Raw genomic sequence first — 132801 nt, 5'->3', positions numbered from 1 at the left:
TTAGAAATTTGCTGCAACCCAAAGCCTGCTAGAGCACAGCATCCTGGCTCCAGTTTTTGTTCCTTCTTACAGCTTGCCCTTTGCACAAAGGAATTCTTATTCAAAGGGAAAGCTATTTACTCGTTCACCTCATGCACAGAGTACTGGCTCAGCCCCGTGTAGGCAGGCTCGTTGAGCAAGGCAGCTTGATTGGATTTCTTTTTGATTTTCAGTTTTTAAAAAGACTTGGAGTTTTTGGCTTATTAGTTAAGCACCTTTGGTACAGGCTTTGTTTCCAGCTGTTAATCCTGGTAGCAGAAGTGTTAGAAAGCTTTTTTGTTGTTGTTGTTGTTTGTATATCAGTGTCTGTGACAAATTACGAGCCGACCAACTGTGATGGACAGTGTGGGCTTGCTGCCCTAGAATCCTGTTGCAAATGATTTTGGAGTTAATTGAATGATGCCATTGAGACGGTACCAGCAGCCCTTCTTACTCTTGCTCTAGCTCAGTAGATAGTACTGAAGCCATTTTTCAATACAGATTTATTTTCTTTTTAAATAAAGTCTTGAAATGGCAGCTCAAGCTTTGCGATGTGACCAGGATGTGTATTTTCAAGGCTTAAAAAAAAATAATCCTCTCCTTCTTCACTGTGTTCTCTAGATAAGATAGGCTGCACTGGGCAGACAGGAAGGAAAGTCTAAGACAGCCACCTAGCCATGCAATTTATGGACTTAGTTATTCTGGGATTCTGTATGTATTGATAAGTTCACTTGTAATATTTTGTTCAAACTCTTTATAATGCAACTTGCTCGAGTTGTTAACCTTCTCAATTAAAATAAATTGTTGGTACACCTTTAAAGTGGTGTCCTGTGGAACAGAACCATCGCTGGACTGCTGTTAAAGCGAGCATGTAAGGTAGGGGAAGGCTGTTTTAAGGACATGTTCTGAGCACTACTCCTATGGAATATACACTAAAATTCTACACACTAAAAATCTTTAATAGATTATGTAAAAAGAAACACATGGAGGAAAAAAAAACAAACCTTTATTAACTTCTTTGTATAAAGAGTAACAAAGTGCTTACAGATTTAAGTCGGGCTCATACGTGACATACAGAAAAAACAGGTAATACTGTAAAAATAAATCTGACCTGGTTGCCGCTCATAATTACAATTTTATATATATATATATAGATAGATACTTAAAGACATCTTTCTCTGTTATTGCCAGAACTATTTCCTCAAAGCACTTTCAAAATCCAGGTTTGGTGGAAAAACAGTATTGCCCAAGTTCTAGGACGCGGGTCAGCAATAGGTTTCCAGTTAAACTACTGCTCATCAAAGACTGACAGATGTACGAAACGAGACTACACTCCTTCACTTGACTCAATTACAGTTTAAATGCTGGATCTGGTCCTGACAATAAAACTTCCCTGGTCCCAGTCTGCCCCAGCTGGGCTCTGGCACTCCTGGTCAACCAAATACTTCACAAGCATATGGCTGGAGACTAAGTCAAATTAAACAAAGGCCAGTGCTATTATTTAAAGCATAATCACCTTACATCAAGGGAGCAGCTTTATTGAAAAACTGCTAAAATGAATTAACGTGCTGGCCAAAACTGACAAAAAAAAAAAAAAAAAAAAAAAAAAAAAAAGAGTACAGTGTGCACTCCTGTGATGGCACTACTGATAGCAAGACACCTATTTTTTGTGCCTGAGGTGTTCTTTCCCTCTCCTAGGGACAGTTCCCTCTTGTTCAATCCTCTCCTTTACAAAATTATTCTTTGCTGGGGGAACATCTCCCCCCCATCTGTACATGGCTTAATTTTCTTTTCTATCCCCAAAGTAGTTAGAGGTTTTCCTGCATACATTTCCCCACACCGTGCACTGTGGCTCACTTGCAACACAAGCTGAAGATCAACATGTTGGCATGGTTAACAGCTACATAACTGGTGGAAGCTTCAGGGGGTAGAAATGGGTAATGGGGGGCAGATGGGTTAGGAAAAGCAAATGCATTTATCCAGAGATGGGGGGGTTCTCAATGAAACACATAACTATACCTGCTGATTCATGCTTTTTTTTTTTCCCCTTTTTGAAACATGATGGTGAAGCTTTTTTAAAAAATGTGATTGAGAGCGCAGAACTGCAAATGGCTTAAGAAGAGTTATGATACTGCTTTCTCTGAATTTTTGCGCCCAAGTTGTTTTTTTACTGAAATGTAAGTGCACCTCAGCCAAAATTTCCTAAAAGCTTCCTCAAAAACGCCATTAAAATTTTAAGTTCTATTATGGCCACTAGGTTCACAGAATAAATGTGAACCACAGACTTGTTTTAAATGCTACATGTTGCACTGAGAACTGTAGCATTTTTTGACACTGCTCTTTCAGCTCACGTTTATCTGGACAGTTCAAATTGCAGTGAGACCAAAATTAAATAGAGGTGAAACTGTGTTGCAGTAACCGGCGTAAAAGGAGTTGAAGCTATTGTTTCTGCCATACCTTTTAAATCAATTTGATCCAACTGTTGACTAAATAAAAAAGGAAACCTGTTGGAAAAATAATCCTTTGAACACATTAGCACAGTCAGAATACAAATTACAGTAGTTAAAAAATGAAAGGTCTGGGCATTTATATTTTGACACACATTTAAAGCACTGACATTATAAAAAAAAATAATTATATTTTGCTCATAATTGTTTCAAATCCTTGAATCAGGTTGTGAAAGGTTGTCCGTTTATCATGCTTGAATATCCAGCATTTCCTCATCAGCTGGTCAACCTAGCAGAAAAAAAGAGAAGTTTTTAAAGGATGAGCGAAACAATTTGTATCTCCAATGAACATCATAGACCTGATTCCCACTGCTGTGAAGTCAACAACGCAGAATAGAAACATGCCAAGGATTCTGCTCAGAATTGGCAAGTTTTTGAGCGCAGGGCTCTTTTGTGTTTTTTTTTCTACATAAAGGTGTATGTGTGAAGATGCCACAGTAACATAAACAGTTGAAAACAATTTAGCAGCTTCATTACAGTTTCAGGAGTGTTTGTTTAGTCAAAATAGCTACTAATTGCCTATCAGGGGCTAGGGCACTGCTTAACCAACAGCACCTGGAGCTAGAGGATGGTGATTTACAGTCTGATGTAGCACTGGTCTGGGCACCAGGAGCCTGCTGGTGATCAGGGCCTGCTGGTGCTGAGCCCTTCCAGCCCAGGGCCCAGGCGCAGTTCACCTTCCCCTCCTCCCAAGTCACTGCAGCAGCTGCCTGCCCTGCCCTGCCCTGCCCTGAGCCACGCTGAGCAGCAGCAGCATCCTGCCTCCTGCCTCTAACAGCCCACAGCCCAGCCCCAACGCAGTGCAGCCAGTCCCTGGCTCCTCCGTGGGCAGGAGGCTGCAGATTGCAGGCCAGGGGCAGCAGTCTGGGCTGCCACACACCCAGGAACCAGATCTATAGTGCAAAACTCAAGGATGACAAATGAATTTTATACGGAACCACGTCCTTTAGCCAAGTTTTTAACCCCCTTTGCAGGGATTTTGCAACACGGTAAAATCAGTGCTGAAAAACATTTAAAGATAGCGCTTAAAAAAATTGTAAATGCCTTTCTAATAGAGCTGAAGCACTGAGACTGTATCCAAACCAAATGTGTGGTGCTTTTGCTGCTATTTCACTGTAAAAGGAAGAAGATTATAGACGTGCAAAATTGTTCACGAGTGTTAGTTTATAAAATTATAAAAGCGTAGCTGTGTTACCTCTTCTGGGCAGTTGGGAGGACGTGGCAAGCGCTTTTCTTCTTGTAAAACACGCACAAGCCGTGCTACTGTCATCTGACCCTGCGTGGGGCCGATCATTTTCAAGAATTCCTGTGGAAAGAGCAAGAGTCAGCTGTGCATCCTCCTACCCAGCACAAATCCATACTGCTGCAATTTGACAGCAAGATGGCATTTCAAACTCAAAATGAAAAGAAACTGTAGATGACTACCATGCAGGTCATGTGCACCATACACACACATTAGAAATCAGCGAGTGACATCTGTAAATTGAGTTTCCTCGCCAGGACATGCAGTCTGTCACCCCGACTTAACTCTGTCTTAGTGAAAGACAACCTCAAGGGTTGTTTTCATGAGATAAATTCTTTATATTTCTTGTTTCAAAACAACAAAGAACACAACTGATGTAAGCAGCCTTAACAGCAGTTTCTTTCACAACCACTTACTGCCATGGGGCTGGACTCCGAGTCACAGTAGGTTAGCAGCTCATACAGTGTCACCCCAAACGACCAGACGTCTGAAGCAGTGTAAAATTTACTCTGAAGCAAGCATTCTGGAGCATACCTGTGGACACAACGTGACAGTGTTAAATTTTATTCACAGCTGCACAGATTTACTCACAAGTGCACACATCTAAAGTAAGCAAATGGAAGAGGCGCACTCTGCATTTGTAGAGTCCTTATACATGACAGTGCCCATAGGGCTTGGAACACCACAGAAGTAGTAAACATGGTGTAAACATTACACAGCAAATCCCTGTGAGACTAAAGAGACCAAAAACAAATAGAAAATAAAGCAAAAATACATCATTCAATGCAGGAAGAAATTAATAACACAAGATATCTATAATTAAATAGATTACATATCTCAGGTATATTCTACCACGTGCCTCTTCCTTGTTCTGATACTATCTCTTTATTGAGGCCTCTTACCAAAATAGGAAGAATTATCTGGACATCTAAAAGCCTAAGTCTCTGGGAGCAGACAGGTTGTTCTGCTGCACAGTCTGATTAATGAAAATTAGTTCTAATTTATTACCAAAAAACAGGGCTGTCGAGGTCGTCTTTGACAGTGTAGTACTCCTTATCAGTCTCAATTGCTTTGGTGAGACCAAAATCACCAATCTTCACTCTGTTCTCACTTTCAACAAGGACATTTCTTGCTGCTAGGTCACGATGTACATAGTGACAGGAGCCCAAATAGTGCATTCCCTACAAGAGAAGGAAGACGTTTACACGAGTTTCTCCAACGCTTATGTCACTGTTTTTCTTCCAGTTTCCCCCTCAAATGCTCCCTTGTTCATCTGGTAATGCTCCAGGCAGGTATTCAAATGGCAGGTTCTCCTGTTGGCACGTCCCAGGGTCCTTTTCTGATCCACATCTTCCCTCTAAACTCTGCCTTTGGTTTCCCCCTGTTGAGGCAGTTTGTTTTGCTTCTGCTTTTACTCTGTTTAACTTTCAGCCAAGCAACCACCATGTCCACAACCACCTCTCCATGACACATTTCTTTGTGCGCTGCTAGATCTGATGTCTGTGTTTATGCTTCTTCTAATTGCGTCATCCACCCTAATTACAAAGCCACAGCCTCTTAAAGCGCGTTGCTTCACGCAGTCTCACTGTACTGTGCACTTGCATCCCTTCCTCACTTACAAGACGTGCAGATTGCTCCTTCCCTCTTACCTGCACACCATTTCTAAACGCTGTTCTCCCTCCTCTCTATTACTTCCAATTCTGTAGTAGGAACAACTTCTTCTCATTGTAATCTTTTATGCAAGCGAACCAAATAATTAATGCCTTGCTGATCTTTGTGCCAATAGCATCTGCAACACTGGAGAGACTGCTTTAGGATTCAGGTTCTTGGGGACAAAGCAATGAGAATGGTTTTGTTTATAAAGCAAGCCTCCCTTTCCCTTCTCCCTTACTCTACTACACGAAATAAACTAGTGAAACTAATAATTAACATAATCAAACAGAGGAGTTGCAGGAAGTCTCTGGTGCCATGCTCACCTTGCAGATCTGAACTGCGTATTTGAGAAGTTGTTTGAGATTGATTTTGTTCTTGTTCCGTGGGAGATACTCCTTTAAACTCCCAGAAGGAAGAAATTCCATGATGAGTTTAATCCCATTTCCTCCTAAAAACAGAGCATATGTTTAATTTGCGAGCATGCATCCCTTTATCTCATTAACACCTTCTGTACGAGGCTCACAGCACTGATAATATTTGTTCTGGAATAATACTGACGACCATGACCAGACTATGGGCTATTTCCCACATCAGTCATTGTACCAATACAGAGGAGAATCTATTCCAGGCAGCACAATTACTGAATATAAAGTTCTTAAAGCTTTTAAATATTAACTTAAAATAATCACTTTTGCAAATGCAAAGTATAAGGCAACGGCGCTCTCTTTGATGATACCGCAGTTTATGGGGTTATGACCTGGCTGATTCTGTCAGCTCACTCCTGGAACACAGAAACCACCATCCTGCCCAGGTGGCTCATTCCTTTTAATGGATTTGGTGAGATCATCCACCTCTTCGGTCACATCAAAGTTAGATAAGCACAAAAAAGGACACAGAAGGACAACTTCTGCCTCTCGGAGAAATTGCTGCTTCTTCCATGAAGAAAGAGACCTGAACCCATAAGATAGAACTAAGACTGTTCTACTTTTTGAAATGCTTAACTTTTAAAGGAAAACTTTTATACTTTAGTGTATAGTTTTAGCATTCTTTATGAAGATTTACCGTCTTCTGTGCAAATTCCCTTATATTTGACAATGTTCTCGTGATAAAGATTCCTCAAGATTTCTATTTCCTTCTTGAGGTCAGCGATGTGATTCCCTCCACTCTCTGGCTTTAGAGATTTAACTGCCACTTGTTCTCCTGTATTGTCGCCTTCTGGATCGTATCTGCACAGTTCAACCTTGCCAAAGTGGCCCTAATTGTCAAAGAGAAGACAGCATTCGTTAACACGATGCTCACTAACCATGGTGTCACTGATGCACTACGATTCACATCTTCCTGCTGTGACACAGAAAGCAGGCAGAGCTATGTCCACACACACACTCTAATTTCTATAAAAACACAGAGACCAAGAAACCAGAAATTCCCCCTAGTAACAAACATGCAAACAGGAACACTGGTAACTGGATATCCCCAGAAGATTGCCTGAATTTCCACACAGAGCACACCTACTTTCTTGAAGCTGGATTCACCAATTCCCTGCCACCTTTGCCCCTGAGCAGGCCTAGTGCATACAAAAAGCCTCCTCACGTTGCCTCCACCACCCCCGTACTTTGTGCAAAAATGTTTGCAGCTGCCCTTCATGCTCAGCCCTAACGGACTTAAGGGCAACCTGGTCCAGAAAAAGTTGTGTTTCTGGTTTCCAACATAGGGATCTCAACCTGACATTCCTCTTACCTCTCCCAAATCACGGATTCTCTTCAAGAATCGTTTTTCAAAGAGCGTGGGGTCGACCTCTGTAACGGGCTTCTTCTCTGAGACAATATCAGGATCTGGGAGTGGAAAAAAATGTTCTAAGTTAGGTAGACTCTTCTGCAGGGACTTCTTGGTCTTGACACTTCAAGGTATCCTTGGGCACTTCCAATCTGCTGCTCTAAGTGCCTCTCTCCCTGCTGTCCCAACCTATTTTAACCTTTGCCTCTTTGTTGACAGGGAATCCCTCCCATTTGCATGTGCCAGTCCATCGTCTGCTTGCTGGGCCTTTCTGCAGACTCTGACTCAGTTTTCTCTCACAGTACTTCCCGCAGTACTTGCCGCCCTGCAGGAGTTATTCCCCTTCTATGGCTCTGTACTGCTAGATATAACCACCAGCATAACTTAAGCCACATATTCAGTACCAATTAAATGCTTGCATCCTATTTGCACTTATCTATAGCAAGGGGCACTTCCACTGTCATACAGACACAACACGCTCCTGTCAATACAACCATACGCAGCGTTGTTACTGAGATTCCTCATTCCTCAGATGCTGCTGTTTAACTACTTATAATGCCCACTAAGCTCTAAAACACTTTGTTTCTTAGAAGAGAGTCAGCACATGTTCCTTCTAGTTTCTTCGTTTACAAACTATGAGGGCAGGGATTTTATTCCACAGAGGAGCAGCAAGTGACAAAGTATCCACCTGCAAGATCACTGTGGAAAGGAGCCTGTTTTGTACACGTGCTATGCATTACAATAAACAGTTTCTAAAGCTCAAAGATTTTAAAAAAAAAAAAAAAAAAAAAAACACCTTGCATGTTAACAGACTTATTAAAAATAAATCTGTTTTTACATAGACAAATATGGAACATGTAACAAAATCATGTCAACTGATTTTATAGCTGCTGCTGTAAAGATAAGAAAGAATTTATGATCTGTGGTATATAGAGAAACAGGATTCAGAGTAACAGGATCTCTTCTCTCTGGTGAGAGGACCTGGCAATAGGACCTGAGGGAATGGCATGAAGCTGCCTCATTGAGTTGGACTTGATGATCCTTGTGGGTCCCTTCCAACTCAGGATATTCTACAATACTGTCACTATGCAACAGTGCTGCTGTAAGGTGTCCAATTTAGCCCAAAAAACTGTCCTTCTTTATCCAACCCTTCAGCCAATAAGCAAATCCAAGCCTTACTTTGCTCCTCCAGCTTGTTGATGTCTCTCATGATTGCTCTGAAGAAGGGTCTCTGATGGGGATCGTAGTTCATGCACTGTTTCATCAGGTCAGCCAGCTCCTTGCATGACGGTGTTGCCAACACGAAATGCCCCTCGTAGAACCTCTCCTTCTGTAAGGTGCAAGTCACAGAGTCACAGAATCATTAAATTTGGACAAGGCCTCTGAGATGGGACAGATGGGATGAGGGTGGCCTTGTGCAAAAACTAAAAGCAAAAGTAAGACTGCTTACCCAGCAGCCTACCACATGCAGGAGGTAACCTGCAGCCAGGGCAGCAAGTGCCTTTCAGTTACCTCCTGTTAAAACAGCTCGGGCAGTGACACCAGTACTTGTCATTTCCTTCAGACAAGCAGCAGCTGCCTTGCTCCATCACCTTCCCACCACAGAGAGAAAAGACCGATACGGAACAATGCTGGGGGCCTCTGGCAGTGAGGAACAGAAGCTGCCAGCAGTAAAGCAGAACGATTTTTTTTTAAAAGCTTTCAGAGCAAGCAATAAGGAGTCCCAAGGAGACTAGTTATGAACCAATGGCCAAAAGGAACAAACAAGAACAGAAAACTAGGTCCTTTTAAGCAGCACCTGAGTAAGTTTTTAAGTGGACATATTGATTAGAAAAGGACAGGTGTGACAGCATCAGAAGCTCTGTTCAGTTGTTACCATGCTGCATTTTGAGAACCACCAACAAGGTCAGATTGAAGCAATAATCAGCATCTTTGTAGTAAGGACAGCAATTTCTGCTGTGATCTGTGGCAATTTAAACAGAATTTGCCCCTGGTCAAGTACAGCTGAGCTGGTTTTGGAACAAGTTGAAAGCAACTTAAATTATGTGTCGAAACTGAAGTGCCGAAGAGGATGCACGTCCAGGTAAAGTTAATACGACGCAGTTTTACCTCTGCTAACGTCTTGTCTTTCAGTGGTATTTCTCCATTATAGCAGATTTCCCACAGCGTTGTACCAAAGCTCCACTTATCTGCTGCAATGCTTAAATTTTTGGAGTCTTCAACACACTCAGGTGCAATCCAGGGGATTCGCTCGACACATTCTTAGATAAAAAACAGAACCAAAGCATTTTGGAATTAATACTGAAGGGCTTAAGACTTCCAGCTTACTTATTCTTGCCTAACAGCTGCTTAACTAAAATAAACTAAAGCTGCAGTATTTGTCCGGTTTCAGGGAAATCTTGATTCTCAAATCCCTGTTCTCATACAGACATTTCTGTGGCTTTTATAAGCTCTAGCTCTGAGCCATCCAGAAACTGTGACTCCTTCTGTATTATCTCACTGGACTTTCACATGACTTTAGGAGAAATGAATACAAGTACTGACCATCAGCAAACACTCCTTTAGTTCAGTGTAGTTTTCAGCTTCACAAAAGCTGATTACTGTTATTTGAGAACCAATTCTAGCTGGTATAAAACTGCATTATTTCCCTTCCCCACCACACCGAAGAGACAAATCCGATTCCTGTACCGTACCTTGTCTGGACAGCACGGTTATTGGTATTCCTGGGTCGCTCAGCTTTATGAAAGGACCATATTCAGTATCAATTCCCTCTCTTGCCAGTAGGATGTTTTTAGTACACACATTTCCATGTACCAAATCCTTATCCTCCTACAGTGAGGTAGGAAAAGAAAACGGTGAGTGCAATGAGCTAGCAATGCTCAGCAAGTGCTCTAACACACCCATAGCATGGGGGGAATCACTGTAGAATACTCCAAGCTGAAATCCAAAAATACAGCTTGGAAGAAATCATCCTAGAGAAAAACAGGGAAAAGAGAAGTAGGAACATGCTGTTCACACTTTAGCATTTGTATTTGTTGATGTAATACATTTTGGAAAAAAGACCAACATTATATTCCTGTTACATGACAAGCAAAACTGCAGAAATGGAACACTGGCTTCCAAGCACAAACAAAGAACTGGTGGCAAACACATGCACAAAGTTTTTTGGCTTACTTAAAGCAATATAATGATTTTTTTTTTTTTTTAAATCCCATACATTGCACAGTCCCACTGCCTGTGAGAGGAAATTCATTAGTTACTAACACACACGAAATCTACGTAGCCCTAGACTGCAGCAAGCTATAGACAATGCTCGTCTCAAGGTGCCTTCTTACCAGGTAGCTTAGTGCACTTGCAAGCTGCTTGGCTACTTTGAATTTCCAAGGAGTTGTCAGGAGTTCACTTTTCCGATGCATAAACAAGTCCAGAGGCCCAAACTCAACAAACTCTTCAACCATGACATCTACAAAGTCGGGTACATAAAGTCAGTATTGCAATGACCAGTGTCTGGAGAAATCTAACAGGCCTGTTCCCAACTTCTCTTTCCACCCCCAACTTCGATGCAAACTGGTTGTGAGATGTCATTATTCTACCTCCTCAAAGTTTATTTCAGTGCTCAAAGAGTCCAAACTAAAAGGCTGCCAAGAGAGGCTCTGCACAGTAAAAGAACAGTAAACTTTGAACAAAGCATTTCCAAGGCCACGGGGCAGAGCCTTGCCAGGGAAATGACTGCTGCGAGACGGCTGGTTTGTATTGACACCCCTGTCAGCACTCGGCTTTCTGACCTCAAGGAATCACCCTGTAACACATTTATTCAGAGACAGCACTGGAAGGGAAAACTTGTTAGTGAAAAGGACTTGGCAGCTGCTTGGCTGTTCCCATTCCACTTCTGTCTGCCCTGAAAAATCGACCACATCTCCCTCAAGGCTGGCTCTGAACGGAATGGCTGCCCTGTCCTTACCAAAACCCGCTGCTTCAAAATCTGTCCGAAGAGATGTTAACTGAACTCACCTTCTACATCCCGGACACAGACTCCGTGGAGGAGGACGATGTGCTTGTGGGAAACCTGCCTCATCATGCTCGCTGTTTCAAAGAATGCCTGTTAGAAAGTGAAGCAGATTCAACATTAAACTGCTGATCATTGGGGCAGTCGTTAACAAACTAGAGCAGCAATAACAAACATTTACAAAAGAAAACTGTGTTTTCCAGTAGCATAAAGGATAGACAACAGTAGGGAAATGCTGTCCTGCTGCAGCAATGGGGCAGGGGAGAGCTGTTTTGGATGTTTGTTGTTCACTGGGTCATGTAAGCAACCAGTGCTCTCCCCAGCACTCTCACAGACACACAGATCCCAGGTCTGATCTGTGATGCATTAGCTTCTCTGAGTAGATGACTAAGCAAAATGCAAATCAAACAACTTGCCTGTGGCCTTGTTGATGACAGAGCTGGCGACAGATTGCCAAGCCCACTGCACAGTGCAGAGGTAGTTTCTGGAAGGTAGTGGTGCCCTCACTGAACTCCCTTGCTCTCAGACGACACCGTTCAGACCGTGGCTATGGGTATGCCTGCGTGTTCCACACCACTGCAAGGTGTGGGTCCACGTGCAGGCTACAAGTGAATAGTGGATTACTCCTGCCAGAACCCAGTGCTGCTTCCTGTCTAAGGAAATCAACTTTTTTAGCTTCTCAAAGGACTGATCAGTGATGGATTTGACTGCCTGGAATGGTGAGAGCTATCTTCAGCATTCTTCCATTCCCCTACCACGCACACAAACCCTAAGTGTCTCAGGCACTGCATCGTTACAGTGTGGTGAGGCCCAGTATTGCAGGACAATAGAAAAAGAGAAAAAACTTACCAAAGAAATGTCTCTGTGGCTGGGGTCCAAGACTTTGAGGAGGACTTTAATCTCTTTCTCATTTTGATATCCTTCATTCTCATCATCTTTGTAGTTGAGAATCCCTGAGTAAATCTGTGTTCTTGTCCCTCTTCCAAGATGTTCACCCTAAGACACAACACACCATATACTTTCAAACCAGGAGACGAAGCAAACAAATATACATTTACACAAATAGTCGAATCTGCACTCAGTTCTGCCTCTCAGAATTAGCCCTCCACTTGATCTAGCTACACGTACTTAAAATTATTACAGAGTGGAAAAAACAATGACAGCATGTTATTCTTCATTTCAGTAGTCTCTCTGAGAACACTTACCCCGTAAACTCATTGGATATTAAAGGGCTATTACATCTCCACTAACATCAAACAGGCTCAGTGAGATTTAATGCGATTAGACTAAACATCAAATGAATAAATAGTAGCTCTTATTTACAATAAGCTGCTGCTGAGGCGATCTTTCATGTGTTTCCAGAAGTTAAGGAAGTAATATTTCAATGGAACACTTTGTTTGGGAATGTAATTTCCTCCTAAATAACAGAGGATTCCGTCTTGGGATATTTTTGCAGGAAGTCTGCATACTGACTGCAAATTACCAATCAAAAAACAATTAATACAAACTCTATCTGCCTTCCCCAGTCAGTAATGTGTTTTTTTTGCTTTGTTTCTGTTTTTAAAAAAGACAAAAAAAAATACATCTTTATTTAACTGAAGAAACTAACTGCATGATTTAAGAGACAAAGTCTTTTAGAGATGGTCAGTGTCATCTGTGCATTCAAACAAATGTTTTTTAAAGTTCATTCAGGTCACCTGCACCACTAACTGCAAGTGACTGTCACAAGATTTAGGAACATACATGCTAGATCAGTTTGGAAAACAAGATTCTGAATGCCAAGACTCTGCAGACCTTTTGAATATTTTACCTTTTTTTTTTCTGTAGGATATTGTCTGAAACCTCAAGTTGCCCATTTCCCTAACATGCCAGGCTTTAAAAGATACAAGTACATTTAGTAACAAACCAGGTAGCAAGAGCAGGTCCTAAGACTTTCATGATTTTAATAATGACCTTAGAAGCATCTTTTTTCACATGCATTTCTAGTGAAAGGCATTACTCCCAAGCTTTGCTTCTTTTTCCATGCAAGGCCACATAAACATCTGGATTCTGCAAATTAAATTTGTTAATACAAATAAAGATTCAGAAAGTTTTATTGAGGAGAAATGGGAACGGAAGAACAGTCCAACCAGCCATAATGCAGTGATCCTCTGTTACCTGACTGGGTATGGAGGGCTGCCCTACTTGTTGGGATTTTAAGAGACCAACAGTGTTCAGCAGCTACCCACCTGCGTAATTTCTTCTTTGAGGATTCGATGGAAACTCAGCTGGCCCAGATGATAAACAGGCTGCCATTCCTGAGCCTTCTTGGTTGCAACTAGCAAGTTGGAGATCTCTGGAAGGCAGGGAGAGAAAATATTCGTTAAGACTTCTCAAAAATAACTGCACACATTCACCTTTCTCAAACAATAACATTTTTGTAAGCTCACTGCAAAGTAAATTTCCAAATGAATGAGAAGGGAGAAAAGAAGAAACTTTAACCACATTCCTGGCCAAGCAACTTCTGCTCATCACTCATGAGAGAATTCACCAAAACAAAGCTATATTTTTTATTTTATGTACAAGATCTAACATCAGCTGTATCACAGCTGATAAGAAACCATTGGTACTTATTGCACAGAGAAGTATCCAGGGCCCAAAAAGACACTGCTTCTGATGCAGATTAAATGAAATAACACACATTCCCTCCTGCCTACAGGTATGGCCGTTTTCCACTGTCCAGATGGGTATGAGACAGCTGGAGTCTCATTTCCTCTCTGTACCTCCTTGAAAGCTTCTTGTGCTCTGGGAAACACTAACAGGCTGTTTTCAAAGCATAAAACTTAAAGTAGGGAATGGGAAATAAGCAGAAGGAAAAGTCTGCTGCTGCTTTCCCCTGTTTCTGGTCAGGGAGAGGCATCGTTAGAGCCAAAAGCCTTACACGTTAATGTTGTCTTCCTGCATCTGACAGCTGGTGTTATTTATTACGATACAATGGTTTTAGATGTCTGTGTGCACCTGGCCCTCCCAGTACTGGCAGCATAACATGTACGTGCATCAGGATTAAACCACAGTCTAGCACCTGAAAACAATCTGTTAACAGACCCTGCGCTGGAAATACTCTCCTCTTTCTTCAGGCCCTAAGCATCTTTGTGAATAACCAATTAAACAGACAGATTCAAAAGAAAATGAAAAAAAAAAAAAAAAAAACAGGGAAGAAACAGAATAGGGAACAGCAAAGACAACGCACTGGGTCCAACTGAAGTTCAGAGATGCGCTGTCATGCCAAAAGCTGAGGAGGGCAGAAAACTCCTTGATCCGCTTTACTTATTTTATTCTAAATACAGCTGCCAAAATTTAATTGAAATGTCAAAATGTTTAACCTCTCCATGCTCCAGACAATTAACTACATTCTTGAGAAGTGCTGAAAAACTCAAACGAGCTACAAAATGCTCTACGACCTTCTAAACAAGCAGGTAGTGAATGCAGCTCAGTTATTCCCCTTATTCTAACAGGAAACCATTATCTGATCAACACAACCACGCCACTGTGTGTTTCCTTTCATAAAAAATTCAGCTGCAAGACACTTACAGCTTACAGCTGTTTTAATAAGTGTTGGCATTAACAGTTTAACAAATGTACAGTTGTCCCAGTCATCTAAAATCTGATCTCACAGACAAATCTACTGATTTCAAGGGTGCTCGGCTTGAGAACAGCTCCAGACAAAGCTTTCCCCACTGCTCTGTGAAGATTAATAAAATAAACAACACATCATAATGACAGCAAATAAGCTTGAAACCAAAGGTTGCCACGCAACAAGCTGCAGGTTGCAAACCTCCTCTGCTGGAACAACATAACGTGATGCACGGCGGCACTGCCTGGCGTACGTGACTCAGTGGAGAAAAGGAAGAACCTTATATGGTCCCTGCTCTGACACAACATCGCAGCCCATGACTCCGAGTCAGCTGTGACATTTTCTTTTTAAACAAATCTAGCGCTCTGCCTCTGCCATCGATACTGCAGAGGCCAGTTGTTTAGGTGCAAAAAGGCAAACCACTGTCATTAGAAAAGTTCATCCAAACAAGGCTCTTGAGAAGCACCAGCCTGTGAGAATCCTCTACTGAGCATGTAACACTAAAAGGAAACCCCTAAATTCTTTTTTTCACAGCATTTGCTTTTGCTTTTTGACAAGATCCCCAAACACAGAGAAGCAAGAAACTTTTTAAGTAAAAGAAGAGCTTGATGCACAAATAAAGAACAAACAGAGGACACTAAAAATGCCTCCAGTACGGAAGCTTGTTTTCTTTCAACAACAAAGTTTGTAGTTTCTCTTAAGGGACAGAGACTACCTCTCGGTTTTGGTTGGCAGCACCTCTTCAGTGTAAAGCTTATGTTGTCTGTCCGAAGTATTTGTCCTTTAAGGTGATCCATCAGCTCTTTTAGGGATGCGAAAGATTTGTTTGAACCATGTAGGAAGTACCCGCCTTTTTTCACCTCAATCTGGAAGTTCTTGTACTGGATTGAACTGTTTATCATCTGGAGAGAGTGGGGAAAAAAAAAAAAAAAAAAAGGAAAATACTGATCACTAAAGTGAAAGAACATTTGTAGGAGTTTATAAAGCCATAAAGCCTTTGAAATTACTTCTCAGAAGAATTAAACACTTGCTCCTATGCTAGCTAGGTTCCTCTAATCAAACTTCAACAAAGCAGGAGAAGGCCCTGGAATTCCCATAACCTTCAGCCCCAAGAAGGCTCATAAAAACAGAGTGCTACATAAAGGTGCAAACTTTTAACAGGTCCAAATTACAGCTTCTGTGTTCTGCATAGCCTGAGGGCACTCAGAAGTCCTGACTCTTCAGAAGAAATTTTCTTCCATGCTCAAGAAGCGTTCAGTAAGTTGCAGTGAAAAATTCTGTATGTCACTCTCCCAGAGTACGAGTTAAACAAGCTTAATTTGAACCATGTTCATGCACAGTCCTATTGCTATCAACAGAAGTGTTCTGGATGTAACAAAACATATTTGTCAGAGACAGCACAAGAGTCTGGGGAAAATAAAGCTATGAATACTAGTGTCCATCCCCTGCTGCATCAGCTGTCAAAGAAAACTAAGATGAACCGCCCTAAAGAAGATAAATATAACATCGTGGATTACAGGGAGCCACTGGTCTTTAGCTCATTACCAGATTACTGCTGGGAATGCCACACCTGACGTACCTCTGAGCCTTCGAAACAAGTCACTGTCATGAGGATGTGGTTAAAGTTCGTGCAGCTCCATCTCAACACGTACATTCCTGCTTCATTTCCTTCCTGTCGCAGTTTGTTGATGGCATATTCGGTGCTGAAAGAGTCAACGTGCAAATGAATAAAACCATCAAATGAGCAGTTGCATCCAAAAGCTATTATTAGTAAATACACGGGAAAGTAATCCTAAATTTGGAACAAAAACATATCGTAACTTACAAATATTTATACTATTATTAAAACATAATTTGTCTGCATTGCACATGCTCACATTTTTCTGTATAACAGCAAGGGAGGATTTATTATGTTCTTGCATGCTGAGTGGGGAAACTGCTTCCAACACAGTGCACATGTAAGTTCTCTTAAACACAGAAGGAAAAGCCAGAAACATGGACAGATAGGAAAATAATTCATTCAGCAAATTAAAAATAAAAAGCAAAGCTTTGTACATCCATCCAGGGACTCCCAGGGTCAGCACAGATAAGAGTAGAGTTTACCTTTGTGTACCTAAAATATTCCCATCTGCTCAACTGATGATTACCTTTATAGTTATTAGTGAAATAAGTCTCAAAACACTCCTACAATGATGAGGAGAGAAATTATGATATAATTTTTTCTTCTGATTACATAAAAAAAAGTTATCCTACAACCTCCTGGTAACTAATTCTGGCCATTACAGAAACCGTTCCAGAAAGCCAGATTTCCTCAATGGATTTAATATGCAGCAGAATTAGTGGACTAATTCAAGTGGGTCAATTAAAATCGAACCATTTTACTAACCAAATGGGTCCGTGGCATCCATTTTTTATGTTGTGCTCGATCAGTGGGGGAGCCACATCTGTGCAGAGATAATGGTGGGCATCTGCTGTAAGTCTGAAGTATCCATCTATCAGCGATGCAAATGACAAGGCCTCATCATGTGAGGACAGTTTTATTTCCTAAAACAAACAGATATTTTAGTCAAGAATTCTTACAGTTTTGTTCAAGTATTTCAGAAATATCTAGCAATTCATTCACAGTGAGTAAAAAATTGTGCAGAAACACATGATAGAAAACCATACACATTTAGGAGGCCAACAGTGACCACTCTGCACCCTCCCTACTTATTACTTGCTTGAAACTCATTCCCTGGCATGACTAGTTCTGCTGTAATCCTGGGTGAGATCTGTAACGCAAGCTCTTGCAGTAGTCATTGTGAAACCTCTCAAGTTCAGTACTAGGGCAGGCATGGTGGATTTGAAGCCAAGAGCACTTCAGTAGCTCCTTTCTAAATTCTAACAGCTGACAGCCCACAGAAAGAAAAAACAGGACACTGAAATTAGTGACTCTCCTCCTGACTCTCCTCTCTCCCAGTGTCCCTCTGCCCTCCCTCTCTGAGCTCCTCTTTCTTGACGCTGCTTTTGGCTGTCCCAGGCTGTACACAGGAAGGCCACGGGCTGAGAAGCACAGCCAGGAGATCAAGAAGAGCTTGGGGAGCTGATAACTCTTACTGGTATGTAGTAGCAAGTGTAGAGAAGTAACTGTCTTCTTCAACTTGCTGCTCTTCTAATTAGCACTTTTGCATTTAAAGGCTGTTGAAGACAGCATATTTAACTACTATTTAAAAGTCCCCTTAGGAAATGTTCCCCAAGCAGGTTGTCACCTGTTGCCCAACAATACTGTGCCACTACAACAACCCACAGGAGGGAAAACTATCCAGGTTTGGTTCTTACCATCCTTTTGTTATCCTGCTTGTTAATGCTCACAGTAGACTCCTTGATGACAATGTGGGTGATTTCAGGGAAATAGGAAAAATTGTTCCATAAATCTCGGATTTTGTGTTTTTCTTCTTCCTTTTTGGTTTTGCCATCAGACTTTTTCTTCTTCTCTTTCTCCGTCTGTACAGACTGCAAATATATTTGGGATAAAAACATTTTTTTAGCACAGTGTTTTCATCATGAAACAAAAATTCACAACAAACTGATCTTCTACACCTAGTTAATTCTTAAATGCCTTTGCACTGAATTATCAATTCTGTGATCACTGCCTGTATTGCCAGGGCTTACTTCTATCAAGAGCTGTCCATAAGAAAACTTTCACGAGGATGAAAGAAACCAGTTGTTAGCCAGGCAAATTACCTCTCTCACTATGCTAGCAATAATAATAGTAGTAGTACAGGGCTGAAACAGTGCTACTGAAATTTCTGAAGTATGCACATGAAGTACTTTCTGAGCTCAGCCCAAAGCCAGAGCAACATTCTTCTCACAGCTCCTGCCTGAACTTCTGCCGACAGCAGCTGGAAATCTGCATGCAGACCACAATGACACTGGTCACCTCACAGATCAAAGATTACTGAAAACTAGTACTAACTCCATACTTAAAAAATATAAACGCTCAGACTAAGCAAAGCTTCCTGCCAGTCACTGAATGCTTTTCACTGAGATGAAGTGTTTGGTTCAGCCATTTAAATAAAAATAATCTGCAAATCAGTAGAATCAGGAGCCTTACAAGAAACAGGCTGTACTTCTTGCAAGCTTTTCTTCTCAATATCCGTTCTTCTTTCCCTCCCCCTCATTAATATTATCATTTCAAACAGAAATTCTCCACCAGAGATAATTAGCTTACATCTAAATGTAGTGAAGCACATTTTCTGTGCTACAAAAGATAGCTATCAGTAGGTTTCTCATCACAGTAGGGAACTGAGGCAAGCAAAAAGAGGTCTATTTGTTCATGTATTGTATGTGGAGAAAAACTATAGAATATGCCATAAACCCTTCAAGCACAAAGTACATTTAATATTCATATACACAAAGTACAAAAGAGGTTAAACAAAGTGAGCTCAGCAGCACTGAAACAAAGGACATCATATAAAATAACACTTGCATGAGAAAGCTGAGCTTTAATGTCACTGTATTCTAACTTACTCATGAAAAGTCTATCAGTATGAGTAATTCTGGCATCTGGGGTTGCCAAACATACAGAAAAAAGCGTAAGCAGACCTTGGTATCAAGACAGAGCACCAAACCATAAGGGCCTCCACATACATTAACCTTTTGTGACTTGAATCTGGTCTGGCAGATACAGTGAAGTCTTCAGTTTTTCTGGTGAAACTTCCAGGTGAAGAGGCTGCCCAGAGAGTATGCGGAGTCTGCATCCTTGGAATTTTCCCAGACTGAAATAGCTAAAGCCCTGAACAATCTGGTCTCGCCTCAGAGCTAACCCTGAGCAGGGGGTTGGACATGACAACTTCTGAGGTCTCTCCCAACTTGAATTATCCTACGATCTATGAAAAGAGCCCTTTTAAAAACGAAAAAGCTGATCTGCAGTGTCTGAGGATCATGTACATTTTTTAGCAGTTGTTATGCCCCCAAAAGTAATCTCAAATTCACATTTATCAAGGGATACTTACATTTGGCTTGAGCCTCCACTGAATTCCATTGTTTCCTGTCACGATGACTTCATATAGTGGAAGGATTTCGTTGTCACCACAATTAAATCTATTTATTTCATTCTCAGATGAAATCAGCAGAGATGAAGTCTCAAAAATTTCTGCTCCATAATATTTAGTCAAAGTCTCCATTGTTGATAAGTATTTAACTTTCAGATCGCGTGGAGACACACTACTGTCACAAATGGTTTTGTTGTTAAACTCTTTAAGGAAATGCTTGAAAACATTATTTATCCGAATCCTGGTTAAGAAATTCCTTTGTCTGATTGTCTTGTTCAAAGTTTCGGGAATATAATGCTTGTAACTAGGAAGAAAAACAACAGTGTGAGTTAAGACAGTTGAGTCCTAAGTTTTTAACTCTAAAATGTGGTGCTGCCTTACACTTTGAAAGCAAATTATAGAGAACAAGACGCAGTAAACCACTGTGCAGTTGGTACTGCAGAAGCAGTTTATGGAATTAGTAGCCAACAAGAATTCAAATAATAACCTTACCTGTAAGGTTTAGAAGCAAATGGATACAGCCCACCCAAATCAGTAACATTAAGTTGCCACTTAACAACAGTACAATTTCTGAATTTATTAACCTGGAATCCTGAATTTCCAGCAAGTATTCAACACATCAGTATGCTGGCTGCACTAGCTGCATCAATTTCATATCATCTTCAGGTAAGAAGTAACTCAAATTTTCTATTACATATCCCAATTGACCAGATTAGGAAGACACAGAGCAGTATTAGCGTTGGAGCTTGTAACTCCCATGTACTCAGACCGTGCAAAATAAAATGCTTAAGATCCCTTTTGGAAGAGAAGTGAAGCATATCCAGCAGCAAGGAAGAATTTATCCCAACTTACCTGATGTCTTTGGGAAGCTCTGGAAGTTTCAACTTTTTGTTGATGGCATAGTGAGAGATTGCAAGGACAGCCATTCCCAGGCATTCATTTTCAATTTCATGAACTTCTTGATCATTTTTAGGGTCACGGATTGGTGCTAGGCCTTTCACCAAGTCATATTGACCCTTAACAAGGAGAGAAGAAAAAAAAAAAAAGATATCAGGTCTGTCATTTGTCACGCTAGCAACCGAAGTCACAAGATCAGAGGCTCTCCTTGAGCAAGAAAAGAGTCACCCAAAACTGAAAGCCATGACAAGAAGGGGTAGAGGAAGAAGATAAGAGCTATGCAGTAAGATGCCATCTTCTCTTAGACCAATGAAACAGGAATGTAGGCAAGCACTAGTTATCCCACAAAGCCTGCCTACTCGAGAAGAAACATCAACGCTTGTGCCTGAGAAAAAGTTTCTTAAAATGATGATTTGTGGAACAGGTGGAATCATTGCAAACATCATCACAGCACATCCATCCCATACACAGTCTCTATCGTCTGGCAATATTCACTAAGGTCCCTACTCATTGTTTTTACCTTTTTTGCTGGCAATCAGAAAAAAAAAAAGACAAAAAACACTTTGCAGCATGTTATATGCTGATATAAAACAAGGCACAAATTAGGCAGATTTCACAAAAGAAACCCTTTGCTTCTTACTACTTTAGAATGCAAGTGGTACCATGAAGATGTATTTCTAGCTGTAGCTACCTGGGCATTTTCTCACAGTGTGGTTTCACAGTAGAACAATTTTCGATTAGGAACACAAGCTTGCTGAAATAGAAACTGCACCTACTTGGCACGACCAGCACGCAGCATGCCACCAGCAACTGGGAGGCACAACGGAAGGAAAGAAAAACTGCATGCAAGCAGGCTGTGTGACAATGAGGGTGGTGAGGCACTGGAACAGGTTGCTCAGAGAAGCTGTGGATGCCCCATCCCTGGAGGTGTTCGAGGCCAGCTTAGATGAGGTCCTGAGCAACCCGATCTAGTGGGTGGCGTCCCTGCCTATGGCAGCGGGGTTGGAGCTAGCTGATCCTTGAGGTCCCTTCAAACCCAAGCCATTCTATGACTCTATGGATGGCATCATGTGCACAATTTTCACAAAAGAAAAGGTATAGCATTTATATAAAAAACAGTCAATAAAAAAGCAATTGTGTTGTAAAAACATAGCCTGTGGCTACGTTTTTGGACTGTGAGACAGTTTTCGTTACATGTTCTGCACATGGCCTGGTTGTTCTCCATGAGCAAATTCTCTTTTCTCCATGTAGTATAAAGTATGACCAATGCCAACAGGTAAGGTCAAACACACATTAAAGCTTGAAAATAGTTCTTTAAAGCAGACAATTTCTACTGGATCAAATAATTGTTGTGTTAGTGGAATGGCACAGACACTTGCATGCAACCTCTTACCTGTGCAAAGATGTATTCTAATGAGTTTGCATCAAGGATCGGGGTTCCTTCTGGAACATGCTTCTTCTCATAGGAGTTTTTTGACTTCTTTGGTGAATGCCTCCACACGGAGGGTTCATTTTCACTAGTCCCATGCCAGTTTGTAAAGTAGTATCTTGCAAGAAAAAGAGAAATAAACTTTAAAAATCCGGGAGAAAATCCTCAATTTATATTAGATACATATTCTAAACTTGCAAAACAAAATGAGGTACATGCCAAAAACCTTCAGTCTTCTGCCTCAGTGTAAGAGACTATGCCTCTGCTGTGCATTAACCAATAGTTGATATTTGCATTCCAAATTAAAATGACTCATCTGAAGGGTTAACACGGCTTCAGACCTCCTCCTCTGCAACCGCTGAGTGCCTCCCTCCAGGCCACAGCTGGAAGCACTGGAAGCTATGCACTGGAATTTCTGCTTCCCTTTGGTTTTGGATGGAGATGGTGAAAACGACACTAATTCAAATCATCCAGCTTTAAAGGGACACAGTCAATCTTCTGTGTGTTCAACAAATAAGCTTTTTACTCTATCTGCACACAAGGCTTTTTAAAAACCTGCTAAAAGAGTTGGCATCTGCTGCAAACGAATGAAATTGTTGAGACCAAGAGTCTGTCAGAAGCTTTTGAAAAATCTTTGTCTGAATTGCTGCAGAGATTTCTTTCTGAGTTCTATTAAGATTGTAAATCACATAAAGCTTAGTTAAATCTGGTTTGAATCAATGTGCCTTTTGCAAGAGTTCACGCCTTGCACGTGATCATGACGTACTTACAATTAAAAGGTTACAGGAGAGCAGATTTACCCAGCCGCTATGTAGGAGGGATTTCTGTTCGAATACACCACTAACTCCAGAGAAGCATTCGGCACTACCCAGAGCAAACAATGCAGAAGTACTTACTAATACAAAGGGAGGTGCAAAAGGAGGCTTTCCTGACGGACAGTGACCACAGTGAGCTCCACAGAATTCTTGACATTTGTTACCACAAATTCTTGACAGCTAAGGTTTTAACGTCTGCCTAAATGTGCCATCAAAGTCATAAGGAGCTTGTGTGACCAAAATAACACTAAATTGAGATCAGCTTACAAAGGAAAAAGACAAATGAATGTGAAAGGTAATAAGCACTGCACACAAAAGGAGAAGTAAAGAAAACTGAGTGGAAAAAAACTAAGTTATATCCAACTCCTGACCTGGAAATACACGTTTTTTGTATTGAAAGAAAAACCTGAATAGATGAAGTACCTTATAAACTACAGGCACATTTGAAAATCAGAAATAACAAATCTGTTTAAGTAACAAATCATAATGTTGCCCAGTTTCAATTCGAACGTAACGCAATAAAAATTGCAAGAGGCGTATCCTGGAAGACAGGAAGAGAGCAAGCAGACAGCAAATCAGTCAGCAAATGCTTACGAACGCTACAGGACAGGACAACCCTCATGCAAGTGTGCACGTTCTGAAATACATGACTAGAATTTCATGATTTGTCTCTGACCAGAATGGGAGCTCATGGATTGAGTCCCAGTTCTGCAGTGGTCAAGGTTGGTGTGCAGATTCAGGATCTTAAAGAGCAAAAGAAAATCTGTGTTCTTAGTTTGGGACCACGTGTTTTCATCACGTATCTGCACAGTAAGTTGACTACCCATATGAAAAATTATCAATTAGTCTTAAAGATACTCTCTGTATCATGTTTCTGTCCTCTCTTTCTTTTTAGTAAGTCCTTTTAAGACCCAAAAAGCTTACATACATAGCATGGGTAGGAACACCAACACACAACTACGGTAAAAACTCCCAACACATCCTGTAAGATACTGTAAGATACCAAATCCTTTGATTTAAGCACAAAAAGCAAAAGGAAAGCAAATCCTTCTGCCTCCAGGAAATTACTTTTTTTCCACATGCTACTTTATAAAATGACTGATAATTAATAACACCAATTGTTTTGTTATTTCCTGAAAACAATTATGGGCAAGGTATCGTGTATTGTTTGTAACTGAGTGAAGAATTTGTTCCTTTACCTATTAGACTGCCATGATTAAAACAAGACTTATAAATTACAATAAAAATTAAAGCCCCATTGTTTGTGGAGCCATATAAACAAAGCAGGAGAGCCTCTGCCTTGAAGGGACTGATTGATTTGTGGCAAGGAGAGAAAGATGATTATTATTCCACTTTCAAAGGCAGAAATGGGAGCACAAGCTTTTGGATTCAGAAGTCCTGCAGAAGACCTGGAAAGGAAATCCATTCAGTCTGGCCAAGGAGTGGTGAAATGCTGGAGGGGCACCTGCTCTTTCTTCTCTTTCACCTGTGGGTGACTCTGACAACCCTTCTTTCCCAGATTTCCAAAACCCATGCCTTGGGTCCCTTTGCCATGCCAGCAAACACTGCCAGCTCTGGCTTAAACACCATCCAGCTATGAAATAGTTAAGCTTGTGAGCTAATTCGTCAGGATATTACAAAATACTGTGGTTTCTTATGCTGTAGGCTCCTTTTTCACTTGATGCAAATATGGGTCCTGTTACAAAGTTTCTAGTAAAAAGCAAGTCCTTTCAAAATAGCACCAAGAGTATATTAAGCAGCATGGATTTTCCAGGGAGAAGAGGAAGATGGGAAGTCCATGCTATCAGAAATGCAACACAAAGCTTTCAGCAGTGGAAGAAAAATCTAACATCTAAAAGCATCTCAAACTACTAAGTCACATACCTTCCTTTTCTATAAATATAATTTCAATAGGAGAAATCAAACCTATCAATTCACTGAAATTTCAGAAGTAACGTCAACATACAACTGATTTAGTCTCGGAATGATTATGTACAATCTAATACAGTGCACTGTTGAAAAAGCCCAGCCCACTTTCCTTTTTCAAAGGGAATTATGCCTCTTGCAGAGCTCTGAATAAACATTTATTTAGAGAAGAGTTTCACAATCCTGTGCTGTTCATAATTCCTCAGTGCTCAGCCCTCTCTCAGTTCAGGTTTCCAAGCCAAGACACCAAACAGACAGTAAATGAAAGAAAGGAAAACCCCACTTCACCAAGGCACTGCAGTATTGCTGGGGAGACACAAATCTCTAGATTTTAGCACCTAAATTTATGGAAGTTCCTGGAGTGAGTCCTCATCACCCATCCAAAGCGGAAACATACAAACTCCAAACACAGTGGAAAATATTTTTTAAGAACTAAATTAAAATTAAATTAACAACAAAGCATCAAACTTCTAATCAAATGATTAAATTCCCACAATTGTATGTTTAAAATACCCTCTTTTTTTCTGCAGAGAAGAGCAGACCTCATCAAAGAATTCCAGTATCAGGGGAAAATGTCCCAGATTCAGATTATACGAATAATTTATTATTTTTTATTATCAGTATACTGTTAATCTGACTCATCTCTTAAAGCAAGAAAAGGCACTTAATGCCCTGTAACAAGCTTTTAGAGTCCTCAAAGCTTTCTTTAAAGAGTCACTCAATTCCACTCTTGTAGGGTGTTTATCTGCCAAACTTAATCACAGCTGCTTAAATCCAAGATTAGCTGAGGTTAAGTCATTAATGGTGCTAATAACAGCATTTATGCAGTGTTGCAGAAAAAAGAAAATACTATAGTACCCTCTTCCTCTTTTAAATACAGGTATCAGTACCATGATTCTTTGAAAAGCAAAGATCTTTTTGTAAACTGGCAGTACTTTTTTTCTCATAACAATTCATCCAATAATAGTAACAATTCCAGTATAGCACAAGTTGTAACCAGAATTGGAATATTTTACCGTTCAAAGATCCCATTTACAAAGTTTTCTTTTCATATCTGCATAAGCAAAGTGGCTGCTCTTCTCCAACAAGCTTAGAAAACAGTTGGGATGCACAGCCTGAGGCTTACATGTGCCAGTTCCCTCATGTGCAAGTGATAGTGATTATCAGGAAAAAAAGATATCACAACGCATACAGCTATATGAGCACCCAATTTTAGAAATGTTTTTCTCTGTAGCCTGAACTGACCATATATGTGAGTATTACATTTTATGCCAAGGAGGGGTGTTACACAGAAGCTTATTTTCTTATAGTTGTTCCGTGAAGAATCAACAAAAACGTGATGATTAGTGCGCTTGCTTCAGGAAGATGGGCAAAGTTTCAGAAAGTTCAGAAACTTCAGAAAGTTTCTAGACTAATTATTCCTAAAAGCAAAGCTTTTTCTATAGATTTCTTTCCTACACTGCAAACTTAAAGCTCATACTGATGCAACAAGAATAGTCAAAATAAAAAAAAGGGAGAAAAAGCAGCATAATGTGCAGAACTGGATTTCTATCAAAATAGAATAACAAAAAATATATCAAAAAGGAGGGACATCTTTCCTTTAGCTAGTGAATGTGGCAGTGCTCAAGAGCTGTCAATTCTGCTGCTTTCACTTCAGAGTGGATGAGAGCCAGTACACCCATTCTGCCCCATGTATCTCAACAGGGAACGTGCTCTATTCTTACATCACCCCCTGAAGTTCAGCCCCTTGGTATGCGTGGAGGATAAAGATCCTGCCAACACCGGCTTTGATTTTCTGATGCTTTCTCCCATCTAGTAACTGCCACCCGCAGTCAGGCCACATGGATTCCCCTGCAGTCCTAGAGGAGAATTTCAAAAGCAACAGCGTGTGGCTTTCTCCTTTCAAGCTAAAAGCAAAATTCCCATTGACTTCAGCAGGAGTACAGTTCACTGCGAACACTTCAAATGGAAATTGAAACATGCAAACTACTGATATGATAAAACATTTCTGAGCCATTTTTTTCAATTTAGCTGTTATACAGTTCAGTCACCTACTGTTTCGTGGATATGGGTTCTTGTGGTTTTCAGCTTCTGGGGTGTTTTTCAGGGTTATATAGCAAAGATGAAAAAAAATCTGGAGACGTTTAAAGCTTTTCCTGTTAATCTCTTATCTATGGTGTGAAGAGCAAGCTGCTGCTTTTGGTTTTACTTTTTAGTTTCTTTAGTGAGTTCAGTAGTATGAATTAGAGGGTCTATCTATTGTTAAGACAAATGCTCCAGTCCCCAAATAATCATTTTTCAGATGTTTTACACTTACCTCATCCGATAATGCAGCCGGTGAGAAGTTTTTTCATCTATCTTAAAGACCTGGTTTGGTGCATACCAGAGCTTTTTGTTCTCATCAAACAGTGCAAAGAGATTATGGCACAGAGGAGATATAGCTGTCAGAGGAAAGAAAGCAAGCACGTGAATTCACAAGGCCACAAGACATATGCACAACTTAAAATATAAATACATCAATTAATTATCTGATCTTGCAAAATATACCATTAAAAAAAACAAAAAACTGACACAAGGATTAGTTTAAAGCAATTATTAGAAAGATAAGACCAAAGGGGAACTGCAAACTGTGTACTGGTTGACTCCACTTACTGCATTATGTATTAAACAGCCTGACATTTCTATTAGCTATTTCTACCATGGAATTTATTTTGGACGTTTATTTTGCCAAAGGTCTGAACGTAAGAGGAAAAGCCTTTAAAAAATTCACCTTTTCCAAATCAGAGAAATGGGTGTTTTAACAGAACCAATAGCAATACCACAACTTTGTTCTCAGTTTTACTTGATTAATAAATTTTGCTCCCATAGCTGAAGGAGAAGGTTTTAGGAAAATGATCAAAATCCCCTTCTCGTTAGCAGACAGGCAGAAAGCATAACGTATCATTTTTCCATTCTTTGCTAATTCAACAGAGGGTTTTCCAACAACGAACAGACTTTAACTTGTAGGTCTAGGCTGACCTGCTTTAACCTTTGCCTTTACACCATCCCAGAGAAAAACAAGTGGTATGTTTACAGGACTGCCTTTGTTTGAATTCCTTGCTTCAGCTTCCTGTTCAATAGGAGGCAGTGCCTTTTTGCAAAAGCCCCGTCCAGGCAAGCAGCTCTGTCCCAGAGAGCACTAAAACACGTGCTTAAGTGCTGTTCTGAATCAGGGTCAACTGCCGAGCACATCGTTCAGGTCCTACAGAACTCAGTGAAACCAATTCTGCTTCGAATTTGCGTGAGAGTGCGAAAAAAGAAGAGAAACCAAGGAAATAAAACCTGAACAACCTAATTGCAAAGTTCACAGAAGATGGGGCTGGACACCCACTACTTCCAGACGGCCAACCAGCAGCACGTAGCTGCCGTCGGTGGTTTAACTACTACGCAAGCAGTGATTTACAGCAGAGATCAGCATCACAGGCTTGCTGAAATGGGTAAGGCTTTTGTCCTTCACACGCACTTGTTGTAGACTTAGCAAAGACCAAGAGAAGGCAGAAAGAAGTTCCCTTAAGGAAAACTTCACCTAAAGTCATTTCTTTAAAAGTTTTTAACTTTCTAACAGAAATCACTGGCTGCAGTTGCACAGTATACAGGCTTGCACCTCTACAAAGAGCAGCAGCTCACAGCTTACATGCTGACACAAACAGGTTTTAAGTACTCCTAATTCTCATTAAAAGTACTCAAAAACAATATGAGTACTTATTTGATGAGATCTGTCCTTCAGATTCTTATCATTCCTGTCTGTAGAATGAAAGAGACGTAAGTAGGTAAATGAACTGGAGGGTGCTCAATCTCACAAGAACCAAGATGGCGTGGGAAAAGAAAATACTGCAAAACTACAGAAAGCTTGTGCCCAAACAGGCAGTTAGATGTTTATACAGCTGGATTTACTACTCCCGTATCAGCTGAGCAGTGTTTAGTATTCCAGGAACCTTGAGACACAAAATTCAGGGGGATAAAAGAACCTCAGAAGTTCAGAAGTGTAAATGCAGAAGTACACTACACCTAGGATTCATGAGGCTTAAACATGGATTAAATAGACTGATCCCAGTAGAATTATACAGATATTCAACTATTTTGCTGAGTCAAGGAACACAACGGCAAAGCAAGAAGTTTTCATTATACATTTCTGTATTACCAGGATTGTGCACAGTTATGGTAATCTTAACTAGACACACACTAATCTTAACTGGTGAATTATTAATACTACAGACGTTGTAATTCTGCAAAGAAGTGTCAGGCAACAAAAGAGAAAATTAAAACTGGGAAAGCAGCAAATGGATAAATTTTCTCCAATTAGCCCTCTCCAAAATAACATGGAACAGATCTTGACGGGCTTACCATCTAGTATAAGGTAAAAACAGCTTTGTGTAACCTATTTGCACACTGTGTCTCCTCTTCTCCTGTAAGAAGCCTAATCAATCCCACTAAAAGAAATCAGTACTTGTATCTGCCAGAAACCAGGGTGAGAGATCACCATTTTACATGAATCTCAAGAAAGTCCCTTCCATTTCTTTTACTCTAAACAGTTTGAGAACTGCCCGAGCAGACCCTTGGAAAAGGTTTCCACCCTAGACTTTGTATCATGCTTACTTTTTCTACACTTACTGACTGATGTGCAAAGAAGGAATTACCACTTTTAATGCTGTCACGCCTTGTCACTGAAAACTCCTACAAAATCCATATACTCACAACACTTCCGGGCAGCTTCAATGCACAACTCTTCCGAGGTAAACTCGCCACTGGTATACCGAATGGGATCTTCATCTTGCAGGTAGAAGAGTATTTCTAAACCCTGATGCTGAGCTTCCAGGTTTACTTCGCTCTTCTTTGTGCTCCTCATTTTTGCACAGAAAGCCATGGCTTTGCAATCTTCTTTTACATTTAGATACTGAAAGTGGAGGAAACATTTAAAGAAAACATGATGAAGGAGAGTTTGATTGATTTAGTTCCATATTTTTAATTGCCAGTTCAGTAGCAAACATTCCAAAACACAAATTTCCATATTAAAAAAAAAAAGACAAAAATAAAAATTTGACTGGAAGTAGACTATTTAGGTCATAGAATAAATAAAATGCAATTCATAGATAAAATTAGAGATTGCTTGAAGGTACAAAATTGAAGGCTCAGTTTGGCTCATCCTTATTTCTTGTGAAAATATTTGTCAGTACACAAATGTGTTGCTTAGGAAGGTTACTGAATACTGTGATGAGCTAGGCACAGCATTTCTCAATCTTTTCATATTGGTAACCTGATTATTCAAAGCCAACTTTTTTCATAAATGAGGGGAAAAGTGAAAAAATAAATGTCAATGGTTATTCTGTTTCTGGTAACTGCTTCAAATAATTCCCCTCAGCTGAAGTTCTGGTCGTTCCACAACTATTCTGAAAGGTTTCTCTTACTGTAAAGCAGGAATAACTTTCACATCCTTAAGTATCTAACTGATTGAAAAACAATACTTGAGGCTGGCTAACATAAACAGTACAATTTACGTTTCCTTAAAAAAAAAAGTCATCTTCTATTTTTACAATCTATCTTAACAGCTAAATACTTCAGATAACTTTCTCCCATCCTATCCTTTGTTTTTTTGAACTCCTTATACTTTGTGTGTCAGGGTGAAAATGTGGCTTAATGAAAGATCTTTCAGACTGCCAAGAAGGCATACAAGGGAGCTCTGACTCAAAAGGAAAGGCGCACAGCATTTTATACTTGATACTTAAACAGAAAGGGCAGAAAGGAGTTAAGTGACCACAGACTTCATTTACTCTGGGGTCTGTGTTCCACATTTTACTAAACTTCAGTTCAGTTAATAACAAAAGCCCAAACCACCAATTCTGTAGTTTACAAACATAATCCTCCCACCGAAAAACAAACAAAACCAAACCTCAGAACCCAACACACCTGCATTTATGTGACTGTCTGATCCTCTACGCGACTGAAACAGATTATCTTCACGCTCTCCAAGAGCAACTTGTACCTGGCTGGAAAAGAAGAAGAAGTCAGGAATTCCTTTGTACAGTATCAGAGGCACCAAATACATGGTCAGGCTGATAAAAAGCCACATGTGATCAGACAGAATCTTTCCAGTAATGTATCACAGATCCAGATCTAGTCAACCAAATACAGTCAGAGCAAGCGCCCAGGAGTGCAGTCCACACACTCTTCATAAATCTACTAATTCTTTTTGCCTCTTTGGGTGCACTGGTTGAGAGGCAAATAAAAAGCGGGTGGAAAGCCGTGATTGTTTTATCATTTTTTCATATTTTCAGAGCATCACCAATCTGTCTAGTCATGCCCAAAGCAACCCTCAGCTGCAACACCAAAGGAGTATTTTTCCCTTTGCTTCACCTCCGTCATAGCTTTTGAAGTCACTTCATTTTTTGTAACTTTTAAATGAATGTTAGCAATCGTAATTATTCGCTAGACCCCCCTTCCAGATTATCAGGTTCTGTTCTTTGCCCTTTTACTCTTCTTTGCTCTGCTGGAGATGCAGAGCCTTGGCTGGGTGGCAGAGGATACGGGGACTGCCCACAGGAGTGAGCATCACTGCCAGGCTCCCATTTCTCTTGGAGGAGCCTTGTTCACAAGGAACATAGCAGTAACTTCCATGCCTTCAGGCAGCAGGGACACCTTCCAAGAGCCTATGTTTTTTTAAGCTTTTCCCATGACCACAAATAACCTCAGTATTCTGGGGCTGCTTTGCAAAACTACCCCCACCCAAAGGTACAGCTTATCTGTATCACCTGAAGCAAACTCGGGAAAACATCAATACTTTTTTTTTTTTTTTAATGGTAGGTGTGACACTGCCTCTATTTAATGTAGTGTCTGATGCTGGGGCTGTAAAACTAAAGAGGTGCTAGAGGGATGCTTAAGAAGCACGGGGAAAAGAGTGGGCATCAGTAAGGAGTCTCCCTAGTCCCAGTCCTAATGACAGAGCGTGGGGCATCGGCAAAGGAGCTGGCACACACGGATGTTCCTCTTCAACGTGCTGGTGTGGTAAATGTTGCCCATCACCCATCCAAGGCTGAAGGACTCCTCCATCTGTACCCTCCATCCCTCCTTTATCTCTTCTCCCCTCTCTCTGCCAACACGTACTTGAACTAAACGCATATTGGTTTTGCTGCAACAGCATCGGGCCTTAATCCCACATAGCAGACTTTAAAGATATCACTTGATAAGCCTTAGGCTTAGTTTGGGGAAAGCCTGGCACGGAACCACACGCCTCCCTTGTGCTTGGGAAGTGCCCAGCAAGCATCACACCATCACAACAAAAATAATATTTAACAGCACAGCACATGTTTACAATTAAATCGCATGTTCCTTTCATCTGTGTCACATTAATGTTAAATTTGAGTTTCTAGACACATTCCCTCAGCAATAATATGGGGAAGAAGTAATTGAGAGCGCAATTACTGGAACAGGCAGACAAGCCAGTAATTATGTCTGCAGAGCACCAGAAAATGTAAATGCAAAAGGTTAGGGACGGAGCTGTAATCTAACTGAAAACACTCCCTTTTCAACGACGTATCTTGCAACTGAAACTCAATATATTTTAATGTCTGCGTGGGCACAACATTAAAAAGATTGTCTAGAGGTTTTAAAATGTGAAGGGAAATGTAAAACCATTGCCCTTGCAGATTCATAAATCAAAACTGGTTTTTCTCAACGTAGCGTTCCTTGGTTTTGCTTAATGGCTGCTGCTTGTTGCTAATCGGGGCAGCAATTCCCAGAACAGAGACGAACCACACCGCTGCTTCTTCTGCAGCACGTTTCTGGGGACGAGAGGAGAGCCCAGCATCCAGCTCCCACCTTGCTGCTCATTACTGAGCCTTCATGAGGAAAGCACCCTGTCAGAAGGGCATGGTGATGGCCTGAGAGCCCCACTGAGGCCGGTTCCTTCCCTGCCCCACCTCTCCCTCACAAAATGGCCGGGCTCCTGGCCCCGGCCTGCCTGAGGCCACCACATTCACCTCAGCGCCTCCAGCCCAAAGCCTGCCTCACGCAGCCCTGTCACAGCTTCATGGCAGAAGGACCCTGAGGGGAATTTTAATCCCCTGTCACTTGACAGTTTCAGAGCCTCGGTGGAGCACTGATTTTGGTTTATCTTCTGCGGATTATCTCCCTCCCTCCTGAGCGTTTCGCTGACGAGCCCGTGGGCACCCCTGCAGCCCTCCCTCCTCGAGTTCATTCGGCTTGGCTCGCGCCGCGCTCGGCAGGCCTCATCCTGCCTGGCGCCCACACCATCCTCCACAGGCATCACCCGGGGTGGCGGGGACACGATGACAGATGTGCCTGACTCTGCTGGAAGCTGTGTGACTGCACAGCCTTCGCTCTTCCCAGAGCACGTTTCTCTTCGCCGCTCTCTGCTCCTAACGTGACAACGGTCTTCTGCGACGCACATTGAGAAGATCCTTAGGGCAAGATAGGAAGGCTCATCCCATGCACCCTCTGCTAACACCACACCTTGAAAGCTGATGTGTTAGAGTCTTCTGAGCTCTCCCCTGAGCAAAAGGTTTCTTTGATCACTTCAATCCTGCCCTACCTACACACAGATACTTGCCACCTCCTTGGAAGGCCGTATTGGAGCCGCCGAGTAGCTCAGCTGGCTGGCTGGGAGAGCCAATTCCCAGCCCGGGGCACCCACCAGCAGAGGGGGACAATGACTCATCCTTCTCACAAAGGGTTTCAACCACAAAATTCGTGATTTTTGGTGCACGAGCACGTAAACAATACCACGGCGTCACAAGTGCCAAAAGTGACATCTAATTTCTTTGGACAAGGTCAACCAACAGACCCAAGACCTGCAAAAAGCCTTCTGTCCTCATACACAGATGAAGACCCCATAAAATTTGGTAGAGGGAATTCTAGAAGGCAGGTTGCTCAAAATCAGTTTGCTTCTGGTCTGCCTACTGAACTATTAAGCCTTAATGAAAATTTGGAAGAAAAGTATCTGGTGAAAACTCCAATTCCTGCCTAAGATGCCGCAGCCAAGATCTTATCAGTAAAAGCAGAACGGTTCAAGCCCAATGTTCCCAGCATTTCTCAGGAAAAAAAGACAAATATACAACATAGTTGAATAACCACTCCCAAACCCTGTATGCCTCAAAAGTCAAAGAAAGAGAAGGAAGGGGAATAAACGAAATACTTCAAATCTATTTGCCGATCTGTCCCTGATCAGAAGGCAGCTGTCAACACGCCGACGGGGATGGAGGAACAGGAAAAGCCGACGGGGCTGCGACACCTCCTGCCAAGCTGGCACATTCTGCTGAGAGCCCACGCTCTACAAAAAGAAACAGAAACGCAAGAAGCGTTTCCCTAGAATAAGGAAACAGGATTAAATCGTCAGCTGGGGGATATTTCAAGGTATCAGACACCACAGAAACTGGCTCCGAGCTCCACCAGGCATTTGTAAATATCTCACGTGAGCTCACACGAGGCTCTGGGTGTCCCCTAGCTCTGGTTTCCTACCTGAGCGACGGAGTTGGACACATAAAACATTTTCCCAGACAAAGGCAACACATGAATCCTCCACAGGCTCTGAGAAGAAACCCACACAGCTCATGTCCACGCTCAAGCGGAGGCAAACCTGTGCGCTGAGACTTGCTTGGACCTGAAAATTAAGTGTTGCTTCCTGCACGTTTTGGGGAGTTGACACGAAAGTGAGACGTGGACGGACGGATGGACGGTGCTGCCGCCCAGATGCAAGGAGGCGCCGGCCCCGCCGCACCTCCCCAGCCATCGCTGCCAGGCACTGGAACCACCACAGCCAAAGAACTGGAAGCAAAACGCAATGCTGGAAGGCCTGCTTCGGGGACAAAAGTCCCTAAAACACAAGGAGAGGAAAATCCCGGATAGTATCTGTCCAAACCAGAACTTGGTTTTATGCACTATTTTCAAGCTCTTCCTCTTTTTCTTCTCTCGCAGCCCGCTTTGTTTCTTGTTTCACGAAAAGGACGCAGCCAGGGGATGTTTACGATTGCTTACGCTCACAAAGTAATATGTAGGCTTCCCTAAGATGTTCTTTTTGAAAATCCAAACCCCATTTATTACTATGAGGTTGCCTTCTGCACTGTATCTGCGTCCTTTCGGTGTATACGCACTATTAATTCACCCTCGCGATGGATGCGCTCGCCGCCTCCTTTTTTCCCACGGGACCCTTTTGCTGAACGCACCGTTCGGGGTTGGCTTTGTTCTCAAAGGGTTGGTTTTGTCCCCCACGAGCGATGCCGCCCCACACTGTTTACCTCTGCCCTACAAGCAGCGTTATTAATTCCCCTTGGGTTTTTCGATAGTATTCATTCCGCGATGTGACTGATCTGTGTTGTAAAACTTTGATTTAAACATCGGGCTGAGAACGCGGGACGGAAATTTTCAGCAAAAATTAGTTAACGTTGAAGATTAGTGAAGTTCTTAAGAAGCGAAAAACGGAGTGCACATGATGGGTAGGTCACCAGCCTTCACTGCACGCACGCTTACACTAACAGATGTGATAGATTTCCATTTTTAGCAATCTAACTCTGAAAAGCAGAGGATGCAGGCTCCTATAGCGTTCACGTACTGACTACTTCAGACCAGACCGAGTGCTTTATGAACCCACTCAGTTGGCTGTCGCACTATGAGAACTCAGCGCGCTCATTTCCTGTGCTTTTCCAACTCGATTTCAAAAACTTCTGCGAATTTCATGACATGTCACCTATGTGGGAAGAACATTTTCAGCTCGCTTGAGAAGCTGCGTGTTAGTTTACCACGCTTCTTGTCTGGTCTGTCACTGCAGCTGCAGACGTGTGAGCAGGCACACAGTCCCGTTTTCCTCTCTTTCCAGCCCAATGCTCCTCTGGACACTAACTGGGCTTCCCCTAGCTGGGCTGGTGTGGAAGGAACAGCAATTCTTAGAGCTTGCTTCTAGACTACAAACTTGTACCGAATCCTTTCTCATCCACAGTTTCTGGTATAATAACACCTTCAAATGATACAGCCTGTTGTTATATCCCTTAGCAGTCAGTATTAGGCAGCTTTCAGCTAAAGCAGTACCTCGGAGGTAAATACATCTACGTATCAAGCTTCAACCCACTTTGGAAACCTACTGCACACCTACCACACAACGACACGATTTCTGCGTTATCACCATGTAGCCAATGCTCCCGAACTCAGATCACGCACAACCCAGATAAAAGTTCTTTTGTTGTTTTTGTTTTGTTTTGTTTTGTTTTCCCATAAACCGACCAGCTAAAAAAAGCTTGATTACCAAACCGATGCTAACGGGATTGCAGGGGGATTCCAGGCCTGAAGAGGATGGACAATCAGAGGTTTTTATTCCTGCCTGGGACATGACACTAATGACCCCTTTCCTTCCTCCGAGTCCCCCCAAGACCGCTCACCTATGCCCCCTGTGCTGTGCCAGCACGCGGCGGCTCGCCCCTGGCCAGGAGCCACCTCATTTTCCCAGCAGGGAAGCAGGTCTTCAGGAAACTCGGCCTCTTCCTGGTGGCACGGCGCTGATTTCAGGGCTTTCCTCAAGGTCTCTTCAGACGCAGGCAAAAGCTTGCGGGACAATCAGCCAGCGTGGCGAAGAGCTGCACAAATCCACGGTTCCTTGGAAGAGGCAGCGGTACGGGCACACGAAGCTCGTTGCTTCAGGGCTCAGCTGGCAAGTGATGCTCAGCAGGTCACCCAAACGGGCACGGCAACACCACGCACGTGTTTTCAGTGCTTGTCAACAGCTAAAACTCCGTGCAAGACACTGCCACGCAGAAGGAGTGGAAGAAAAAACATATGTTGGTGATACGTGCAGCGAAGAGCCCTGATGCCTCGGGACTTGCTGTACATCTGCACACTCTCTGCAGGAGCTCCACGTGCCACCATCCATCCAGATCCGCCCCGCTCAGCAATCCCAGCTGCTCGGCAGGGTGCAGCTGCAGGGGATTTGAGCCCCAGCTCCGTGACAGCTGCCCCGTTTCTCCTGGGTATCTATTTAGGCTTAGTACCTACCCAGGGGTATCTCTGCAGCCCGCTTTCACAAAACCACATCACCTTTAGCATAAAAAACACCACCACCTTTAGCATAACACAGCAACAAAATGTCCCTTCAGATGTAACAGCCACCTCCATGATCTGCTGGTGCTCCCCATCGGGGGAATCCTACGCTGTATTTATTTCTAAAGAACAGGAGAGCTCAGATTTACCACGATGGCACTCGGACTTCCAAGCCTGCCTCCGATCTTTCGTAAGAAACCAACCCAAACAAGCCAACAGCTGACGCCCAGCAGAGGCAAGACTGCTTAACCAGCACAAGAACACTTCCAGCACGCCTCTTCTGCAGGAGAACAGAGGAGGAGGAGTTCGGCGACGTGCCCACTTACCAGGAAATCAGCGCCGGCGCTGCTAACCAGCCCGGCTCTCCCCCATCCCACTCGGCGGCCTCGAGCACCGGGGGCAGAACGAGCAGCAGTGGTTCCCCCAAATACCAACGGGACGAGTAGGCAGACTTCACACGCTCTACAGCTTTCTAGTTGGGAGCGTATGCAAAACACACCAAGGGGCCGGGACTTCTCGGTGACCACAGAGCTCCTGCAGAGCTACCCCTCGCCGGCTGCTCGCAGACCACTCTCGCGAAGCTCCCGGCGCGGTAACCGCACACGGTCACTTCTCTCGTGCTCAGCCCCGTAGCCACTTCCTTGAGAGCAACTACAGATGTTCTTAACCTTTCTCGTTTTCAAATCACAAAATGGAGACTTTTGTCCCAGTTCTCCCCACCCCCTGCTTCCTGCTCCCCGGCTGCACGTGGTGGCAACCGGGGGGCACCACCAAGCCCCGTCCCCGTACCTCACACCCCGTGCCGGGGGCACCAGGCCTCAGAGAAGGACTGGGTGAAGGAGGAGGTGTCCCCAAAGCCCAAGTTCCTCAGCCCGGAGGAGGAACTCACCCAGCGTCATCCAGAAACACTTCTGGCCCCTGGCACCTCCTGAGCAGCAGGAACCCCCCAAGGCGACCAGCAACCTCGGGCTGATGGCAGCAGCCCTGCGAGGGGGAGCCGAAATGCTAGCACCTCTTTGCACTTTCACCACCTCACAAATAAGTGTCACTAGCTCGTGCTTAAACCTCTTGTAAAGGCTCGAACAGTTTCAGCTATTTGGTCAACATCTACCGTGCAGATGGCAAGACGCTCGAACCCCCCCCCGGCTGCTTTATTCACGAAGATTTCTGGTAGTCACAGGCTTCCTGTGGTGGCTTTGCACTTTGGTAAGTGTTTTTTGATGGTTTGCTTTTTTTGCTTTTTTTTAATGTGGTGAGAAGATAATTTTAAAGCTCACTCTTCAGGGCTCACCATTTAAAACAAGTCATAAACAAAAGCAAACAAAACTTCGCCAGTTATCTCTGCCTCCTTGCGCAGAGCAAAACCACCAACAAAGACGGCTACTAACCAGTAAACACGCTTTCTATAATAAACCTACAAAACCATACCATTTCAGAGCCCACTTTGGATTTGCTAGCAAGAGTAAGAGCATTTTGGTCTCAGAAGTCTCTTACCCCTCTCTGTTTTCTCTTCTCCTCTGTTTTTACTTTAACACCAGCAGCCCCACCGCTACGGCTCTGCGTGCAGTTCTGGCTGGCCCACGTAGCCCCACGGTACCAGAACAATTTCGGGGTTAAAGACGGTCTCTCAAGCAAAGCCCTTCCCGTCAGGTGCCATATAAAGAGCTCCAACACGACGCAGAAAGGAGCTGGGAGCTGAAGCCCAGACATCTCCGTGAAGAGGCAAGTGCTCTGGTAGCGGGGTGCCAAGCGCAGCTGCACGTGGCGGTGCGAAGACATCTGTGCGATTCTCCACGCGCAGTCAAGCAGAACAGGGATGGAAGAATGAGAAAAAAATCAGTAGGATTCAAGATCTGAGCACGGACTGCCTCTGGTCTTACCAACAGGGCTGCAAATTAAGACAAACTGGCAAAAAAAAAATTGAGGCACGTTCCCTGCCTGCAGCCACCAAACGCTCCTCCAGCGGGCGCACCCCCTCCTGTCCATTACCTCTGACGCACGGCTGCACTGCCATCAAGGGAACCAAGGCAACCAAGAAGGAGAAATACACCTTAGCAGCAACAAAGGATGCTCAGGTGCTGCCCCCCTGCCCTTCAGGCAGAAGCTGTGTCCTGGCAAAGCTCCACCCAGCTCAGCAAAACCCAGACACGCGAAGGAACAGAGCGTCTTTTTGCAAGAAGAGCATCACTCTTCTTGTCCCCCTCCTTTCCCCCAGCACGTGTGTGAGGTAGGAACATGGCAGTACTACCTGCTGGCACTAACGTCACATCCCTTCACCAGGAAGGACCAGCCAGTCTTTCTCCAACGCACAAAGTCCTACATCCGTCAGGAAAAAAGCTGCTTCTGCATCTCAAAAGCTGGAGGCACCGGTCCAGAAGTGGCACCACCTCTCCCCCTGCCCAATATAAACTGCTTTTTAATTTCTCCTACGCCATGCAAAGCACCACCTGTGTTCGAAAACGGATTTGCCCCATGCGTGGCTCTCTCCGTGACCGTGAGCAGAGCCCCCCCTGCCCACCCCACACACCGCACAGATCCCCTGGCACCCTTTGGAAGTAAAATGCAGATTACCACTCTCACCAGTACTAAAGCACTCAAAAAATAGAGGGTAAATGTTTTCATGGTAGTAGACGTTGCAAAGGGGAACCGTTATTTAAAAGCCAAAAGCATTCAGGTTAATTAACACTGCAATACACAGTAAGGGAAAAAAACTTATTTATTCATGTACGCACACGAGAGGCGTGTTGAAAAGCACGCAAACAGCAAGGAGCTTCCAACCCCAAACGTTCCCATGGAAAGCCACTGGACGACGCTGATTCAAACTATTTTAATGATCAAAACTATTTGGACTGCGTATAGAAAATTTGTTCCAAGTTCAGAGAAGCCGGAGACGGATTAGCTCAGCACTTCACATGAAAACACAGCCGGCCCGTGGACGAGGCCTCCGGCATCCGAGGACAGGGAGCTGCAGGGTGGCAGAGGATCTGCTCAACCCACAGGAGCACAGCGGGGCTCAAATGCTGGGCCTGCTGAAAGGGGAAGGCTGGACGTAGAGCTGGGTGGGCAGGCGAGAGAGGCTTCAGAAAAGGAGCAGCTAACACGGCCTCGCGTCATTTTCCTGAATTTTGTGATTGGTGCATGCTGAAACGAAGTAACCGGATGGATTTGGCTCATTTCGGGTGGTTTTCTGTATGAAGTTGCCCACGCATATTTCTCCAAAGACACATATGGCCGAGGAGGAGAAGCACTGACTGCTGCTGGGACATTAATGAGTGGGAAATGCAGGCCTTTATGGCCCAGCTGTTGCGATAGCCACGCAGAGCAATTACTTTTTATGACTGACTGCTCACCAGAGCACACCTGCAGAACAGCCAGCTGTAAACATGTTTGTTCCCATTAGTCAGAAGGAACCCCAAGCAGTTAATTGGCTTGTCAGACACCAAGTATGAGACGACAAGACTGGAGTTCCTCTTCAAGTCCATTCACGGCTTGTTTCCTGCTCTCCTCACCACTTCACCAAGGCTGGAGCTGCTGGGGGAGGACAGGGGAGCGGCTCATCCCCGCCAGGACTGCTGCATCCTTCCCACCAAGGGCCTCTCCTCCTGCGGTTCAGGCATCCCAAAGGCCAGCCAGGGTGGCTGCAAGCGTGTGAGAAAACAGAAAAGGCCAGAAAACGGTGCATAAACTGACTTTTAGAAAAAAACAAAAAAGAATAACAGTGACAGATCTTGAAACTGGTTTATTTTCAGACTGCCCGGGACAGGAACTCCTCTTTTCTCTTTAAAGAGCCGAGCACTGCTCTAGCTCTTCTCCCACCAATGAGCAGCACACGCAATAGCTGAAAAATGAGTCTGCACTGACCTTTGCTGGCTTCGGTCTCAGGTAAATGGTTTGGTAAGAAAAAAGTGCTGTGTTCAACACACGTTCCCCAGCTAGAGCTGAGAGGGTGCCTGGCAAGACTTGCACACTGTCCTTTTCCCAAGCACGCAGCTCAATGCAGGTGTCTGCCTTCAAGCTGGGTGCCATGTGCCCCTCGTGCCAGTCTGGGAGATTGAGCCCAAGATGCTTCTTACCTAATCTCACCCTAAGTCATTTTTCTCTGATCCAAGCCATGACAAAGAGCTGAACGTGGAAAAAAAATCCCTTTTCACAGCTGCAGGCTTGTTTCCTCCTCAAAGTCAAATACAAGTAAATCAGCAGAAGCCAATTAAAATAAAGGAAACCAAGCAGTGAAGCTATTTAGAAACGAGGTTTGCATAGACAAACCGAGCTCTGCCAAGCAGCAAGATTACCAAAAAGCAGAGCCTAAACCACTGTGGCTCTCCAGTAATAGGATTTGATGCTCCTTCTCAGCTCTTTTAGCCTTCTGTGCCCAACCCTGCAACCAACACTTGCTGCTTTATGCACACACAACTGTTCACCTGGAGAGGCATCACCTGCTCCTTCCAGGGTGCAAACGGTGTCAGCCACATCCCAAGTGCCCTCTGGACACTAGGAGAGCCCAGGCCCTGTCTTATTTTTGTAGTGATTCCCCTACAGGACTTGAGAAATTGAAATAGCAGCAGATGCCGGCTGCCAACTGCTGCAATGAGTCTTATCTGAGAGTTGTTTTTTTCTGCCTGAAGCGGAGCCATGGGCTGCTGCTCATCTTGGATTGTTTTGATCTCCTGAGACAACAAAGGTAACCGACAATTCAGCCTTTGAGCGCCGCAGACTTAGCCACAAGCATCTTGTTCAGCAGGAACAGGGGCTGACAAGGAGCCTGTAAATCGGGTCCGCCCTAGAGTGGCACAGACACCAGCATCCAGCCGCCTGCACGCACCTGGATCAGCTGAGTAAAGCAGGACAGGGTCTCAAAAACCCCGTGCCCACTTGTGGTGGATTTTTGCAACCAAAATTTTATCTCATTTCATCGAGTTCTCTGCTTTCTACTGAACAGCCACTGCCCAGGTTGACTGTGAATGCTACGGCCTGGCGTGGTGTGCTTGTCCCAAGCAAGAGAACTGCTGCTGCAAGTGTTCTGTCAGCGCTGACTTATATCCCAGCATCGCCCTATCAAACAATCCAAATATTTGCATTCAATTCATTCAATCTCTTGGACAAATCCCCGGGCTATTTTTAACTAACCAGATAAACGGAGTAAGTTTTACGTATTGACCTCAGAGTTGTGTCAACAGCGGTTCAAAGGTGGTAAGGCAGCAGTGGCTCCCGCGTACATCGCTGAGCAGCAGAACTTTGTTTTTCTTCCCTCCACGAGCCCTGTTTGCGTTACAGGTCGTGGAGCTTACGCTGCAGCTTTCAGAAGCGTCCTCTCGCTGATGGGTTGGTCACAGAATGACTGAAGCTTGCCTTTATGTTCATCTGTACCCTGGCAGCCTCTAGCCCTTGACACGGAGCTGGGGCGATGGATGGGACCTCACCACACACAACAATTTCAGTCTGACAGTCTGAACACTTTTCTGCCTAGAAAGCCCTGTACCTCTTCCGGCTCAGCCGTCCGACTGAACTTTTCTCCAAAATTCTGCTGGGGCTGAATCATCTCGCGTTTGTTTACAGCTCGTTGATTTCTCTTTTTAGAAAGCATTTCCTTGCCCCGTTCACACAGCTACAGCACGGTAACTTGGTGGTCTTCCCTTTAACAAGGAAATCATCCTCCTCTGCGCGTCGCACGATGTATGGAAATGGTGGGAAAAGTCCCAGCCGTACATACTCTGTATTTCAGAACCTCGAGGAAAACTCTTTGAAGCCTATTATAAAGAAGTCTGTCCAAAGTAAAAATAAATAAAAAAAAGTTACACGGCGGTTAATATAACTGTTACATCTTCAGGAGTCTGCTGGCCCTCCCAGGAGTGCCGTGATGTTATCCAGGTTTACAGGAGCTCGCTGTTTCTCCATTCCCAGTTTTGGCTAAGAGCAATTTAATAAAAGTTTATGGCCAATCCTCACCGTGCACTTCCCATTCTGGGTACAGTTTTATGGCAGCTCTTCAGCAGCACACTGGAGCAGACGTTGCTTGGCTGCAGCCCTCCTGCCCTCATTTCCAAGGCCTCTCTCCCAACAGCTCCAGGCTCAGGATCATTTCCCTGCTGCCATGACTCTGCACCGACAAACCATCGGCTCTTGCTTTGCCTCCTGCTGCTGGTGAGTCCCACGACAGGAGCTGCACACCCAACAGGTCGGCCTTTCCTTCCAAGGGGCTGATGAGCACGGGTTATCTCACCTGTAACAGCCGAAGCACTCCCAGTTTATCCCAGCTCAACCACAGAGCCTCTGGTCTGCAGAATCGTGACCCCGAGCAGCTTCAGCACCAACACGGAGCTCGAGGAACCCGGCTGCGCACCGGAGGCTCGTTTGCACGGCACGAGAAGTGAGTGCCAGGCCCTGCGTGCGCCCCACGGCTGCGGTCCCTCCTGCAGCACCTTGCCAGGAGGTGGGGATGGCCGGGGAGAGGCGGCTGCGGGCCGGCGTAACAGCGAATCCACAAAGCCACACTCTTGCACCTTCTTTGGCCCGAGCCCAAATCCTCGCTCAGCAGCAGTAAACAGGAAGCCACCGCTGAACTCCACGACACACGCACGCAACCCCGAGCGAGCTCCTCTACTTCTTCCTCCTGCAAACAGAGCTGTCAACACCTGTAGAGAGAATACCTGTGTCTGCCAAGGAGCGGGCACCTTACTGCTCACCTTACTGGTCACCAGAACTGCAGAGCCGAGCACGCTGCTGTCCCGAGAAAGGCAGCACTGAGCATTATGGAAATTGCAAGCAGGGTTGTACAACAGAAAAAAAAACATGAATTGAATATTCATTGTGGATAAAACACCAAAATACTTCTTAAATATATTAGATCACATCCCTTATGAAACAGAGAGGCAACACTGAAGACATCGCTCCAAATCAATGAAATAAAGTCCCCACCATAAAAAGCAGCGTGAAGACCTAGCAGCTTCTACCTACCTTTCCTGTAAAGAGCTCCGTACAGTAAATGTGAGTAAGCAAATATTAAAAATAGCCAGGCAGGGACTGTCTCGTTCAATCACTTGTAGCACTGACTCAGCCGGGGCTGACTCACCCCCAGCAGCTCCTGCCGTCCCTCCTTTCCCAGGGCTGCCTGAAACTTCTCTTATTTTATCCCCCGGCCAGGGTCACCGCCGACCTCGGGACCTCTGATATGGCCGGGCCACGCGTGGCCCCGCGAGCAACCCCGGTCGTTAGCGTTTCATCAGAATTTTGTAAATATTCCTCCAGCCTTCAATGATCGCTTCTGAGTAAATGACTCACGGGATTACGCTACAATAGACCAAAAGCCAAGGTGAAGAAGGACCCGAAGTTGTGAAGTTTGCGTGATTAGATCACTCCTGAAAAATTCTGCTCCGATTACCTCGCTTTACAAAGCCTCTTTTAGCCCCTTCCCTTCAGAAGGGGCAGACCCTGGGGCTAGGAGTCGGCAGGTCGTGAGCGCAGCCTGCCAGCCTTTGTTCAAACCACACCAAAAAAAAAAAAAAAAAAAAAAAAAACAGAAAAAAAAACCCTCCTAAAGCAAGCCTTAGTCTTATTTACTGTAGTTTACAGGAACCAGCAGTCACATACAGGGAATTTCCATATTGCTAAGTTCGTAACTTCGATGCTTCAGCTGCACATTTACGATCAAAACAGCAGCAGAGAACGGGGCAGCCATCCCAGAGCCTTCATAGCAGCTGTGTGATTTAATCAAGGTTAATCAAGCTATTCGCACTAATTACAATCTGCTTAATACTACACAGACACTACAGGTGGCAACGTGTGATCTGGACACCTTATACACATAGGTACTCCTCCAGAGTGGTTTACGTGGTGTGTATGATTTTTAATCAAAGCCTTTGCCAGCCTTGCTGTCACATCTGCTGATGCAAAGAACTCAATTTTTATATTCATGCCTTAAAAGAGATCATAAAGCAAATGAGCAAGGGAAGGAGCGTGAGAGGTCGCTGGCAGCAGAGCAAGACACGGTTGGCTGATGAGAACACAGCCTCCCAAGGTATGGCAGGCTTTTATTCCACCTTCACTGACAAAGCTGTGAGTTTCTGCTGAGGTTGAGCAATTTGGGGGGCAACATCATCAAGGGAAAAGAAAATGCACTTGGAAAACCACTACCTGGAGCAAATATTTGTTGTTTCCTTGCAGTTCCAGGCTGCGGGATGCTGGATTTGCACGGCTGCGTTGGCTGCCATCGGCGTGAATCATCTGTAGTAACTTTTCTACTACGTTATATTGCGTCAATCTTAAAAAGTTATCACTTTCTGTTCTTCCCTGCCAGGACAAGCCTAACGTGACCTAACACCCCCCTCAAATTTAGGGGTGCCTCAGCATCACTGGGAAGAAAGTGAAGGTGGATAAAGGTTAGGCCCAGACTGACCCAGTTGTTCACCACCAGACAGTGTTTGTTTGCTTCCAAACCTACCAAAAAACGAGCAGCGATAAAGTCTGAGCTCAAACAGTCAAGTCAGAAAAACAGGAACTGTGCTCTAGGACTGGGGTTTCGTGTTTCCCCTTTTCGACTTGATAACAGAACTGACAACACGCTTTGCATGGAGACCATGAGACGCGACGGCTTCTGAATTTAGGGTGGAGGGAGCGAGCCTGAAATCAATTTTCTGCTGTAAAGACACGGGAATAATTCTAAAAATAGAGAGAGCACAGCTCCATGCTATGTTTACTGCTTTTTGTAGTTGTTTGAATGACAAAACAAGGGTGAAGGCAGCTCAGGGGGACGGGGAACCAGAGAGGTCTCCCCGTGACCACCCCCAGCAGTAAGTTAGGAAAGGCAGGGTGGGGGAAAGAGGAGCAGAGAAAGTTTGAGGAAATTGAAAACGCCGCTCCCCTGGTTTGATACGCCGTGGTACAGCCGTACGTCTTACAATTACAGAGCCTGAATTTCAAAACTGAGGGCCAGTAAGAAAAGGAACTGCTAAAAACCAGCCGGGCATTCCCTGCTCCGCTCCGGCTCCGCCGGCGGACAGCTTGCAACCACCACGGTGCCGCCGAGTGGGGGAAAGCATTTACCCATAGCGAGAGGAACCTCCTGCACAATAACACCTAGAGAAAAGCTGCGGGGAGCAAATCTGCCCATTAAAGTGCGTGCACTCGTGTGGAGGCTAACGAGGAAAGGAGCCGGGAGGCGCACGGGGCGCGTGTGCCCCCCCCAGCACAGCCTGAGCACGCTAAGATGGCTCCCCGAGCCTCGGCTCCGAGCTTCTCACCATAAAAGTACTTCCTTCTTCTGTCCTTAGAAGTAACTCACAACCTCAATCCTAAGTGAGCACGCAGGAATTTTACCAGCAAAGCTCCTGCCGCGTTTTGTTCTCCTGTCGTACGCCTATCCCCATATTTACCTGCCTGCCATATATACGGGATACGGACTCAAACTGTCCAGACCCTACAAAGACCTGCCACGCCATGTAAGTGAGGAATTCTTCATCATTTACAGAAGTCCTGGGGAATTTTAGGCAGATGGGAAGCTTCACGCCAAACCCCTGCCCTAAATCACTGCCGGAGGGCTGCTGGCCCCTGCAAACCAACCCACAGACACGCAGAGAAGCACCACGCGCGGCTAATTGTAGGATTTTCTTAGGATGCAGCCAAGCAGGGCAGGGCGCCTATTGATTTGTAACCTCATCAACTGTTTTAAACCCTGGCAGGTTTGCTTTGGAAGGGCACAAATATTTCATTAAGCAAATATTAGCCGCGTTAAGCAGCCGTCTGCACCGAGGAGACTTCAGACAGAGCAAACTCAGAGCAGGCAAAGCTCATCTCACGTTTTTTCTTTGTTAGAGGAAAGCCAAACCTGGCTGCAGTTCCTGCAGTAACTTGGATGTGTCGCTCCTCCAGCCCTGCAGACCCGACCTCTTCTTGGGAATAGAAAATTTTATTTCCGTCATTTCTAAGGACAATTAATCACGACTGTCACAGCACCACGTAAGAGCCACCGCAGCCAATGTCACCTCCTGCTGAATGATGTCCTGGAGGCTCCTGGCACCAGGTGGAGTGTGCTGGGCACCCCAGAAATCACGTCCAAACCCAGCCCACGCAGTATCTGCATCCTTGCAGGACCCCGAAGCAGCGAGTGCTGGGGAAAAGGGGATTTCAGCGCCTCCCGCAATTTCTCCTTTCCTCTCCAAAATGCATCTTATGACAACACGTTGGAGGGAGTTCTGGGAGACTGTTTTTAGAGATGTACCTGCCAGTTTCTGCTCTGGCAGAATCATCAACCACGTGGAAGGAGGATGCTCACGCAGAGCCCGTTCCACCCCTGGTGCTGCTCCGCTCCTTTCCAACCAAAGGCTTGAGCAGAAAAGGGTTCTCAACAATGCCATCAGAAGAGAGCACAGACCTGATTTTAGGTTTTTAAATGCATGATACCCACTTATGAGATCCTCACACTGATTTTTTTTTTCCCATTTTGCAACCAAACCACCGGAGAGCTGTCAGCATCCATTAGTTTCCAACCAGCCTTTTTGTCTTTCCCCAAGTGCTCAGCGTACAGTTGATCTCTCAGCATTAATCTCTCCTAAAAACCTGAAAGCCGAGCAAAAAAAAGACAGGCAGAAAATATTCCCACGAACAACTTCACCTGAATGTCAGGAAAAGCCCCAAAGCCCTTTCCAGACAATCACCGTGAGCAGATGCAGCCCCTAACACCCGCGAGGAGCCAGAAACCTGCCTGCTCCTGCTTTGGTGCCAGCCACAGCAAGGCAGGCCAAAGTACGCTCAGACTCAAGGAGTCAGGAAAAGTGCTCCAGACTTTATTTCTCTGATGATAACAGAAGACCTGATCTAAGTGTTAAACCCATCATAAATACCAGACCGCTTTTTTTTTTCTATTTTCCCCTGCAAGAAGCTTTGACAGCTGTGGATTGTGACCAGCAGGTGCTGGAATCAGGGCAAAGGACTGTGTTTAGGCTGCTCCAAACCTCTTTTTCTGCTGGCTGGTAGCACACCCTTACCCTGCTCTCCAGAGCAGCAAGGCCTCCTCTTTTAGCTAAGAGTGATGGAAGCCTAAATGACAGTCCCAGAAGCCAAAAAATTGACCCTGTTATTAGCACAATCTATATGGGATGTTCCTGGAGCGGAGCTCTTGGTGCTTTACACAAGAATACCGAGTTACCTAGCTGCCCTTAACCAGGGTTTGACCCTGAAGTCCTGCAAAGTGATCTCTACTGACATTAGCTGCTTCTTCAGCCTCGGGTTGGCGCTCAGCAAATCCCATTTGTGGGCTCTCCACTAACGAAAAAGGATTTTAGTTGAGCGTAAAGCAGTTATTGAGGCAGAAAAAAAGAAAAACACCAAACTTTTATTAAAATCTTTGTCTTAAATAGAAGAAATCCCTTCTACCTCTAGCTGTGCCCTGGCCCTCTGAGCTCTGTTTTCCTACCTTTGACCATCGTGGGAGCCTCAGCTGCTGCGGCAGCGTAAAGAACTGGGCTGAGCTCCATGCACAGACACCACAGGGGCTGCTCGGGCAAGCAGAAAGGGAGCACCAGGGGATGGTAACGTCCAAAGCCACTGCGAGCACACGTGCAAGCTGCCCTGGCTCTGAATGAGGAACTAGCACCAGTTAAGCTGCTTTAAAAATGGGAGCTGAAATACTCAGCGCAACTTACTTCTAGACGGAGCCGTGCAGGAAAGGCGTCGCAGTCTAAAAGCCTTTGCCAGCTTCAGCAAAATTATCAGGAAGAGACAGTGGTTTGCAGCTCCGCTGTATTTTGAAGGCTGAACTCGCCACAAAGTTTGGTACAAGTGAAGGTTTTGAAGCCTGTAATTACTCAGCCGTACCGACACGCACTGATTTGTCTGCACCGCATTCAGCTCCCAACGCAAGCGGGACTCGGCAGCGTACACGTATGAAGGAATAGCAATTTATATTAATTGGTAATTAAACTTTATCAAGGAGTTAAGTATCGGAGACGTAATGGGTTGAAGAAGTTCTAAGGGACTTGCTCCTCAGAGAAAGCACGAAGATCTCAAGGCCCAGGGTGCCAGCACTGCAGGGATGGAGCTAACGCGTGACCCCGATCTCTCTCCCTTTCGAAGCAGAGCCCTGTCACAGATTTATGGGTTGGCAGGTCCTGCCCTTGTCACATCTCATTAATTCTCTGAGTGTAGAGAGCAAGAGGGTGGCTCATCTTGCCTCATTTTTCTCATAATTCAATGGCAAACCTGGAAGAATACGGCGCAATAAAATCTGGAGGCACCTTCTTCCCTGCAAGGCAAACTTTCGGTCAGTACCAACAAACAGCGAAGCAAACACGACTGGCATCTGGGTTTTCAGGCTGTGCTCGCATGCACCAAACATCCCGGATATGAAAGTTGCCTTTTTTTAAAGCAAAGCGAGCCCTCTGTTTGCCAACCTGCCTTCTTCTGCAGATGTCACTTGCCTGTGTTGCAGTCACATGTGCAGGAAGTTGAAAGAACTGTACCAACAGCAGGATTTTTTCTTTTAACTCGCCAGAAGAAAGCTGTTTGTATTTTGAAAAAATGAAGCTTTTTTTTTTTTTTTTTTTCTTTTAAGTCAGCATTCCTTAAACATCCTTTCACTTACTAAGTCTATCTTCAACAGGGAATTTAAAGCTCTTATTGCAAACACTCGTAATGCACGGTCGTGAACCGCTTCCAAAGCCGGTGCTGGCACAGAACACCACAAGCTGATTTTTTCCAGATAACGCCAGTGGAGAGACAAAGGCTGCCAGGCAGGAATGCTGGTGGGCAGTGCTCACACCAGCGACGTGCATCTATGTACAACATGCTCATCGAGCTGTGGGAGCTCGTTCTGCATCACCAAAAGGCACGGCCTCTGCCTCTCCTTGGAGCACAGGATGCCACGAACCCCAAGGAAAAAAATTATATATAAATTATATATATTAATATATCACCAATGTATTATTAATGGGGGAACAACTATTTGAAGTTTCCACTAGGAAACTGCAAAGGGGAGAGGTGCTGAGGGGTGCTCTCAGCCAGCTGGATGCACTGAAGTGCTGGCTGGGGACACCTGGGGACCACACAGCCACTGCAGAGCTCTGAATCTTGGAAAAAAAAGAAAACCACAGGAGGATTAAAGCTGAAAATCAACAGTTTGAGTTCACAGTGAGATGGGAGAGAAGGCATCCCTGTCTGCATGCTGGTGGGGAGCGACAGGTTATGTTCTGCTGGTGTAGATTGTTTAAAAGGCATCCAAAAACTGGAGAGGTCGCAGAAACGAGCAGAAAACAAGATTTCTGCAGTAAGACTCGGTCATCAGAAAATCTGCGAGGTAACTTACTGCTGGAAGCACTGCTGCAGGGGAGAAAGCTGGGGATATTAATTGGCTTGTTAGCGGAAAACTGAGAATCAAAGTAAGGGCAGAAGATGCAAATAAGGGGAAAAAAATAGTTCAATACAAATGCAACAAATCGGTAAGAGCAGAAAGCAAAAGAGGAAAGCAGAAAATGTGCCTTTTTATTTCCAGAGGAGCAGGGAACTCCTGCAGAGCAGCGTGCTCCAGCTCAGGGCTGCAAGGGGGGACAAGGGAAGCTGGCACACACAGGTCAGGCTGGGTGGTTTGCCTGGCTGGTTCCTTCTGAACTCTTAAACTCTCTAAACACACGGGCTCAGACAATTTCAAAACTCTTGGTATGTTTTGCCATGCTTTGAGGAAAAGCGAAATGCAGAAGCATTCGGAAAGTGAAAGGTTATTTCTTGTGCATCCTCAGTAAATACGAAAGAGCCTACGGGAGAACGGTGTAACGCCAACTGCAAACACCAGCCCGTAGCTGTTCTTGATCAAAAACCTCAGACGTGAGGGTGGGCACCCCTCCTCTGCACGCAGGAGACCACCAGGATACGGTGTGAGAGAGCCTTGGGTCAAAAACTGAAAGAAAAACAAAAAAAAAAAAGAAGAAAAGGAAACCATCATGCAGAGCAGCAGGGTTAAATAGCAAAGCATGAGCAGAATGCCCAGAGCAAGGTTTGAGCTAGATGGTACCTCCTGTACCTTTTTCTCAAACAACTAATGCCCTGCAGCATAATAGAGCTTTAAAAAAAAACACACACAAAAACCTGCTTTGGATGTATTGTACCCCAGCGAAACCCCGAGCAGTGCAGAGACAGGTATTTATGGATGGCAACCAACAGGAAGTTATTTAGACCGCTCAAGTGCCAAGGCTTTTAGGGCTTGTTTTGTTAAATGTACTGCTTTGTGCTGCTGGCATCACGAAACGGGTGTACGAGTTCGGTGTGCCAAGCTCATTTCCTGACGAACCGAGTCGCCACACGCACAAACCTCACCGAGAGATCCTTCACTGCCCTGCCCAGGTCAGGATCTGGTACCTTGGTCTGCTTCTTCTCCTTACCTACAGACACAAAGGCTTACCTGGGGGATTTGGGGAATATTTTGTGTATTTTAAAGCTGTTTGTGGACACGCAACGTCCTGTTACGTGCCTTAAAGCAAGCTGCTACCCAGCAGTGTTGTGTAGTCCAGACTGGAGGGCCGAGCAGCTGGCCCCGCTGATTTTCCCCAGCACTTCTGCCTCTCCAAAACCAAACCACGAAGCTGGAGTGATGGTGAACTCTTACAAACCTGAAGCAAACACCGCACCAACAGCCGTTCGCTTTGCTTTACAAGTTGTCTCCAATCTCAGCACAAACTGCAGAATTGGACCCGCAGCCTCTGGCCTAAAGGCTTATAAGAAACCAGCAGGGCGTTTCGCAGGAGGAAATGACAAATGTCTCTGCCCCTCATTTTTTATTTACAACCAAAAAACATTCAATACTTTGATCTGCAAGGAGCTGCGCTTGCCGCACCACTGGGAATTAATTCAAAGAAGGCAATTACTGGTCGACAGGAATTTTCTCTTGTTTAAAATAGAGAGAGTCAATATTACCTCAACACATGCAGAGGGAATTCAGCTTGGGGAGGAGAGTCTGGGGCAGAAAGGCACTGCAGGAATAAACAGGCTGCTTGGCCAAGGTCAGGCACAGGCCAGCGACAGCTGAGATTAAAATAAAGGGCTTCAAACCCAACCCAAGGCTTCAAAACCCATCCAACGACGCGTTACATGCTTATCCACCCTGCTCCTATCTTTGTGAGCCTTCCTGTCCCCTCCTCCAGCACACAAACAACCCAAGCCTTGACTCACGCTAAATCTCACCTGCAGAACTCGGAGGAGTTAGCGCTAACCACCAAATTCCTCCAATTTGACAGCAAACTCTCCTTTACGGAGCTGGCAGCAGCGACCTGTGCTTCTGGAAGGTGGCTGCGCTGCCATCAGAGCTGATTGAGCAGAAGCAAGAGCAGCACTCACCCACTTCCACTAACACGAGCGATTTGCCTTTTCTTTGTCAGCTCAGCTGCATTTGGTCAGGTCTGAAGCCTCCTGGGCAGTTCTGCATCAAGCACCAGCTCCACTTTGACTGTTCAGGCCTTCAGCACTGCCTCTCCTCTCTCCTCAGTTCAGGATGATGCACGCACCCTGAGCTTTTCCATTAACTTCCAATTCTCGCTTCTTTTCCTTTATTTCCTATTTTTACCTTTCACTTCCTGGAGGGGAAAAAAAAAAATCTACCAATTTTGTGTGACAGGTATGTCAAAACATTGAACAGTAACAATAATAACCATGTAAACAACAAAATTGTGTCACTATTGGTACCAAAAGGATGGTAAAGGGCTGATGCATGCAGTGAGACATACAGATAACGCTTTTCCTTGTACAAAGCTGCTCTTCCAGTTTCACCTAGCTCAAGTTTTCTATCATTTATGCAGGTATTTATATCATCAGCCCAGGAACAACAGAAAAAAATATTCTAGCCAGAAAAACTGTTTGAAGCTTTAAGCCCTTCAGCCACCCTCATGATGAAGAAGAAAATTCTCAGGACCTATTCCTTAAAAATCCACCCAGGCAGGATATTAGAGCCACTAAATCACGCTTCTTCACTTCCCTCTCCACTTTGAATCAAGAGAAATTGCAGCTGGTTTGCCCAAGGGAGCCAACGTTACCCCACCACCACCCCCAAGCAGCCCAGCAGCTTTTAAAACCTTTTTGGTCCCTCCAAAGGACTGGATGAAGGGGAAAAACAGAATACTGGATGGGGAACCCAACGCGCTGCCAAAGCCAGCGAATAAAGGAGCAGATTAATCTTCCCCTGACCTGTCACTTCACACGTTGAATCGACGCTATAGAAACCGATGGAATTAACAATTTAGCCACCAGACACCCCAAAATCCTGCTAAGACTCCACTCTTCACATTTCATCCAAGCAGCAAAAGGGAGCAGTCGGTCCTTGGCAGTTTCCCCTGCGAGCAGCAGGCCATCAGGACTCACTGAAACACGCACTGAACACTAAAAGCCATTTTCTGTCAATTTGGCAAGTGCCTGCCATTATCAATACCTGAGATCTAATTGCACCTTAAGTGCTTCAGAGACCCAGAGCAATCTGAGTGTGTTTACAGGAATAATGCCTGATCAGTCAGAAATGACAAACTGCTGTTCCTTTGTCACTTGTCCAACTTGAGTATCGACAGTTTATGACAAAATGTTTTATTCTGAATGATTTTTAGCTACTGATGGACATGAGGTAAGTCAGGAACCAAGACCAAACTCTGTTGTCTCTCTGTATCTCATTTTCTGATCACACCTTCTGCTTTATGGCTTCTGTTAATGACCCTTTTCAGATGCAAACACAAGCCAGGCTGAAGGGTTTGTTTTCATATCTAGACAGCTTAAGTCCTCAAAACAATTCAAACACCTTCCTCTTTATGTAAACACACAGGGCAGCTCTTTCCCGTGCAATTCATGCCCAACGCAGCATGCAGAGTCAAGGCTCCTCCATTCGGGTTTGTGCTGCGTTTTGAACTTCTTCCTCGTACCAAAGCAGCAGCAGCCAGGTGCCAGGAAACCCGAGGCCACCTCTGCAGGGGAAAAAACGCCCTCAACCTCCACGTCGAGGGAGGGACGTGGTAGGAAAGAGGTGAAACCTTCCTGTCCGCAACAGCACGCCTGACAGCCAGGACGCTGCCTGAGAAAACTCAAAAGACTTTTCCCCTCTGCACAAAAAAGGGAAGCTGCTCTCTGTCAATGTAGGCTTTTATCTGCAAGACCAAACTACCACAGAAAAGTTAGCCCAAATTTTACCAAATTACTCTTCTAACCAAGAACCCTAGATGCCTCCAGTCCCTCTAGACATGAGGTAGAGGAATTAAAGTAACTTTAAACCGTGGGCTCTGGCTACAAAAGATGAGTTTAAAAGGTTTGTTGACTTTACCCACTGAGTCTCCCCCGAGACTGCTCACGGATACTTCACTTTCTGCTCTGCAGCTGCTGCAGGTCTGCTTTCCAAAGCTTTTCTACCAGATATTCTCTCCAGGTTTTGCTTCTCATTTGTTTCCTAAATTCATTTAGCAGACAAGTCCATTTGGATATGCAGAAACAGCACACTCCCTATCAGTTCTGGATTTCCAGCCTCCACTTTCTTATTTTTAAAGAAGTTTGAAATTAATTCTGAAAGATTTTTGCAGCGCAGAGACTTCCAGGAGTTGACAAGCTTCGATTCATTACAGTTCCACGTTTATATTCTTGAGCAAATTGAAACCCACTCACTTTGGCTTTTTACACTTCTTTTTTTTTTTAACCTAACCTTTCCTAAAGGTCAAAAGCTCGCAGTTTTGCTCTGTGTGAGCACAGAGCATTCTCTGTTCCACGGGGCTTGGGGGCAAGCGGCACGCAGCCGCTCGGACAAGAATGATATTCAAGGAAAACCGAATCACTGTGAATATATTTACATTAAGATAAATAAATAAATAATGAAAAAACAGAAATCTGCCTGCGATTGCTCGCTTGGGACACCGTGGGTGACAGCCAGGGCCCAACGTGAGCTGCCGGGGCTCCGGCAGCGTGTCCCCAACCTGCTCCTGATTCCCAAGCACCTGTCCCACGGCCGTCCCCCAGCACAAGCCCTGAGCAAGGTGCAATTTCCTGCGTGTTTTTACAAACAAGTGCCAGGAGGAAATGCCTACGGCTCCCCTTATAAGGGCAAAACAGAACTCGCAGCTTTCTCCCGCGCCGGCGAACAGAAAACCACCTCGGAGCATCTCTTCCCAGTGGGAGCCAAACTGGGACGACTGGAGTTAAATTTCAGCGCTGGTGTGACTCGAAGTGACTGCATCCTCCCTCCCCCCAAATTTTGGAGCACCCCACGGGGCTGTTCTGCAGTCCCAACACCCCCACACAGCCCTGAGGTGCTCCCCTGCCTCCACACCAGCTCCTGTCGAGGCCGAGCCGTGCCCCCAGCCAGAGGGCTCCGCAGCAGGGCCGGCGTTCAGCCCGATTTCCTGGTTCTCCCCTATAAGCTTTCAGACACCTTTTTTCAACCCTAACCCAACGGGAGGACCTCAAAAAACAGCACATTGGGGTTTTTTTTTCCCCGCTGGGCCCGCATCCACCCGCCCAGGCCCTCGATCCGCCCCGAGGAGCGAGGCAGCGCTGCCGGCGAGCCGCACCGAGGGCCCACGGGGGATCCGCGATCGGCCGGGAACACCCCCGCGATCTCTTATTTTTCGATTTTTTTTTTGTTTAATTTTTTAGATTTTTGGATTTTTTTTTTTTTTTAAAAACTTCGACCCGCGCCCAGCACCACGCGGCCCCAGCCCGGCGCTGCTCCACCACCCGGCTCCCACCACCCCCATTTCCACCGCGGGGACGAAACCCTCCGAGCCCTGCGGGTCCTACCGGGGGCTCCTTCCCCCGGTTCCCCTCCCGGTTCCCCCCCCGGTTCCCCCTCCGGTTCCCTCCCGGCTCCCCGAGCTCCTTCCCCCGCGGGGGGGGGGTTGGGGAAACCACCGGGCCCCGAGCCCCCTCCGGCTCCACTCACCGCCTCCTCCAGCGCCTCAGGCGGCCGCTCCCCTCTCCCGCTGCCCCCGCGGGGCTGGGGGCGGCCGGGGCTGTTTCAGAGCCGAGCTGGGGGCAGCCACAACCGGGCAGGGGCAGGAGCAGGGCGGCGGTCCCGGCACGGCAGCGGGCCCGGGCCGCGGAGCATGCGCTGGGCCCGGCCCGCCCCGGGGTGGTGCCCGGCCGCGGCCGCCTCCTGCTCCTGTGTGGGGGGGGAACCGGGGGCAGCCGCCATTTGGGGTGCGGTGAGGAGCCCTGTGAGGGGCCCCCGGGGGTATAACGGGGTCTGGTGCCCGGGGAAGGTAGCCCAGTGCCCGGTTTTGTGTCCTAAAGGGCAGAAGTCGGTGCCTAAAGAAGCCCGCTGGGTGGTCTGCTCACTGCTGTCACTGCTGTCCCTCAGCCTTTGAGCAGTCGTTCAAAGCCGTGTTGTAAAATGTGGTTAGAAACGGGGTGGAAGGGATCCCGTGCCCAAAAATCACTCCTAAAGTCTCCCACAGCACCTAGGTGCAGGCAGGTGCTGCTGCCTGGCAGGCCGACGTTAAGGCTTTTAACCAGGACTTGCCTGTTTCTTCCGTAATCCTGACCAAAAAAATCCAAAGCAGAGCTTGCTTGAACGTCTTTTGCTTTTCTCTGAGCTCTACATCTTCTAGTGAAAACAATACTGGTGTGTTTTGATCCGCTTAAAAAAAAAAAAAAAAAAAAGGCCTATCTGTCGCACAACGCGGCGGTGTGAGTACCTTGGTGTTTACACCGAAATGATGAGATAAACAATTCTCCCCTCTGCACAGAAAAGAAATCGGTTTCTTCATTGTGGTTTCAAACTCTGAAACTCACAGGAAGCAGCCTGAGTGGAAGTAATATCAGTAAGAAAACAATTCACTTCAATAAAATGATTGCCCCCTTCCTGCGCATGCACACGCACTTGGCATTTTCTTCAGAGAGAAGCACCGCTCTCCAGCTGCATTGCACAGGAACTGTCCTAATAGCCAAATCGAGCATTAAAAACACACAAACCAACAAACAAACAGAAAGCGGGAAAGGTGATTGCTTTCAACACAATGCTAGTTTCATGTCATTTGCTTCGGTTTAATCAGAGCAGGCTGACAGCATTGTTTTGTCGAGGCCTTCTCATGCACCGGTGGTACATGGGTGTGCAGGTGCCTTTGCTGTTACGAAATGTTTACACGCTGGCATCTGCCTCATGCTTTGGCTATCCCGATTTTCAAAGCTTTTCTCCTTGGAAATCACCCCAAACCTTTCCATCTCCCACACCAGAGCCGTGCGGCAGGGGCTGATTGCACAACTGCACATCTAGGCATGTCCATGTGTTTGTAGTTTACAAACTAAAGATAGACGGACATTGATTTTTTTTTTCCCCTCTCCCAAGAGGAAACAAGCCAGCACTTCCCCTCCCCTCTTTTGACGGCTGTCAGGGAAGCAGCAAAGTGTAATTTGGATGCTATTTCATGGTGTTCACCTTTTTTCCCTGCCACGTGGCGTTGTTGTCTCTGGATTACCAGTGCTCTGGGTACATGGGTATGGCCCCGAGCAGAGAGCACCGGAGTCTCACCCCATTTCCACCGTGCTGGTGATCTTTGCTGATGTTGGAAGGAGAGAGATCAAACCCGGGGCTGCAGCTGGTGGCACACACAGCCTGCCATGGCTCTGGGGCCTGGCCTTTTCTTGCTTTCTTATTCTGCATTCCCCCTTGATTTGCCCGACAATGCTGCACTTCCACTGATTTCCTTTAACTCTTGCTAGCCCTTTCTGTGGCTCTGCCTGCATGGTGATAAAATCAGTTTTCCTAGATGAGTTTTCATGCTTCATAACATACCAGATCGCTATTACCTATGCATTACAGTCAGCGTTCCTTTCCCGGCACAGCTATTGATGCTGCAAATGTCCTTAAATCCAGATCAGAGCTGCAAATCAAACCAAAGCCAAGAAGGAGGCTGTGACGGAAGGATTGCATAAGGGGCTTAGCCCGGGGCTGCTCACAGAGGCCTCGGCTCAGAAGAGAGCACCTTTACCTCTGCCCCCATCTAAACCAGGACTCAGAGCCCGAAACCATGCCCAAGGATGACCCAGGCTCCCAAGGGCCATATCCTTCATAGAAAGCTTTTTGCTTTTTTTTCTTAATTTCGGGACTGTGGTGTCTTCTGATTTCTGCTGGTTGTTCTGTGATGTGTAGTTTCAGTGAAATCGATGTGCTTCTAGAAATTAATCTAAAAACTCTATTAATAACAGGATTTCCTGCCCATCCCCAAACATAGTGATGGATCTGTCTACTTTCCTCGTTGGAGCAGCACCGACGTACATCTCTGTGCTCTTTCCAGCTCTCAGTTTCACAAAAATCTGTAGGAATTTAGTATTTTTAACACCTCTGTCTCCCTGCTAAATTGACTGGGAGCAACCAATAAGCTCAAAAGCTGTCAGCGGGGACGTGAGGCTGTCAGACACACGGATGGACGGACAAACAGACTGCAGTTTCAGAAAACCTACTCCTTGGGAAAGCAGGCAGAGTGGTCAGACCCTCCAGCCTGCTTTCCCCACAACACACCATCCTATGGCAAGGATGTAATTTTATATTAAAACACTAAAAGCAGTTTTTTCTGTGGGATTAATTGCAGGTACTTGTAGCTGAATGTGTTCCCGTGCTCACAAGGAGAGTGGGCCTGCAAAGAGCTGCAGAAAAGGTCTTTGAAGCAAAACATTTTTTCCTACCCCTGTAAGTACCGTACTGGGGTGGAGCGACGAGTCGGGCGAATTGCTCTGTATCTCACTTATTTCTTTATTTTGCAGCTTCCAGGAAACACTGATGTCCTCCAAGAAAAGAAAAAATCAAAATATATCTAGACTTGACTTTCTTGGTATTTGTGAATTAAAACTCAAATGAAATTCAAACGATTTCTCTCCTACAGCCTTCTTTAAAGAAGAGGGTGGGCAGTTATGTACAAATTTTCCCCTACTTCAGTTTTCAAGTTTCCAGAAGCCAAACTTAACCTCTGCCTCGGTTATCTTTGAGAAGATGAGGTTTTCACACTATTTAAAGGAGTATAAATGTTAAGACAACTTTTTTTCCATAGCCTTTCAAACCACAGCAAGTGGCTCTGCGTACGGTAAAGTGCTATAAATCGCTGATGCCATCAGCTTGGAATTGACTGCAGCCTTACATAAATGTGATTTAACACCATCTGAGCGATTTCACTTGTCTTTGGTTTGTTCCTGGCAGTGTATCTGGAGTCTGGTTCTTCTCAAACATGCTAGAGAAGATCAGGAGGAGGCAGGGAAGTCAGAGGAGCTATGTAAGGTGTAAAACTGGCCTCTGCCTTTCAATGTCAGCAATTCCTTACGCTGTAATGGCATTAGAAAGTATGCTGGCAATAATTTTCTGTGCTCTTGTACGCTTCTGCAGAGCATCAGGCTATGCTCACTGCTGTTCAAATGAAAGTTTATTTTTTAAATGTTTTTAATTTTTTTTTTTCCTAAAGAAAAACATCCTTCCAGTTTTCCCTCCAGGGATGGGAGTTACAAAGTAGAGCGTGTCGGGGATTTTTTCCTTAAGATCATCGAAACTGATCTTCTCACTCAGAGCCATTTTTCCTGAGGCAGATGGCAGGAGCTGTTCCCAGCCAGACCCACGCCAGGCTGGGCTCACCCCACGGCTGTAGCGCGAGGAGCAGCTGGGACATGGGGCCAGAGGAGCCGGACCAGCACCGTGGGGCAGCGCAGAGCTAGGCCAGGCAAAAGGAGTGCCCTAAACCTAAATTTGGGTGCCTGTTAGTGGTGCAGCAGGGGAAATTCGGGCAAGACATCCTCCCTGCAAGCCCATCGGCGAAGGGGGTAGCACCATCCTCCATCACCACGCAATATCTTAGGGAGCACGAGGCCCCCGGATACTGCAGTGATGGGGTGGGACTTGCCCCGGGGGCTGTATAAATAGATATGCAAGTGCACAAGGCCTTTCATCTGATCTGTTGCTGAATTTATCTTAAACTTCCTGTGCTCGCATAACATGCGTGAAAACGTGTTTGTGACACTGCTGTCAGAGAGCTCGTCTCTGCTTGGAAAAGCAAGTGAGAGAATTTATGTTGTGACAGCTGGAATGTGTGAATTATTTCTTCTTAATAAACTGCTTCGAAATATTGTCCTCAACCACCACCAACAACACTTTTTTTTTTTTAAAAAAAAAGCCAACTGGGGTTTTAATAATCTCCATTTGGGAAGGCGAAGTACCCCTTGTCGATGATCTAAATATACTTTGAAAAAAAAAAGCTCAAATCGTGCCTGCCCAAAGCAGTCCCTGTTCCCAGGGTGCTGTGGCAGCCGCTGCTGAAAGCCAGGCTGCGGGGGGATTTCCTGCTCGGGGCCAGCGAGCTGGCAGAGCCGCGTGGGAAGCCGAGCACACAGCCGAGTCCGCTTCCCGACTTCCCTGCCTGGGGACTGGAGCTCGCACGCTCGGCTCCGAGCTCGGGAGCACGGGGCTGGGATGCTTATGCCATGCCTTGGTCCTGCGGTGGGAGCGTTCGTGTTGCCACCTGCATTTTTCAGCTGTTTTTTCCCTGTTGCCAGCTTTCTGGTTCTTCCCCGTCACCGAAGCAGAAGTATTATCTGAATGAGCTTTCTCTGATGAAAATAGACCAGTGCAGCCCAAAGCTGCTTGTCCCAGACAAACCGGAGCAGAGTGGTGGTGGCCGGCTCCAAACCCCACTCCTGATCTCCTTGGTCTCTGCTGGAGTGCGGCAGTTTTATGTGGAGTTTGCCGTATTCCCCCTTCCTTCTGTCATCTGGAGAATTCCCGTCATGTTTCCAGGAAGGGTGGTGTTCACGGTCAGAGCACCACACGATCAGGGAATCGAAGAATCATAAAACAGTGGCACGGAGGGCTCAGAAATAAGAGCTGGATGGCAAACTCCAGATCTGGAGATCCGTGGACTTTCCAAGCCCGTTAAGACGAGCAATGCCAGCGCCAGGAGGTCACCACCCTTGTCTTTGCCTTCACCCTGCTGCTCTGCTTCGCCACGGACACAGCACATGCAGCAGGGCTGCGTGTCCGTCTGTGGGGTGTTAGGGGGGAAATGAACAGTGCCAGCAATCGTGGAGGTGGGAATGGTGAGGTTCAGGCCCCTTCGAAGGCTGGGCTGCAGTAAGAGCACGTTGCTGTAGTGCTCCTTATTTTACTTAATAGCTTTAAAAGGCTGTGGCTTGTTGCCTTGCATTTATCTGAGTTAAAAGGGCAAAAAGTGAAAAATCCTTTAGACTAAGAAGGAACTAAATAGATACTGGGCTCCTCTAATCACTGCCAGATAAAGCACCCACTGTGGGGTTTGATTAAAATGACTTTCCCTTTAATGGGGATTCAAACGCAGCTGCAGCAGCACGGCCAATTTACATCCAAAATTAATTAGGCTTCATTAGCAACAGGCTTCTGGAAGCTTTAATTTCCAGAGTCCCCTGGAGCACTGTGTTTCACCCCAGCACGCAGGAAGGCTTCGGGTGCTGGAGGGGCGGCGTCATGAGCTGTCCTGAGAAGCTGTTGTTCTGCACAGGATGGAAGTTTCTCTCAAAAACAACACATGGCATTTTTTTTTTTTTTTATCATTCTGGGAACATGAAGCCGATACGTTTAAGGAAATCGCTTGTAACTGCTTGCACCAGATCAGCAGGCCAGCACGGGCAGTGGTCAGGAACATCGGCATGGAGCCTCGCTGCCTCCTCCTCGCCGCTTCTGCTCGGCTGCTCCAAAATGCTGACACAAAGGGCACCAGCACTGGCACGTTTCTGTTTGTGTGCTTCTTTAAAGTCCTGCTCTATTCCATACCCCCAGGACGTGAGACTCCCAGCTAGAGAAAGCAGAGAAACCCCTGGAACTTCAGACCTACGACTAAAACCTCCAGCCTCACCTCCTCTGCTGGCCCGTTCCCCAGGGCTCTTTGCCGTGAGCTCTTTGCTAGCACCAGAACGAAACCTCCTGTGCTGGTGCTGCCCTAGTGCCTGGACTCTTTCCCTTGAACTTTCCACCCCTATCACCCCCGCGTTGGTCCCAGCAGCAGGGATGAGACCCACGGCTGGGCTCTGCTCGAGCGGAGCAACGCGACGGTGCCAGGATGGGGTCCGTGGCTCTGCTCTCCATCTGGCAGCACCTCGAACGGCAGTAATTTGCTCTCTCACAAGCTTATTTTTAGCCAGGAAGAATCTGAGGCTTTTGCAAATGTTTAAACACATGTCTCTCTTGAATTATTCAGTGTGCTCTGCCTGCTTCTGGAGTTAATTAAAATGGAGGGCAATCGATAGCGAGCTCTCTGGCTCGCTGTGGGGAGGCGGCGGCAAGGAGCAGCTGTGGGACTGCTGAAAGCCTCCGGTCCTCTCCATCTCTCCCAGGCCACGGGGCTGCCACTGCTCTGCTCCCTCGGCTGTGCTGGCCAGAATCTGTGCTGACCGAATCGTACTGAGTTTGCCTTAATTTAAGGAGAATGATTTGTGCACTGCACCGGGGACGGACGTGTCCTGAGCCACACAAACCAAGGCTTGGTGGCTGCTCCAGAAGCAAAACCCAAATCCTGTGGCATGGTCCATGTGAGATGAGCACATGTCTGCCAACCGATGCACAGCGAGCACTGGAGCACAGCCCAGAGGATCTGCCAGGTGGCTGAGATGTCTTCCTTCTTCTCGGTGGCTCCTCGAGGCCTTTGGCTTTACAGCCAAGTGCTTTTGCCTGGAACGAGAAGGAATTATCTGCCTACCTCCCTCTGCAAGAGGTGAGGGGTTATGGAGGGGCTATTTTAGCTCAAAAGCTGGAACTTAGGGTGCCAACACATCTCTGCTCAAGGGGTTTAGGCAGAAAGACCCCCCCCGTGCCCACCTCCTGCTCACAGCCAGCAGCTGCACCTCTTTGTTCCCTGTTTTCTGCTACAGCTGAACATGTTTTTTCTCAGTGTCAGATGAACATTCCTGTGTATCTTTAAGATGAAGACTAAGTGCAGCCCTCATCCTCTTGAAGTCAACGAGGAATCTGGGATTGGGACCAGAGTTTCACCTGTCATATGAAGAAAAGCACAAGGTTTGGTCCCAGAAAAGGTAATATTAGCACAATATAAAAGCGTGACCTTCTGTAAGAGGATACTCATCCACACATGCCTCCGTGCCTCTCCTGCTGCTGTGAAATGTTACGGAGAGCAAACTACACACCAAGTCAAACCATGCTGAATTTATCACCTGCCTGAACATGGCCACGAGAGCAGCGGTTTTGGTATTGTGCCACAACACCCAGTTCCAGGTAAGCAGTTCTGTCCCCAGCCCGACATCGATTAACGTCAGTCTCCCTTTGTGAATCAAGCTACTGACAAAGGTCTAGGGTTTGCACGCTATCCGAGGCAGGAGGAACCATCAGCAGTGGACAGAGATACCTTTATCTGTTCCTATCAGAGGTGGAGGTAGATAAGAGGATGCTGGGGTGCTGTGCAGCCAGCTTTCAGCCCCCAAATTCTCAGCGGTGCCCAAAGCCCCCCTCCAGCCCCGCGTGCTTTGTGCACAAGCCATGTGAGATGCAGGCAGAAATATTTCATGCAGAAGGGAAAAGCAATTACATTGTCCTTCGTTCAGGCAGCACACTTGGGGACCACTTCTCCCCGTAGGAGGAACATGTTGTTGCCATCCCTGTTACTGCGGCGTGGAGAGGGACCCCCCTCACCTGGCAGCAGGAGCGGGGAGACAACCACAGCACTCTGCTGGGAGCAGCTGGAGAAGGAGGCAGCTCGAACACATCCATCTGCTTTTATGCTGGAAGGTGAAAATATCGCCGCAGTGGAGCTGAGCACGCTTGCCACGAGTCCGTGCTGAATTCCCTTTATGCTCGTGAAATTTTGCAGGCAGCGTGAGATGGTTTTTGGAGCTGGTGTGCTGAGAAGATAGGCTTCTGAGCCACTAACATTTCTGATCACTCCACTAGGCTTCACCAGCGTCTCCATCAGCTTGGTGTTTCTGTTTGTTTGATTTTTTCACTCTAATTTGCCCAACATTTCTAGGCTCACATTCAGGCATTGCTTAACCTGACCTAAAAACGAGTTTGTCATCGTTGCATTCCAGGGCAACTAGTACTTGCACTTATCAAGACGTTGCAGTCAGGGTTCTTGATTTATAGAAATGTTTAATCAAGAAGGCCTGGACTAAAGTTCAAGTGGAGTGCTTTGTGCTAGCCAGAGACAATTTGAATGAACAGCAATTAAAACAGAGCCTGATTCATATGGGGCACCGCTGGACTTTGGAACGGCAACTGCATGCTTGGAGCTCTGTTGGGATGGATTCCTTTTCCTTTTAGCACAACCACAGCCAGGGCTGCTGGTGCCGATGCTTTCTGCTGTACGGTAAGAGAAGTCACATTAAAAAATAAAATAAAAAAGGGTGAAAGGCAAAGCCTTCACCTGGTTCCAGGGTTCAGTGCTAGCAGACAAAGGATGTCTTTGATCCCGCTGTTGTCAGAGGCAGATAGCTGCTGGCCGGCTCTCTTGGAGCAATAATTTCTACCCTAAAAGGATGCTTTGTGGATGGGAGCCAGGAGCTGAGCTGAGCTCTGGTCTGCAGCCTCGCGGCCCCGAGGAGATGCGGCAGGAGCGGAGCTGCTGTGCTTCGGCAAAACGTGGGTGGGAGAGCAACAGCCTCCAGATGGGAAAAGGGACTTTCCTGCTGCAAAAGCCTGAGAAGGGCTGGGGCAGAACACATCCATCCAGAAGGACGGCTGAGAAATGCCACGAGAAAATCGCCTTGCCTTGGCATCAAAGCTACGCCTTGCAGAAAGTTTTATCAGGGAGCGGCCGGCCCTCCGCGAGCTTGTTTTTGAGAAGCAAGCGCTGCGATACATCGCTGTACGCACGCTGTTTACATCTTGCTTTAACACAGCTCGTGGGAGGAAGTGTTCCACTGCCAAAAAAGACTTGATAGCTGCATTGTTCGCGTGTAGCAATATTTAGACATAGCAAACCCACGAGTATTTATAATAAGTCTGTCCGATTGTGATATCAGTCGGAAGCTACAGGAAAGGAGATGGACGCGGTGTCCACTGAGCGAGAGAGGAGATAAGGGCTCCCGTTAAATCTGATCGGAGAGGTGTTGTTCTGAGGCACGGACGGCGTTTTCAGTTCCTGTCCCATGCCAGAGCTCGACGCTGTGCTTGTTGTAACAGGAAATGAGAATCGCAATCAGGAGCCCGGAGGCACATGGCATTTCAGCTGGCAGCTTCGCTCTGGCTTTCACCAGTACCCGGTGTGGGAGTTATGGGGTCTCCCTGAGCGGCCTGGCTCGGTTATCCACCCTTAAATCTGTCTCAAGGCCAGGCAGGTAAGGAACCTTACTCCTTATACCCCCTCCACAGCAAAACTTTCATCTGCCTCCGAGCAGTTATCCTGCTCCCCGTGGGGAAGAGAGACCTGCCCGTGCCCACCTGCAAGCCCACAAACGTTCCCCCAGCCCCTCTTGTCTCTCCTTGTGGGACTTTGTGTGCAGGCTGCCAGCAAACCCCGAGCAGGGCACGGCCAGGAAGGGGCAGTGCAAGCATCTTGCTGCCGTACCCCCACGGACAGCCCGCTGCCAGGCGACCCCCTCTGCCTTCGGGTGCTCCTGCCCCAGCCAAGGGGTCCCCTCAGGCTTCGGAAAGAGGCAGAAAGGAAGTGGAGGGTTGACTGCTTAGATTTTAATCTATCTAGAACTTTAACTCTTGTTAGCAGGATGTCTTTTTTATCATCTGCACGGTTTCTAGTACAACAGAGCCCTCCTCCAGACGCAGACTCGAGCCGCTGTCACGACACCAGTAATAATTTCCCCCCGCGTAAATGACGCACGCTGGCAAAACGTTCCATCAGGGCTCGCAGGCACAGCCAGCAGCACGCTCGGGCAAACACCTTCCAGCAAAGAAGATCAGAATTAAAAAACAGCACAAAGCGTGTAATTGCCACGCTGGAGCAGCCGCTGGCTGAGCTAATCCTCTTCCGCAAGCAGCGCAGGGCAGGGCCCCGATGGTGATGAACCACCCCGTGCAGAATTAAGAGCCTTCTAAGTGCTGCGGGGTTAACACCACAGGTAATGTCGGTATCAAGAATAAATCGTGACCTCTGCAGGCTGTTGCATCAGCCCCCAGCCTCTGCAGGCTGAGGACTAATGCACCAGCAGGTCCCTGCTGGGCTCGCACCAAACCCCACGGGGCTGCTCGCTGCCCACCACTCACGACCCCGGTGTGCACAAACACCTCGGCCGCCGAGCCCCGCTGGTGTGCCACCCACACAAAGCTGTGAGCTTCACCACGTGGGAGCCCCGAAAACCTTTTCTAGGTGTTTTGATGGAATTGTGACAGAAGTTACCCAAGGAACGTGCCATCTTCTTGGCCAAGGCAGAAAACCCCAGCCCCAAGCGAGCACCAGATGCCCCACTGTGGCTGCACCACCTCCCTGCCCAACCCCATGTAACAGAGTGAGTGGGGACTGGCTAAAATCATTAACAATCATTAAAATCTTTAACAAGAAATATAGAAAATATGTATCTACAGCGGGGGGCTGTATAGCTGCAGTCTTTCCCCTTTCTTCTGGTACCCAGTCCCACGCACTGGCACACATCTCACCTCTTCTCTCAAATATTCCCCCAGCTGCACAGGACCCCACTTTTGGGACCCTTATTGAAGCTTCTGAAGCACGGCATTCCTGGAAGGTCTTCTACATCAAACAGACAACTAAGAGGCAAACTCCCAGTAAAGCACAATTTTTATTCAAGTCCATCTCAAGTTTCCTTAACCCGTGACTTTTACACGAAGAGGTTTGTTTAGAACGGGGACGCTTGAGCAGGATGTTGTGTGTACATCTGTCCGTCCGTCAGCTCCTGGAATCAAAGGGTCGGGGCGCGGCGGGCACGGGCCCCGTGAAGCTCAGATGGCTGCCATCCTTCAGTTATCACAGTACTGTACCTTTACAAGAGACAGCATCAGCACTGTGATAACTGAGCCAGGGCAGCCTGTCAGTCATCGCGGCCCCTCCGCGGCGCTGCCAGGTGCTTCCTCCGTCTTCTCATCCCTTGCACGCCTCCGAGCCCCAAACTGCCCTCTGCGGGTGCCCAGCTGCCAGGTGAGAGGCTCAGAGTATTTAACACAAGTGGCTTTGCATGTGGGGATCCAGCTCAGAAAATTATCCAGATAATTAGCGCTATCTTAATGACCACGGTGACCAAAACAGCCTCCAAAATCCAATTCACTAATGCTGGATTTAACGGAGAAGGGTTAACTTACCGCTCAATGCTGGAGAAAATGAGGGTAGCCTTTCTCCCCCTTAAACTCGCTGGAGCTGCAGAGCAGCACTTGGTTTATGCTACTCGAGAACTGAGTGTCATGAACCAGACAGCCAGCAGGCAGCCGTGGCTGCGAGCCACGTAAGTCGGCGGAGCTGCACCGCGTGCGACAGCCGAAGGCTGGGATCACGACCGGCACGAGTAGAGGGCAGCACCACACCGCGACCGCGCTGCATACTGCACCCAGCGCGCCGGGCGCTCGCCCAGGCAGCCGTGGAATTTTACAGCGCCACGAACACGTTCAGCTGGGCTTCATCAGGGCTTGTCACATGCGCTGCAAGAGCTGCGATCGCTCCTGTGCCTACCGAGGGCTCCAACGGGAGCAGCGCCGGGCGCCGAGCAGCCAGCTGTGCTCTCGAGGGACCGCAGCTGGAAGAGGCCGAAGGGGTGCCTCAAGGCTCTGCAGGCTCAAGTATGCCACTGGAGCTCTTAGGTCACAGGATCCAAACACAGAATTGTGAAATAAAAACTTCTACCACAAGTCAAACTTGTATCAACCAGTAGTTTGCGCCCCACTTTTTCTTCTTTTTTAAACAGGTATTGCTGAAAAGATCATGGAACTACTTCTACATGCATACACCTCTGGTTAAGGGAATCATATTGACTACTGAAATAACTGAGTTTAAAACATAACACTTTTTAACCCAAAGTTACCATATTTTTATAAAAGTTAATTTACGATGCTGATGGACGTCCTCAGTACAAGCTGCTCTCCTATTTCTAACAGGAGGGAGCAGAAACTCCAGATGTGGTTTACTGCTCTAAAGAACTTACCTGGAGAAGAGCATGTCTGGAGATGTTCAGAGGTTGTTTTTAAAAGAGAAAGGCGTAACGCTGAGAGGGATCCAGCTACCAAAATGGTGCCTTACAAGTTTTTAACAGAAGAGGGCAATGGAGAGACAAGTATGAAATATCTGAGGAGAAGCACGCAGTGGAAAAAAATATTTGTACATTTTAAAACAAACTGCAAACATACATTACATAAAAAGGGAACAGTCAACAGATTATGCAATACTGACGTCAGATGATGACACAGATGACCTAAACGTATACCCTAAAACTTGCAGGTTTGCCACCGATTGTAATTAGTTACATCATCTGCTGCTGCAAGAAAAAAAAAACAAAACACCAAAAAACTTTGTAAAAAATGCTTAAGAAAATCTGTACGTACAGCTGTGACTTTTGGAAAGGAAGGGAAGTGCCCCAAAAATGAATTATTTACTGCCACTCTGAAGCCTTTTCACGCCACATTATTCCAGTAGAAAAAAAACCACTACTGATTTCAACAGAATGGAAGAGGAGTGGCATGGGGAATCCCACATTTTGGAGGCTGAGGTGGGAAGAGAAGAGGTGCCGCTTGGTAGCTCAGGTGTGTCTTCATCTGAAGATTTTATCCGTGCTCCAGCAGTTACTCGTGGGCTGTTTCAAGCAGCTCCGTGACCGCAGAGGTGTGCGGTCCCACCCAACTCCCGTCGCACCCCTCTTCTGCTGGGCACCCGCTCGCGGCCGGTGCCGTTTCCCCCAAGGGGATCCCCCAAACCTGCTGCCTCTCCTCTCCTCTCCTCTCACGCCGATTTTCGCCTCGCTCCAGCCGCGCCACGATGCGGAAAGCAAACAGGTGTGCGAAAACGCAGAACTTGGCTCCTCGTCACCGTCTGGAGAGCCCTCCCTGCTTTTTAAACAAAACATTTAGCCGGCTGGGGACCCAGCACACCACCCCGTGCCCTAGGTATCCCTGTAGGGTTATTTAAGAATATCTGGTTGTTGGCGGAGGCTGCCACCCCTTGCTTCTTTCTGAAGCCCCCCGGCGTGGCCTGGCTGCTCCCGAAGCTCCTCTCCCTCCCTCCAGCCCCTGGGGGCCGGCTGCTGGCCGTGTTTTGGGGCTGTTTTATAGGATTCCCGTCTGTTTTATAGGATTCCCGTCCCCTCCGCGTGCCCCTCACCACCCCCAACCCACCCTGGCCGGGCACCAGCACCCAGCACCGAGCACTCCTCCCTCAGCAACACCCCCAGGGGGGGGGGGGCTCACGATAACCCCACAGCCCCCAGCACCTCTCCCCTTCCCTCCTCCACCACCCCCCTGAGGCACAGCCTCACACGGAGCCCCCCATGGAGCCCCCTCAGCGCCCCTCAGCCCCCCGCCCGCTCCCCCAATCCCCCAAAACAGCAGTGCGCAACGGGAAGGAAGGGGGGGGAGGAAGCACCGCGCCCGGCCAGCTCTGCCGAAACCCGGGGGGGGGTCTCTGAGGAAAGGGGTCCCCGCTGGAAGCCCCCCCAAACCCAGCGCGGTGCCCCATTGAGGGCCGGGCCGGGCCGGACCCACCTGAGGGCTGGCGGCGGGGCCGGGGGGCGCCGTGACGCAGCACGGGCGGGCGGGCGGCGTGAGGGCCGCCATCTTGGCGTGTTTATGGCAGCGCCGCGCGGCCATGTGATGCGCCCGCCGCTTCCTGAGGGAGGGAGGGAGGGGGCACCCGCCTATCGTGCACGCGCATATCGCGCACACGCATGTCGTTCACAAGCATATCGTGCACGCGCGTGTCGTGCACACTCATATGTTTCACGCATATATAATTCACGCGCATATAATTCACGCGCGGGTGCCCCCTCACAGCCCCCCCCCCTCACCACCTCACACCGCACACACCGAGGGGGCGCCCCGCGGTGCTCTCCCCGTCGCCCCCCGGTGCTCCCCCCGTTGTCACCACAGCCCCATGAGGCGGCACCGAGCCCAGCCCTGCCCCATCTATAAGGGAGGGGGGGTTTTTGCAGGACTACAAGTCCCAGGGTGCCCAGCCCGAGGGGGCGGCCCGAGGGGGCGGCCGTGTCCCCCCCCCTCCTTGCTCCGTGCTGATGTGTACGGGCGGCGGGTGAGCGGCTCGGCACGGCACGGCTCGGCTCGGCACGGCTCCCTCCCCCCCCCCCATTAACACGCCATTTTGCGGGGCTCCCCGGCATGCGGGGTCCCGTGGTGGGGGGCTGCGAGGCGGCGGGGCCCCCCCTGCGTGCCCCCTTCCCAGCTCCGCATCCCCCCTCGGGGGAGGCTGCGTGAGGCGAGAGATTTTTTGGGGGGAAGGGGGTGCTGGGGGGGGGGGCTGCCCCGCAGGGAGATGGCGTCCAAGGTGCTGCGGGCTGTGGTGCTGGGCCCCCCCGGCTCGGGCAAGGGGACGGTGTGCGAGAGGATCGCCCGCAGCTTCGGGCTGCAGCACCTCTCCAGCGGGCAGTTCCTGAGGGAGAGCCTCGGCCGGGGCGGCGGTGAGTGCCCGGGGTGCCCCCCGGGGTCGTGGGCGGTGTGGGGATGGGGTCGGGGTCGCTCACAGCTCGGGGCGAAACCCTAAGGGGAAATCTCCCCCCCCTTTGTGGGGATGAGGTGGTCTTCCCTCCATCTTGGGTGTGCTGGGGAGAAGCGGGCTGAGGGTTGCCCCCAGCCCCAGGTGGGCACAGCCAAAAAAAGCTGCACGAGCACCCACGGACAGCCTCGGCACCTGGGGTTGCGGGTTTTCCGTGTTAACACAAGGGTTTTGGAGGAATGGGGTTCAGTCACGCAGCCTGGGTCCCCCTGTGCCTGCTGCGACACCTGTGGGGCGAGGGACGCTCTGGGCACATACAAGTTTCCACAGGGAAACCCTTCTGGGAAGCTTGCTGTGGGTTATGGGGTGTCCCGATGCTGTGCCGTGCCATGCAATCCCCTGTGGCGAGGCCAGCGGGGTGGCACGGGGCACCCTATGAGCCCCGCTCCTTAATAAGCTGCCCTCCAGGATCAGGGGGCACAGTACTGCCAACCCACCCCGTGTTTCGCATCTGAAGCCCTTTTTTATGAGCTGACGGGTTGTGATGTGCTTCATCGGGGCCAGCCATCCCGGCCCGTGATGGATCCAGCAAAGTTTTGGGAGCCAGCAACCGGGCGGTGTGGGGCTGTCCCCAGCCGTGGCTGGGCAATGCCAACGCTGCTGCTGTTCCCCGGGGAGGAAACTGACTCAGAGGAGCCATAAAACGACACAAAACAGCCCAGAGGAACAAGCCGCGCTTTGCCTTTTTCGAGGTGTGACGAGAAAGGGGAAAAAAAAAAAAAAAAAAAAAGGGGAGGATAAACTTTCAGAGCTGCGTGCTCCGTGGGGCGTTGCAGGCTCGTTTAAAAATACCCAGATTTCCTTCCATAAATAATAATAAAAAAAAAAAGCACGGCAATATTTCCCCTGGGGAGAGGCTCGAAATTTGGAAAATCCCAATAGCTCTGTTGGCGGAGCCGCAGAGCACCTGGGCGAAGACCAAGCGGTGCAGCAGCGGGTGGGGATCGGGGGTGGAAACTCAGGTGAGGCTGCTAGGGAGCGAAGCCGCTGTAATTTTCAGGTGCCACCTTTGCCTTCGCCTCTGGTCATAGCTCTCGGTAATGTGCAGCTGTTTGCTTTTTTTTTTTTTTTTTCCTTTCTTTTTTTTTTTGCTGTTTGCTTTGGACAAGCTGTTACATGACCACGCAGCGGTGTGCCAGCTCTGGAGGAAGCTGGATGGAAGTAAATTCCCTTCCTGAGTTTGTCATCCGTGCCACTGGTTTTGCATTGTAGGGGAGCTGAGGCCAGTCTGACAGACACCCCGCTGCCCTCCAGAGGGACCCGCCGAGGGGTTTTAGAGCAGCCTCTGGGCAAGGAAACTGTGCAGGAGTCGATTTGGAGGTGATTTTCCCATCTTAGGAAGCCGGAGGACACCCGAGCATCCCGCACGGAGTGAGCCCCAGAGCTCCACGTGTTGCGGGGTGGCTGGGTGTGCCGCTGCCACTGGAACCCTTGGGGTTTTGTAACAGTGACTCGGCGAGTGCATCCGCTGCCACGGATGTGTTGGTTAATCAGTGCCTCGTTTCGTGGCTGCCCTGTTGTGCAAAAGTGCTTTGTTTGGATCTCGGGAGAGCAGGAGGTAAAGAAACTGCTTTTGGTGCTGTGCCGGGGGTACTGGAGGGCAGTGACCGTTTTCCTCGGCCGGTTCTTGTCCCAGTGCCCAGCTCTTTGCCTCTGGTGCCTGCAGCGTCCCGGGGTGTCAGCAGGGCTCAGCTAATTTCAGTAAAACTGCACGCCCTGGGTCTCTGCTCGCTGCAACACTTTGGGGGCAGAAGGGTGCTGTGATGGTGGGAACTGTGAGCTAAAAGGGGTGGGAGGGGGGTCAGTGACATCCCCAGGTTTGTGGCTGTGCCGTGCTCCAGCTCCCCAGAGGGAGGCCAGGCTGGCAGAGACAGGGTGAAAGTGAGAGCCCTGCATTGGGGAAGTGGTTTGGGGGCTCCGAGAACCCTGTCCAGCTGGGGTTGTTCCAGCTTGGTGCACAGATAACCACGGGCAGTGCTGCATTAACCACCCGGAGCTCCTCCTCTCCATTAAGGCTGCGCTGCTGGAACCTAAATAAGAAATCATGCAAAAGGTTGCCCCGGGGGGCCCAAAGTCCGCGTTATCTCGCAGGGTCTGCCCAGGGGGCTGCTGGCAAACGAAGTCCTGGTGCTCCACGGTGCCTCCAGCCGCAGCCTCCTGCTCCCTGTGTTTGGGAACAGCCTCTCCTCGAGCCCCCGCAGCCCCCAGCCGCAGCGGGAGGCGTTGCTGGAGGCTGGGACCCGCTTTGCTGATAAGAGCACAGAGGCACGGGTGCAGGGTTGAGCCGGGAAGGGACGGGGACAGCAGGGTCTGAAGTCCCGCGGTCGTTAGCTTAGCGGGACGGGGCGATAGCAGCGTGGATTTTGGCCCCTGGGTGGGATCTGCGCCAGGCCAGGCGGGTGAAAACCCCTGCCCGTCACACCAGGACCTGCAGGGGGATGCTGTGCCCGGGCTGAGGAAGATTTGTCAGTGAAGAAGAGTAAAGTTTTCACATTAATATTTCTGCCCTACGAGGTCTCGGTGCTGTTTGCACAAGACCCGATGTTCTCTCCCCATCGCCGTATGGGCAGCGGCATCGAGCTCGTTTTTGGGAAAGGCACCGGGTGCGGAGCTGCTCGGCGGCGTTGGTTGCTGTAATTTTGGGGTGGAGGTGAGGGGCTCTCCCCGGGAGCTGTAGGTCCTGCACAAAGCCTGCTGCCTGTCGGGAACGGCGCCGTTTGGGGTGTTTCAGGCTGGAAAAGCAGAGCCTGGAGAGCCCCTTCTCCTTCAGGCAGCTCGCCGTGCTCAAAAGTCCCCAGTAATGAATACTGGGACCAGTATGGGGCCAAGCTCAGGCAGAGGCGGTGCTGCAGAGGTTGGTGGAGAGAGAGGAGGGAGCAAACCCACTCGGGTTGGGATTTGGGGGGGCTTTGCCCCTCCTGCACCTCCCTCTGTGCGCAGCCATCGGTGCAAAACCCCAGCAGCCAGCCCCATGCAGCACGGCTCGTGGGACTTCAGGTGGAGGACCGGTGCTTTGGGACATGCTGGCCTCACTCGATAATCTGCCAAAATGTTAATTTCTGGTTCCAAACCCTGTGTTAGCTGCTTGGGGAAGGGGAGCTGGTCTGGTCCTGGTGCAGACAGAAGGGGCAGAGCCTCTCCAGGGGCTGGGGCAGGACTTGCCCCAGCTGGTGCCAAGGAGCAGTTCTATTTCCACATAGTTTCTCTGTGTCTCCGAGTGCCTAAGACAAAATTGTGGGTAATCTGTAACGTAAGACCCAGCCGAATTTGTCTCAGGCCCCTTTTCTCACCATCTGGGGGCAGGCAGAAACCACAGCGTTCCTCCTCACTGCTCAAAGTACCCAAGCTGCAATAAAAATGGGAAAAAGAAGTGGAAGCAGGGCTGCTGCTGGCTGCCCAGGTGGCCGAGGCTGCAGGGCAGGTGGGTCCTGGCCAGGTTTATCCCTCAGGGAGCCCTCACTGCCCCGCGGGGCTCCTCCCGAAGCACTTTCTCAGCTCCAGCTGATGCGGGGGAGAATCAAGCAGGAGCCTGCTCAGGTGTATTCGCCCTGCAGGTACGCTGCAATTATATTCTCAGGTGTTTGATCTGGGAAATAGTTCTCTTATCTGCGTGTATTTTGAGCTGAGCCTCTGAAGTCGTAAAGCCCGGTGGATGGAAAGCCGTGTTCTGCCTTCAGCAGCTGCAGTGAGGGCTCTGAGGTTTGTGTTTCCAAACGAGCTCTCTGATGTTGCCTGTTTACTGCCGCAGCCTGCGTGTGAAATCTTGAATTTGCACCTCTTGGGGTAATTTCCGGAAGGTAGTGCCAGCTTCTCACGGCGACGGCTGGACGTGGAAGGAGGAGGAGGCAAACTTGGTTTCTGCGAGCCAGGTGCTGCCAGTTGTCCAGACGTTACCCAAACGCATCATTTCTCGTCTTAACTTCACTGGAAACTTCTCCAAAGCGCAGTGACGGCCGCTGTGGTTCTGTGCAGTGGGATTATTTCTACAGCAGATGTACAAATTTGTCCCCTCTGAGGACGGGGATGCTGCCGAGAGGCTCCTGGATGAGCGCTCTCAGAGGGCAGACAGAATTTGAGGGGGAGCGGTGTTTTTTAAGCAGAAACGTCATTCATTTTTTTTAATTTTCTTTAACTTGAACAGAAGTTGGCGTCTTGGCAAAGCAGTACCTTGAGCGAGGCCTCCTGGTACCCGACCACGTCATCACGCGCGTGATGATGACGGAGCTGGAGAAGCGGCGAGCGGAGCACTGGCTGCTCGACGGTGAGTGAATCCAGACAGGAGGCTCCCGGGGGCCTTTCGAACATCGTTGTGCTGCCGAGGGCTTTGCAGCAGCAGGAGAGAGACCGAAGGTGCCTTTTGGGGTCCTGCTGGCAGCAGGAGTTGGGGCAGGTGGCACCCAACCTCTCACAAGGGCAGTGCTTTTGGGGGCCAGCACTCGGGAGGGGTGGCTGGGACCCTGAGCCCTGTGGGGTCAGGCTGGGTTGAAGCAGCCCCTGAGTTAATGGAGTGTGAGAAGAGGAGGAATAGCCAGTTATTAATAACTGGGAGCCTCATTTCTGTATATTGAAGGGTTTCTTTGATTGTTTCCTATTTTTTAAGGCACAAAAAGAGGAAAGTGGGTGGAGGAACCACCCCAAACTCAGTCCTTGCTATTAAAATTTCATCACTCTTAGGATAACGCTGCTTAATTCATCTGTTGGTTGGCAAATCGCACAGTGAGCAGCGCTGTAAAAACAACTCCGTACTTTTGCTGTGTTAAAACTCCAGTGTTTCCACATCCACGAGTGTGCATCCCAGCGCTCAGATCCTGGTTCGTGCAGCACGGGGCTGTTCTGGGCTGGTTTGTGGTGCTGCACGGGAGCTACCCCCAGGCAGCACAGCTCGGGGACGAGTTGCTGTCCTGCCACCACTTTGTGCCCAATGCCCTGCCCCAAGGAGCGAGGAGCGTGCTGATTTCAAGCAGTCCATACCCAAATAACAGCCTGACTAGACGTGGCAAAGCAGACCTCATGTATTCTTTCTCCTAACGACTCCTTCATTAGCTGTGGTGGTGTCCTGACCAGCTCTCAGCTAATAATTCTTTGCTTGGGTAAAACCTGGGTTTTTTCAGGTGTTCGCTGAGCTCTGCGGTGCCCAGGAGAGGCGGGGAGATGGGGCAGGTCCTCCTGCTGGATGTGGTTTCTCTGGAGAACACGAGCCCGCAGCGACCTGCGTGCTGTATTTTGGGAGCCGGTGCTGGAGGAGCTATTTTTTGTCGCAGCCATCTGGCGGATGCCTCTCTTTCACACCGTTTGGGCTGCAGCGAGGAGCTGTGCTATCTTTACAGCGCCACGACTGCGGGGAGGGCAGAGAAATGCTTTCCTGCTGCTCACCCAGCCCTTCTCTGCCCGCAGGTTTCCCGCGGACGCTGGGGCAAGCCGAGGCGCTGGACAGGATCTGCGAGCTGGACCTGGTGATCAGCCTGAACATCCCCTTCGAGACGCTGAAGGACCGCCTGAGCGCCCGCTGGATCCACCCGGCGAGCGGCAGGGTCTACAACATGGAGTTCAACCCGCCCCACGTGCACGTAAGAGCCCCTAGCGCTGGCTTTGTGCCTGTCCAGAGCGCCTGGAGGGAGGCAAAGGTCAGAGGCGCCTCGTGCTGCGTGGGCGGGCTGGCACGATCCTAAATTACCACCGGGGAAGAAATCCCATGTAGTAAGACCCGGGGGCTGCGGGGCACCGGAGGGCTTTGTGCTTGGCAGCTGTCCCGCAGGAGTTGTGCAAAATGCACTCAGCCAAGTGAGGTTTGTGTTAAGCGCCGCAGGAAGGTGCTTAGATGTTAATTGCCTCCAGCAGCCGGGGCACGGGGCAGCTGGGGCAGCTTTCTGGGGAGCTGCAGCCCCCAAATGGTGTTGGCTTTTCCTCAGGGCATCGACGACCTGACGGGAGAGCCGCTGGTCCAGCGCGAGGACGACAAACCCGAGGCCGTCGCTGCCCGGCTGAGGAAGTACAAGGACGCTGCCAAGCCGGTGATAGAGCTGTACAAGTGAGTATAGCATGCAAAAAAAAAACTAAAACAGCGTGCCCATGGCCCCTGCTGGGTGTTGGGGGGCAGATCGCTGCGCTCAGCACCACATCGGGGTCCACGGAGGGGGTGGCCTTGCAGAGGGCGCTTCACTGTGCTCACAGAACCTGCAGCATCTTTCTGTGCTGCTTCAAATAATATAAATTGAGGAGTTCATTAAATAACCCCCTGTGCTCTGCAGCCCGGGGTGGTTTATTTGCCCTGCAAAAACCAGGCTGAGGCCCCTGCCCTTTTAGGTGAAGTACGGGGCAGCTGGCAGCAGGGCAGGAGAAGCCAGGGCAAGGGGTGGCAGAAAATGTGTGGACTGGGAGCATCCACGCTGCAGGGGAGGTGAGAGGGGTTCTCCAGCTGCTGCTCCCGTGGGAACTGGGAGGTGTGTGGTGGGTTTAGGGGTGGCTGCTGGGGTTCAGCCCACCCATGTGTGAACACGTCTAACCCCTCGCTGCCCCTCCTGCAGCCCAGAAAGCCACGGGCAAGCTTCCCCAACTTAACTCGTGCTCCTGCTCTGCAGGCAGAAGCATTTCACAGCACGCCCTGCCTGCAGGGGTCCCATCCCTGGGTGCTGCTGGTGCTGACTTCTCCTCTCAACTCTCTTCCAGGAGCAGGGGCATCCTGCACTCGTTTTCGGGGACGGAGACCAACAAGATCTGGCCGTACGTGTACGCTCTGCTTTCCAACAAGATCCCCCCTCTGCACTCAGAGGAGGAAAACTAACCCGGTCGGGTGGAGGACCAGGGACTGAGGGGATAACGTGTTTGGTTTCTCTGCACCGTGCTGGAGCTGTGCTCAAATTAGGTGATCATGCAGTCCCTACGGCTGCTTCCCCAGGCGTGCTGGATAACAGCTGTGGAAACACAGTCACAGCCAGCATCGGGGTGAAGAGGTCTTCGCTTATAAGGTCAAGTCTGCTAGAATAAGTGTTTTTTTTTTCCTTCTGAGGCTAGAAAGTATTCCTGCCGGTGATCCAACTGCACAGATCAGTGATGCAAACCTAGGTAATGATTCTGTCAGGTTTACACAACTTGCCATGATTTCTCTGCCACCCCCATATGAAACCCCAGCCTCTCTCTAGGCCTATAATGCGTCATTCCATTGCTCCACAGTACTGTTTACTGCAGATCACTCTGTTGTAGGTTTTTTTTTTTCATTTTAAATTATTTTCTATTAAGTTTATTTCTTAGAGAAATAAAGCTCTAGAATGCGAGACTTAGCCCCATGGGAATTGGTGAGGAACACAGAAAACGTTCACATTGCAGAGCTCAGAAATGTGAAGATCGCATTTCCAGTGATAGAAACAGAAGAGGGAAAACATGGGAGGTAAATTACATAGTTGTGCTTTTTTTATGAAGAGGGATGATTTAAAAAAAAATGCATTTTGAAAAGCTGCTATACAGTCGGCTTGTCCTGAGCTGGTGTGACGTGGAGCAGGCAGGTGAGCAGGTGAGAGCCAGGGCAGAGCTGCACTCCTCGTGCTTACCTTGTCCGTAGCTTTTCGTACCATGAGACATGTTGGTGTTGTAGCTTCTCCCAGAGACTGATTTTAACGCGTTGCGTTCTGGGGGAGAATTCGAGTCATTCCTTGTTCCTTGCTGCCTTTCTACCCGAGGTCCTTGTGGAAACCTGGGCTGTTCCCCAAGGAAATGCCCATTGTGGAGGGGTTTGCCCCCCGTGGCTGCAGGCTCTTGCGCTGCCCGTGAGGGCTGCCAAAAATGTTTGTGCCCTGATGCTCAGCCCGCTTCAGCAGTGATGTGCATGAGCGTGCACCTTGTCTGAAACAGCATCAGCGTGCCCCTTCTGCCCAGATGTCTTTGTGTAACTGGGATTAAAAGGCCCTGCGGGTGCTGCTGCTGCCCCGTGTGCAGGAGCCCTGGGCACAGACCCCAGCTTTTCTCAACTGGACGTGCTGTGAGCCCGCGGGGGCACAGCACCCAATCCGCGGGGATGCTCTGCTGGCCTCCTCGAGTTGCCTTATTTTATAGACTATATATTTAAGAAAAAAAAAAAGCAAGAAGTGTATTTTTAAAGGTTTAAAAAAAAAAAAAGCACAGAGTTTTAGCATCCACTTTGGAGAACGCTTTGCTGAGCTGCCTGCCCCGGTGGAGCTGGGCAGCGCAGCAGGGCTGCAGAAAAGCTGTCGCTACCCCACCCCCGTGCCATCAATTAGAGCGGCCTGGGCAAGTTTCTGGTGCTGAAGTGTCGCTGTTTTGTTGCTGGGAGAGAAGGTCTCTGGCAGGGCAGGGGGAACTGACTTTGGGGTTTGTTTTTGGCTGCTTGTGCAAAACTTCAGCACATCTTAATGCCGCCAGAGGAGCCCCTGACGGTTGCTGGCTCAGTCAGAGGCAGCTCTGCTCTGGCTCTCTCCTGATAACAGAGCCAGAAGCCGTTGGGCATCTGCAGAGCAGCATCCATCCCCCATGTGTTGCCCAGCCCGGGGCCTGCAGTTGGGTTTTCCCCAGGAAAGACCCCGAGCACTTGTTTTCAAGGCTCTGAACCCTTCTGTAGATGCAGAAGCCCTGCGACCACGCATGCCTCCAGCCCTCGGGATGGATTTTTCTACAAGAATTGTTGTACTGTGCACTTTCATAGACCAAACCCCGCAGCGGCACGCACCCAGCCCCTCGCCTTCCCTCCTTGCCGTGTTTTCCTTCGGCTCCGTGCTGAATCCCCTTCCCTCCAGCATCCTGCAAGGACCAAGGTGCCGCGTGGGGGGCACTGGGGGCCCGCGCCCCCCGTTTGCTCCTGCAGCTTCTTCCTGGGGAGTGGCCACCGCTGTGCTGCTGCTCGAAAGATGTAAATAAAATTTTTCTCCTGCTTATCCCTGTGCTGGCGGTGTCTGTCTGTGAGTTTTGCTCGACTGCCACTGCGCTGGGCTCTGCACGAGCCCTTTCCCCATGCCAAGGAGCCTCTGGAATTACTGGGCACAATGGGGAGGAAGGAGAGGAGCTGGAGCATCCCCACTCCAAGGGGAGGAAATTCCCCTCTGTGTTTTTTTGGCTTGAACCCAATGCTGCTCTTTGGGTCCTGCCTTACAGCCAGCTCCTTTATTTGGTAAAATAAACAATAAAAAATTAAAAAGGCAGCTCAGACGCTGTGGATGAAGCCGGCTGTTGCACAGAAAATCATTCTCATTTCCCCGTGTAGCGTCCCCCTCTAAAAGCACAGGAGCATTAGGGGCAGCAACGCTCCAGCTCGCTCTGTGCCCCGAGTAATCCGTCACGTGGATCGGGGCAGAGGGAATTAAAAGCTGGAAGTGCCCCAGCTCATCACTACCTTGCAGATCCCGTCGTTTTTTCTTCTTTTTAATTACAGCCAGCAGCTCGGGGCCCCGGCGCCACGTGTGGAATAAGCGGAGACTGCAGTGACTGGAGGGGGAAAAAGGAAAATGGGGTGGGAAATGTTGCTGGGATCGGGGAGTGGGGGCTGAGGAGCTGAACCCGGGGGGGGACGTGGGTGATGGGTGGATTCAGGAGAAACCCAGAGGGCTCTGGAAGTTTGTGCCAGCTGCGGATGCCCTTTGGTTTGCTGTCATCGCCCTGCACCGCTACCTGGGGGCAAAGCACAGGCCCCTTGGGTGACACTGCCCCATGAGCTGTCACTCCCCATTTTCTCCCCCAGGATTTCACGGAGGGCAAAGCGGCTGCGGGTCCGCATCCGAGGGCTGCTGATATTTCCTCAAACTTCACCGCGACCCTAAAATCACCCAGGCTCCCCCCTTCCTGCCCGCTCACCTGCACCGCACGACGCCCCCGGGGTTCGCGTAGACCCCCAGGGCGATGCTCTTTCTTTGCTCTCCGCATTCCTGCCGGCTGTTTGCAGCCAAATTGCTCCAAATCGGGACCTTCGGGGGGGGATGGAGCAGCCCCGGGGGGAGCAGCCCCGGTCCCCCCGGGGGTCACCGCGCATCGCCGGGACCGGAGCGGGGAAAGGGGACGCGAGCTAGGGACGGGGTTTGGGTGGCTCTGGGGGCTCTGGCTGTCCTTCTGTCCGTCTGTCTGTGTGTCCCTCTGTCTGTCCGTCCCTCTGCCTGTCTGTCCGTCCGTCCGCGTGCCCGCGTGCGCGTGCCCGCGCCGCCGCCGCCGCCGCCCCCGCGAGCGGGCGCTGCCGGCTGCGGCGCGGCCCCGGCGGGCGGCGGGAGCATGGAGGCGGCGGCGGGGCCAGGTGAGGAGGCACCGGGCAGGGGTCGGGGCCGGGGTCGGGGCGAGCAGCAGGGTTAAGGGGTCGCTGGGGAGGTTCCTGGGGGCCGCTGCCCGCTGCTCGTTGTCTGGGGGGGGGTTCTACCAAGCCCGCTGCCCGCTCGGGCCGCCCCAAGGCGAGAGCGGGTGTCCCGAAATCCCCCTGCATCACGGCACGCTGAGATGCCGGGTGCCTGCATCCTGAAATCGCGGGTCTCTGCCTCCCTGCCGCTCTGCATCCCTGCTTCCTTGCGTCCCGGGTCCCTGCATCCCGAAATCCCAGGTCCCGGCATCAGAGCATCCCGAAATGCTGGGTCCCTGCACCCTGAAATCCCGTGTCCCTTCCTCACTGCCTCCCTGCATCCCGAGTCCCTGCATCCCGAAATCCTGGGTCCTTGCATCCCAAAATCCCAGGTCCCTGCATCCTGGCATCCTGAGTCCCTGCATCACAGCATCCCGAAATCCTGGGTCCCCGCATCCCAAAATCCCAGGTCCCTGCATCCTGGCATCCTGGCTCCCTGCATCACAGCATCCCAAAATGCCGGCATCCCTGCATCCCAGGTCCCCGCATCCCTTCACCCCAGCATCGCAGCATCCCCGGTCCCTGCATCCCAAAATCCCGGGTCCCTGCATCCCAGCACCCCGGTCCCTGCCTCCCACCATCCCTCCCGGCACCCCAAAATCAGCGGCCGTACGCAGCAGCGCTGTGAATACCCCCCTGGGCATACCGCCTTCCCTGAAGGGAAAGGAAATGATTTGGGGGGCTGGAAATAATCATAATTCCAGCTTGTATCCGGGCCTTCCTGCGGCAAGGTTACCCGGTGTGCGTGTAGCACGGAAGCGCTGATACGGGGCGCGGATACGCAGCCGCCTGCAGCACATCTGCTGCGGGGCTGACCTTCAGCACTGCGTGCTCCGTGAGACAAACACGGCACTGCCTTCCCCATGACAGCCCTGCTTCAGGCCCGAGAGAAGGGAAAAAAAAAGAAAAAAAAGGCAAAATTTGCGGCTGCTGCAGGAGGGGCCAGCAGGGCCGGGGCGAGTGGTGGGCTTGTGGCCTCCCGACCTCCACTCGCCGCTGTGGTGCAGGTACGCGGCTGCCCTGCCCGTCAGTGCTGCTGGATTGCCTGAAATCAGGAGGTTTTTAATGTTTTTCTGATGTATTTGGGGCTGTCATTACTGCAGCCTTGTTCTGCGTGCTGGCAGGGGGAGAGGTAGAGAAGGAGGAGGAGAAAGAGAAGGAGGAGGAGGGTGAGGAGGAGGAGGGTGAGAAATATTTTGGCCAGGGCTCCAGGACTGCAAACGATGGACTTTTTCAGTGCCTACATTTAGCCGAGGGCCTCCATCTTCTGCTGTCCCTTCCCCGGCAGATTTCTCTTAGTCATAGCCTGCCCGGAGAGAAAAAAATAAACACGCATCTGTGCATCAAGCCATTCCGATGGCACAGGCAGCACGGAGGCAACCCGGGCCGCACTATATTTAGACAGCTGTGACACAGCCTGCTTGTTTATGGCCCCAGAAACCCTCGCAGCCCACAGATGCAGCATTTCGGGGCGGCCGTGGCCTTTAAGGAGGAACCACGCTTTGTCCTTGAGCTCCGGGTTTCTCCACCAGCCCTGGCAGCTCCGGCCTTTAACTGCTGACCCGAGTAATCCGCCGCACGCTGCGCCCGCCGCCCTGCCCCGAGCAGCCCTGGCGGGTGCTCGGCCGGCCAACAACGGGACGGATTTTGGGTGGGGATTTGCTGAAATCCGGCCCTGTGCGTGCCGGCCCCCGGCGTGCAGATTTGGAGGATAAAACCCCGGGGCTGCAGGGACGCGGCCTGGAAATCCCAGCTGCCAGGGCACCGCTGCCGCCGCCGCTCAGATGGGATTAGGGGCGCGGGAGAAGCTGCCGTGAGGAGCTCTCAAAGCCGAAACGCTATAAATAGCTCTTTTGATTATTTATAGCCAAATATGAATAATAATTTATGAACCTTTAAGGTAGTTCACGTTACGGTAGCGTATGAAGCCCTGTTTTGGTAGGCGCTGTAGACAACATAGAGATTTTCTTCCCCTAAATATATTTTTGTCTTCAGTAACCCAAAATACACAGGATGGGAAGTGGCATCCACACAGATCTGAATCCTGGCAGGGAAACAGATCCGTGCTGAGCAAACTCATTGAGGCAGAGTGAAGTGGGGGCCAGGACTGTGCCCGAACCCTCTGCAGTGGGGCTGTTGTGCAGGAGCTGTGGGACGTTCACTCGGCAGCACCGATCCCAGCCCAGGGCGTGCCGTGTGTGCTCAGGATGCTCTCCTGGGAGGCCAGCACAGTGCTGGAGCTGCCAGAGCCAAGATTTTGGGGTGAAGGCAGCGCTGGGTGGCACGGCAGGCACGGGATGTGCTGTGGAAGCCGAGGAGCTGGCTTCTGGCCCCTGCAGCTCTCCGCGCTCGGCCTGCGGCCACAGCCACGGCGATGCGCTGCCACGGCCCCCACACCGGTGCAATTCAACCTCCTGCCCCTTGAGACGCATCCAAGCCACTCTTCCGAAACTGCAGAGTGCAGGCAGCGCCGTGGGGACAGTGTTGCCTGTTTGGGGGCAGCTGCATGAGCACAGCCAAGGAAATGAGGAATGGACACAGACCTGGGCCCACACTGCACCGCCGCCGTGATTGAGGGCTCTAAGTCAGCTGGTGCTATGAGCAGAGACAGGCCCCGCGCTGCAATGCTTCATACCAGGCAGAATGAGTAACAAGGCTCTAATAATGCTGTTCTTCCAATTAGTATTAGAGCAGCAGCCCGCTACCAAAATCTGTAAGAGCGTGGGAACACTTCAACGGGGGAAAAAAAGAAGTGCTGGCTTGCTGGCGAACCTCCCGGTGCTGTCAGGCCCATCTGCATCTCCCAACCTTTTGCGGGCAGGACCTCATGTAGATGTTCATCAGAGAGAAACCCTAAAAGCTGCAGTGAGGATGCTCATCCCCTGCCCCATCCTCCATCCCATGAGCTCTGCTGACAGGAGCTGCATGCAGGAGTGGCGATGCCGCCTGCAGCTCCTCTTCTGCTCTCGGGGCTGTGCTCACGGCGTGCAGGGCTCCTCTCCTGTGCCCTGGTCGTGGCACCCGAGAGCCTCGGCTGATTATTTTCAGGCACAGTGAGTGCTGAGGGAATCGCATCATGTCTCCGGAAAATGAGCCAAGGCGCTTTGGGATTCATGGCATTGGTCGTGGCAGGTGAAAGCTGAGCTGCGTGTCACAGCTCACACATTTGATCGGCGATGTTAGCATTTGCCACAGGAAACCTATTTGCTTCCTTTAGTTTTCAATCTTTTCTTTAAATCAAACTCCTTAATCTTTTTTTTTTTTTTTTTTTTTTGCCCAATGCTGGGGTTTTCCTGAGGCACCAGCTGTGGGGTGCAGGACTTGTGCTGATGGAGATGCTGCTGTGGTTCAGAACTTCCAGTCAGCATCACGCACAAGAGCATTTTGCAGCCTTGCAGACGGGCTTTAGGAGGCCCAGATTTTTCATGGCATTTAACCACTTGTGCAGTGAAAGGGAAGCAATGAACGGGTGGTAGGCAGGCACCGAAATACCTGATTTTTACCCAAATACCTGATTCAGGTTTGATGCGCTGTGTGGACAGCTGCACAGCCTCCGATTTCCCAACAGCTTGCAGGCTGGGGACTTCCTGAGCTGATGGTGACACTCCCTGATTTAATGTCCCCTTGGGGATCGGTGTCCCTTGTGTTTCCCCAACTCTGAACCGCTGCTGGGGAGCCCCCTGAGTCCTTGAACAGTCGGAAACAAAGTCCTAGGGTGGCGTGAGTAAGCCGTGCATCGTCCCCAGCAGCAATTTAACAAGGCTGAGAGGCGAGCTACAAAAACATGCAGAGGCAGCAATACGCTTAATGGCGTGTGATATCACGGAGGGCAGCAACGGACGGGGAGATAATAACGGAGCCACGCTGAAGTCACTGGAAAACAAAATAATGACAAGCTGTATTGATAAAAAAAGGGGGAAGGAGGCAGGGAGGGTAGTGCAAAGGGGGATGGTTTGTATGTGCGAGATATATTTCACGGCCAAGTTGTCCGCCCCTAAGTCCTGACCCACAGTGGGAACGCTGTGCACTGCGAGAGAGAAGACACAAACCAAGGAGCCCGAGGGGTCCTCTTTTCTTTTCAAATTTTACATTTTTGGCTCCCTGGTAAGGTTTAGTTTTTCTTTCAGAACAACTTCTCTAAGCCACTTCAGAAAGGATTGGATCATCTGACTCCCCTCCCTCCCCCTGCATCCCTAAAAATCCCAGCCCAATCTGCCTGGGGCCCAGCACATCCCATGGGGGTAAGATGCGGTGCTGCCCTGCATGGCTGCTGCCCGAGCAGCTCCTCATTTCTCCAGCAAATCCAGGCCTGGACAAACCATTCCCATAGGCACAAGCAGAAAAGGAACCGCATGGCTGTCCTTGACTCCAGTCCAAATATCCCGTATTTATCCTCAGCACAAGTCCTGATACTGCTCTGAAACCCTATTTCTGGCTCCGTACCAAGGGCCTGTACCCGTGGTGCTATCATGTGCCTGTTCCTGGAGTAGTGCACGGGTGTCAGTGCTCCTGGGCAGCTCATGGAGCTGTACGAACGATGAATGAAGCCCCCAGGTGGGAGGGCAGGGGGTGTCATCCTCTCTGCACCCGTCATTTATGCCCCAAAGTCATTTGAGCTGGAACCATGCCTCATACCTCGTGTCTGAACGTGACAACAAAAGTTTTGAGTGTTTATGTTTTGTATTTTTGTAATATTTGGATGCAGCAGGCCAAAAGTAAAATGGAAACATTAAGATATTCTCCACCTGTGGCAGCAGCAACCCAAAGCGCAGTGGTGTTATTTCTTCCAGCCCATCTGGGCTGCCTGCTGATTGGGAACCCAGCCTGGCCCAGACGAGATCTTGCTGGCTTTAATCAATTCAATCAGATTTGCTTAACCAGGGTTAAACGAGCAGCACTTATTTAAAATGCTGGCAGCTAGAGAGAGCTTGGCTGTGCTGGGCTCTCCCTAGGGAGGAGGGTGGTGGGACAGACCTTTCTCCTGAGAGCAAAGCTTCTGAACACTTGCCAGAGTCAAATACCCATGGGGCAGGTCCAGGAGGAAGGGTCTGACAGAAAAATGTGGTGATGCTCTTGCTTTTCTGATGGAAGAGTCAAAATTTGGGTCAAAGCTAACCTAGGTGGAGTGTCCTCCCCCCTGCCCTGTGGGGCTGAGCTGCTGTGAGCAGGGCTGTAATCCCACGCCCATGCATGTGGCTGGGGAAGGGTTATTTTGGGGTTAGTTTCTGTATTTTTGTTGTGATGTGGGGCTTCTGAGGGTAAATGTGATGCTGTGACAGCTGCAGTCATCAGGTCTGTACCAAATCAGTTTTTAGGGCAGGGAAGAGGCTTTTACTGCACCAAATTCCTGAAGACTAATTAGATTAAGCATCAAAATCTCAAATTGAAGATACAAGCAGTGTCTGCTACCTAATGCATTCAGCAGTGGCTGTGCTGTAGACTTGGGTACTAAACAAGCACAAGAAGGTGATGGTGGCAGCGGCTGTCTTTTTTGTTTGTTTTTAATGTCAAAAAGTCACCAAACTGCTTTGATTTACACAGGTGTTAAGCCTCCTGGCCCTGGCAGGCTGACTTCTCTGGCACATAGCTCAAATTCTTGATAAAGTGGCAGGGTGGGTTCCTGGGTGGTTGAAGGGTTCTCCAAAACATAGCCATGGCTGAGTGCCATCAGCCTTCCTGGAGAAGTTGCAGGGAAGGTAAGCAGAATTAAGTGAGCTTATAATGGCTTTTTGTTATTCTTCTTTCCCTCCCAGAAAGTCCATTTTATAGATTATTTGTTACAAGGCCATTGAAGGAAATTTAAATCTGGGAGTCTATGAATTAGGGTGGTTTGATTAGGGTTTGAGCCATTTGAAGAGAGAGGAGGTAAAAATGTTAATTCTCAGCATGCATTGTTGGCCCAGGGTCCCAATGCAGGGGCCACAGTCCATGTAAGCTCAAAGAGAAAGGAAAGAAGAAATTACAGTGCTTTGAGGTGCAGAGACAATAATCTGCCCTACAAAGCAGTACCAGGTGCTTTGGGAAATGGGAGTACAAAATCTAACAACGGGGACGAGCTCTGCATGCTGTTTATGGTCAGTGATAGTGTGGAAACAATAGGTGGTTTTTTTTTTTTTTTTGAGGTAAGATAAAGGGAAAGCTTCAAACATTAATTTTCAAGAAACAAGTGCTTTAATGAACAGAGCAAGTTCGTGTTTGCAATGGAATAACTCTGAAAAAAACGTTTAGTTCATTGAATTTTAAAGGTATTGCCCAAGATAATAAACTAATTTTCAGGCAATAGCTGTACTTCTTATGGTGCTGCACAGCTTGAATGTGTTCATGAAGAATTAAGAGTTTAAGGTTTCACCTTAATTGTACATCTAGTTGAGAGAGAGGTGAACAAAGAAATAATGCCTCCATACATTTGGTGCTTGATTACAGCTGCCATAAAAGACTTCTGCCCAGGAGAGGCTGCAGCCCAGACGGAGGAGCAGACAGTGTTAGAGCCTGGGCAAATCAATTGACATTTGCAAGGTCAGCAGTAGGGAGGGAGTTTGTGTCTCCCAAGTCTTGAGCAAGATTCAGTCTTCTTTATCGCATCGTTAACATCTCCCGCAGTCCTAATGGCACCTGCCAGCCTTACCATTCATACATTATAAAAACGTCTATATTATTTTGTAGCATCATTAGCCACGACTCAATAAGCCTTCGAGGATGCTAATGAATTTTTCTAAGTAGCTGTTTCCCTGGATCTTTTTTTTTTCCTCTCATTTTTGAAAGCCATCTGCAATTTTCTTTCTTTTTTTTTTTTTTTTTTTTTTTTTTTTTTTTTATATAGCATTCTTTATGCAGCAGACCTCCAAACAGGAGAAATTGTATGACCATTTACTGGCCCAATTTAAGGGGTGAATTGGGTGAGGAAGGCATATTACTTTATATGTGCTCTTTGGCTAAGCTTCCTGTAGAGCTGGAAAATGAGTGAATAGGTGAATAACCCAATCCCACATAACATGCTCTCCTAATCCCGCCAAGTGCTCTCTTTTTCTAAAACTGGTAATTTCAGGCAAGGAAGGGGCTTTGAAGTGAGTTGACCCATCTCTCTTCTGCCCCACGGTGCCCCAGGGAGGCTGTACTGTCCCCACTCCGTGTCTGTGCAGAGCCCAGGCCTGGAGGGTCAGGGTGCCGTGGGATTTCCTCTGGGAATCCTTGGGAGAAAGATGGCTATGATCCCCCAAACACTGGAAAGAGAGGAATTAATGGATTCAACAAAGAAAATCAAGCTTTGTTTCCTGAATAGGACTGCAGTCTGCCTGCTGCAGATGCAATAGCAACATCAGTGTTGGGTAGGAAACACTGAACCCTTTTCCCATAAGAACACTTTTGGAAGGACTTTCACTGCCTAATGCAGATCGTCCTTTGCAACAGCCCCTTGCTGCTCACCTGTGAGAGATGACTCATGGATTCAGGGCACGGTCTCATCGAAGCCGAGCTCAAAGTGCTGGATGGAGGCCACAGAACCGGCTAGCGAGCACTGGTGGCAGTTCAGCATGGGGTTAGGCTGTGCAGGGCATGTGCTGTGCCAGGCTCCCCAGCTCATTACCTCCAGCGTGAGAATGTCCAAATGTTTGTGGTGACATTACCTCGGTGTGTGCTCTTCACCCAAGAGCCTGGTTTTGCCTCTTCACCGGTGGTCTGTTATCTCAGTGAGCAAGATAAATGAGAATCCATCTTGAACACCTCTCCTCCCCTGAATTTCCCATTTTGTTATTAGAACACAGAAGGAATTACCGTATCCCTGGTGGACTAGGACAGACTCACAGATATCCCTTAAAAAATACCTGTGTTTTTTTTTCTTTACTAGGTTGCTGCAAATGGGCAATGTGAGGGAGAGGGACACGTTCCTCCTGATGAGTATCATGATCTACACATCGCTCTGTACAGAGCGACGTATTAACAGCCCGCTAACGAATGGGTAGCAGATACACATTTCTAACCTCGAGTTCAAGCTGTTACCGTGAACCACTTATGTCAGGTTAATTCATTTTAGTTTGTTGCTTGCAAATCTGCTTGGATTGTTCTGAGAAAATTCTGGGTCACAGATGCACCCGGTCTGCAGCCTAATACGAATTGCGGGCGTTATGTAAACGAGCACGCCTGACGAGGTATGGCTGGACCAGCTGCCCCCTGCCCTGCCGTGTCCAAGAGGAAAGTTTAAGTGAAATGTTGGAAATATTTCAGGTTACGGCCATCCCTACAGAAGGGCTTGTTGATGGTACTGCTTCAGAAGCACCCCGCTTTATTTTTCTAAGCAGAGTACTTGATCTCTTACAGGAAGGACACCAAAGGCATGTCTGGATGATACAGATTTTTGGGAGGGGTCTTTACTTTTACCGAAATTACAGAGAAATGAATGTATTAGGATGAGTCTAGAGGAGGTTGACAAGGATGATCGTGGGGTTGGGTCACCTCTGCTTTGAAGAGAGGTGGAGGGAGCCTGGAGGAGGCTTTGGGGGGACCTGATAAGGACCTGATAAGGACCTAGGTGCCTAGAGGGGGCTGCAGGAGAGCTGGGGAGGGCTTCTTTTGGGGTGTGTAGGGTTAGGACTGGAGGTAATGGCATTAAGCTGAAGGAGGGTGGATTTAGACGAGACACACGGCAGAAAAATCCTTCACTGTGAGGTGAGGGTGGGCTGGAAGGGGAAGGGGGGGTTCCGTGAGCCCTCAGCAGAGCTGGCAGCGCCCACGTCCCTTGGGGCTCCCCTCACAGAAGGGACCCGGAGGAGCCCCAGGAGCACCCCCAGCCCTGCCTCAGCCCCGTGTGGCGCCGCTCGACTCCTTCCGGGCCCGCGGAGGGCGGGCAGGGGGCAGCGGCCGCCCCTATCCCCGTCCCCGTCCCGCCCCGTTCTTCCCTCCCTCCCTCCATTCCCTTCCCTCTCCTGCCTCCTCCCCGGGGCCGTTTCTCTTCCGCCCAGCCCACGGCGGCTCCCGGCCCCGGCTCGTCCATGAGCCTGCTCGGGGGGTACCGCAGGAAGCCGGGCGGGGAGGGCTATGAGGCGCTGCAGCTGGTGGAGGGCGGCGGCGGCGGCGGGGCGGGAGAGCCGGGGGCGGGCGGCCGGAGCCCCTCACGGCAGCCGCCTCAGCAGCAGCAGCAGCAACAGCAGCAGAGAGGAGCCGATGGCACCATGGACAGCTCCGGTAGGGCCGGGGGACATCGGTGCCGAGTGTGTGTGGGGAACAATGGCACCGTCAGGGGGGAAACAATGGCCCCGCGGGGACAATGGCAGCGCGGACAATGGTAGCGCTTTGTCCTGGCCAGCCGCAGCCTCCCCACACCGCACCGCCACCACCCTCCCTGCGGCTGTGGGGTGGGTGAGGGAGCCCTAAAAGCGGCCGTAGGGTGGGTGAAGGTGGCCTAAAAGCACCCCTGGGTGCTTGGCTTCGCCCTGCTGGTTTGGGGTTATGGGGTGAACGGGGGGTGTGAGGCTGCACTGTCCCCTAAGGGAGCGGGAGGCTTGCTGTGAGCCTCTAAAAAAGCAGCCCTAAAGGTTGCGGGGTGGTGGTGTTGGGCACGTTGTGTGTGCCGTTGGTTTTATTAAGCAGGGGAGATGTCCAGATGGTCTTTACGGGATGGAGCCGGGTTTGTGTTTGTCTGGGTGGCCGGTGATGGAGAACCCGAGCGCCTGGGGCTCCGCTGAGGGGAGCGGGTTGGGGCTGTGGCTGGGCAGGGCGCCCGGCTCACCCAACGCCCGTCACCACCACGAACTAACAGAGATCAAAATCCATCAGGGAAATGCCCCATATACTCATGGGGGGACCGAATTTTGTGTCCGTCCGTTGCAGTGGCACGATATTGCAGGGATACCTGCCCTGTGCTGTGGAAGGAAGGCGTGGGCCCCAGGCGCTCAGCAAGAGCTCAATTCCTCAATTCATCCACGGTGTTTTAACGTGGTGTCCTCTTCTGATGACCCGTGTCTGAATCTAGGTGGGGAGAGTCTTACCTTGCATTCTTCTCCCATTTTCTCTGCTGTAATGGGAGTAACCTTTCCCTCTTTCCCCTTGCCATTTCAATGTGCTTTCTGGAGTTCTTCTTGGGGCTAGCTTTGTTTGTTGTTTGTTTTTTGTTTTTTTAAACTTTTTTACTCCTGGACTTCAGAAATGCATTTTAATTTGCTGCTATGATATCCTTGCTACAGTTGCTTGTAATAATAGTATGCGTCAGTAGTTTCTTACTCACAGTAGGCTGCTGTGTTACAGTTATTTGGATTCTTACATGAGCATCCACGGAGTTGGGTAGGTATTATGGTCAGTTTAATGTCTGTCATTAAAGCAATTATTTGAATGGGTTTCCTAGAACTTGGAGAACCGAGGGCGGCATTCACATCTAGCCAGGTGTGGGAGCACGCCGGAGCTCATGTCAAGCCGTGGCTTTTGTCTCGCGTCAGCTTGCTGTATTATTTGAGCGCTGCTGGTGCAGTCGTTCTGTTCCGTTTCTTCAAGCCGTTCCGCTCCCTGCCGAGCCAAAAAGAGGTGTTCAGGGATAGCCAGACAATGCCTGTGTTTACAGGGTCTGTGCAACACTCAGCCATGCCAGCAATTCAGCTGCAAACTGCAAAGACATCCCAGAGGGGTAACTGTACAAACACCCTCTGTATTTTTCTAGGATGCTGTTCCCTTAAATGCGTGGATTTGAGCAAGGGCCGTCTCTGGGGCTTGGAAGGTGATGGTGCAGGGGTCTGTGTTAGCCCGAGCTCCCCTCCTCCTGGGCACTTGGTACTCACTGGAAGCTCTTTATGGTCCTCTGCCGAAAGCTTGCAGTCACTGGAACCAGCCACACGCTTGGCAGCAACAAACCTCAGGCCTTGTTGTGGCCCTTGAATTGGGATTATAGAGTTTTTCTTAATACTTTATCTGTTTCATAAGCATTTTTTGGGGAAAGAGGAGGAGGGGGTCTCTAAATCTTCACATGAAGCTCAGAAGAGCTGTGTCTGGTGTGATGCTCTGCTTTAAATGTGGGGTCAGACTTGTATCTGCCTTGTTCGTTTGTTGTCTGCTGATAAATGAGCAATTTTTATCAGTTCATAGCAAAGACATTTTTCTTTGCCAAGTATGAAATTATAAAAGCTTAAAGAGCTGTATCCACCCCTCAGGTGTGCTTTTGACTGCTGGTGATTCAGTAATTGAAGCTGCTTGTGAATTGTGGGGCAATTTATCTTTAATGCTGTGTGGAGATGGATAGTTCTGGTGGGGGAAATTAGGTAGCAGTGAGAGAGAGGGACAGGAAAGGAAGGTGGCTGGGTTTTGGCTTACTAGTAGGAAGGAGAAAATACCAACATTTTTATTTATTTTTAATAAGTAGGTAAGGTATTCATATTAAATACTTGGGCCTCCTTCTTCAGTGGTGGTGTCAAAGTCTAAATTCACACGATGGGGAGCAGCAGAGAGTGTGCTGGCTGGGAGAAGAGACCCAAGTCCTGGGGATGGAGGGGAATGAGGTGGCTCAGTGACCTGTGATGCTGCCTCGTGGTGGGGTGCAGGAGCCTCTGCCCCGCACAGGGATGTGGCCGATCCCAAAACTGGAATCCCTGAGGGGTCCTGGCCGAAGCAGAACCTGTTGTGTACATCCTCTGCACCTGAACTCCCTTATGCTTCAGGATTTTTTTTTCCTTCTGGTTTTAAATGATGGCTTCACGTGTGGCAGAGCAGCTGCTGCCTGCGTTAGCAAAATGGCTGTTTGCAGCTGAGGAGGGAAATAAATGCTCCTGAGGTCCCAGCCTGCACACCCAGCCCCACGGGATGGTTAATGCAGGGGGCTGCGAGGGTAAAGCTGGGTGCTCCGGTGGAGTCACTGCTGTGCTTGGGGCAGAGCACCCCGGTGAAGCTGCAGAGCTGCAGAATCAAAGCTCCCTCCCTCCCTTTTCCTCTTACTGCTCATCTGCACTAGGACACAGAAAAATGGCCTGTGCTGTCTGGAAGATGTGTGTCTAGATTAGTATTAGGTGATTATAGAAGGTAGACTGGAGAGGATTTGTGCTGAAGGCAGAGTGCTGACAATTTGGGGGCAAAATTTTGGTGGATGTAATTAGCTACTACCTGCTCCTGCTGCAGTTACCTGAGCTCACGTGAGCTGAGTGGGGTCCTGCTGGTTTTCATCATTAACTTTTTTCTTTTTTTCTTTTTTTTTTTTTTTAACCAGTTCATAGAAATCAATCTTAAAGTATCATCTCTTACCTAGGGCACCCTGCTCACAGGCCGTGCAGGTGGAAACTCCTTACACTGCAGCCCCTCACTACTGGGGCTGGGTTTAGCTCAGAGGAATCAAGAGCTGAAACTTTACGTGAGGTAGGGCAGCCGTATCCGGGCTGGTATCTGAAGCTCCGTGTGTTATCACCGTGTCTTTGCTTGCTTTAAGCTTTGCTAGGCTCAAACCACTCAGAATGAGATTAAAATTGCAGTGTAGCTCCCTCGTATCGGGTTATGTTTAAGTTCTGTGATGCCCTGGGTGGGCACTGGAGCTCTGTGCAACTGCAGTGTGTGCCCTGAGTGCTCAACTCCTGATGTAACACCTTTAACAACCCCTACAGATTATGCTTGGTGCCATATAGAAGCACAATCATAGTGCCTAGGTCCATCTTGGTCTCCAATGGGACTGTGTGTTTCTCCTCGCTGCTCGTCCATCCAGAAAGCTGCTGGGTTTGGGGATGGAGGGGAAGGGACACGGAGGGAGGCTCGAGCTGGATCTGGTAGGACACAAAACATCGCAAGTCCCAAAACAGAATTCCAAGAAAATCGTTAAAGTAGTTCTCCTTTTGTCTTCTTAACCTGTGAAGTTTGTGGACGTGCCCAGAAGATGAGAGGCAGGCGGGGAAGAAGCAATTTATTTTGGCTTTTGCTGTGGCATTCAGTAATGCTTTCTTAGCAGCTTGCTGTGTACTGAAAGAGGAGGAGGAGGTTCTAGGAAATGCAGAGAGGGAAAAATAACAGCAAGGATACGTGTTACAAGAGGAGCAAGCTCTCTTTCTGTGCTCTTCTGGGACGTTTATGAACTGCCTAATCTACAAAATGGCTTTTAAACACTCGGAGGCTAGACTGGCTTGTGCCACGTACCTCCTCCGGCAGCGTAACTGCAAAATAAAACGTTTTAAATAAATTGCGAGTGTTCAAGTCGAGATTTCTTTAGCTGTTTTACGCTTGCAAACCTAGTCTCTTGTATGCTGCTGATTACTTTTCACTGAGTCAGGAGAGAGACGTCTCCATGTCACTGGCACGGAGACAAAGGCTGGCGCTGACAATGTTGTCTTGTCTTCTTTCCTAGCTGCATTTTCCAGCAGGGAGGCTCAGTTTAATAACTCCTTTGTTTGTGTGGTGTGTTTTGGATACTTGAATGGTTTGGTGTTGGCAATAGCTTTTTTTTCCTTTTTTTTCCCTTTTTTTTTAATTGGTAGGGAGGCGAGGCAGAGAGAATGTCAATCACCTTTAAAGACCAATGTCACGGTTTGTGCCAAAATTTCAGCGTTCCAGCCTCAAATGCATTTTGTTCACTGTAATCTCACTTTCATAACTAAGGGAAAAAACGTAACAAATTAAACAAACTTGGCACAGTACTGAGGGGGGATATTTCTCCTCTCTCAACACTTCTAAACGATGAAACAACAAAAAAAAACCCTCTCACTGTTGAAATCTTACATGTTGCTTAGTTAATGGTGCGAGCAGCATCCTTAATAATTTTCCAAGCAACAGCAGAGAGATCTTAATTCTTAAAATTTCCATGAAGTTTACATTTATGCAGTCTCAGATGAACCTTCAAATAATAAGCCTTGGGCTCCTACAACGTTAGCTTTAGAAGTTTATCTCAGGAGGATGCAAACGGAAGCTCCCGAGCCTCCCTGCCCTGTGCTGCCCAGGGCTCTGAGTGCTTCCCGGCAGTGGCCCTGTCCCAGCCCACCCACAAAAACCAAGCACAGAAAGGGACGTGAGTCCTCATGGGAGGAGGAATGCAGCTTTTCATCCCAGCCCCAGGAGGGAGGCACCACTGGACGTGTCACCCAACATCTGCAGAAATGCACAGGTATTTATGCACGTATTTGTGCATTCCACACACTTGTGGTGTGAGCCCAGACTTGGTCCTGTTGGAAACATCTCCTTTAGGAGCTTCGCAGTCTTTAGGACCTTAAAGCCCACCCAGCCCCAACCTCTGCCATGGGCAGGGACCCCTCCTAGCAGCCCAGGCTGCCCAAACCCCATCCAGCCTGGCCTTGGGCACTGCCAGGGATGGGGCAGCTCCTCTGGGCAGCCTCAGTGTCTCATCACCTTCATAGTAAATAATCTTTTTCTCACATCTAAACTAAATCTACCGTCTTTTAATTTAAAGCTGTTAAGCATCCTTCCTCCCAAGGTCTGGGCTATGTGAGCTCCTTGTAACCTTACAGCAAAGGAGGACTGCTCATAGTTTTCTGGGGTGAGAAAGGCAGAACAAGGCAAGGTGGCTTTTCTGACAGAAAAAGACTTCTTGACAAAGCTGCCAAGAAGTTCTTGAGCAACTCCGAGCCGTGAGGTGGTTTCTCGATGACATGCCAGCTACGTCAGGTTTAAGGTCTGGGTGGGTGCAGTGCCAGGTAACCACAGGAAAGCTGCGGTAAATAAAGAAACAAAGCAAAATAACACCAAACGACAACAAAACCCAAGTATGCCCTCAGTTGAATGAATTATTTAAGATGTCTCAAGGCCGGGCTGGATGGGGCCTTGGGCAGCCTGGTCTCGTGGGAGGTGTCCCCGTCTGTGGCGGGGGGCTGGAATTAGCTGATCTTTAAGGTCCCTTCCAACCCAAGCCGTTCTGTGGTTATTTGTTTGTGCCCCGTGTTTCTGAGCTGGCTGTGCTCTCAGGGAGCTCACGTGGGCCTGATTGCCATAATGTCTTTTTTCGGGGGGCCACACTTGCTACAGCAACCTGCTGCCGTATGCCTCCGGTCCGTATTGTAAACCCTGGGGAAGAGCAAAGGCCCTGTGTGGGTTTTGGCTGGATGAGTGACAATGGGACCAAACGGCACGGCTGTGTGGTGCTGCCATGCTGCAGCTCTGCTCCACACGGGTGTTGCCGTGTGTTTTTTTTGCAGAATAACCTTTTGGTTGCAGCTCTCTCTGCTCTCGGCCTGGTGGGAAAGCCAGCGCGAGCAGGAATCTGGGGCAGCGCAGGAGGAGGGGACGGACGAGCCTGGTAGCAAAAAAAAAATTAGCAAAAGCATCGGTCTTCGGGGCCTCTGTGAGCCTGAGGAGCTCGCCCATTAATTTCGGAAGCAGCAGTGCTCTCCTTTCCACTGCTGCTTTGGGTGCCTCTGTCGCTGCCGCTTTCTCCCCAGCCTTTTCTAGTCCCTTTGCAACCCACGCAGTTCCTTTGAAAAAGGCGATGTAATCCTGCCACGTGGGCTCTCCCTGGCCTGGCAGAGGCTGTGAGTGAATGGAATAGCAGGGATGTTTCGGAGGCTTTGCTTAAATTTCACAAAGTTCAGTCCCCCCCCCCGAGGAGGGCTGTGTGCTGGGAGGGATGGTGAAGGAGGCTCGGGCTCAGGGCTCGCAGGCTGCGCTCCTTAAAAACGTATCTGACAAGCAAAGCACTCCGTTTTAAACACTATTGATTATCACTGGATGCAGAGGAGCTGCCTGCCCAGATAACTTCATTTAGAAATATTTGCCACCCTCCCTCTTGAAACGGGAGCTTAAACTCTTCCCGTAATGCCTGCATTGATTTGCAGTCCCTGAGAGGCGACGTGCTGAGCCTGGAGGATGCCTCAGCGTGGGGATGGGAGGGCCTGGGGGTGCCGTGGGTACCCAGGGATGTGCTTGGGGTGGTTTCTCTGCCCCTGCTCTTCTGCAGACACACACCCCCATAAAAAATCATTTTATGAGTTTTTTTTGTAGGAGATGCTTTAATTACATGATGGCAGGGGTGCATGTACCAGGGCTGCTCCCCTCCACTGTGGGGGCTCCTGTGTGATCCAGAGGGGAAGCTCATAAATACGATGGGGAAGCTCATAAATATGATGGGGCTGCTGTAGCCTGGGCCAGTGTCTCTTAATGCTGGTTTGAAATCCCGGCCTGCCTTATGCAGGCTTTGCTGGGAGAGGAACGTGAGCTGAGGCTGCTCCTCGGCACGGCTGCCTGGGGGCACGGCAGGGCGGAAGCACAAATAGCATCATTTTTTGATGGGTGCTCCTTAAAAAAAAAAAAAAAGAAAAAAAGAAAAAAAAGAAACAATTCGGGTGTTGTTGCTGAAGCCACAACAACAGCAGCGCGACTTCTTTCAGATGGGATCCTTTAAAAGGGCCCTTTCTGTAAGGCCAGGGGTGGGTGCCCGCCACCGCGGCTCTTGCTCCCTGTTCACACTGTGCCCTGGTCACCACGTGGGGCAGAGACAGGGAGAAAGGCTGAAAACTTCTAAAAATCTGGAATTGGGACATGAATGCAGCAGTTATGAGCGTTTTCTCAGCATAGTGTCAGGCTCGGGTACCATAGGTGCAGAATGCAGAGGAGCACATTTTGCTCCCTGACCACCCCCGTGCAGGGCTTGGGCTTGAGGGAGAGCTGAAATCCTCCGTAGCTGGGTTCTCTTTAACTGATCTGTCTCTCCCATGCTTGACTTCAATTGTGGAAAAGTGACACCTGCGGTGACATCGATTTACGGGAGCTGGAGCCACTTCAGGGTGTGTAATGCACCCGTACAGGGGTGTGTGCATGGGGAGGGGAGGGGAAACGAGCCGTGTCCCCCTGCCAGGGACCGAGCTGCACGCAGCGGAGGGAAACTGCAGCAGGTTGTGCTGAGGAAGGTGCCCACTGGTTTTTGAGGGGGTGGCAGATGAAAGCTCGAATGCTTTCCTAGGGAAGGTCCATGGTGAGGAGACACAGACCAAGATGAACCTGCTGCCTTTCCCATGGTTTCAAGTCTGCTTTTGCCCTCTCAAGCAAAAAGGGGTTTCCGACCCTCAGTAAGTAACACGCAGAACATAGCACTCAGCTGCCTGCTCTCCCATTTCCAGATGTCTTGTTTTCACCTCCCTGCTCTCAAGCAAATATTGCTTCATCAGCGTAAACGTTCAAACTGACAGAGTCTGAAATGCCACTTACACGTCGCTCGCTTCCCCCTTGATTCCCGGTGGAGCTGGAAGCCGTGACCTGTGGTTCGTGGGTCTGTGGGGTCTGGTGCTCAGGGACCCCTAGAGAGACAAGGGCCCTAAGGTGCAAATCTTGCAGGAAAAGCTTTCAAAACGGGCATTGCTCACTTGCCCTGAGCAAGGAGAAAGCTGAAGTGCTTTAATTAAAACTCCAATGCTCTCCAGCTCCCATCCTACACCGCACAAGGCTGGTGCTGTGCGGAGGCTCCTTCGGTTGTGATCTGCCCAGCTGTGCAGGAATCCCACCCTTGGGCTGCTGATGGACACACGTTATGGCAGGCACACCACCGAATGACAGGTTTGAGTTCTGTAAGGAGGCACAGGAGGCTGCTGCTCCATTTGGTGGCTGCTGGAGGCTGATCCTGAGCACCGAATTGTCCCTTCTTTGGGGAGGTGTTAGCTCAGAGCAAGGAGCTTCAGCTGTAAGAAAACCAAGCTTGGCTTGTCATCAGGATGATGGAAGCTTCTTGCTTCCACACTGCTCCATCGGCTCGGGCTGCTTCAGTGTGATCATCGTTGCCATCCCCTAACAGAGGTAGTCCAGAAGACCCATCCTACGTGATGTCTCAGGCACGTTTTGCAGCACTAAAATCCCGACATTATAAGTGCCTTGGCCAGGAAATGAAAAGGCTGTAGTTAGCAAGCGATCCCCCTGAAACCTGTGCTACAAATACAGGTCAGAAGCGTGTCTCTGAGGCGCACCGAGTCGCGGGGAATATCCAGGAACTGGGTTAATACCGGGTTCTTGCTGTGTGAGGAGCAAGCTGCATCTCAAACAGAAACTAATTCTCCCTAACAAGGCTTCTGGACAGCAGCTCTAACGCGTGGCCTGAGCTAGCTGAACTGCTGCGTGATGGCACACTGAGAGCTGGGACGTGCCATTCTGCCACTGCCCAAACCAGCAGTGATCACCCCAAAACCTGAGCCCCTTCCCTCCAGGCTGCGAGGGAGCCCCGGCGAGCTCGTCCCTTCAGACCTAGCGAGCGGCCTTGGTAGCCCAGCCTTGGGTCTGGAGGCAAGCAAGGGCAACCACGTCCCATCTCGTTTGCAGCCCTGAAGCCCTCTCTGTTAGAGGGGCCATCTCTGGGCGTGCTGCAGGGACGTGCAGTGGCAGCGGTAGGTGACACCCAGAGCTGCGGGTGTCCCTTGGAGAGGTCTGCAGCAGCTCTAAAGGTCTGCATTTACAAGAGGGACTTAGCACAGAAATGTTTTATTCAGCAAAAACCGCAGGAGCAGGCTGGTGTTCTTTTTCTTTTTTTTTTTTTTTTTCCTTTTTAATCAGATTTTTCAGCTGTTCTCATGGGTTTCTGTGTACACTGTCAGCTCTGTGTGCTAATGCATTAACACTTTCTGCTCTGCTGCTGGGACTCACCACCCCTTTATTCACCTTTATGCTTTGTAGGAGATGCTGCCTGTTAGAGGAGCCTTCAAATGTATTTGCTTTGCTCCTCTGCGGCTGTGTCGTGCTGTAACAGAGCCATGGCCTTTGTCAGCACGGGGCGTGCTGCTCCGATCCAGTGGCTAAAAGATGCCTGAGCAAATTAGTGCACCTGGGATAGAAGTGAGTGATTTATGCTGTAAGCTTCCTCAGCGGCTTCCCAATAGCTAGGTAATGTTTGCATTTCTTGTTCAGGGGTCCTTTTGGTCTCTCTGTTCTAGTGCATATAGTAAACGTGGAATTAATTGCTAGGGTTTTCTTTTAGAAGTGGAGTGAAATTCTCTCCCTGTCTCATTTCCCAAAGATTCTTGTTTTTCCGTGTTCTTGAAGCCTTTCTGTTACTCACAGAGCACTTCCCAGAATAAAATGTGTTCAATACCCACTGGCTCTGATCCCTTTGCTCCCCCTTTCCTCACTCCAAGTTACCATCTTTCTCCCTTCCTTTCTTTAAAAAGCTGACCTGCAGATCTACACATGCCTTTTGAACTTCACTTCTCTATCCCTGACCCTCCTAACAGAGTAATGTGGAAGCAAAGTATTTGAAGAAAGATCAAACACCCATTCCCTATTTGGAAGCCAATGAGCTACTTCCTTTTTTATTTTATTTTTTATTCATATTTGAAGTACACACTTCAAAGTGGTTTGGAAAGGAAATGTTCCTGTGCCCTGAAAGGCATCTCCTGTTCTGAATCAGCAGAGTATTGTCCATCTCTTCACAAGCACGATGCAGAGGAGCTGTGGCCTCTGATGTTACCAGTTTTGCACGTAGGTCACGTGCATGTGGGCTGTGGCTGCATCACAGTGCATTAAGCACTCTTTGGGCACAGGGGAATAAATAGCATCACTTTACCAATGGAGTCTCCAGCTTAACAATATATATTACATTTATTGATAGCTGACGCTGGGTTTCAAAGAGTGAATAACATTTAAGTGAGTTTGCATCTAGGGCTTTGGACTAATCTGACATAATAATGAGGTAGCAAATGTTTAATTAGAGTACTGTAGCTGAAGTTTGTTAAGTCAAGATAGTCAAGTCCCAGTGAACAAAAAGCAATTTATGTAGACAGGTCTATCTTATAGCAAACAAAATATGATTTCACTGGTTTGTCTCTAACAAAATTCTGCAATAAAACAAAACCATGTTTACTCAAGTCTACATTCAATTTATTATATTTTTCTGAGAATGACTTATGCTATTAACACAGCAGTGGTATAATAAGAAAAACTGCAATGAATTGGGTTTTGGTTAGGAGAGTGGAATAGTTATTCTAGTATAATTGCAAAATACAAACACTTGAGGTGGAACGCCACATCACAGTCCATCAAAATAATATTTAAATGGCTTTTGCTCTGCGTTAGTCTCCTCTCGACTTTGCAGCTTCATGATGTTTCAAGCTGTGAGGAAAAAGCATACCAAGGAGGTGAGCCCTGCTCTGCTTTCTCCTTGTCTGGACTCTTAAATGACTCTTAAATCAGCAGATCAGCTCCACACTGAAGAGCTGGCCTTGCTTTGGGTTGGGTTGAGAGGCAAGGGAGCTTGGCTGGTGGTTGTCCATGCTGTACTGATACCATGCAGTCAACCTACAAACAATGCTGAGGGTCGCCGACGCTTTCTGTGCCTAGAACATGATTTTGCAGAGATGAGAAATTGCATTTCTTTCATAAGCAAAACTACTTTGGGCCTACACTCAACTTGCGGCGGTGCACGGGAATACGTTTGGTCTGAGTAGAGCAATGGGTTCGTTGGCTCTGTGGATTTGTTCCAAATAAGTGACGTTGGGTTTGCTTTTGTTGTATTTGAAGGTGCCTCATCACCAGACATGGAGTCCAGCTATGGGGGAGGCTTGCTGGACATGGTGAAAGGAGGAGCAGGGAGGCTGTTCAGCAATTTGAAGGATAACCTGAAGGATACCCTGAAAGATACATCTTCAAAGGTCATGCAATCTGTTGCCAGGTATGGTAGAGCTGGAGCTGGCTAGTGCAGGTAGTGTCACTACCTTCTGGTCTGACTTGCCATCTTAACTAGCATAATAAATGAACGCCAACGTTCAGGAGTCTGGAAAAGGCCTCCCTGGTGAAAGTGGGGCACGTAGTTTCTGATTCCTTTGACCCTTGTGGGGTCCTGCCACTCGGCTGCTGCATGACTGTTTTGTCACTGGAAGTTGGCTCATGTTACTTAATGTTCAGTGAGACCCTTCTTGCTGATAAAACTGTTCCCTTTGCTACAACCACTTCCTGAGCTGAAGAAAGAACTGAAGTGACTTTGCTTTGGTCACCTCTGCTCGTGATGGCCTTTGTGCTTGGCACTCCACCTGCCTCTGAGGGATATGGGGCTAGAGTAAATTAAAGAAATCTAGTGGAGGCAGCTCCTCTGAGGCTTTGATCTGTGAAGTGTCTAACAGCTAGAGATTCTCCTGAAAACTGGTACTGAAAATTAATGACAAAAGGGAAAAGGGGAAAAGGGACTTTTTTTTTATTATTATTTTTGGAAGCTTCTGCATCCATTTAATAGTGTATGTGAAAGGAAAGCTGGGTCGCTGTCTACAGTAAACTGTTTGTAGCCTCTGCTTAAGACAGAAAGACAAAGAATTGGTTTTAAGATCATTTCCTTCCTTGTGTGAAAAGCAGATCTATGTGGGAAAACAATGTCCTCCTGATTTCTGTAATGGGCTGTCTTCTGTAACAATGCATAATCCCTATCTCCTACTTTGTCTTCTTTTAGTTACACCAAGGGCGAGCTAGATATTTCATACATTACCTCGAGAATCATAGGTAAGTACTGCTGCTGGGATAAATAGAACTTGTAGTTCCTCGGGGTTCAGAAGTTTATAACCATGTTATGGTGCATGCTCACCTTGCCTTCTTCTTACCCTTCTAGTGATGTCTTTTCCGGCTGAAGGCGTTGAACTGGGGTTCAGGAACCACATTGAAGACGTACGGACATTTTTGGATTCCAGACATCCTGACCACTACACAGTCTTCAACTTGTCACCTAAGTATTATCGCAGTGCCAAGTTTCACAACAGGGTGAGTGTCTTCCAAGAGTTTTTGAGAAACGGGGCAGAAGATCCTGCTTCTGTCTCTCCTTTGTGTGGCAGAACGTACTGAGATGGAAAAGGAATTACAGAATCATTGAATGGCTTGGGTTGGAAGAGACCTTTATTATAGATGTTACTAAGTGGCCATGGTCTCTTCTGGCTTTTAGCTGATGTCTGGGGTATTAAAGAGATGGAAAGTTCAGGGCATAATGCTTCTGTCAGGAGTCTGTGAGAGTGACGCTGCCCCGAGTTGAGCCTGTGCTGCTCTTGACTCCTACATAGTTGCCAGAAGCTGCTGCAAAGAAATAAGGAGTAAGCCCTTTAGTTTCTCATGCAACAGAGGTGAGCTTCAGAAAGAATTAAAGCACAGACTCAAGCATATGATGTGGGTGTGCAAGACTTCAATGTGGTCTGAGCCCCAGTGATCACTACCAAGAATCCTAATAAATGGCAAATTGCTGGCAGTGCCTTGAGTGTGGAATACAGATAGCTGTGGGTTATCATATAGGAGTATCTGAGAGGTGATGAGGAATTAATAGGAATTATAAAGAAGGTCTAACAAAGATCCTAACAGAAGTGCTTTAAAAGAAATTATCAGTAAAAGGACTTAGATAATTTTCACGTTGAAGAATCCTTCAGTGGTGTTGTAATCAAGCAGAAGCACCGAGGAGGCAAAGCACAGGACTAGAAACAGTATAAGGTACATTTTGGCTCTTCCACTAGCGTATAATTTTAAAAAAACACCTCCAGTCTCTGTCCCAGTTTCCTTCTCTAAAACCAGAATGGCATACAGGAGCAGTTCAAGGCTCTGGTTCATTAATGGCTTTTGGAGGATAGCTCTTCAAGACACTGCTGCTGAAATGCAAGGTTAGATCTAATCTTCTAAAAAAAAATCCTGTTCTTTTCCTCTCCCCCAAGGGAGTGATGATTTTCTTATTTCTTATTTTTTGTGAACTTTGACTCAAAAGGCAACAGTAGTTGCCAGACGTAACCCTCTGTCAGGGTAAGAGAATCTCATGCTGTGTATAAGCCTCATTCCATTTTCCCTTGAGCTGTAGCTGAATCTATCCTCAGCAATTGCTCTGACCTCCAGTAACCACTCACTTATACTTGAAGCAAATTTCTCTGTAGCAATCGGTAAGCAGCCATGACTTCAGCTATGAGTAAATGAACAGGAAAGACTAATTAAAAAATATCAAAGGCTCTGAATCTTCAGTCTTACTTGGGTTTGGTGCATCACTGTTGCTGTTGGTGGGAGGAGGAAGACAGATCTACTTTTGATAGCCCAGCATTAACCACCTGTTGATATATTACTTGACCTGACCATAACCCCTTCATCCCCTGTAATTTGTCTCCTACCATACCTTGACAGATGACTTTGTAGGTCACTCTCGAAGCATGAGTAGGTGCTTTGTAGGCTATTGCCTTGACACACACACAAAGAAAATGATACAGCTTTTTATTGAAAGATGGTACTTTCAGGTTATGGGCTAGGAAATACTGACTCCAAGTATTCTTCAGGAAAATTAAATGTGCAGAACAGAATACATGAGATGAGACAATTGTAAATATGAGGTTGAACTTAACCTGTAGTGGGGAAAAAAATATTAATGGGCTATCAAGGAAATGAAATCACATGAAAAGTATTCTCTGCTTTGGGTAAGGATACCAGATGAGCTGAAGTTTTGAGAGGCACTTGTTCTTTGAAGTGAATGGCTTCTTAATTCCTATCTTCTTTAGAGCTGCTCTTTTCAAGATCACAGAGGACAGAGAGTGACAGAGGAGGGAGATGACAGTGTCCTGCCAGCCCATTTTCCTGCCCCTGTGTGGCTGTGTGGGGCTCGAAGCCCCAAGTGTCCCATCCAGTGAGGAGAGGAGGCAATGTGAGCAGTAAAAGCTGCTGCTCAAGTCCAGTCGTGCTCTGCTTTTCTCCCTGCCTCGTCACCCCAGCAGGAGGGGAGAGTTCACATCTGCTCGAGAAAATGTGAGCAGTTTGAAAACATATAACTCAAATATAGCATTAAACAAAACCAAACTTCAAAGTCCCTGTAGGGTCACGTTCTTGGCCGTTACTGCCCTACTGCTAGAGGAAAAACAAGCACTGGCTGCATATTTCCAAAGCTCTAGAAGAATTCCTGTTCCTTTTCTGTAAGGCTGCCTTTTGTGAGGGGTGTTGAGGTTATATCTGAAATAAATGAAATGCTACTTCCCATGTATTTAATTTCCTAATTGCGAACCAGCAGAAAGATGTGTAATTATAGACAAAGTAAATATATAATTATGGACTGTGGGAAATGTGTATTATTTACTTTGTAAGTGATAATGGCTTTTCCAGATGCTTGACAGTGTGTTGTCCTAAGACCTATTCAGAGATTCATCAGTGCAAAGGTCGCTGGTCATATTAATTCTAGCAGCCTCTTGTAATCTGCATTGTGGTTTGGTGCTCTAATTGCAAGTGGATCTTGTACCTCTAGAAGCCTGGTGCAAAAGTACTTGGGGTTGGAAGGAGAAGGCTTGCCTGATAATAGAAAAATAATTGTCAGGCACCTCTATCTCAGTTATGGCATCAGCATTCTGGGTCTATTAAAGAATTGAATGAATGTTTGTGAACTCTCTAGTTCAGAACTTACAATGGTCCTGTGCTTTCAGCAAAGCAAACGCTGTCAGGTCTGTGGAACAGAAAGCTGATGGGGGCCATTCCTGCATGGGAGCTACCACACAGTGAGCCTTTGGTTGTTCTGTCCCCCTTCCTGAAAAGCTGCAGAAGAGGTATAGGCAAGAGAATCAATGATGTGCTGGGCAGGATTCGTGCTTCTGCTATCAGCTGTTGTGCAGGTGTACATATGTAAGAGAGAATCTTAAATGCATCTTTTATGAATCCTGGAGCCTTGCCTTTCTCTGAGAGATGACACGGTCAGGTATGAAAATGGTACGGCCATTTAAGAACACCTGGTCAAACAATCTCCTTCCTGCCCCTGGTTTTCATTAAACAGAACCCAAATCTCAGCTGAGAGAAAAACAATCATTTGTCTAATGACAAATGTTTTTCCTTTAAATTTCTTTTAGCCAGAAATGACGTTTAAGAAAAAGACATTTCAGTTAAAAACAAATAAAACTGAGATGTCTGTAGAAGGCTATTTGATGTGCTGTTTGAGACTGTGAAGACTCTTTTTGAGATGTCGTGACTCAGAACTAGTACGCTGATGAATAGTAACCAGGCATACTTTAGGATTTGTGGGTTTTCAACTCTAAGAAGTCATTCATTTTTTCTGGCTCATATCTTAACTATGCTTACTCAGATAGGATTTTTTTTTTGAACAGAAGTTTCCCTTTCATCAATCTAATATCTGTCAAATGGGGCTTGAGAATCCTATTACACAAAACGACTGAGAATAACAGATGTTCAGTATCCTTTGAAAATCAGAGCCGTGGTTTTTGGGGACAACTTGTACAAAGATTTTTGACAGAAATCAATGTGCAGCTGCGAGACTGGAGTGCTATGGAAGGCCACTCAAGATAATCTGGCTTGGAATGCAATTAAAAAATAAAAACGTATCATCAATGAAAATACATCAAAATCTTGTTATTCAATTGAGGGTTCCTTTTTGTTTGTACATTCATAATTCATGAACGTCGGGGATCAGAATTACACATCAGAGAGGGAGTAGGTTTCAAGCACGTAACTCTAGGTTGCAAAGGAGAAGTATGTTTCTTGGCAGAAAGCGTTTGTAAAAGCACGCCCTGCCTAATGCTCTTATGAAGCCAGCTTTTGTTCACTGTGCAATTCCTGCAGGTATCTGAATGTAGCTGGCCAGTACGACAAGCGCCCAGCCTGCACAACCTCTATGCTGTCTGTAAGAACATGCACAACTGGCTACAGCAGAACCCCAAGAACGTGTGTGTCATCCACTGCATGGTGAGTAGGGCAGAATGTGAGCAGATTTTCAGACCTGTGAGTCTTATGTCACACTGCCTGTTGCACATCTAGAGTCTGTCTACATGGATGGTGACAATTTCTTATAAATAAATAAATAAATAAAAGAAATGTGGTAAAACCAGCCCCCTAGAAAGGGGCTTTATTTGCAGCTCCACAGCTAACCTGGGAGACCTAGCACTGAACATGGAGCAATGCAAGGTCAGAGAAGTTGCAATTGTTCCAGCAGTGATCTATGAGCCGGTGATGGCTTGAACTTCTCTCAAGAACTGACCGTAAGGATCGTCAGCCCTCTGTTGCTTTGTGTTTAATTGTGTGTAGTCATAGGGCTAAACCCAGCTCTAGACTGAGGGTTGCTGATGGAAGTGCAGGAGCAAACATGTCTTTGGGAATTCTGTTTAACTGTAAAACTGAGGTTGTCAGTCTCTTGCGATGGTTGCTGTCAGACCTGGCTGAAGACATCCAGTTGCCTTCTGCCCCTCGTGGTGCACCACAGCCAGCTAGGTTGCTGACCCCCCGTAAGGGTTGTTCAGGACCGGGTATCACGTAGATCTGATGCATGAGGGTGCTGTCATTCTGTATGACTAGCTTGTAATTTACCCCAGCCAACCTTTTATGTTGACAGTAATGCCCAAGAGGAGAGTTCTGTTTTGCTCCTGGAGCCTAAATTAAATCCAGGAGGCTGTCAGTTTTCATCAGTGTAAACCTGGGAGGAACTGGGGAAATGACTGATCCCAGACTGCGTAAACCTTACGTACGAGTCTGGCAGTTCCTGCCTCATGTAGTGCAGCCAGCAGCTCCAGGATACAGGTTTGTCTCAAACAGAGACTAAGATGCACTTGTTGCCTCCGGTCCTGGAAATTTAGCCCAAGAATCAAATTCCTTTACTGTCCTTTGGGCAATGAATGTCAGGGTAATGCTGTAAAAGATGGTGAGTCCTGAATACTTTCTGCTGAGTCTGGAGAAGCCTACTTAGCCCATGTGAAACTGGGAGATCTTTTCAGAGGCAATAGGCAAAGGCTGAACTTAAAAAGGCAAATAGGCTGTTAACCTTGAGCAGATCTTGGGCCTGGGTCAGGAATGGGATGGCAAATCCTACAGCTGGAGACAAAACATGCTTCTGGGCATTGAAGCCAAATCTGAGCCGTCCTCGGCTTTGGATGCTTTTTGGATGTCAGCTTTGATCCAGGCCACTGCAGCTCACTGAAGTCCTAGGCATTAAACAAAAGGCACAGGACTGGAAATTCCTTGTCACCATGCAATTCATTACTAGGCTTTCTGGAGAAATTATTTTAGGTGACTTAGGGAACAGTGGAGAGTGTTCTACCGAAAATAAAGGACGTCTCTGATACTTTTTCATTTCTTCCTCCCACCCTGCTCTAATTAACAGGATGGCCGTGCAGCCTCAGCAGTTCTGGTCAGCGCGATGTTCTGTTTCTGTCACCTCTTCTCTAATCCAGGCCCTGCTGTGCAGCTGCTGAACACAAAGAGACCTGGAATCGTACTGTGGCCATCTCACAGGAGGTAGAGTATAGTGGCTAAATGCCATGCAGGAGCTATTTTCCTCGCACTAAACACTGCACGAGTATCCTTGTGCATTTTGTCAAGGTGTCCCCGGCCCCTAGGCTGAGATATGCATTGTTATCACTTTGTTCCCTGGGAAAAATAAATAAATTAATTAAATATGTGGTAAAGTAGTGATGAGGCACTGGAGCAGATTTTCCAGGGCATCTGTGGGATCTCTGTCCTCAGAGATCCTTGGCTGGGTATCACCCTGAGCAGCATAATCCAGCTCTGGGGTTAGATGCTACATTAAAGTTAGTTCTGCTTTGAACAAACACCTTCAGAGGTCTCTTCCAACCTGAGTTATTGTCTGATTTTATGAAATAATGCATGTGAGCTGAAGGGTATGCATGCCACATACCCCATTTTCTCCACCCAAACCAGCCTGAAGGTGCTGGCAGGAGGCAACAGACTGAAAATCCAGGATTCCTGTTGCAGCATGAGCAGTACTCATGCATTAGTTGTGTAACTTAGTTTTGACAGGTCTTAACTGATGTTTATGGCCACTTCCATTTCACTCACATTGATGTAATAGTAATGGAGGAATAAATGTTCCAAACCCTTTGTGCTCTAGCTCGGGAAAGCTGACAAGTCTGTAGTTAACAGGACCTTGGTGAATTCCCCTCCCTGTGCCAGCCTCATCCTTGCAGGAGGTTACACTGTAAAAATATCTTGTTTATGATTTCCATTAAGCAGAGGCAGAAGTGCCTGTCAGAGCAAAGGGAAGATGCAGTGTTATGTATGTGGTAATAACAATCCTTTGGTACCTGACTAACAAAGTACTTCATCTGGTATGTGCATGTAAAATAGAAGGCGAACTTCTACTGGTAAAGCAGGAAAACCATTGCTCTGCACCTTCTCTCCTAAAAGGTGCAGAGAAGTGACCTTCAGCTTGGAGCTAGAGGGTAATTTCCTTCCCCTTGGGCTGTAGTTCTTGTAATCAAACACAAATGGGAGCGTAAATTCTGTGCCAGCTGCAAACCTGCTGGAGTATACGGAAACTCCCACGCTGCGACTGTGGAAGAGCTGCACTTTTAGTGGATATCAGGGTAGACTTCAAGTACAAAACAAAAATTGTTTGCCTGGGATGGGGATTTCAGTAACGGCTTTCTCTGCCTGCAGATACATCGGATACATTTGCGACCTAATAGCAGACAAGCCCATCATTCCTCACTGCAAACCACTTACTATCAAGTCAGTCACCCTCAGTCCAGTCCCCTGTTTCAACAAGCAAAGGAACGGGTGCCGGCCCTTCTGCGACATCCTCAGCGGAGAAACCAGAATCCTCACCACGTCCCAGGAGTATGAAAGAATGAAGTGAGTTGCTCTGATCTCCTACCACCCTTAGGAGTTTAGCGCAAGGAGGCTTTGGTTTTGCTGTAAGGTACCCGAAGTCTGTGCTGCAGTCGCTGTCAGACTGCCTGATAATCGTGGAGTGCAGGTAATTAGTTGAAGGTTGGTGCCTCGTGTTGAAATTAACTTCCAACTGACTGGCAGTTTACATGCAGTGGGATATCTGCACTGAGATGGTTCAGGGCTATGCTGGCTTCCCCAGTGAAGTGTTTGTTTCACCTAAACCTAATGTTAAGGAGAGTGCTGAGCGTGGCTTCTGTTTGCTCAGCCTGAGAGAGATGATAGCTTTATGTTGATGTGCTTTTTGGGTGGTAATGATGTTATGGAAGGGAGCTTAACTGTGGATTTCCTTCTCATCCCCTCAAAGAGAATACCGTGTGCAAGAAGGGAAAGTCCTAATTCCACTGGGAGCCACTGTCCATGGAGATGTTGTTGTTTCTGTCTACCACATGAGGTCAACCATTGGGGGACGCCTTCAAGCAAAAGTAGGAGTTTAACTTCTCTTGCATGGTAGAAGCAAAGTAGCTAAGAGGGGGCTAAGGATGGGGACTAAGAACGCATGTGGCACTCATGATGTAGAAAGTTTTCTGAGCATAGACAGAAAACACAAATTTGATTGTTTCCAAGTGAAAATGAAGAACAGCATTTGGAGAAGTCTGTGATGCCTCCGGTGTCTCTTTGTGGAGTCAGTGTGTACTGATGGTGTGTAGGATCCTTCCAGCTGATGCAGAAGACAGAAACAGCTCTATCAGTAACCAGCTAAGGGCAAAACACCACCAGAAATTCTAACTACTCAGCTTAAATGAGTATAACGTAATGAGCTGTCACTCCTGTATGGTAAAGGCTGTTCTAGAACAAGCAACACAGACACCTTATTGATCTTTAGGGCAAAAAGGCAATTTGTGCTGGTTGGGCAGCCGCGGGGAGGGGAAAGACTGCATAAGCCAGAGGCTGGCCGGGCAGCCACCCTCCCCATAGACAAAAGACCTCTTCACACTGGCAGATCAAAGAAATGGGAGGCAATGGAAACTAGGGGGAGAGAACAGAGGGGAACCAGAGTGAGCGCACCCGCAGCTCCTCCCCACAGCATAGTAGCAGTGCTGAAAGTGAAAATATTTATTGGTCTGTGCAGTTCTAGGATTTCAGATTGCCTTTAAAATGCTGTTCTCTGGCTCTTGTAATTGCAGAAGAGGAATTTGGAGATGCAGTCTGTTCGGACTAGCAAACTTTTATTGGGTTTGCAATAACCGAATCAGTGGTTGTGATAGACAACTCACTCCATTAACCTTTGTGGCAATGAGGGTTAATTGGTTTAATCAGTGAAATAATCTGAATTGTTGTGACTTAAAGCGTGAAAAGTGATGGGAGGAAGTGGGGGGGAAACAAATGTTTTCCCACCTGCTTGGAATACCACCTCATTTGCTCCCTGCAGGTGGGTGCTGCAGATGGATCAGGCAGAACAGCTTCAGCCTGCAGCTACCAGCTGGATGTGGTGGCTGCGTTCTCCAGTGGTCACTGTATCTCCTGATACTTTTATCTGAGATCGTAATAATTTTCCTGAAGATATGTTTGAAACCTTACTATTCAAGTTGCAGAGTGACTCATGAATGTTTCTCTTCTTAATTCATTACTGGTGCTGCTTGCGGTATAGATGACGCTTTACTGAAGCTGCTACTGCAGGTGAAATGGTCTCATATGTTCCTGGGGTACAAACCTGTTTCTGCAATGTATTTAATAGAAATATGTCAGCTTCATTTAAGTGCTAAAATGTCAAGTAGACCCCAGAAATGAAGACAGTCCTGAATGCTGTGAAGGCTCTCCACTGTCTGGAAGCAGAAGGAAAATTTGAAGCAGATGGAAATATTGGGGTTTGAGAAAGGAAAGCTCCGCTTTCTGTAAAACAGGCAGAATGAGTTAGGTTTTGTAGCAGTTATAATTAGTCTGTGTAGTAACAGGTAGTAAGGTAGCCTTAAAAGTCTGTATGTGCAGTGAACAAATATTTTAGTTCTGTCAGTTTAAGCTCTTGTTCAGTCTGGTGCTCTGTTTTCCAGATGACCAACACACAAATATTCCAAATTCAATTTCACACTGGATTCATAGCGCTGGGAACAACCACATTAAAATTCACCAAGTGAGTATTTTAAGCTGAGCATTAATCAAACCTGAAGCATAAAAGCCTTACGAAGGCTGAAGGAGAATGTTCACAGCTGAAACATGAAAGTCTGTGTGTGTGCATCTACTGAAAGACTGTATAGATTTGCAGAAACATCCTTTTCTTTTTAATTGACCAGTTCTTGTCCCCATTTAGACCTGAACTGGATGCCTGTGACTCTCCAGACAAATATCCCCAGCTCTTTCATGTCATACTGGAGATAGAAATACAATCTACTGATAGACAAACAGAATTAACTCCTCCTTGGGAGAACTTCACAACAAAAGACATCAATCCAACCATTCTTTTCTCCTCCCATCAGGAGCATCAGGACACTCTTGCTTTGGCAGGTATGAGCTGCACAGCTTTACTCACTTGATTCGCATGGTTACCAAGATGCTGAAATTTGTTTTGGTTTATTTTAATTTTATTGTTTTATTTATTTATGGTGGTGTTCTGTGCTACAGGTAAATGTCCTACAGATTCACCCCCAGACAACATCAGAAACGTTGGACAGAGTGCGTTCTTCTCATCTCTCAGCTGGCAAGGTAGGCAGACTTAGTCTTTAAAGTAAAATCTGCTTAGAATGAGATAAACAACTTTTTTTCCCCCTCCCTGAAGCACAGAGGGAGGCTGAAGGATCTGACTGTAACATGCCTTTCACATTAGATCAGTGTATTGCTGGTCACACCCGTATGTTGCAATTGAGTGCAAATTAATTTCCTACAATGTCCCCTTCAAACATTGTCTGCTCGTGCTGTGTGTGACAGCCTATTGACATAGTTCTAACATCAACCTTTGCCCTAGGCATCCTTGATGCTAAAACAAAACTGCTTTTTGCTCATGTTGTACTTAATATATGCGGTGCTATGAGAACGCAGCGCTGAGAGGGTGCCTGTCAGAGAGGCCATTCAATAGCGCTCAATGCCTCAAAACCCTCACGGTGGTGCCAAACGCAGCGTTCCTCCCGTGGCCCCAGGGATATGTTCGGTAGGAACCTGGCCTAGGAGACAAAGCTAGGAAGGTGGTTTTTGTCACTGCTTCTTTTTAATGAGCCTTGTTTTGCCTGCATTTTGAAGCATGGCTGGAGATCACCATGGACGCTTGGTCCTGACCCAGAAACTTGCTCAGTTCTCCTCTGTGCCTGCTCTTCAGACTTCAGGAGAGCCAATTAACCTCCCTCTGTGTTTCCTGATCAATAAAACTGACTGCTTACAATGCAGGCCAGCAAAGACTTTAATTTAATCTTTACCATGGCAGCGTTTTGTTAGGCTTCGTTCTCGGTAGCTTTTTGTTCTACGTGTAAGCTGATTTTTATGGGAGCTTTGTGATGAAAAAACTAACAGCTACCTAATTTTATTTTTAATCGTCATTTAGATCAGAAATCTGACAAAAGTAGCTCTCACCCCACCTCAGAGGATCGAGCAGCGTTGGTGCATGAGGAAAGCGAACAGTCAGATGACGAACTCTTGTCCCTTTCCAGTCAGCACAGTAATGCCAGTGGTGACAAGCCTCACGGGACACCAAAACACAGCAAAAAGCAGCAAGAGCCTCCGGCACCACCCCCGCCTGAAGACGTTGACTTGCTGGGGCTGGATGGTAGCCCCATGAGCAAGAGTTTTCCCTCGCAGCCTGCCACTGCCCCCTCTAACTCAGACTTGCTGAATGATTTGTTTGGGGTTGGCGGGTCAGGTTCCCAGAGTCAAAGTGGACAGCCCGCTGCTGAGGAGGTCTTTCACGTGGGGGGACCTGGATCAGTGCAGTCAACTCCTCGGCGTTCTGCAGCTTCGGCATCTCCATCCCCGTCCCCGAGGGCAGGAGAAGGTAATGCTGGCTGTGCCCTGCGTGTGACATGGGGCACGTGCTTGAGAATGCCACCTGGGTGATCTGCTCCAGGCTGTTTGTTCCTCCTTGGGTACACTCATTTCATGAAACTAAGAGCCAGGAGGGATCCCAAGAGGCCTCCCAGCTCCTCTACTCTGATTCAGTGCATCGTCACAGCCATGAACACTAAGCAGGTCGCCTGGCTGGTTTCTTAAAGTCCCTGGTGGAGCTCAGCTATATGTTTGGCTGGCTTCTTGCATTACAGCCACTGGAGGTCATCAGTTTTGCTCTTACTGTGTCCAGTAACACATGAGGAGAATATACATTCACTAAAAACAAGCAAAAAAACTAGCCTCTTGGGTTTTGGTTAGACCTGCAGTGCTTTGGAGTTATTTATTTATTTTAACTTCAGTGGGTCTGGAGCAATGAGGCTTGTCTTGGACTATGAAATGTGGCTACACACTTCTGCTGTTTCTGGTCATTCTGCAGACAAGATAGGCAATATAAGAATATTTTAAAAATTATTTTATTATTTTTGTTGCTCCAAAGATTGAAATCAGACTGGTGGAGGGAATGGTTGAATAGATGCTAGGAAGAGGGATGTTATGGAGGGTTAAGTGAGCAGAGGAGGGCAAGTGAAAACCATGTGTAATCAAATAGTGTAAGGAGTCCAGTCCAAGTTGCTCAGATTCACTGAGGGTCTCTGAAATAGGTGGTCATTTCTGCCAAAGACAAAATGAGAGCAACTGGCCCGCTCCAACAGCAGGTTTCTGCACCGTGCTTAACTGCACAGCCTCCCTGGGTTTGGTTTGCCTAATCCTTTATGTTACAGCTTGAGAGCTGACACGTTGTCAACGCGTGCATAATTCAAAGAGCACAGTATGCTTACTTTACTTTTTCTCAGCAACTAATAACTTAAAAGTATTTGCAATGCCTGCCAACTTTCTTGTACGGAAACAGTCATTTTTTTTCATTTTGTTAAGGAGGCACTGGCGTGAGCGATGCTGTGGCTGACGTCTTTGGCACCTTCCAGAGGTAGTGCAGTAGTCCTTGTACATGGTTAGTGATTTTGTTTTCTCACATTTGTTTTACAGCAACTGCCTTTGATCCATTTGGAAGTAGCCCTAAGCAAGCTGGTCCAGACCTCCTGGGTTCCTTTCTTGGTTCAGCAAATGTCCCCGGTGATCCTTTCCTTCAGGCAACGAGAAGTCCTTCACCAACTGTGCACAGCGATCCCTTTCACATGGGTAAGAGCGTGAGGATCTTCTGGTGTGTTTAAGTAAACGTGAAATGCTGCTTTTAAATTGTGATGGAGCCATTAAGTACAAACCAATGCTTACCATGAAATGACTGTAAACCACACAAACCCCACGAAACAGGAAAGGGCCTTTTGTCTCCAGACTTACAGCATATTCATATTTGAAGTGTGGTAGGACGAGACTTGTTTTGTTCAAGTCCTATACTTAATTAATTAAGCTATTTGTATACATGAGAAAAGAGACCATGAAGAATGTCTGCCTGCATATTCCTGTGGTTATGAGGTCTCGTTTGAACAAACTGCCATTAATTAAACTAAATAGAGCATGGCATATTAAGCCTGCTAGAGAAAACACGTGTCCTTTGGTGACTTTAGTTAAAGGTATCTGCTTTCTGTAGATCTGATACTAATCCTGGCCAAATTCCCAGTTAAATTTGACTTTCTAATTTCTAGTTTGAAGAAAATATTATTTTTCCTTTGGATTCTTTTAATCTCTTTCTTCATTTGAAATAATGTCCCTTAGCTGTCCCTTTCTCCCCCCATGCCAAAACTTAATATTACAACCTTCCCTGACTGAAACACATTCAGATACTAATTTGTTTGTGTCTGGCCATCTAACACATGTCCCATGCATAAGAAAGCCTCCCTGGAAAGTCAGAATGACAAAAGGGGCAACTAGTGTGTTGCTGGCACTGCTTACATCCTTGCTTTGCCAAATTTGGGTACTGGATATTAACTCTGTGAATAAGACATTCAGGTCACACTCGGAGCTGGCTGCACTAATGAAAGGAATTTAAATGGTATCCCAGCATGATGAGGTGTTAAATTACAACGCTAGCGTCTATGTATAATGAAAAGCTGGCAGGGTGAACTGTATAGATGGACAGACTTTGATACAACGTTAAAGAAAAGACTGCTTTCTTTATGGCTTATGTCTGTGTGGGTGCTGCTCTGCTGTATTTGTGATCTCCATCCTTGCCCTTTGCATATAGGATATTTGCTTGGGTTGTGATGTGTTCAGAAAGGCAAAAACCTATGTTATTCTGGTGATAAGGTTATACAAACTTACATACAAAGCCTCTGGCTAAAGTTGCCATGAAATGAAGACTGTAAATCTATGTCCTTCCCTGCTCACCTCTGTATAGTATGAGATCAGAAAAAAATTGTAAATATTCAATGTTCTTTGTGGGGCAGAAGTTCACTCCAATTAGCAAATGGACACAGCCCTGTACTGTCTCTCTTGCTCCTTGCTCCCTGCCCTTCCTAGGTGCTGGATTATGTTGTTTTTGCTGTATTGCTCTGAGATGTTTATACGTACTCATTCTGCTTAGCTTCTAGCACACCAACGGTTTCCATACAACCAGATGTTTCAGGCGGTTGGGACTGGCCCAGCAAACCAGGTATGTGTCGTAAGAACATAAGGACACTTAAGAAACCCTTAGTGAACCCTGAGAGAGGAGAGGCTACCAGTGACTGCAGACAATGAGTTGCCACTTTCTGCTGCTTAGCACATTGATTAATACATTGATTAATACAGCAAAGCTTGGATCAGGATTTTAGTCTTGTCTGAACTGCAGCAAGTACTATTGCTCTGCTCTCCCAGTCATCCATGTGAGCGTCTGGCTAGAGATTGCTAAACTTCTTCAAAAATCTGTGTTTCCTTCCTCAGAAGACCAGGGCTTGAGGTGGGACAGGTGGGGGTGTATGCAATTTTGTTTTGTTAAGATGTGGAGTCAGGAGGACCTGGGAAATGCTGTACATTCCTTGGATGCTGCTAAATAACAGCATGATTCTTTTTTACTCCTGGGAGAGTATGTGTGTCCTACCAAAACTTGCTTCCTGAAGGCTTTTAGTTCTTAAAATATATCCATTTATCATAATTACTCTGTCACTGCAGACAGTCTGGGGAATGTTCTCGTTGCTGAGCCTAATTGTGAGTGGGAGTGCAAGCAGTCTGGGCCAACGCTGAATTGAGAGTGCTCAGGAACCTGACAACAATACACTTAATTTTAACAGCAGTCTTGTAACATTATGTGACTGAGCACTGGTTAAGAGCTGCACTCAGCTAAAATAAGGATAAAAATTGATGTGTTTTGTTTTTTTTTTTTCTTCTCCCCTTTCCTTTCTTTAAGGCGGCCTAGGTATGGGAAGCAGGTCAGCTGCCACCAGTCCTACAGGATCCCTCCATAGCACTCCTACTCATCAGCCTAAACCCCAAACACTGGATCCATTTGCTGACCTGGGGACTCTTGGAGCGAGTTTAGCAGGTTTGCATCCCTTACACAAAACGTTACCAGCTTCCTCTGTCTTAGAGAAATAAAATGAACAACCTGATATATGACAAAGAACTTTGTGGGTTTTCTCAGCCTAGCTGCGTGCCAGTGCCACTTTGAGGCATTCCCTCCTGCATAATTCTCTGTAAGTTTTTAGCAAGCCTGTGCTTTTACTGATGTTCCATCAAAAAAAAAAAAAAAAAGTGCTAACAACCTGTTGGGAGCCTGTAGGCTACATGGTTTGCAAAGTGAAGCCTCAGTCTCAGCAGCATCCTTAGACAAAAACTCTTGATACTGATGATTTTAACTCCAAATGCAGAACTGTTGCTGTAGACCTTGGAGCAGTGCCTGGGAACAGGTGCTGGCTCTTTAAAGCTCCTGGGGTCCTTGAGGAAATATTTTGTCCTTCTAGCCTTGACTCACTTTCCTCCTTTTCTGAAGAAACCTGTGGAACCTCACTAGTCTGGCTCCAATTTGCAGCATTATCGGAAAGTGGAGTCCAAATCCATTTTCATTTTCACCTGGCCACAAAGAACTGTTTACTTGACTCTGAGACAAGCATTTCCTCCTTGTTTTATCTCACAAAACTATCAGCAAACCATCAGCCCCAACATTTAAAAAGTCAATTTTGACAAATAATTTAAGTTTTCCTTAAAATCCAGCATGTCAGTCTCCCTGACTCTGGTAAATAGATTTTTCTCCCCTTTGTCACTGCCCTCAGCTCTTTGCAAGCCATTGTGGTTTTATCTGATGTTTGTTTTCTCCTTTGCGTCAGTACCAGCATGGTTCTGGAATTAGGTTTCCCAGTTCCCTCTGCTGGATCACTAGCTGCTCTGCAGGAGCAAAATAAAAAGAATGCCAAGACTCATGTCAGAGCGGTTGAGGTGCTTTTAAAGCATGTATTCTGTAGCAAAGCTATGGGGTTCAAAAACAAATGACTTGGCTTGCACAGGATATTTAACCACATTTTTGTTGTTCATAACTAAGTCAAAAGCACTTGACCCACTTTCCATGGCATGTTCCAGAGCTCAAAGTTAAGTGTGGAGATTAGTCTCAAATAATAAAACATCAACACTAAATATCACCCAGCACAAACTAAATCAGAGAACCAGCCCCTAAAGTAACAAGGTGCTGAAAGAAACACCTCTGTGGGATAACACCACAGCAGCACAGCGTGAGGAGATAGTATTTCAGCGTGTCAACTAGGCAGTGCCTCTATAACACAGCAGCTGTGGTTCCCAGCTAGCTGGGTGTCACTGTCCCTGCTTTTCCCCAGTAAGCTGCTGCTCTGATTTCACTGCGAGCTCCAAAGGCGGGTGCTGTCTTTTAAGCAGTTTGCAGAGCGGTGGCAGGAAAGTTGCAGGGCTTTGCATGATGTTGCGAAAGTACGGTTGTGGCAGAGCTGAAAGTGGAAGCCAGCCGCCTGGGGGATTTTGTTTAGGTTCCCTTTTCGGAAAGTGAGTCATTGCCCTGTTTTCTAACGCACGCCGTCACTCCTTTTCCCCGTACCGTGCAGGTGGGCCTTCGTTTGCCAGTAAACCAACCACGCCGACAGGCATGGGAGGAGGATTCCCCCCCTCGCCGCAGAAGCCCTCTCCCCAGCCCATGGGCGGCAGCAGCTGGCAGCAAGGAGCTGGCTACGGCTGGCAGCAGGCACAGCCCAAAGCCCAGCCAAGCATGCCTCATGCCTCTCCCCAGAACAAGCCCAATTACAACGTGAGTTTCTCAGCAATGCCGGGAGCACAAAGCGAGCGTGGAAAAGGACCAGCTAACGCTGGTAAGCATTTCAGAGTTCAGTGTCCAAAAGGTTGGCTCTTTGCAATGCTGCTCAAACATTTGCATTAATGCTCAAACACCAAAGCAGGCTACAGTCTCTCAAGCAAGTCATGCTGATCATTTGATTTATGAAGTTCAACACTACTTGTCCTGTCCTAGACTCTAAAGCATGCTAATACTTAGAAAATCCTGGATTAAAATGGGTGATGATGATAATTCTAAAGTAGCATTAGCTTATACCTCTTTTGTGAGAACCTACATATATTCATCAGCACTCTGAGACTGGTAGAGTGTGGGGAGGGTGACTGGGGTGGAAAATCTGTGTTAAATAAACCTGCATTGTGAGAACAACTTCTTGCTTTTCAAGATTCAAAACCAAAAGTGTCTGCAGATTTTGAAGATCTATTATCTGGCCAAGGTTTTAATGCTCACAAGGACAAGAAGGGGCCCAAAACAATAGCTGAGATGAGAAAGGAAGAAATGGCTAAGGAAATGGACCCTGAAAAACTGAAAGTAAGCAACGTTCCTATTTATGTGGTTAGTCATTCAATCTGTCTTTCACTCTCCTCATGCTGGAGGCTGCTTAAACACTGCTCCTGAAAGGTGGAGGGGGGCAGTCAGTCACTGGCTTTACTGCATGTGAGGGGCAGCTGAGCAAATGATCATCTAGGGCCAAAAGCTGTGCTCCTGTTTTAGCACTTAATCTAGGGCACATCCTTCATGGCATTGCTGGGTTGCAAGCACATACGGTACCTCTCATCCTTGTTTGCCATAAGGTAGGTGTCTGAACTTGGCAGTGTCATGAACTGCTGTGCTCCCCATCCACGTCCCAGACAGCAATGTGATCAGAAAACGGTCAGATACTGCAGGTAGTGGAGAATATCTTAAAGAATCTCCACTATTGCATCAGAAGGAGAGATACCGCTTAGAGAAAGGAGTGAGTTTTTCTAAAAGTAACGCCCTCTCTCCTGAAATCGCTGCTCTTTCATCCGGCTCATTTGTAAGAAGCTAAGGTCTCTGCCTGTCCTTCTGCCAAACCCAACTTTTGGCCAAATGAGGGACCTCACCTCAGAATGAGACTGCCTTGGGGCAGAAAGTGAGAGCTTCCTGCTGTTTGTTCATATAACACATTTTCACACCTATCCTGGAGAGGTGAATATCCTTTGGAATGCAATTAAAACTCCAAGGATTCATTTCTGTCCTAAACGAGACTGTGGCAAGCAACAGTGGCTTGCACAGTTCATGGCTACCGGTCTGCCACATTACTGCAGCTCTGATTAGCAGGCACAGCTGATGGAACTAAGCCTCGGTCTCATTAATCTTGTCTACTTTGGAATTCCCTCATCTCACCAGAATAAATTGCCAAACTACAGGTCTATTATGAAGGGAAGGAAATCAATTCTGTCCCACTCTGCATTGGGAATATAAAGCCACAAATTGTAATTACAGAAAGATACAGAACTGAGAGTGAAAGCCCAAAGCAAAAGACAAGCAAACTTCTAAAAACCAGAAGAGCAGAATGAGTGGTTATTAATACTTTTTCTTTAACTTTTTGGAAAGTTTAACATTTGGAAAGTGCATGCCAGCAACCATGCTGCTTGTAATTGAGCTGGGCAGCAGTCATGCCATCAGCTGGGCGGGCACGCTTCTCTCAATTCCTGAGCTGTACAACTTCAGCAATTCGTGTGGTACCACTTGATGTGTGCGACATTTTCCCCTCAGCAAGCTGCAGAATTACTGAAGCGTGATTCTCCATTCCCAATACCATTCACTTTGCTCTGATGCATTTTATTTTGTTGAATCACTTCTTAAGCCTCGGAGTCTATTTACACTTTGGTTTTGGTGTTTGCATCCCTGTCCTCCTCCCTTTCTGCAAGTGTGGGCTAAAATGGCAACCACTAAGAGGGACTGCATCATCTAGGGAAGTGTTTTATTTAACTGCTGGATTACAGATTTAAAAAAAAAATCAGGCACATGGAGACAATTTGAGGCTTCTGACACAGAGTTTAAAAGGATTTGCAATGAAGCCAATTTTCAGCATGAGTCTTTTGTGCATATCTAAATAGTAAAGTCTTCTAAAGATGTGTATCCACAGCAGAGTTCCAATCAAGCTTATTTTTAAGTATGCAATTAAGCTTGCCGAAGAGCCACGCAGTTAAACATTTCATTTATCTTTTGACTGTTCCATCTAATGATTGTTTGGAAGTGTTCTTTGCAATGGACCAGCTCAGTAATTTTAACAGGGGTGTTGCTCTGGGTGTTTCTTAACTTTCAAGTAGTGACATAAAAATTACAAAACTGACAGATATCTTCAACAAATATCTCCCAAAGGCCTTCTAAAACTTGGGGAAAAAATACGAGATGCTCCTTGGAGTCATTGCTTTTCAAATGTAGAAACCTTTTCCTACCGGAATCTGATGTATCTGTATTATCTGATGTAAGGCATAAATTAAGATTCACGTTCATCTCTTCAGGTCCTGGAATGGATTGAAGGGAAGGAGAGAAATATACGAGCGCTCCTGTCCACTATGCACACGGTCTTGTGGGCAGGGGAAACCAAGTGGAAGCCTGTCAGTATGGCAGATCTTGTAACGCCAGAGCAAGTGAAGAAGGTCTACCGGCGGGCAGTGCTTGTCGTTCATCCCGACAAGGTGAGATTTTCCTAGTTCACACTGTTCAGAAATCGTCACTGTCCTCAAAAAGTAAGATTAATTATAACGTGTTAAATGCGGTTGAATAATTAATTGGTACAAACAAGTTTGTAGTTACTTTCTAGTTCAAGATTTTTTCAAGATTTAAAGGTGAGAACTGCAACTGTGTCTGGTCCCAGGTCTGTGCTTGCTACAAGCCACTCTGAGCAAGAGATTCTCACCTTCACTTTGACTCTAAGCTGTGTTTCTGGTGAATGACAGCCCAGAATATTGTGCCTGCTAGAGGAGATGGGGATGTGGTGAAGGCAGGGGTGGGTCCTACAGCTGAACTTCTAAAACAGAAGAATCAGGTTCTGATTATCAGACTTGTGGCTTCTGGTCTTGCTGCTTACGCTTAGCAGCCTGCATGCAATGACACAATCTGGGAAACTGTCTGGTGATGAGGCTTCCACCTTGAAGGAAATGGAGGCTCTGAGGTTTTCAGGGCAGTGGGTGGCAAGGCTTGAGAAGATGCAGGCTGCAGAGAGGATTGCAGGGATGCTGCTTTTATCAAGGAACTGTGTGTTAGTGGTAGCTCTCCCCCTTCAGTGCAGGTAAAGTGCCTCTTGCAAAGCTTAGATTAAAGCTTTTTGCCCCTCTTGGGACTGCATTGCTTCTGAGGGGCTATCAGCTCTGAGGAGCAAAAGAGCTGAAGAGCTAAGAAACTTTTAACCTACAAACAAGGTAAGCAGCCCTCAACTGGAGTCAAAGAAAAAAATGAAAACGATTTATGGAAACTGAACGATAACGGCTTGAGAATCTAACTGCACAGAGGTCTGCTTCTGGTAGTTGCACTTGGTAAATGTGATATCTCTGTTTCTGTTTCTGTTCCAGGCCACCGGGCAGCCATATGAACAATATGCAAAGATGATATTTATGGAGCTAAATGATGCCTGGTCAGAATTTGAAAACCAAGGACAAAAACCCTTGTATTAGATACTTTCTCAGTCTCCACTACAAACCTGTGCTAGTGCTTGTATAGTCTCTTGTCACAAATGTCACAGATCAACCAAACTCTGGCTGGAAATTCAGAAGTTTCAGAAAACTAAGAGCCTAATACTTATCATGAAGAACAAGAGAAAGGTTTCCTTATACTTGTTTCAAGAATCCTGAGCTCAAAGGAACTCTAGCCACCTGGCTTGCCATATGGGAGCCAAGAGGCTACAGTTACTCGTAACATTTTTTTCCCCTTTGGATTCTAGTGGGGTGAGAGAGAACACATTCTGGGAAAAGGTGGAATTGTTCTGTCTCTGACACAGTGTATCTGGTGAATTTCCTACTTTTTTTGTGTGTGTGTGTGCAAAATGTGATATGGCAACACTTCACTTGAGTTCTCTAACTGGTGGTGAAGCCCAGACTTTGATGTACTTTCTTCCTAGGTTTGGATCAACCTTTATCAAATTTAAGTGCTCGGATGTGATTTAGGCACATTTCTAACAGTCACCATTTGCTGCTTAATTGCTCATGTAGTATAGTATGTCTGAGTAGAGACAAAGCCAAAGCCTGGGTTGATCAGTGTGGCAGCTTACTGCTGCTTTATGCATTAATACTGTACTTCACCTCACAGTCCAGCAGTGAAATGTATGGAACAAATTCCTCAGCATCACGGAGCAAGTGTCTTTAAAGCAAACAACAAGTAATTGATGTTAAACTGCACCTTGTTGGCTTGTTAAACAGCAGTTCTGGGGGAATCATGAACTGGGGGGAAGGGTGGTTCCACAGTTGTAAAAAGGGAAGGATGAGCACTGTACTTCCCATGAAGTTCTCATCAGTAGGTTGAAAGCATCAAATAAAATAAATATCAACAAGCTAAAACTCTGCTGAGAAGTTTTAGCAACTTCCTAGACTATAGGTAGCACTTCCCCTCCTGAGCATTCAGAAGACTTTTTCCAGCCCACCTGCATCACCTCTATGCCTTTATCAGCTCCAGAACATGTGGCAAAGGCTCTTGGCAGAATGCAACCCATTGCAATTTCACTTTCAGACCGTGGTGTACAAGCTGTCATGTAGACATCTGTGGGCCAGGTCTGATTTTTGAGGTAAATACACTGCAAATTGATTATCTTAGAAGTTTGTTTTGGACCAAAGCAATAATATCACAATGAAGTATCTTTGCTGAAGCATCTTTCCTAGTTAAAAACCAAATTATGCTCCTCACCCCAAATCTGACTTTCTCCTTTTCTAGAATCACTAAAGCTAGCAGTTCAGTTACCAACAAATTGTATCTGTATTTGCGCTTTGAGAAGGCAGGTACATGGAGAAGATAGGCAGGAAATCATTTGTATTTGCTGCTTGGGGATCAGGTTGCCATCTGATGTGAGTCTTTAAAGCTGGTGGTTTTTAAAGACAATCCACTTGTTGTTGCACTTAAATTTTCAAGTGGCAAACCTTTTACTGCAAAGACAGTGTGTCAAAGTACATTGCTTTCTGTATAAAAGTCATCCTTTTGTTGTATCGGTCCATTATTTACTACCATTAACTGAAAATGTGAAACCAACACATAGGTCTCCTTTTATATAAAGGACCTTAAGATAATAGTAACAAACTGGATGTTATTTATTAATGTTTTGATCCAGTATGTGCTTGTCTTATTTAAAGAGATATCTGGAATGTGAATTATGTTCCTGTGATTCGTTGGTTTGTTTCTCATTCACATTTGTAGATATTGTGACCTATGCCTATATAATAAAAAGGATCTCATTACTATAATGTACTTTTTTTAATAATGAGAACTACATTAGCTTTGTATCAAGTTTGTCATGGCAAACAACTCTGGATACTCATCTTCACAAAATCCAAATCCATCATTAAACTTTATCTACCAAAAGAAACCTTACCCCACTTAAACTTTGATTACTTCATCCCTAATGTTTTTATGGATGCATGAAAGTATTAGGACGTATGTATATCAAGATAATTAACTAAAAAAAAAAAAATTCTTGTCATATCTGGTAGTGACAGAGGTTATCAATGTTCAGGTTTACTGTTTGACTAAATTATTGTAATTTTTGTAAATACAGTATATACTCAATGAAATTGTGACTGGTCTAAAACATTTGTATATACATTAAAAGCTCAAATTAACATTGTGGTGTGGTTTGTGCTGGGGGGTTGAGGTGGGGGAATTCTGCCTGCTTGCTTTCAACAGGTACCTTCTCTGTAAGTGCAGGATAAGCAAAAAAAAAAAGCTGAGTATATTGTAGGTCCCAGATCTTTACGTTAGCAGTAGCTATACCAAGATGCAAATTTGTATTGAATTCCCTGGGTTTTATTTGTTGGGAAATAACTTGTCTGTATCAGACCCGATATGGAATGAGAAGAGGTGGTAGCCTGAGATGGGGGCTATTTAAAGAAAATCTCCCTTGGGAGGTGGGTTCTAAGGGCTTTGCAAAAATTGTTACTCCAAAAAGGCGGCTTTTGTGCCAAAGCTTCCCCTTTGTATGACGGGGTGCCAAAACCCTCAGTGCTTGAAGACCTGCCCTAAAAGCGACGTGGCGGAACTGGGGGGTGAGCCGGGGGCTCCTAACACGGATGGGTGCTGCCGGGGAGGGGCTTTTTGGGGCGAGAAAAGGGTTTTTTGGGGAGGGTGCTGCGTGAAGCCGTGCACACGGGGCCCTGTCCCCTCAGCCGCCTCAGCGCCTGCCAGGGGCGGGCCCCCCCCCGCCCCGTTACCATGGCGACGGGCAGCCCCTTCCCGCCTCCCGCCCCTTAAAGGGCCCGCAGCCCCTTTCCGCAGCCGCGCTCCCCTCCCAGCCGCCGCCGGGCCCTTTAAGGGCGGCCGCTGACGCGCTGGGCGCGGGCGGGGCCCCGCTGCCGGCAGGCGGAAGCGGCGGCCGCCACCTCAGCGGGGCCGCGGAGCTGGGCGCCGGCCGGGAACATGGCGGGCATCAAAGGTACCGGGCCCCCCCCCCGTACCCCCCCCCCCCTTCCCCTGCTCCCGGTAACGGCCGTTAACGGTCGGTGCCCAACGGTTCCCAACGGTAACCCCCCGCCGCCTTGTGCCCTTGCAGCTCTCGTGGGGCTGTCGTTCAGCGGAGCCATCGGGCTGACCTTCCTCATGCTGGGCTGCGCCCTGGAGTACTACGGGTGAGCCCCTGCCCCGTTATTATTATTATTATTATTATTTATTATCGTTATTATTATTATTATCGTTATTATTATTTTTATTTAAACGCTCCCCTCCGGGCTTCTCGCGGCCCCGCGGTGCGTGTAGGGTGCGGTTTCGTGGCTGCCATGGTTTTGGGTTGAAATCGCTCGGATTCGGGCAAGCTGCTGCTGCCTCCCGTCCTGCACCTCCTCAGGCGCTGCGGTTGTGTCCCGGAGGGGCTGCAGCCCCCAATAACCCAATTTTGGGGCGTGCCGGGGCGGCTCCTGCCCTGCGTGAGGCTGTGAGAGGCTGAGCCTGCCAGGCAGGGGGGTGGGGGGGGCCCTGCTGACAAAACCTTCTGCTTAAATCTCTGACTTTAAGCCCATTTTTCCAACCACAAAGTAAGGCAGCAGCTACTGCGATCGCTTTTCCTGAACACAACACACTTCCCACTAAAACACGCACTAAACTGACAATATATCTCTTTTTCTTCCTCTCCCCAGCGTGTACTGGCCGATGTTTGTCTTAATATTCTACTTCATCTGCCCCATTCCCCACTTCATCGCAAAAAGGGTGAGTGACGACAGCGACGCGGCCAGCAGCGCCTGCAGGGAGCTGGCGTATTTCTTCACCACCGGCATCGTGGTCTCCGCCTTCGGGTTCCCCATAATCCTGGCACGGGTCGAGGCGGTGAGTTCGGCTGGTTATAAGAAACCAGTCACTGAGTATAACCTTTAAGCACGCCCTTGTTTCTTTCTAAGCCCGGTGAGCCACTTTTGTTGGTGAATCCTTTCAGTAATTTCTTGACTGTGCTGTTTCTAGATTTTGATGAAAACTCTCGCTGCTGAAACTCTGTGCCTGTGCAGCTTTGTGACCTGAACAAAATGACTTACGTGACTAAAAAGCTTTTAGATGTTTTCTTCTAGCTTTGCTGTGGCCCGCTACAAGATATTGCCCCCTCCTTCATCTCATGCCTCTCTCTGTCATCAGCTTTTCCGGTGCTTCTTACGCCACCTTTCTTATTTTTATCTCAGAATGTCTGCTTTGTCCATCTAGGATGCTGAAAACTTGGTGACTGGAGCACGTTATCAGTTAAAAGATAAAAGGCCAGACTGCCAGAACTGCCCTCCTGGTTTTCAGAGCATTTCTCAAGCTCATGCTTTGTCCTCTCAAAGTCTGAGGAAATTCTGCTAACTTACTTTCTTTGCTTTATGAACTGCTCTTCAGTGGTGAGATTTTTGTCACGGTTATTTCCAAGGCAAAGAACTCTCTTGTCCTGTCTCCCAAACTGCCTAATGAGATTCCTGTGTTTGTGTTTTGTTTTGTTTTGTTTTCCCTTCGGTCTTTCAGTTTTGCCTAAAGCTCTGTCTGCTTAGCTATAATTTATTTTAACGCACAATGTCCCAGCGTTATGTTTTTGTTCCGTTGTGGACCTGGCAACAGGCAGAACCAGAAGTGACCACGAGGGGGAACTCTAATTCATAGCTGTGTCTTTTAAGAGTAAACGTCCTTTAAAATAAATAATAAACTAAATAAACTAAATAAAATAAAATAAAAAATAAATTTAAAATAAATAATAAACTTAGCTGGGCAGATAGTTACAGAAAGCTGTAAGGTCCTGTTACCTTTAAGGCCCTGTGCTGTTTTCTGTGCTTGTTCCTGGCATTTATTTGAAAGTCTGTCTTTTATTTTCATACCTAATATTTAAAAGAGAACACTAATCTAACTGAGTTTTTCTGCAACTTAGGTATGTTTTAGTGACTTGTATGGCAAGGTAATGATTTTGGTCGAGAATGTAGCACCATTAGTCTGTCTGTTGAAGTCTTGCATTAATAACAAGTAGTTGCTAATTAAGTAATTAGTAGTATAAATTGAATTATTTATACTTTGTTTTTTCTCTTCATGCTTTTAGCACCTTTCTGTAGTATTTCATTTAGCTTATCTAATGCGTATAATTAACTGCCCTGTACCTGTCTTATAAGAACTGCTTTGATTGTTTCATTTCCTTGCATTTCAGATCAAATGGGGAGCCTGTGGCCTGGTGCTGGCTGGCAATGCAGTCATTTTCCTTACTATCTTAGGCTTTTTTCTTGTGTTTGGTAGAGGAGATGACTTTAGCTGGGAGCAGTGGTAGGACCTCACCCTGACGCTGGTAACGTTTTGCAGCATACATCGCCGTGTGTATCTGTGTCTGTATTGCAACATATGTATGTGTGCACGCCGAGGCGTACGTGTGTGCATATGCATGTGACATAGCTTTCCACTACCAGATCATGACGTGCTTTTTAAAATGTCAGCCAAGGGGGAAGGGCCTTTGTGACAGCTCTTAACATGTCCAGTAAAAATTGGGATCGCCCTTGCAAATTTATCTACAAAGAAGTTTGGAAAATGTAAACTGTTTTACTCTTTTTTTCAGTATATATGCATTAATTTCTGCTCTAATCAGAGTAGTATCGGTGTATGAGACGTTGGTCAGCATGGCTGTGTTTTGTTTTTTTAACCATGTAATCCAAATAGGTCAATAGAAAGATTATCCTACTTACTGTTGTTCAACTTGATTGCCTCTCTACTTTGATTATGGATAAATGAGTACTTGCTTTCCATTTGAGCAATTGTAATTCTAGTTGATTTTCCTGATAACAAAAAAATAACAAACATAAGTTATGCAAGCTCTTTTATTGCCTAACCAAAAAAAACAAAACAACTGGTTAAAAATCCTCCCTTCCTTTTATGTTGTTCATTTAGAAACTACTTTGTTTCCCCTCTAAAGATCCTCTTGATTTGTCCCTCTTCAACTTAATGACTGTAGATGTATTTTGGGAATAATCTAATGTATTTTAATGCTCAGAGCTGACATTACTTCTCTGGAAGGTTCATGGAGGAAGAAACTACTCTCAGGACACTTACAATCACAGCATACAACTCTATTCCTATGTGTAAAATGCCTAAATCGCAAAGAATGAGTGTTCTGCTGGGTAGGACTTCCCTCCTCAGTTCTCATTGCTTTTAAAACATACTTACTCAAACAGTTTTTCTTGTCTGTAAGAAAAGCTCATTATATTAAAACTATATTTTTCTGATGGCATTATCTTACTAAACGTTTACATTTATAAGTGAGTTTGTTACTATTTTGTCTTGCTGAATCCTTTGAATACAGATGCATTCTGATACAACCCTAACTCTAGAAGACTTTTCAGTAGCCTACAAAGGGATAAAAGAAGAGACACGTAGACACGTTAGCTTATTATTCCATAGGAAAATGGAGATAAGGAGATTCCTGTTCTGTGAAGTAAGAAACTGAATTCCCACGTGGGGTATGTTTTACTGTTGAGTTCTTTAGATTAGCAGATTGCAAGTGAGTATTTTATAATTCCTGTTAGCTCACAGCTGACTGCTGTCACCCAGCATTAACTGTAAGGGACCTTGTGCAAAGAGGTAACAGAATCAACTCTACGAGATGTGGCGGCTTCACTGATGCAATGGTTTCTGCCTACTAAATTGTATGGAACTACTTAGGATGCTCTCCAAACTCCCTCATTACTGGTGTACTGCAAAACAGAGTCCTGTGGATTGTTGCACAGAGCAAAGCTTTACGAATTAACGAATGTTACATGAGCACTCTGATACTTGGTCTTTTGTTCATGCTCAGGGCCGTAGAAAAAAAAAAGGTATAAAAGTCATTCTGGGGACCAAGTAACATAGTGTCACTTCAGTAGGAATGTGGAGTGTCGTCCTTCAGGAAGGTAAATAATTCTTCTATTTGATTAGATAGAAAGCTTTTAATTACATGCTTTAAACACAAACTTCAGGTGTGTATAAAGTGAACACTTCAGTGGTGAGGAATGCTGAGTAGCTCTAGTTTATACTGAAATGTGCCTTAAGCTGTCGTTCTTGTAAAAGAAGAGTTAACAGAAGAAGACAAGTTTTTTTTCTGAATGTTAATGCTTCCTCACAGATGAAGCAGGAACATGCCTGTAAAGATGCTGGGTGTAAACAAGTTGTCCACCAGTTTCTTCTTCCTGACTTCAAGTGAAATCTGCTGTGTCCTACTGATTGTAAAGTACTTTTGGGGAAACTGTTCTAGTTATGAGCTGAGTTGTTTAGAGCAAGCACAGTTTCTACATAGAGGTCCTGCTTTCATTTTTGAAGAAGTCACTTTTTTCCCCTGTATCACAGCATTTTTCATTGAAGTCGGTGAAGTGAAACAACAACAGTAATATACAAATGAAGTGCCTGATTCTACACAAACCTGAAGTCATTGCAATCATTCCATTGAACTCCTGTTAAAATACCTGGGCTTGCAGCAGGTTCTTGAGTATTTTCACTCCTCCGAATTCATGGACCAACGGCTGCGATAGAAGTCTACAGAACTATTCAGTTAGCACTGAGATTTTGCTTTTGAGACAGTGGAGTAAAAACAAGCTGACATTAATTTTTCTTTAAATTAGAGAACAGTTACTGTAGGATCTGTTAGTAAATAGCGCGTGTGTGTGGCAGATACAGGCAGTGAGCACGTGACAATCTGAAGTGAAAAGGAGGACTAGAAGTAGTAGTACATCGTTAAGGAGAGGTTGCTTCTTTGACAAATTATGCTATTGTACTGTATTTACTTTGGATATTACTGTGGTTGGTGGGTACCTCATGAAATGGCAGGTAGATATTGGATGAAGAAAGCGAATGCTTCTCTTGTGATGCAGCTACGTGCACTAATACTTAATGTGAACTTCATGCAGATTTCACCATGGACTTCTGTTTTAAATTGTCTAACTTTTAAAATTAATTTTAACCATGTTTAAACCATGGAATTTTTGAGCTCTTTAGAAGTAAATTTCCTTGGACGAGTTTTCAATGTTTGAGTGTCAGGGTAGAAAAATTCTCAATGCTAGCTTCACTCATTGACACAAACCTGGTGCTCTGATGGCCAGTACTGGGCACACTGTCACTATCTACCAGTAGCAATTTCCTGTGGTTTCTCTGAAGTTGTTTTCATACGTGGAAGTGAATGTTATGTATCCAAAGTGCCTTAATTACAATACTGTGCTGATTTTGTGAATGCTTATACATGGAAAGATCGTTATTTCATAAACAGCTGAAAATCTGTTATTGCATTTTTATAAAGCTTCCTTGTCAATTAATCACATTTCCTGTAATTCAGATTGCAGTGCAGCTTTTGTAACTTTTGTAAACACTATTCTTATTTTTCTGTGATCGCCAGGTTCTCGAGATGAAGTATTAAGACACATCCTACTTTTCTTTTTGTTTTGTCTAATAAAACTGAGTAAACATACCTGGTGTTTAAGTCTTTGTCTTTATTATATTTCAAGAGCTGACAGAAGACTCCTGTGTAAGAGGGAAGATGAGAGGAGCAACATATCCAGTGCTTTCCTAAGGGTACTGTAGCTGCCAGACATGGCCACGGCAGGGAAGTTAATGAGTTGTTCAAATGCCTGTTGTACTGGTGATGATGTTTCTTAATGGGTAAAAAAGGGTCTTGGAGGGGGTTTTCAGACACTGTGATCCCCGGGGACTACATGTATCTTGCCAGGGGTTCTCCCACATCTTTTTCACACCCTTTCTGGAGCTGCATAGGATGTGTCTCAGAGCTACCTGCAGGTGTTTTGGTACCTGTCCCCCTGATCATTAACAGGGCATCAAAGCTCTCTTCCCTTCCCACTTTTCCTTCCTATTACTCCTGTAGCTCAGTTAGTGGCAGTACCGAGTAGGTGATCTTGATCCCACCGCTGCTTGCGAAAATGAAGCCTGCTCAGTTGGTTTAACCCTGGCTGTGAAACACCCGCCATGAGGAGAAGGTGGCTGCAGTGTCTGGGTTCTAAATTCTGATATTTTCTTTGCTTTGATTTGAGCATCTAAGCTTTGGAAGAGGTGAGTATGCTTGAACTTCAAATCAGCCAATTCAAAATCATTGCCCTGTTTTGCAGAACAAATATTTGGGATTGCCATTCTGTGCTGCCTCACCCAACTCATACTCTGCTTATAGAGTGACTTCAGGCTCTAGATTTTGAATGGGAAACTTGGTTCCTGAACTCCTTTATTCCACCTAATTTTGGATTTGGCAGTACTATGATAATATAGGATATGACTTATTTTTCCTACTCCTCCCACCCTTGTTTTTGTAGCTGCTCAGACAGAGCCGTTTCCTGTCAACTTGTTTAGCTGGGGAGAAAAAAACAAATATGCTTGAGTCTTGAACTGGTTTTACAGTCAATTCAGTCCTCTAAGCTTGTCACTTTCCTACTTGGTTATGACCTTGGATAACTTTCTAAAAAATTAAACAGTCATAAAATGAATCTAAGCTCATCAATACCCAGACATTAACCAAACAAACTTGTCCTGGGAAGCTGTGCAGAGGCTGTTACTGTTAAACTGAAAATTATGTAAAGCTCTACAATGATCTCTGTAACTCTGATTTTAATTGTTAACACAGTGTGACTTTTCAGATACTGCATCATTTACTCTGCGGGGATTGTGTCTGAGCTATGATAATGGATGAAAAGACTATTTCATTAAGCTGGATGCACACCAGGTACTAATGACTAATTGATTTGTTTAAGTGGCCTCTGCAAATACATGACCAGTACATACTGGAGGGCTGCACAGGGAAGTGTCTCTTGATAAAATATGGAGGGGAGCATTGACTGCTGAGTTGGGATTGAATTTTAAAGATCAACTGGACACTCAGAAACATTTTTCTTCTGTTGCCTGGTGCTGTATTTCTCTTTTTTTTTTTTTTCTCCTAATGTTAAGGGTGTTTTTAGCCATGCCTCTCTTTTTGGGAGTTACATTCACAAATTGCTTACAGCAGTTCATGCCCTGTAGGTAGGACTTTGGCTGGAGGTATTTTGCTTTCTATTCTGGAATTAATGTTCCCTGTACGCTAGTTCAAGACTTTAACAAACATTCTGGATACTGCTGCTTTCTGCTGGCTCGTTGTAAATGAACTGTTTGATTGCTCCCTGTCTCCTCTCCCGTGAGGGTGCTCAGTCCTTGTCTGTGTGTGCAGACAGCTTCCTGCTGGCCCGCAGCACCTGGGAGCCTTTTGCCCCTGTCTGAAGCAGGGAGAGAAGATGGGGTTTATAAATACATACCCCCCCTTCCTCCACCCCTAAAAAAAAAAAAAAAGTCTTAGATGATAGGAGGAGGTTTATTTTCCCAGTGAGACTAAAGCTACAGCTTTGTTTATTGTAGTAATTTATGTTTAATTAACGTAATTGTACATAATTGCGCATTATACAATCTCACTTACAAGCTCACTTTAGAATCTTTGCATATAGGATATAGGAAAGGCTTCTTCCTATGAAACATACTTACAGCATTGCTGCCCATTATTAAAATTAGGAATTTCAATGAAATCACAGAATGATGGGCGCAGCTGTCCTGG

General features: G+C 47.1%; 4 protein-coding genes across 6 annotated transcripts; 3 read left to right on the top strand and 1 right to left on the bottom strand.

Moving 5' to 3' along the window:
- Nucleotides 1-1002: 1002 nt before the first annotated feature.
- Nucleotides 1003-56001, bottom strand: JAK1 (Janus kinase 1). 2 transcript variants are annotated; one of them, XM_084290787.1, is made up of 26 exons: nucleotides 55866-56001; nucleotides 52304-52539; nucleotides 30857-30936; nucleotides 29648-29846; nucleotides 27231-27354; nucleotides 22137-22290; nucleotides 20699-20862; nucleotides 19808-20150; nucleotides 18132-18305; nucleotides 17200-17357; nucleotides 16393-16516; nucleotides 15529-15715; nucleotides 13429-13535; nucleotides 12050-12196; nucleotides 11206-11293; nucleotides 10530-10657; nucleotides 9888-10023; nucleotides 9304-9455; nucleotides 8374-8524; nucleotides 7159-7253; nucleotides 6484-6676; nucleotides 5745-5869; nucleotides 4777-4949; nucleotides 4185-4302; nucleotides 3721-3831; nucleotides 1003-2754 (listed from the first exon to the last, which is right to left on the bottom strand). In XM_084290787.1, the coding sequence occupies exons 3-26, from the start codon at nucleotides 30860-30862 to the stop codon at nucleotides 2653-2655; spliced, it is 3459 nt and encodes a 1152-aa protein (XP_084146913.1). In that variant the 5' UTR covers nucleotides 30863-30936; nucleotides 52304-52539; nucleotides 55866-56001; the 3' UTR covers nucleotides 1003-2652. The 2 variants fall into 2 exon arrangements, with proteins under 2 accessions (XP_084146913.1, XP_084146912.1); XM_084290786.1 differs by lacking the exon at nucleotides 52304-52539 and having other exon boundaries at nucleotides 55866-56000.
- A 14138-nt stretch (nucleotides 56002-70139) lies between these two features.
- Nucleotides 70140-79391, top strand: AK4 (adenylate kinase 4). Of its 2 annotated transcripts, XR_014618651.1 has the most exons (6): nucleotides 70140-70456; nucleotides 74693-74812; nucleotides 75946-76118; nucleotides 76461-76579; nucleotides 77218-77413; nucleotides 77563-79391. XR_014618651.1 is itself a non-coding variant. In XM_084290978.1 (5 exons), the coding sequence occupies exons 1-5, from the start codon at nucleotides 70312-70314 to the stop codon at nucleotides 77330-77332; spliced, it is 672 nt and encodes a 223-aa protein (XP_084147104.1). In that variant the 5' UTR covers nucleotides 70140-70311; the 3' UTR covers nucleotides 77333-79391. The 2 variants fall into 2 exon arrangements, 1 of the variants encoding a protein (XP_084147104.1); XM_084290978.1 differs by having other exon boundaries at nucleotides 77218-79391.
- A 1308-nt stretch (nucleotides 79392-80699) lies between these two features.
- Nucleotides 80700-124352, top strand: DNAJC6 (DnaJ heat shock protein family (Hsp40) member C6). Its single transcript, XM_084290937.1, has 19 exons — nucleotides 80700-80776; nucleotides 101258-101408; nucleotides 102177-102226; nucleotides 102333-102481; nucleotides 106286-106408; nucleotides 107817-107950; nucleotides 109112-109306; nucleotides 109710-109827; nucleotides 111394-111473; nucleotides 111651-111844; nucleotides 111962-112042; nucleotides 112872-113318; nucleotides 114413-114565; nucleotides 115908-115976; nucleotides 116709-116843; nucleotides 118366-118626; nucleotides 118993-119138; nucleotides 121100-121276; nucleotides 122150-124352. The coding sequence occupies exons 1-19, from the start codon at nucleotides 80755-80757 to the stop codon at nucleotides 122249-122251; spliced, it is 2787 nt and encodes a 928-aa protein (XP_084147063.1). The 5' UTR covers nucleotides 80700-80754; the 3' UTR covers nucleotides 122252-124352.
- Nucleotides 124353-125144: 792 nt separating this feature from the next.
- LEPROT (leptin receptor overlapping transcript) lies at nucleotides 125145-130683 on the top strand. The gene is made up of 4 exons (XM_084290734.1): nucleotides 125145-125208; nucleotides 125326-125401; nucleotides 125906-126092; nucleotides 127420-130683. Exons 1-4 carry the CDS (start codon nucleotides 125193-125195, stop codon nucleotides 127534-127536), a joined length of 396 nt encoding a protein of 131 aa, XP_084146860.1. The 5' UTR covers nucleotides 125145-125192; the 3' UTR covers nucleotides 127537-130683.
- Nucleotides 130684-132801: the final 2118 nt, after the last annotated feature.

Source organism: Netta rufina, assembly GCF_964035555.1.
Source record: "Netta rufina genome assembly, chromosome: 8".
Taxonomy (NCBI): Eukaryota; Metazoa; Chordata; class Aves; order Anseriformes; family Anatidae; genus Netta; species Netta rufina.
This window is presented reverse-complemented; position numbering and strand designations above follow the sequence as displayed.

Excerpts from the sequence above, each read along its gene's own strand:
- JAK1 (XM_084290787.1), bottom strand. Across the intron at positions 12,197-13,428 it reads TCAAAGAAGAAATTACGCAG|GGTGAACATCTTGGAAGAGG; the intron begins GTGGGTAGCTGC and ends GTTGTGTCTTAG. Across the intron at positions 9,456-9,887 it reads AACCGTGCTGTCCAGACAAG|AATGTGTCGAGCGAATCCCC; the intron begins GTACGGTACAGG and ends TTTTTATCTAAG.
- AK4 (XM_084290978.1), top strand. The coding sequence starts at position 70,312 with ATGGCGTCCAAGGTGCTGCGGGCTGTGGTGCTGGGCCCCCCCGGCTCG. Across the intron at positions 76,119-76,460 it reads TCAACCCGCCCCACGTGCAC|GGCATCGACGACCTGACGGG; the intron begins GTAAGAGCCCCT and ends GCTTTTCCTCAG. Across the intron at positions 76,580-77,217 it reads CCGGTGATAGAGCTGTACAA|GAGCAGGGGCATCCTGCACT; the intron begins GTGAGTATAGCA and ends ACTCTCTTCCAG.
- DNAJC6 (XM_084290937.1), top strand. The coding sequence starts at position 80,755 with ATGGAGGCGGCGGCGGGGCCAG. Across the intron at positions 102,482-106,285 it reads GTGCCAAGTTTCACAACAGG|GTATCTGAATGTAGCTGGCC; the intron begins GTGAGTGTCTTC and ends CAATTCCTGCAG. Across the intron at positions 107,951-109,111 it reads CTGTGGCCATCTCACAGGAG|ATACATCGGATACATTTGCG; the intron begins GTAGAGTATAGT and ends CTCTGCCTGCAG.
- LEPROT (XM_084290734.1), top strand. Across the intron at positions 125,402-125,905 it reads TGCGCCCTGGAGTACTACGG|CGTGTACTGGCCGATGTTTG; the intron begins GTGAGCCCCTGC and ends TCCTCTCCCCAG. Across the intron at positions 126,093-127,419 it reads TCCTGGCACGGGTCGAGGCG|ATCAAATGGGGAGCCTGTGG; the intron begins GTGAGTTCGGCT and ends CTTGCATTTCAG.